Source organism: Manis pentadactyla, chromosome 12 (assembly GCF_030020395.1).
Source record: "Manis pentadactyla isolate mManPen7 chromosome 12, mManPen7.hap1, whole genome shotgun sequence".
NCBI classification, from domain to species: domain Eukaryota; kingdom Metazoa; phylum Chordata; class Mammalia; order Pholidota; family Manidae; genus Manis; species Manis pentadactyla.
The window spans coordinates 70,753,605-70,897,783 of record NC_080030.1 but is presented as its reverse complement, the minus strand read 5'-3'; the positions used below and the strand labels follow the sequence as shown (position 1 = coordinate 70,897,783).

The 144,179-nt window shown below is 39.3% G+C and overlaps 2 protein-coding genes across 10 annotated transcripts; one reads left to right on the top strand and one right to left on the bottom strand.

Moving 5' to 3' along the window:
* Positions 1-34,724: 34,724 nt before the first annotated feature.
* On the bottom strand, positions 34,725-137,005 carry MCM9 (minichromosome maintenance 9 homologous recombination repair factor). Of its 9 annotated transcripts, none has more exons than XM_036925052.2 (13): positions 136,659-137,005; positions 133,995-134,313; positions 122,289-122,605; positions 121,046-121,127; positions 107,932-108,132; positions 104,025-104,150; positions 102,510-102,629; positions 70,597-70,771; positions 43,527-43,729; positions 42,758-42,961; positions 41,644-41,726; positions 41,039-41,184; positions 34,725-36,912 (listed from the first exon to the last, which is right to left on the bottom strand). In XM_036925052.2, exons 2-13 carry the CDS (start codon positions 134,296-134,298, stop codon positions 35,451-35,453), a joined length of 3,423 nt encoding a protein of 1,140 aa, XP_036780947.2. In that variant the 5' UTR covers positions 134,299-134,313; positions 136,659-137,005; the 3' UTR covers positions 34,725-35,450. The 9 variants fall into 9 exon arrangements, 5 of the variants coding, with proteins under 5 accessions (XP_036780947.2, XP_036780948.2, XP_036780949.2 ...); XM_036925053.2 differs by lacking the exon at positions 136,659-137,005 and adding an exon at positions 136,161-136,289; XM_057489311.1 differs by lacking the exon at positions 41,039-41,184 and having other exon boundaries at positions 36,678-36,912; positions 136,659-137,004.
* ASF1A (anti-silencing function 1A histone chaperone) lies at positions 83,800-100,397 on the top strand. Its single transcript, XM_036925057.2, has 4 exons — positions 83,800-85,140; positions 92,969-93,084; positions 97,282-97,458; positions 98,626-100,397. Exons 1-4 carry the CDS (start codon positions 85,032-85,034, stop codon positions 98,836-98,838), a joined length of 615 nt encoding a protein of 204 aa, XP_036780952.1. The 5' UTR covers positions 83,800-85,031; the 3' UTR covers positions 98,839-100,397.
* Positions 137,006-144,179: the final 7,174 nt, after the last annotated feature.

Here is a 144,179-nt window from a genome sequence, read left to right as displayed (position 1 = left end):
GAATGTGGAAGGTGGGTAGGGTTGAGCAGAAAAAATGCCTAGGATAGGGGCTGCTGTTTGGAATTCCATTTTGTCTACTTTTTATTGTCTGTAGCTTGTGCCCTGGGGATTGCCTGAGGTTTACATGCTAGGAGCCGAAAAGACACTGTCTCCCAGCTTAGCCTCCTATCACAGGTAGAGTCAGGGCTCCCTGGGACTTGAAATGGAAAGTTCTGACCATTTGGCATTTCTGATGGAGGGAAGACTATTAAAGCAGCCAACCTGATACTGATGCATCAAAATGCCATATGAAAGTAAAACCTGTGTTTTCTGTGTTTTCTTCATAACTTTTCTCAGTACCAAGTAATTCAGTGGGGAATCAGATGAGATTAAGGAGTGGGTTGGGGAGAGCACATCTATTTTTTACATTACTTATTAACAGAAAACTTAAAGGTGTGAGGATTTTTAAAAGTACCAGAAAAAATTTCAGGGGAACATCTATGTAGAGTTGGGTAGAAAGAAACTTGTTAGGAATAATATGCAAATCAAAAACCCTAAAAGAGATGATAGATGGATTTAGTTAGAAAAATGAAAGAAGGAAAGAGTGAGAGAAAGGAAGAAATAAAAAGAAAAAAATGAACATAGATGATACATTAGGAAATAACATTAAAACATACACACCGAACAGGCTTACTATAATTAATATAACAGACAATTACCACCAGAGAAAAATGGGCAAATGATGGGTACAGATAATTCACTAAAGGAAAAATAAATAAGGAAATGTCATCTTTCAGCATTTTTAACAGGATTTAACCTGACTACTAATTAATAAGCATTGTTAAGAAAACAATGAGCTATTTTTCATCTATGAGATTATCAAAGATTGAGAAAATTGATGCTGATTATCCCTCAGTGCTCAGCTACATGGGTATGGCTGTGTGAGGGTAACCTGGCACTGTACTTCCAAATGTAAATATGAAAGCTGTTGCTCAGCAGTTATATTTTTGGGATATCTTTATGGTAATAATTAGACATGTATGAAAGGATAAATATGGTAGGATATTCACAACTGAGTTTTCTGTCAAGGCAAAAAAATAGAATGGTTCTCAAATGCCCATCAACAGGAATTTGATGAATATTGTATATCTATTGAATAGTGTATCTATAGTAATTAAAAATGAATATAATCTGTATGTTGGGTCTTGGGGGAAATGTTACATTTGCTAAGTAAAAAAATCAGTATCATAAGAGCATAAAATGATTTGATCACATTTTTGTTTAAAATTAAATTCTGTGTGTGCATTCATGGGAGGCACTGTCCAGATCCCCCTTCAAAAAAGGACTTGCGATATTGGGCAAGATGGCGGCTTGAGTAGGACAGCAGAAATCTCCTCCCAAAAATATATATATTTTTGAAAATATAACAAATACAACTATTCCTAAAAGAGAGACCAGAAGATACAGGAAAACAGCCAGGCTACATTTACACCAGCGAGAACCCAGTGCCTCACGAAGGGGCAACCGCACGGAGCTTACTCCACAGCGGCCGGGCAAGAATCAGAGACCCCATCTGCGCACAGCTGCAAAGCACAAGCTGCTAGGGGCCACCATTCTCCCAGGAAAGGAAGGCCAAGAGCAAGTGGAAAGGGACTTGGTTCTCCCAGCTAACACATGCGCCAACTGCCTATAACTACCTCTATTGCCATGAAAAGGTAGAAGAATTTGATACAGACCAGCCTATCCCAGACATCCTCCCCTGAGAGGGAACTGGGGGAGATAGATTTAACCAACCTTCTTGAAAAAGAATTCAAAATAAAGGTCATAACCATGCTCATGGACTTGCATAGAAATATGCAAGAGCAAAGGAGGGAGAATACAGAAATAAAACAATCTCTGGAAGGACTTAAAAGCAGAATGGACAAGACGCAAGAGGCCATTAAAGGATTAGAAACCAGAGAACAGGAACATATAGAACCTGATGCAGAGAGAGATAAAAGGATCTCCAGGAATGAAAGAATATTAAGAGAACTATGTGACCAATCAAAATGGAACGATATCCACATTATAGGGGTACCAGAAGAAGAGAGTGAAAAGGGGATAGAAAGTGTCTTTGAAGAAATAATTGCTGAAAACTTCCCCAAACTGTGGGAAGAAATAGCCTCACAGACCATGGAAGCACACAGAACTCCCAACACAAGGGACTCAAGGAGGACAACACCAAGACACATAATAATTAAAATGGCAAAGATCAAAGACAAGGACAGAGCTTTAAAGGCAGCCAGAGAGAGAAAAAAGGTCACCTACAAAGGAAAACCCATCAGGTTATCATCAGACTTCTCAACAGAAACCTTACAGGCCAGAAGAGAATGGAATGATATATTTAATGCAATGAAACAGAAGGGCCTTGAACCAAGGATACTGTATCCAGCACGATTATCATTTAAATTTGAAGGAGGGATGAAACAATTCCCAGACAAGCAAAAATTGAGGGAAATTGCCTCCCACAAACCACCTCTACAGGGTATTTTAGAGGAACTGCTCTAGATGGGAGCACTCCTGAGGCTAAATAGATGTCACCAGAGAAAATAAAATCACAGCAAAGAAAGTGGAACAATCAAATACTAACTAAAGGCAAAAAATAAAATCAACTACTCACAAAAGCAGTCAAAGGAAACACAAAAGAGCACACACACACACACAAAAAAACACCTAACATACAAAGAATGGAGGAGGAGGAATAAGAAGGGAGAGAAATAATTAATCATCAGATTGTGTTTATAATAGCTCAATAAGTGAGTTAAGTTAGGCAGTAAGATACTAAAGGAGCTAACCTTGAACCTTTGGTAACCACGAACCTAAAGCCTGCAATGGCAATAAGTACGTTTCTTTCAATAATCACCCTAAATGTAAATGGACTGAATGCACCAATCAAAAGACACAGAGTAATAGAATGGATAAAAAAGCAAGACCCATCTATATGCTGCTTACAAGAGACGCACCTCAAACCCAAAGGCATGCACAGATTAAAAGTCAAGGGATGGAAAAAGATATTTCATGCAAACAACAAGGAGAAAAAAGCAGGTGTTGCAGTATTAGTATCAGACAAAATAGACTTCAAAACAAAGAAAGTCACAAGAGATAAAGAAGGACATTATATAATGATAAAGGGGTCAATCCAACAAGAGGATATAACCATTATAAATATATACGCACCCAATACAGGGGCACCAACATATGTGAAACAAATACTAACAGATTTAAAGGAGGAAATAGAATGCAATGCATTCATTTGGGAGACTTTAACACACCACTCACAAAGGACAGATCCACCAGAGAGAAAATAAGTAAGGATACAGAGGCACTAAACAACACACTAGAACAGATGGACCTAATAGACATCTATAGAACTGTACACCCAAAAGCAACAGGATTCACATTCTTCTCAAGTGCACATGGAACATACTCCAAAAGAGACCACATACTTGGCCACAAAAAGAGCCTCAGTAAATTCCAAAAGATTGAAATTCTACCAACCAACTTTTCAGACCACAAAGGTATAAAACTAGAAATAAACTGTACAAAGAAAGCAAAAAAGGCTCATAAACCCATGGAGGCTTAACAACATGCTCCTAAATAATCAATGGATCAACAACCAAATCAAAATGGAGATCAAGAAATATATGGAAACAAATGACAAAAACAACACAAAGCCCCAAATTCTGTGGGATGCAGCGAAAGCAGTTTTAAGAGGAAAGTATATAGCAATCCAGGCATATTTAAAGAAGGAAGAACAATCCCAAATGAATAGTCTAAAGACACAATTATCGAAATTGGAAAAAGAAGAACAAATGAGGCCTAAAGTCAGCAGAAGGATGGACATAATAAACATCAGAGAAGAAATAAATAAAAATGAGAAGAATAAAACAATAGAAAAAACCAATGAAACCAAGAGCTGGTTCTTTGAGAAAATAAACAAAATAGATAAACCCCTAGCTAGACTTACAAAATGAAAAAGAGAATCTACACACATCAACAAAATCAGAAATGAGAAAGGAAAAATCATGACGGACCCCACAGAAATACAAAGAATTATTAGAGAATACTACAAAAAACTATATGCTATCAAGCTGGAAAACCTAGAAGAAATGGACAACTTCCTAGAAAAATACAACCTTCCAAGACTGACCAAGGAAGAAACAGAAAATTTAAACAGATCAATTACCAGCAAAGAAATTGATGTGGTAATCAAAAAACTACCCAAGAGCAAAATCCCCGGGCCGGATGGATTTACCATGGAGTTTTATCAGACATACAGAGAAGATATAGTACCCATTCTCCTTAAAGTTTTCCAAAAAGTAGAAGAAGAGGGAATACTTCTAGACTCATCCTATGAAGTCTAATCACCCTAATTCCAAACGAGGCAAAGACCCCACCAAAAATGAAAATTACAGACCAATATCCCTGATAAACATAGATGCAAAAATACTCAACAAAATATTACCAAACCGAATTCAAAAGTACATCAAGAGGATCATACACCATGATCAAGTGGGATTCATCTCAGGGATGCAAGGATGGTACAACATTCGAAAATCCATCAACATCATCCACCACATAAACAAAAAGAAGGACAAAAATCACATGACCATCTTCATAGATGCTGAAAAAGCATTCAACAAAATTCAACATCCAGTCATGATAAAATCTCTCAGCAAAATAGGTATAGAGGGCAAGTACCGCAACATAATAAAGGCCATATATGATAAACCCACAGCCAACATCATACTGAACAGCGAGAAGCTGAAAGCATTTCCTCTAAGATCGGGAAAAAGACAGGGATGCCCACTCTCCCCACTGTTATTCAACATAGTACTGGAGGTCCTAGCCACAGCAATTAGACAAAACAAAGAAATACAAGGAATCCAGATTGGTAAAGAAGAAGTCAAACTGTCACTATTTGCAGATGACATGATATTGTACATAAAAAACCCTAAAGACTTCACTCCAAAACTACTAGAACTGATATCGCAATACAGCAAAGTTGCAGGATACAAAAGTAATACACAGAAATCTGAGGCTTTCCTATACACTAACAATGAACTAAAATAAAGAGAAACCAGGAAAACAATTCCATTCACAATTGCATCAAAAAAAATAAAATACCTAGGAATAAACCTAACCAAGGAAGTGAAAGACCTATACCCTGAAAACTACAAGACACTCTTAAGAGAAATTAAAGAGGACACTAACAAATGGAAACTCATCCCATGCTCCTGGCTAGGAAGAATTAATTGTGTCAAAATGGCCATCCTGCCCAAAGCAATCTACAGATTTAATGCAATCCCTATCAAATTACCAACAGCATTCTTCAACAAACTGGAACAAATAGTTCAAAAATTCATATGGAAACACCAAAGACCCCGAATAGCCAAAGCAATCCTGAGAAGGAAGAATAAAGTGGGAGGGTTCTCATGCCCCAACTTCAAGCTCTACTACAAAGCCATAGTAATCAAGACATTTTGGTACTGGCACAAGAACAGTCACAGACCAATGGAACAGAATAGAGTCTCCAGACGTTAACCCAAACATATATGGCCAATTAATATATGATAAAGGAGCCATGGACATACAATGGGAAAATGACAGTCTCTTCAACAGCTGGTGTTGGCAAAAACTGGACAGCTATATGTAAGAGAATGAAACTGGATCATTGTCTAACCCTATACACAAAAGCAAATTCAAAATGGATCAAAGACCTGAATGTAAGTCATGAAACCATAAAACTCTTAAACAAAAACATAGGGAAAAATCTCTTGGACATAAACATGAGCAACTTCTTCATGAACATATTTCCCCCAGCAAGGGAAACAAAAGCAAATATGAGCAAGTGGGACTATATCAAGGCTGTAAAGCTTCTGTACAGCAAAGGACACCATCAATAGAACAAAAGGTATCCTACTGTATGGGAGAATATAATCATAAATGAAAGATCAGATAAAGGGTTGACATCCAAAATATATAAAGAGCACATGCACCTTAACAAACAAAAAGTGAACAATCCAATTAAAAAATGGGCAGAGGAGCTGAACAGACAGTTCTCCAAAGAAGAAATTCAGATGGCCAACAGGCACATGAAAAGATGCACCACATCACTTGTCATCAGAGAAATGAAAATTAAAACAACAATGAGATATCACCTCACACCAGTAAGGATTGCCACCATCCAGAAGACAAACAACAACAAATGTTGGTGAGGTTGTGGAGAAAGGGGAACCCTCCTACACTGCTGAGGGGAATGTAAATTAGTTCAACTATTGTGGAAAGCAGTATGGAGGTTCCTCAAAAAGCTCAAAATAGACTTACCATTTGACCCAGGAATTCCACTTCTAGGAATTTACCCTAAGAATGCAGCAGCCCAGTTTGAAAAAGACAGATGCACCCCTATGTTTATGGCAGCACTATTTACAATAGTCAAGATATGGAAGCAACCTAAGTGTCCATCAGTAGATGAATGGATAAAGAAGATGTGGTACCTATACACAATGGAATATTATTCAGCCATAAGAAGAAAACAAATCCTGCCATTTGCAACAACATGGATGGAGCTAGAGGGTATTATGCTCAGTGAAATAAGCCAGGCAGAGAAAGACAAGTAACAAATGATTTCACTCATATGTGGAATATAAGAACAAAGGAAAAACTGAAGGAACAAAACAGCAGCAGAATCACAGAACCCAAGAAAGGACTAACAGTTAACAAAGGGAAAGGCACTGGGGAGGTTGGGTGGGAAGGGAGGGAGAAGGGGGGGAGAAGAAAGGGGGCCTTATGATTCGCATGTGTAATGTGTGTGTGGCACGGGGAGGGCTGTGCAACACAGAGAAGACAAGTAGTGATTTTACAGCATCTTACTATGCTGATGGACAGTGACTAATGGGGTATATGGGGGGGACTTGGTGAAGGGGGGAGTCTAGTAAACATAATGTTCCTCATGTATTGTAGATTAATGATACCAAAGTTAATTAATTAATTAATTAATTAATTAATTATAAAAAAGAAAAGGACTTGCCCCTTCAGGAACTGCCCTAGCTGCAGAGCCACCTCTCCCGTTGGCCTGTCCTCCTGAGCATGGAGGGTGGGCACATTCTGGTCAAGGCAGGAGTATAAGGCCACTCAACAGAGAACAATGCCAATGGGCCATTTTCACTCCAGAGCTCCCTGTGTGGTCTGCCCAGGCTGTCACCAGGCCTGCAAATGGCTCTATTTCTCCTCCATCTAGTTCTGCTTTCCTCCCCTTCTTTCCACAGGTTTTTTTCTCCAACAGCAATTTTTAGGAAATGTCCTAACTCTGTATCATGACCTGCTTCCCAGAAAGCTCAACCACCAATTTTTATACCTAACCAGTGGACAAATGCTGGAAAAAATATCCACCAAGTGTTTTGTGTTCGGTGGTTTTTATGTTACAATTTTTGGCACTGTCTGATTAGTTTTCAATGGGTATTTTTTTCATTACCTCATAACGTGAAAATAATAAAGTTGTCTTGCCAATGGGATTCAGCCCTGGATAAGTTCACTATGGATTCAGTGAGACCAAGGAATGACAATGAAATGTTCTTGGGGTAAAAGGGTGTTTATTACCTTGCTTGCTCTCCTGGCAATAGACCGAGCACTAGAATTACGTCTGCATTAAACAGTCTGCAGGTCTGTAATCCTACTACATCTCTTCCTCCACCCAGAGCACTGGGCAGAGCTCTTTATATAGTGACTCAGTCAATACTAGCTAATTGCCTAGGGTGTGGAAGCAGTAGCCTAGCAGCAGGCCAGTTACATTATCAAGTAGTTTAGGTTCAGGTGAGGATCCTGGCTATAGGAACTTCAATTTTCCCCACACTCCACCCCGCCAGGATTCTTGCCTTATAATCTACACACTTTCAATCTTCTGCAATGATCCCTCTGTGAGAAAGCTGGAGCATTGTAACCAGATTCCACAACAGCAACAGAGGATAGCAACTTAGAAATAATAACAAAAATTATGATGCAACAAAATTTTGATAGAGGTAACAAAAATTATAATAATCCTTAAGCCTGAGGAGGTTATTCCAGCTATATTCAAAACCAGTTCTACTCAGATGAGTTCATGACACACACTTGGTAGTGGTACGGATAGGGAGCTCCATGCACCCCAGCACATAGCAGGTTTTTGCTAGGGTGTGTGCCCATTCCACAAAGACCTTAGGGGCAATAAGACACATGTTTTAATGACACCAACATAGGCAAATCTTGTCCATCAGGTAGGATGCATGCAAGAGAGTGGTGCTGTCATAGGACTGTGGCAGGAAAGGAGGTCCATCCAGATCTAGTACACCATACCTTTACCCCTCTCCCCATGGGGGTTACAGATGGGTCAATATATAGTGCTACTGGAGGTACACACACTGGCCATAATGACAAAACAAAATTTTGCAGAAAGATGTTCCTACCTTCTGGCTATTTAGAATATACTGCCATGATCTTTGGGGGTCACTATGCTATTACTCCAGGAATACACAGGAGGCCAGCTTCCAGACCTTGTCCCCAAGGTGCCAGGAAGGCCAGCTATCACTGCTTCATGTGCTGAAATGTCCAAGGCCACATCCACTCAATGGAGTCTCCAGGGTTTAGTGCAGTTGGTGCTGGCAACAAGGTATTATTCTGGTGGCCAAACCTCAGTTTCAATGATTCTTCCTTGGTTTGTACTTGCAATTGTATAGGTGAGGCACCAATATGCATTAGCACATCTACAGGGCTCCCTTTTGGGGTTCCTTGTTCAAACACCATAGCACTATCCACAGGCGGACTGACCATCTCTGTAAACTATTGGTGTCTGACTTCAGTCCAGATTTTAACAAACCATTGTGCCTCTCTATCATGCCTGCTGTGGTACGAATATATGGCACATGAAACTTCCATTTGATTCCCAACTGTTGCACCCATTCTTGTATTTCATGTCCAGTAAAGTGTGTGCCTTGCTCACTCTCAATCGCCTGTGGTCAGCCATAGGCTGCAAAGAGAGGCTCCAGGCCTCTTTTCGTCATTTGTTGGTCTGCACAAAACAACTAGAAGTCCAGTAGCTGTGTCCACACAAGTCATGACATACTCATACCCTTCTGACACAAGCAGAGGCCCAATATAGTCTATCTGCCACCTGACAAGGGGTATCAGCCCCTTAGCTATTGTCCCATGTTGCTAAGGGACTTGGTGTAAGTCCCTCTTAGAGCATACAAGACACTCCTTCCAGGCTCTGCTGACTTCTTCAAAGGTCAGCAGCAAGCCCCACCAATGGGCTACAGCCCACATTGTCTTTTGCCCCACATAAAACAAACACTAATGTAACCATTGGGCTACATCAGAGGTAGGCTTTCCTTCTAGCCAATGCACCTGGGCCAGTGTGTCTGCTTCATCATTCCCTGGGGATGCCACAGGCAAATGGCCAGTCACATGATATACAGTAACAGTCTTAGTCTGACCAGGGGCCCATAGGCCTTGCCACAACTCTTGTCCCCAAGTGATCAATGATCAACCAGCCAGTTGGCATGGTGCCCTGTTGTTAGCCACAGGGTCAAGCCTCGCTGGGCAGCCCAGCTCTCATAGGAACTTCAATTTTCTCCACAGAAGTGGTCTTCATTTTAGAAATACAAAGAAAAGTTGGTGGTTTTGTTTAATTCTAGTCAAAATGACCCCATTGAAGCATCCATATGAAGTGACAGCATCCCTGCCACCTGGCATGCTCTTCTGAACAGCACGTGAGTTACTGTGAACATCCTCTGACCCATGGTCTACTGCTGCTCTAGGTCTTGGTCCTAGTAGGAGTTTTGGTACTTCCCCCATCAGGTTATCCAAACATTGTTGAGGTTGCCTGTGAAGTGTAAGATGGGGCGATGACTGTAAAGACCCAGTGAACTGATGTGCACCTGCACGTAGGTAGACACAGAACACTGCATGTTGACAAATTCTCAGACCTTGAGTATTTACATGCAGTCTCTCCTTTTGCATCATGAACAGGTGGAACATATATGCTAGGAGAAGAACCAAATGGTATCAGCCACTCAGATTCCTTGAACTGTTTGGCAAATACTTTATGCTGCCTATACCAGAAGGATCTGTCTTCTGGTTTCTCTTTGAGTGTCATGTGGCTTTTCCAGATATGGGCTGCATTTTGTATTCATGGTCAGGGGGGAAGGGAAACAATAGGGTTAGAAAGCATTGCTGCTGAGAACAAAATATTTTGCTTGGCCAAAACAGCCTTAGGAAATAGAGAATTAGTTGTTGAGACCATTAGTTTTCCTTAAAATCCATCCTTCCCTTCTTCATTAGTAAATACAAAACACAAGCTTTTGCTAGCACATGGCTCTCCAGCAAAGACTACTTTGCAATCTCCCGTGCAGAGAGATGTGATTAAATGAGTAAATTTTTGCCAAAAGGATGTGAGAAGAATCAGAGTGCCAGGCCAACTCCTTAAAAGAGGCACTTTCTTGTCCCCCTTCCTGCCAGCAGGATGCAGATCAGGCCTCTGTGGTGGTGTTACCCGCAAACATGCAGACCAGGGCCACACTGCAGAGGATAAATGGGCTAAAGGGGGGAGAGGCCTTGGTCCCGCCACAGTGGGGCCACCCTAGATCCCTGAGAACTCACACCTGGACTGCTGTGTAAGTGAGAAATAAACTCCTTTCTTGATTAACCTACTGAATTTTGGGAAGAGGAAAGTATAAAAACTAATCACAGAACAGTGTACTTTTAAAACTCTGTTATAGTGTTGATTACACCAGTGTAATTATTTGCTTACTTCTCTGTCACTTTCTGTAGAATATTTCTTTCTTTCTAAACTGGTAGCATACAGGAGGCATTCTACAAGTGTTTTTTAAATGTATGAGCAATTGAATGCTAGGGAAAATTTGTGGTAAAGAGAAGCTAGAGAACTAACTACAAAGTTCAACTTCACAATTTCATATAACCAAAGTTTCCCCAGGCCTCTCTAGCCTGATGGAACAACTGGGGTCCCTTCAATAATGCATGGGGACAAAAATATAAATGCCTAAGTCCTTCATACTTCCCTTACCCCAGAGGAAAATGACCATGTTTACAGATCAGATTAATGCACGTGAGGAGCACCACTAACATGGAAGACTATGTCAGAAAAAGCTGAGAAAAGGAAGCAGGAGCCGGAGCTGTTTACAGGGTGTGAGAGAGTGGGCATCCGGGAAGAAGGGGAAAGGAGATTTTAGTCACAGAGACTGGAGATTATAAACTGTATTTCTTCTTGCATATCACTTAAGAGATGCAAGTAGAGATCAGAATTAATTTGCTTTTGATTTCTGGTCTGTGTTCTCTGATAGTGACACCATCGAAAAAGACCAGGCTGAGGACAGTGGGAGTTTTTTTTCTTGACAACAGTAATATCCCAAGTTTCACTTCCTCTTAATGCACCTCTTCATGAAGGGTTTTGGCCCTTCCCCAGTTCACAAATTCTTTCTGCGAGTCCTAAACGTTGTCTTTCTTGTACCTATGAATTCTAACTGTCACCGCGGTGCTGAGAGGATGGTGGCCCCTCTCCTGCGGAACTGCCACCAGCATGCCAGGGGAGGCCCTGTCTCTGCCTCCAGCAGGGTCTCCACATGCCTCAATATCATCTTTCCACATTCCCAGACAAGGAATCTCTGATATGTATGTTACAGGTTCTCCTGTGTGTAAGATTCAGGTCCTCCTCCCCTTAGTTTTTCTCTGAGATGCTTATGTAGAGACTAAGAAAAAAAAGTGCTTCCCTTCTTCAGTCAAAAAAAACCATCATGTGATTGAACTCTTGTGGCCCCATGTCCTAATCCAAAAAGCAAGTCAGAATGGAGCTGGAGAAAGCTGGCAACTGGCACTAGCCTGGTGAAACCAGCAACAGAGTGAAATGAGCTATGGTAGGACGTGGCTGGGACTTTAGGGGTCCACGTGCATCTTTCAGAGGGTTGACAATCCACTTTTGTAATTCCTCAGTCTGACCGGCACAGTGTGAAGACAGAGCTGAAAGTGGATTCTGAACTATGCTATACATTATCAGTTTGTGTAAATGGGTCAGAAACCTGCAGCCAGGTTATTAAATTAAATTAAAATTTGAATGTTCAGGAAATACAGTTGATTATAAGCCAGACTACTGACTTACAAAAATGCACTTTGTACTTGATATTTGACAAATATAATTTTGCTTCATTATTTAAGATACAGGTTCACATGCTTGGTAAGGAAATAGTCTGCTGTGCATGTGCAAAGCATTGACATTTGCATAACATAAGGCCTTAGGGCAGCCACCATCTGGTTCACTTCTGCTGACAGTGAGATCCTCGCCAGACTGTGGGCGAGGAAGTGCAGCAACTTCTGTTTTACAAAAAGATAACTAAGGAATATTACCAAATGGGTTTTCTGTATATCCATATTTATTGGAAGAATTCCAGAGTGTATAAGGCCATAAAATCAGTCATTTTTTCAGTGTTCTGCATGAGGCACTATGCAGAGTTCTCATACTAAAACATTTAAGCACAGTGAATAGATTTGCTCAAGAAAAGTCAGGACACATCCTAAAGAAAGAATATTTTAAATAACTGTCCTAATGTGTGGTCGTCTTATATAAATAGAGGAGGTAAAGTCTGTAGCTTTTTGCAGCTCCCAGCTTTGCAAAATATATGCAAAGAAAATGTGAAGTAAAACATATACAACACTCACACCAATGCTTTATGGGAATGGAAAAGGCATTTTCCCTAACTAAATGATATATTCTCTAACTTTAAAGGTTTTCCCTAACTAAATGATATATTCTCTAACCTTTAAGCTCCAAAAAAAGGTAAGACTCATCTCTTACATGATCTTTGGGGCGCTCCAAGGCAACATAGATCGCAAACAGAATCACTGAAATGCCAGCATTTTGTTCTCCTTTCCTGCAGTGAGTGACCCAGGGAGCTCTGCCGCCTGCTCGCTCGCGCGCCTCCTGCTGGCAGATTCCACGTGAAGCCACAGGGGCAGTTCTTCCTAGGAAATGGGGATGCTGGGACAGGGGAGGAATCCTTTTAAAATCCCCTTAAAATAAAGGGATTTTTTAAAAATATAAGACTTAAAATTTATTTATCATATTACACAAGTCATGTCTGCCAAACGAGAAAATGCTATTACATAAAACACCATAGATTAAAAATACATAGTATTTGTTTTTTAATACAATAGGGCCCAGGATTCAAACAAGGGCGTTTGATTCCAAATTTACATTATACAGCTATTTGCTTGGCTCTGAAGCGTTCTGGGGAACAGACTTCGGCAGTGTATTTCTCAAGAGTCAAATACTAACGAATTTCATGTACATGGTTTTGCGTCTGTAGTTCCCCTATAGTTACATCCATTAGTTCAGCTCACACAGTACCAGCCCACAAGAAGGAGAGCTGGCTGGGCTCAGCCCCCGCTGAGAGGCGAGGAGACTTGAAACTTGGGTCGGACCCTCCCCGGGATCACACTGCTGGCCTCGTCACCAGTGGTGGCAGGGCCCCCAAGCACCCCAGTTTTGCTAGGCCAGCCAAGCCCCTGTCTCTGTGCTGAGAATCCACACTGGAGGGGCTCCTCTTGGGTAACACCTAGAGATGATTGAAGGGAACTGAATTCTGGGCAAAGGGAAAGAATGTGCACAGCGTGGAAGGGTCATCTCTCCTTTGTGCGCACGTGTATGCGTGTGAGTGCACAGGCACGTGTGTGTGGATGGCAGTGGGAAGTTGCAAGGGAGCGTGGCCAGCTCTTCTTGGAGGCTTGAGAAAAATCCAGTTAGATTTCTACCTCACGATGCCAATGACAAAAGAGAACATTTTCAGATGGATTTTATTTTTTTAATAAAACAACAAGGAATAAAGAAGAGAATTTCTTAGTGAAGAAAAGGACTGTGGGCAGATCTAAGAAAGATTCAGGATCCTCAGCAGCCCTTTGTGACTACTTATTTATGGAAAGCGAAGGAGAAGAATGAGTCAGGGCCCATGCCAGACTTCTGGTTTGTCAACCGTGAGGTCTGTGTCCTCTCAGAAGCCGAGACCAGCAGTACTTTGCCTGAACTGCCCACACAGGAATTATTAATAATTCCACCAACTACTTGGTGCCTCTGTATAGCCACTGGGCCTGGCTGCTCTGTCACCAAACTCTCAAATCAGGTTGTCCCTAAATTCCTTACTACAAAATTTACTTCATTTTGCCACATATAATGAGTATATGCTAGCATTTAACAGAGCAATAGTCTTCGTTCCCTGTAGTCTCAGGCAACTATAGGAGCTGTGTTATTTAAGGTTCCAGGTGATGTTATCAATTTTATTGATTAAATAAAACTATTAAGACATCCCACCTACTCACAGTGTCTTCCTTTGAGTTCTACCTCTGCTGTGTCCTATTTGTTGGCCGGCAGGGGACAATTCCCTGTGGTGTTTCTGCATGTTTTGGGACAGCTCTTGTCTCTGACTGCCTCTTGAAGGATATATGTATACAAAACAGCCTTGAAAGATAGAGAAAGTCCCTCTGGGGCAGAGGGCAGATTTGTTTCCTGGTGAGGATAATAAAGACAGTGGCTCTCTGGGACAAAGGGTGGGAGGGCTTGCCAACAGCCCACTATGGAACTGGTGGTTTGCGAAGGTCACAGCTCCTCAGCTGTGACATAAACACATATGTGCACAACATCCCACTGGGTCTGTATCTGCATCTCACCCATGGGACTTGGGGCCCAGGGGAACCACTGAGAGCATGAAGCTCATGCTGCCTGCTGTGCCTTGAGTGATAAAGCCCTTTGTCTCTGACCAGGAGTCTCATGTCTTCTGCTAGCACTCATGAAGCTGTGACTGGCTAACTTGCTAGTTGGCAAGCAGAGCAAAAATTTCAGACCCTTTACAATTCCTGACAGCATTTGTTTTGTCATCTCTGGTCATCATTTGACTTGAATTTGGGAGAAATGACGGTAACGATGTGATAAGGACAGCACAGGCAAAGGGAGTGGCTAGTGTGAGGATGCTGTTGCTCTCACCAGGGTCCTGCCAGCTTCCTGGATTCCTTGCTTTTTCTTGGCTCCACCAACATGAACATCAGGCCATTGCATTACTGTGCACACACTTATTATTATTAATAATTGCACTATGTTTGGAGTGCCTCCATGTGCCAACTGCTCCTCAGTATATGACCTGTTTCTTGTGACAGTTTCGAAAGTTTGGAATTATCCCAGACCTGGGGCTGAGAGGGGTTAATAAACTTGTCTAGTATCACAGAGGCTAGCTATAGATGGCAGGATTCTTACCTGTATTTATCTGGTGTAGCAAAGTTCATGTTCCTCCCACGATAACCCCCTGCCACCGCAGTTATGTAAACGAAGTCTCAGAGCAGAACAGGAAACATTTTAGTGGTGATGTTGGCCCTTCTGCTCAACTTCCTCTGCTCAAATGACTACCACTACCCCATTTCCTGATTTGCTGCCCTATTTCATTTGACCCCTATTATTGCCAATCCACAACAGTTCCTCAGCCTCTTTCCCATTAGCATCTCTTCTTGAATGTAGAGGTATCAGTGGCATTTTTTTTTCACAGAGAATTAGAAACCTGTATGTGAGGAAATGCGCTAAGGATTGAGTCATGCCTGACCTAAGACAATAATGACAGAAAGTCTACGTTGAACTGACCCTTGACAGCAATGAGAAAGTAATGCATGACCTCAGCTTCCATTCCGTAGGGTTTAATATGCATCCACCGGAAACCTGAGTTGGGAGTTCACATCCCCAAGTCTTCTCCATGGGGGTTCATTTGAAGGATGGCTGCTGTCCAGCTCTGTATTTCCAAGAAATGAGACTTCAGTTCTTTATAGTGTTAACTTTAAAGGAAAGGCATTTGGATGATTCTTGAAAGAAGAGCATTTGAAAGAAAGCTGAATGAAAAGATACAGAAAAATCCACAGCTCAGTCTCACTTTCAGTCGCCTGGCACCTGCCACCACATATGTCCTGGCTGTGAAATTCCCTGTGGTCTGTGAGCAGCTGCTGGAATATCCACTAAGCAAGCTACTGACTAATACATTGCCAAGCTCCCCTACTTTCCCAGAAATTACTGAAATCCTCAGCCCCGGGGAAGCCTTGGGGTATGCAAGATTTGAAAACAAAAATGTGTTTACAAATTCACCCTCACCAGCAGTTGCAGTACCACTTTCTCTCCCCAGCAGACTTTTTATCACTGCTGCCTTCAGGCTAATGCCAAGGTATTGCTATCATCAGAGTTGAGTTGGAGAAAATTGTACAGTTAAGAAGTCATCTGGAGAGGCAGAGATACATAAAGACCAGTTTACAATGAGTCCTCTAAGAAGAATAGGGAGATGATTCCAAATGTAGAGAATGAAAAAATTGCTCCATGGGAATATCAAGAGTGATCCAGATCTCTGAGGCTAATCAAGAAGCCCCAGTAAGAAATCTGAAAATCTTCCTTCTCCGTACTTGGATGTTTATGCTGACTCAGCCATTCCCATTCTGTTCAGGCCATGTAGTCGAGCCTCTTGAATGGTGCAGGGGTGCAATAAACAGAGAAATGACTAGAACCCCAGAAGAAGAGCAGGCCTGGCCTGGGAGGGTGCAAGTTCCTAAACAGGAAAGAAGAGAAAATCAAGAATGAGTGCAGATTTGAATCAGTTTACCAACAGCCTCTGGCCACTTACACATACAGTCAAGCAACCACAGTTTGCAATTCTGTCAACCCAGCCAGCTGCTGGCCTGGTTTTTGGTTGATGTAAATCACCACCATAGCAAGTCTCCTCACTCTGACTGGTTTTGCTGAACCACCCTGTCATTTGAATGGCAGATCAGTAGATTGTCTCTTATCCAAAAACATCAGGTTTACACACATGTGCACATGCACAAATGTAGAAGTGAGAAATCTCAGCTCTCATCAGATTTGGCCTCCAGTCTTATGTTATCCTGGCTTATGTTTTTAATTTGGGTTTTTTGTTTTCATTTTGGTGCAAATGCTGTGGTACAGCTCTTAAAGCAGTGACATCTTAAAGATGAGCCGTGGGATGTCAGGAAAGTTGGGTGCATGACCCCAGTAAGACTGTATTTCTTTCTAATGTATGTGTTTCTGCCTGTATGTCTCTGGACCTGGGTACATGTTTCTCTGCCTTTGTGTCTACATCTCTTCTAATGAACCTTTTTCTGTTTGTTGACTTCTGTCTTTTGTTTTTGCTTCTTTTTTCCCCACCCTTTTGTCTCTTTCTCTTCCCATTCATTTAGTCAAAGTTAGATTGAGTGCCAACCACTGTATAACTGTCTCCAAGAATTATAAAATTCCTTCTCTCCCCAACTCAATAGCAGCTATTTCATGAAGGTATTACAATTGACCTTACTTTCAACCATCAGTGCCCTTGAGAAAACAAAAATGTTGTTGACTATTTCCCTGACCCAGGGTGGAGTTTTCGAGGGCCGGGCATCATGTCAGCACTACATCAGTCTGCACGGAATGTTGATGCCCTTCAAGGCTGGTAAGAAATAAGCCACTAAGGAGAACCCAAGCTCTCAGGTGTAGACAGAAGTGAGACAATAATTTCTGCAAAAATGAAAGCTTTAATTAAGCTGCCTGATTTTAAGCATTTACAAACATGAAACACATGGCTCTATAAAGCACAGAATGGGAACTGAAAATGTGACAATCTGGTCAAAATTAAAATTTTTTTCAAATCCACAAACAAGGCTTTTCAGTCTTCAAATGATTCAGACCTGTGACTGGGATGCTCCCTCATTTATTTCTTAGAAAACATACCACTGAAGGGCCTCAGCCTAGAGCCAATGCTACACCACCTTGCAGGTAGTCAGTACTAAATAAACAAGGGCAAAATTCATTAGAGAAAATATAAGTGTGCCAGAAATCATTTTTTCCCCTTCCATTATACTCTCGCGCTTTCTAAGATTCTCTCAATTGCCCATAATTATGGAAAAGCCTGGTGTTTCACACCAATAATTCCAGTATTAGAGGGAAACTCAGAAGACATAAGGAAAGACAGTATCCATTATTAATGAAAGTGTGGCTGCCCTCTAAGGAAGCACAGTGCACTTAGTACCCAGCTTGCCTCATCTTTCCATCAGTGACTCGGTGCTCTCTAACCGGTGATGGCATCCCTTGGTGGACTCCCTGGAGAGGATGACAGCTAATTAACAAATACACTTTGGCCTTAATTAAGCTCCCCTTTCCTGTCTGTAATATTACTTCATATAAATGGAGACTGTTACTGCTTTATTTTCTTCCTGTTATAGAACTGAATTCAGATTAATTCATTAAAATATGATCCAGTTAAGCATCACTTACTTAATGAAATGCATATATTGTGTATTTTAAATAAGGAAGGGAATTCACTTAAAAGACTAATTCCTTTTTGCCCTACCCTTTCCCACTCCTTCTTGACTGATGTGAGCGTATACTTTGCTGGGGGTGCTGTGACAAACCACAGACTGGGGGCTTAAACAACAGATATTTATTTCCCTAAATTCTGGGGGCTGCAAGCCTAAGATAAGATGTCGGCAGGGCTGGTTCTCCTGAGGCCTCTCTCCTTGGCTTGTAGATGGCCGCCTTCTCTCTGTGTCTTCACATCCTCTTCCCTCTGCACATGTCTGTGTCCACTTTCCTCTTCTTATAAGGACACCAGTTAGATTAGATTAGGGCCCACCCTAATGACTCATTTCAATATTATCACCTCTTTAAAGGCCCTATGTACAAATACAGTCATATTCTGAGGTACTGGAGTTAGGACTTCGACATACGGATATGAAGGGACACAATTCATCCCATAACAGTGAAAAAGAGGTGACACTTCCAAAGAAAAGCCATGGAGTATATGGCCAAGGTCACCATCTCCGGAGCCAGACTGTCTGGGCCCAGATCTCAGCTTCCCACCTTGGGAAATCACTTAGAGGCTCTGCTCTTTAGTTCCTCCGTGTGTTGAATGGGTTAGTCATGATATCCACCTCAAGAGGTTTTGATGAAGATTAAATAAGTGCTTTAGACATAGAAAGCCCTTGATCAGTGTTTGCTACAATCACATCAAGCTTTTCCTTAAAAGGCTTACAGGGTGCTTATACGTTTTTCTCACTTGGGAAATGAATGCTGTGTCAATAGACTATGAAAATACAAAGAACATCTCAATTCTCATGGTGTTGTAAACTTGAGATAATAATCTTTTTAATTTATTTTATATTTATAATTTTCTTTTATACTCAAAATGGATTTGAGCCACAGTGGTAGATTTCAGTCAAAAATTTCCCCTGCCACCCTTCTCACCCGAGCCCTCTATTTTCTCCCTGATCCAAACCAAAGGCAGGTTTCAATGTGTGCCCAGTTACACCTGAGAAAACCTGCTCCAAGACTGGGGGCTCCAAGTTCAGATGTCACAACAAAACCCTAATTCTGGACCAATGTCCTTCTTTACTGTTATACACTGGGAGCTAAATATTCCTGGAGGAAATTCAGTGACCACGTGGGCTGCTTCCACTGAAACAGCATGGTCTCCAGACCTCCCGGGGCCCTCTGTAGCATGGAGTCTTTTTCCTCATGCCTGCGCCACACCATCTCCCATCCTCAAAGGCAGCTATTTCCAGCCTGTACCTCTGCATTCAAGTTCTGTACTCAAACTACACCTCCCTCTCAGCCCATGACAACTTTCCTGATCATCACCAGGAACACAGTGGTTCGAGCAACACCAAACTGCTTCATTCCACACACACCGCTGAATCTCTCCTCTGGGCTTTGCTCTTGCACATGCGAATGGCTTCTTTTCTGCCAGGCTCCTCTGCCTCTGTCTGACTTGCTTTCACTCTTATTTGAAGACATGGCTCAAGAGACACGGCATCCTCCTCTCCAAAGCCTTCTTCAACCAGCATCCCCGCCTCACCTCAGCTGGGTCGTGTTCCTCCTTGAGATTTCACACTCCTCATGCATCTCTAGCACTGTTGTCCTGACCTTGCTATACAATTATCTGTTGATGTATCGTCTCTCACAACAGATTGAGTTCCTTGTGGCCAGAAGCCTTGGGTGTTCATTATTGATGGTCACTGTCCAGCACGGGAGATGCTCAGAAGTTTCCTGTCTTTCCTCCATTGTACAGACCGTTTTGAAATCATTTGTGTGCCAGGCTCCTGAGAGACAGGGGTCAGAGTCTTATTTGTTTTTCTTCCTGTGTCAATCAGAGTTCTGAGCTGCAAAGAATAAAACCTGTCTGTGTTGATTTAAGTATATAAGGTTTTTGTTAAAAAGGATTGGATAGCTCACTGAACCAGTGGCAGATCAGAAAGCTGGGCATTTAAATAGGCATTAGAAAAAGGAAAGTAAAAGCAGACATGGCCACGTTCAAACACACACCACCAAACCAGACCACCTGACATCCGGAATGTACTGCCTTCCCACCAGCCCTGGGAACTCTTTCTGGAAACTTGAGGTTGTTATAGCAACTGCCATAGCCCTCCCCACTGAGGATCATCCACCCTCCCTATGCCCGGCCTCTCTGGGGCGCATGCATCTGACTGGCGAAATCTCCAAGTGCCCGTTCTCTGAATGCAAGAGAAATTGGAGAGGTGAGTTCAGCCTGGATAGAGAAGGTGAAGTAATTCCTCAAATAAGGAAGGTGGCTCAGATAATGGTGGCCAGAAAAAATGATAAAAATCCATTATAGATCCCTCAGGCATAGCACAGCCTGGCAAACAATAAGTGCTGAGTAAAGACAAATAAAAAGGTATGAATGAATCACTTCTGTGTTTCCAGAAACACATTTTGCAAAGAGAAATCTTGACCTGACCCTACAATCCATATTTTTGAGGAGGAGACAAGGAGGGAAAGGATAGGAGAAAGAACCACCATGTGTCATGTGTCTGTGACATGCTAGGCACATTCGCTGTGTCCTTATGGGCAACACAATCCTCACTAGAATTAATATGGAGGAAGCAGGGAGCAACCATGTCTGTGTTATTTATCCTATCCCCAGTGCCTGGCACACAGTAGACCCTTAATAAATACTTGGTGTTGAACAATCCCACAAAAAGATACAGTGCCATTTGTTGACTTCCAGATTGTGTACTCTGGCTGTCACCAAGCTAGTGAGCAGCAGCTCCACCTGGCCCCTAGTCCCACCTTCTGTCCTTTGTCACATCTGCATGGATACTGCCAACATGTGGGCTCTTGGGAGAAGTGATGTCAGCAGGTGCCCCTCGGTTTTTCCCCCTTTGCCATCTACACTTTGGCGTTCATCCTCAGATGGAAATGCCTCTGTGGGAGCTGTGGGATCCAGCACTACACACCAAGGGAGCTGGGAGAGCCCCACCCACCTGTGCATCGGGTAACAGGCAGACAGAGCCCAGGATGGGCCTGGGCAACTGGCAGCAGCCAGGGAACGAGCTCCAACCCCTCTTGGTCCCAGTCCAGGAACACCTGGGAATTCCTGCCTTGGCAGATATCCACAGACCAGAGAGCCTATGTAGAAGTTCAGGCATCTGGAAGAGAAGTCCCAGCACTCTGTGGAAGCAAAAGAAGTATGAGTTTACATGCCCTGAAGTAAGAGGAACTCTGCCAGCTTTGCCTCCTATCCTCAAGGCGGCACAGCTCAGAGAAAGAAGTAGCCATGGATCCCCCCTCAGGGAACAGGGAGTGAGGCAGGACGCTGCTAAAGAAACCTCCCTTTCCAGACGCGTTACCCAGAATATTACGGTGAGAGCTCCAAGACTGAAGGGAGGGAGGAGAACAGGAAAGAGGCAGATAAGAATATCAATGGGCATTAAAGGGACACAGTCTGTGCAGACTGCATTTTAGGAAGCTGCTCAAGAGCTGCTGGGTAAACCTTACCCAAGGATACCCCAAGAACTGTCCTGCTGGCATCGAGTACCAAACCCACACCCCATAAAACTCCTTGAAGACATCATAAAGTGGGTAAGTTCCTTAACATCAGTCTTTGCAATGATTTTTTGGATTTGACTCCAAAAGCAAAACAAGAGCAAAAATTAATGAGTAGGACTGCATCAAACTAAAGAGCTTCTATATGGCAAAGAAAAGCATCAATAAAATGAAAAGGCAACCTACAGAATGGGAGGAAATATTTGCCAATCACACATCTGATGAGGTCTTACTATCCAAAATATATAAAAAACTCATTCAATTGTACAGCAAAAAAACAATCAGCACATGAAAAAATGCTCAGTATCACTAATCATTAGGGAAATGCCAATCAAAACCACAATGAGCTGTCACCTCACACCAGTCAGTATGGCTGAAATAAGAGATACAGCAAGTGTTGGTGAGGATGTGGGGAAAAGGGAGCGTTTGTGCGCTGTGGGTGGGGATGTAAATTGGTGCAGCCACAATGGAAAACAATGAGGAGATTCCTCAAAAAGTTAAAAATAGAAATACCATACCATCCAGCAATTCCACTTCTTGGTATTTATCTGAAGAAAATGAAAACACCATTTGAAGAGCTATGTGTACCCCTCTATTCACTGCAGCATTATGTAAAATATGCAGGATATGGAAGCAAACTAAGTGTCTGTTGACCGATGAATAGGGATGTGGAATATGTATAATGGAATATTACTCATAAAAAGAATGAAAGCTTACCATTTGTGACCATATGAATGGACCTAGAGGTCATTATCCTAAGTGAGATGAGTCAGACAGAGAAAAACAAATGTTGTGGTGATATTACTTATATGTAGAATCTACAAAGCTGAACTCAGAGAAACTAAGAGTAGAATGGTAGCTACCAGAGTCTCGGGGATTTGGGGGAATTGGGGAGATGTTGGTTACAAGGTAAAAACTTGCAGTTAGAAGATGAGTAAGTTCTGGAGATCTAATGAACAACATGGTGATTATAGTCAATAATAATGTACCATATACATGAGAGTTGCTAAGAGATATCTTAATTGTTCTCACCACAAAAATGAAATGATAATTATGTGACATGACAGCTGCATTAATTAGCACTACAGTGGCAATCATACAGTAATATATAAATGTTTCTAATCAGTAAAACGTATACAATGTTATGTCAATGCACAGCTTAAATTTATACAATGTTATATGTCAGTTTTATTTCAGTAAAAAAATAAGCAGGCATTGCTTGTGTGTGATTCTGGGAATTTTTTAAAGCTTCTGATTAACAAAATCTTTCTGAGGACTTTGCAGAACTGGAATCTGCCTGCCCACCCCTCTGTCTCCCAAAAGAATCGCATTATTCAGTGTATATGCTCCAATCAAACAGACTTTGTCCTCACGGCTTATAGGGTTTGAAAGCTCTACTGCTGCCTGGCTCTTCAGGCATTTTCAGTCTTTAGAAGATGGCGTGGTTCTCCCATGACGATCACACAGCATGCCCCCTGAGGCACCCTCAAGGCACTGCTCCTGGCCCACACCGCAGCTGGCCTGTGTGTCTGCCGGAAGTGCCCGAGTCAGGCTGATTTTGGAAGAACTGTTTTCATCGTGAGAGTTTAATGCAGGCAAGCCTCCAGCTTTTGCTGGGCAATTTATGCACTCCAGGCTTTTTAGCTCCTCCGTCAGAGATTCCTCACGCCCCCTAGTGGTGCGAGCAGCCGAAGGACAGACTGACCTAGATTCCCTTGTCAACCAAACTACTCACTTGTTTTTCAGCATTCATTGTTCAAGGGCAGCAAGCACAGGGAACGAACAAACAGAAACCTCTTCAGGATGGTTACTGTTAGGAAATAGTATAAAACCTAAATGTGATTTATTCCCACTAGGATGTTTAAACATTTTAACAGTAAGGTATGAACAAAGGGCCACGTGGTGGAAGCTGCTCAGGCTGAGAGTGGGGGTGGGGGAATTGATAAGGGCCTGGCGATACCTGTTTGAGTTTTTTTTTTTAACCTACCAATAAGAATAAGACAAATGAAAAGGAAAGATATAACGGGCTTAGGCGATGTCCGGGGAAGACTGTGAACCCTGTAGTACTCAGCCAATGAGGAACCAGGGGAGGGACTCTCGCACTAGGAGATGTCTGCCCACCAGACATCCGATCTTGCAAGACCGTCATTAAAGCCTCGCTCCGCTGTTCTCTTTGTCTCAGTGTTGACTTACTGAATTTGGACCAGTGAGTGTGTTTCTCACAGTTACCTAGGGTCCAACAACTGCAACCTTTTTAATGAGGAAAAGTTCCTCGTGAAAAACAGTCTTTGCACACATTTGATGGAAAATAAAAAGAGAACTTTGGCAGGGCTGCACCTTCCAGAACTGTCAACGTGTTCCATGTGGATGGTGCCAGAAGCCCTTTGTGAGTGGCCTGCCTGGCATGGCACGGCTGCCCTGCAGTGTTGCTGCATTTTCCTAGGTGCTGAACCAAGGCCAAATCCCAGAGGATTCCCTTGCTTGAACTATGGAGCCTCACCGAGGTCTGCTTGTAGAGGACAGGAGACCCACCTTCAGCTTGGCACTGTTGCCCTGGCTTAGTGACTGTCAGGGAAGGGCTGCCCCACAGTTTCCTTCTGGAAGCGCACGATGAGTGAAAGGGAGATGAACCAGACCCTTATGACTTTGGCCTTGCTCTGACACAGTCACATTTCTTTGGGGAGCTATCCTGATACAGTTCACAGAACACTGACTTTGGACCCAAACAGTTCCTCCTCCACCAGAAGCCATTTGTTAGCTGTGTGACCCTAGAAAATGAACTTTACCCCTCTGATCATGTTTTCCTGTGTAAATGGAGCTAATGACACCTTTCCCACAGAGTTGCTGTGAGAACTAAATAGCTATCATACATACAGACTCACACATTTGTATGAAGTGTTTAATATGATACCTAACATGTAGTAAGTAGGTGCTTCACACCGATCCCTAAGCCCCAAAATCCTCAACTGCCTGTAAATCCCCTAGATAATGCACTACCCCAGGCTCTCCTGCCCCCTCCTGGTGTGAGCCAGGAGCTCTGTCCTCTCACCTTCAGCCTCCATCATCTGTACAATCATACCCTCTCCTCAGATCTCTGTGCCTTGGGAGGATAGCAGCCCGCACATGTCACAGGGCTGGTCTCCGAGGCAGGACTCCACAGCCTGCTTCTATGGCTCTTGCACCAGACTCAGTTCACCTGCTTCTGGAATTTCTCACCTCTAAATTTTATTCAGCAGGCTTATTTTTTGTTTTGTTTTGTTTTGCTTTGAAATGACACTGGAGATCTGATGCTTGGGATTTCTTCTGTACTCTGGCCTTGGTGGGACACCAACAATCTCATTTTTCGATAGTGAACGAGTTTCCTTTAACACACTGAGTTGTTTGTCTGACCCAGAGACTCCCAAGTTCCCTTCACTGGCTAAAAAAAGTTAGAATTGGTTGTGGGTGCAAAAAGAGCAGGGTGGGGTAACAACAGATCTTCAAGTAAGGAGGGGACCTACTAGAGTCAGTGCTCAGCAGTTCTGGCTACATCCTCTTCTAGCAAAAATGCTGCCAGCTAGCCCACATCCAGAGGAGCTCTCTCCATGCACTGGCATTACCCCAGATCCCTCAGGACTTCACAGTCTCACTGGGTAGAAGGCAGAGTAGGTGAGCAATCCACTGATCATTACATTTTCCACCCTTCATTGAGGTTTTCTGTTCAAACTTTGGTCCCAGAATTCTAAATCCATCTGTACGTTGGGACAGGACAGTTTTCTAGGATCAGCAGAGCAGTTCTGAAAACTGTTTGCCACTACTATATACAAGCTAACAATGAGACAGGGACCATGGGTGTAGTCATAGTAGGGTGAGGGCCTCTGGAAAAAGCAATGCAGGATATTTACAGTCAGAGCAATGTAACTACATGCAAGGAAACCCCCTACCAAAACTGTGTTAAACATTAAGCTCAGAGTCATTCTTCAGTGAGATCAGTTGATATTTCCCAGATCAAGGAAGGTAGCCCATGTTTTTATTATGCTAATAGTTTGTAATCATGTGTAAGATTCACTTTAGCATGCTAAAAGGGACTTAATGTCTTATCAAGGACAAACATCCTAAGACCACTTTTAACAAGTCCACACCCTAAGCCCTTTATCAGTTCCCAAAAATCCTCAACTGCCTATAAATCCCCTAGACAACACACCACCCCAGGCTCTCCTGCCCCCGCCTGCTGTGAGCCAGGAGTTCTATCCTCTCCCTGTATCTCTCAATAAAAGCCTCTCCCTGGCTCTCCTACCTTGGGTGTTTGCTAAGTTCATTCTTCGACTCCACAAACAAGAACCCCAGCATCAACAATAGCTGTGGTCAGTACAAGGATGCACACTACATATACCCCTTAAATCTGATGATGAAATCAATTCCGAAAATAGTTTTCAACACACACAACTCAAAATGGACCTTCACAATAAATCCATCCTGTCTGTGCCAGGCACTTTCCCTAGGCTGTGCATAACTCCTTCCAGGACTCCAGGGCAGAGGCAGCCTCTTGTGTACAGTCAACATAGTGGACAAATACTGGTAACAAGGAAAGAGAGGGAGAAATGTGGAAATGTAGAAAATAGTGCCACCCTTAGAGACCTAAAGGAAGCAGAGTGGCGATCGTGGCACACCTCCATTTGGCTCGCCTGCCTGGCCCTCAACAGTCAGGTCTTGGCAGCATCAGCAGACTGTCCCAGGCACCACATGCCCGCAGTGCAGACTGCTGCTCCTGTGGCAGATCCAGTAGCACCCTTGCCGCCGACTGGGAGGCAGCGACTGACACTCGTGGTCTCTCTCCTGCTACTGCCTGCTCTAGATTCCCCTTCCTGTGACAGACCGTGAGTAAATGTTCAGTATGTTAGATGATGAAATTGCTATGAAATAATGGGGTAAGGGGAGAATGTTTTGTGGTTTTGAATAGGTTAGGGTAGCCTTTGCTAAGGTATCATTTGAGTAAAATCTTGAAGAAAGCGAGAGGTGATCACCTCAGGGGAAGAGCACTCCGTAGATAAATAGCAAGTGCAAAGGCCCTGAGGCTGGTTGGTATCTGGAGAATTACAGAAACAAGGTTGATGTGTGATGTCCAAGAGGTAGCATGTGGCCAGATGTCTTGGGCCTTAGAGGTCATTATTATAAGGACTTTGGCTTTTGTCCAGAATAAGATGGGAAGCCCCTGGAGGATTTGGGGTAAGTAATAATGCAATCTGACTTTACTTATTAACAGGATCACTCTGATCATTGCGTGGAGAACAGCCTAAAGGAAGACAGGGAGGGTGGCAAGACAAGAGAGAATAGTGGCTTGGACTGGCATGAGAGCAGCAAATATGATGAGAAGTGTCCAGATTCTAAATATAAATGAAATAGCGATTCCTTGGTATTTGCTAACAGATGGGGTATGGTACAAGAGAGGGTAAATTATCAAGGATGACTTGAGTTTTTGGCATAAGCAATTGGAAGGATGGAGTCTCCATTTAATTTATGAGGATGGTTAAATCTGAGAAAGAAACAACTTTGCAAGGACAAGATCAGGAGTATAATTTGAAGTATATTGAAGTCGAGAAGTACTTTAGATCAACAAGGAGGTATATTGACTAGGAGTTGGATATGGGAGTCTGGAGTTCAGGAAAGGAATCATCAGTTAATAGATAGGTTTTGAGAGCCCTAAGATTCAATGAGAAAAACAGAGAGTGGGTGGGGATACAAAAGAGCCCTGTGTCACTCGAATATGAAAGGTCTGGGTGAGGGGAACCGAGGTAAGGAGAAATGCTGAGGAGGTCAGAAGAGGTTAGTAATGAGAACCACAGGCAAGTGATGTTCTGGAGGCCAAGTGACAAAGGATTTCAGGGAGAGGAGAATAACCAACTATGTCAGATTTAGTAAGATAAGGACCAAGAATGCACATGGAAGATCACTGGTGATCTAGCTAAGAGCTTAGAGACAGAAGGAGGGCAGACACTTAACTGGAGTGGAACAAAAGAGGGGATAAGAATTGGAGATGGACGAATAGAAAACTTTTAAAAGCAGCTTTGCTAAAAGGGGGAATAGAAACATGGAGAGGGCATAGGTTAAAGAGAGGTGTTTTTGTTATTATTTTGCTGTTTTTTTAAGATGGAAGAAATAGGGGATGTTTGTATACTGGTAGAAACATTAGAGAAAGGAAGACTGGTGAGGTGGGAGTGAGGGGAGAATGTCTGGAGCCTGTCCTGGTGTAGGCAGAGGAGGTGGGTGCAGACATGTAAGTGGGGTGGGGGGAGGGTTCTCTGCATAGCAGTGTGCCGTGTCCCTCTGACGAAGTGGCGAGAAGGCAGGACATGTGGTCCTGGCAAAAGTGAATGTATAGTGTGAGGGGGCCGAGAGCAGGGCAAGGCAAGGTGGGTCTCATAGGTGATATTTTTCCATGTAGCTTGCTATTGCATTTTTCCTGGATTGCAATTCCTCACTATTCCCAAATAAACTCAATTTCTAGTCATTTGAGCTTGCCTTGGTTTACCTATTTATTTAGGTTGACTCTGGTGTAGCTCCAGGCTCAAAGGGGTTCCCAGCTCAAGACAAGTTCACTCTGGATTCAGTGGGACCAGAAAATGATAACAGAACATTGGGCTACAGGGTAGGTAAAAGGGATTATATCAAGTTTTCTTTTCATGGTGACAGGTTGAGTGCTAGAGTCATGTCTGCATCTGGAAACTCTGTCTCTGTCTCTACCTCTGCTCCAGGTTCTCTGCTGAGCACTGGGTGGAATTATTTATATAGCAACACAGACAATAATAGCTTACTGCCTACAGGTGTGGAAGCAGAGTAACCTACACAGTAAGCCAATTACATCATCAAGTAGATTAAGGTCAGGTGAGGATCCTGGTCTTAGGCGCTTCCATTTTCCCTACAACTGGTAATGAAACTTTGGTCAATTTACTTGGTATCTCTAAGCAACAACTACTTAATTTGTAAAACGAGGGTACTACTACCTATATTATAGATTGTTTGGAGGACTAAATGAGTTAATACTGTAAGTCCTGGAAGAGGAAATCCCGGGCAAAATACCTCTAAAAATAGAAATCAGTCAAAGGGAGAAATAAAGTTTAAAATCCATTTATTGCTTACAAACTGCAGTCCCGGCTGTCTTTCTTTCCAGCTCCAGCAGAAGCAAAACTGCCCCTCCCCTCCCCTCTCAGGTACAGATAAGCCTTCTGTTGCCCAGGTAATTACCCACTGATATGGAGGTGAACTTCTCTCCACCCCTGAGGAATGATGCAAATGCACTAAAGCCATACTTCTTTCCACCTCTGAACGCCTATTGATACGCAGATGTACTAAAGCCAGGTGAGATATTCTGCAAATACTACAATTTTGCCCACAAATACTTTCATCTAAATATTGAAAAACACTTAAAGAATAACTAGCACATAAACAATCTAAATAGATAACTTTTACACTTTATCAAGAAACTATTTTTAATGGAGCAATAAAAAGTAGGGGAAGGAGTTGGTAAGGTTCTAGGACCTCATCTTTCATAGTATTTTAAAGACATTTTCTAAAAATTATTTAACTGTTTTTTCCTCACAAAATGGGCTATCACCTGAATTATAAATATTACTCATTGTTGTGAAAATCAAATGTCATGAATTAAATGTTTTGAAAACTAAATACTAGTATTATGATGGTCAATATTATTATGTTGTAATTAAAATTTCATTGGGTTAAATAAGTACTTGAAACCAATTTTGATTGTTGTGAATTTAATTTTGGCTCCAAGTTTCTTTGAAACTCAATTTATTTTACTATTTGTGGAGAACTGTTATAATATCCATGTATTTAACTATCATGAAATTAAAATCTCATTGCTTTGTAACCTTTGTGAACACACAATTATATTGGAAAGAAAAACATCTGGACAGTGCCTGGCAGATACCTTCCCATTCAAGGATGGATTATGTTGTACAGATACTTAATTTTGCCCACCTTTACTAGTTCTTAGCGGCAAGGCCTACAAGCAGGGAGTGTCTCCAGGGGCTTCCTGTGCTCCAGGCAACAGTGCCATTCCCCATCCACAGTGAGTCCGCTCAAAGACAGCAAATAAAGGTCTCCGACATGCTAGTTCTGTGAAGGCAGCTTTGGGTTCTCCCACTTAAAAAGCAGCTTAATTTCCTGACAATGAAAATAGGATCATTAAAGATCAACTCCTCATTAATCCTAAATTAAACATTATTCTGGGCTATCTGTAACTCTAAAAGGGATTAAAGTAAGACACTTAGTGTTTCCCTCTCATAGTGGATCTAGTCCTTGCTTTGATGGTAATTATAAAGTTGAAAATATACAAAATATTAAATATATCTGAACTGCAAAGATTATTCCAAAGGCATATTTCAGAGTAATATTCTTCACATACTCCCCTTTGTTTTGACTTTCATTGAAGTATCTCTAAAAGCTATCATATAGCTATGATGAGCAATTTATGCACAGAAAAATCAAAGCTTGATAACCAGTGACACAATGAACAGCTCCCTCTGTGGCCTGTAGAATAAGCTATACTTTTAACACTGTCAAAAGTGGCTTGCAATCCCTGAAAAACACCTTGCTGTCAGTCAGGAATTGGACATGGTCACCACCCACAGCTCTGGCTTCTGTGTTTACACCAAGTGGCTACTCACCCCCTCACCCCCTACTTCCTCTTGAACCAAGGTGAACACAGCTGGAATCAGTAAGATGAAGGTGGGTACATCATCTGGAAATATCAGAGAAAGGTACAGCTGGAGCCAGGCCCCAAGTAGATCAAAAGCTGCCAGGTACCTGGAGCAGAGAAGCCTTGAGTTAGCACTGAAAGCAGGGTTGCAGAGAGGGGCAGTAAATGGGAGTATACTCACTGAAGAGGCAATGGGAGGCCTTATGGACATGGAGAGGCTGGGAGCTTTCCAGTTCTAGGGCCATTTAGCCTGGTTAGAGTGTTTCCTGCTGATAATGAGCACCCCCTGCAGTAATCCTTACAGTAAACCTAGTTTTGAGTTCAGCTATCCTGGGGAAAATGGAAGTTCCTATGGCCAGGATCCTCACCTGACCCTAAACTACTTGATGTAATTGGCCTACTGCTAGGCTAATACTTCCACCACCACTAGCAATGAGCTATTGACTGAGTCACTACATAAAGAGCTCTGCCCAGTACTGTGGGCAGAGGCGACAGAGGTGGATTATGAACCTGCAGACTGTTGGATGCAGATATGAATTCTAGTGCTTGACCCACACCGTGAGAATAAAGCTGGCTATAAACCCTTTTACCCAAGAATGTTCTCATCGAATCCATAGTGGACTTGCCCAGGGCTCAAACCCTCAGGAAGACAGCTTTTTTGTAACTTTTTGTAACTCAATAATACCTAAGAAATGCCTTAATCCTTTGCTTTTATGGATGAAATCCTTGAAGACAGTGAGGTCACACTTCTGGCTAGTGATCATTCAGTTCTAGAACCCGATTTGCTTGACTTCCCAATCTTGCTGTGCTACCTGATCTCCTTTATGTCTCAGTAGGCACTGACAAAGCTAGACCTGAAACAGTAAGCAATATTTCAATACTGGCTTAGTTTATTATGGAAGTCCTAAAATTAAATCAAGTTTGTCCCCACATAAAAGTGTGCCTGATACAAATGCTTCCTTTCTGGTGATTCAACTCAGCCAAAGCTTAAGGTTCCAACCAAACATAAAGAGTTGTCTAAAATCCATTTGTGCTCACAGACAAATAACTTACACCCTACTTCTTGGTGAGATCAGGCCCAGCCTGTAAATCCTATTTCCCTTCTTTAACTATTGTCTCACAATTTAGTTCAGCCTAATTTAACATTTCTGTCAAGTTCACTTTTACATATATTACCTTGAGATGCATTTTTAAGCCTTTAAGAGGGAGACAATGGAACTGATACAACAGACGAGTGTGTTGTACAGAGCAGTTACCACAGCTTCCCTGTATATCCTCTGAATGACAGTGAAGGGGATGTGTGTAATGGCCCCCTGAATACCTGGCATGTACACCACCTGCAAGATAGGACACAGAAAGCACAGTCCTATTGGAATGCATACTAACATTAAGTCAGGAGCCTTTTTTTATTTTCCCTGAATGTTAACAATATGGAAAGCAGGCATGGAAGATGTTATTCTGAGCACTGAGAAATACGCACTGGCCTAGACTTCCACACTGTGAGTTTGTTAGATTTGGACGTGGTTGTCCAACAAGCTGGCTCTGAAAAGTTAACATGGCCCCAGGTAGTCCCTAGTGCCCTAGACTTACAGGGTAGGTTGGTTCTGACTCTCAAATGTTGTGGATTGGCTAACACTGAGCTCCAGGGATCCTCCTTGCGGCTGACATAAGATTTTCTCTAGAATTGGTTCAGTAATTCCACTAGATAGGCAGGGTTAGCACTTGGGGAAAGCATAGAAATCAAGTACAATATATGTATAAAACATGTAGGTTTGTTATAATTAATATTTGTCAACCAAGAATATATCTCAATTTTTAAAGTTTTGGTGTACTTTCAGAAAATGTTTAAACGTTACTTGAATTAAGCCAAAGACTTAAAGATACCACAATAATCTTGTTTTGCCTGTATTTCCAAGAAACACTAAAAATTACAGTAAAATCCCTAATATAAATTTTAATGAGTACCACATACACAGTGAAGAGTGTATCTTTTTACAGTGTCAGAAAAGTCTATATATATATATATATTAAATATATTATTTTACATAATTGTAATAGAATTAAAATTCTGGTTTGGTCTCACAAAGAAAATTAGGTATAGTTTTTATTGTGTTTAAATGATTTTACATTATTAAAAAATGTTTTCAAGGAGTCCACTGGCCTGAAATATACTTTGACATGTTGATTCAGAATTAGAGTTATTTTTACACTTTCCTTTATTGAACAGAAATATGATTTTTGAGACTATACATATTTCCCCTGAGACACCTATGTGCTTCCTTGGTACACATATTAAATACCACATAAGATAGTTTTATTGTGAAATCACCTACTGCAGGGAAAGTAGGTCACAGCAGGATAAGATGGGACCTCAGGACATGAAGGGTTTTCAGCCCTCAAACCTCTTGCTGAGCCAACAGCAGGAGTCATGCCAAGCTCCCTATGCTTCCCTGAGGCCCCAAGTCTGACTTCTGATACCACTGGCCTCTCAAGGACACAGCGTGCCTTAGAGGTAGCTGCTTCCATGACTTAAGGCAGGCAAAAATCAAAATTGTCTGGACCATTTTGGTTTTTTTTTCACATAGCATGGACGTATTTAGAAATGTCAGAGTCCTAAAAGGACATTGGCATCAACATAAAGGGACATCCTATCGACCAAGTCGTGAGACTCTGAGCATCAAATACAAGCATAGAGAGGTAATACAACACAAAAGTAGGTTGTGATAGAAGTTTAATTATTAATAAGCAGGAGAGCACTCATTCTGAATATTTTTTATAATTATATCTGTTTATAATATTTACATATGTAGTTATTTCTATGTGGGTAAGGACCATAGAATAAACACATGGAAATTGTAACCTGGCCAAATGATCCTGGCATAAGAAAGTACTAAAATAAAAAATAGGGTAGATTTATCAGTACAAATAATAGGATGTATGATGAGGACAAATAATAACCAGGTAGAAGGTGACACAGGTGGTCAGAAACAATAACAAAGGAAAAGAGACAATTCAACACTGTATTCTAAAATATGAATTATTCAATGTCATGAAGAGACAAGTTAAACATAAACTAAATCCTTCATTACTCAAATGAAAGCTCTAGAATCAACATTCCCAATAAGGATACAACCATTTCAAATGATGAAACAGCACGAAATATCCTAAGGACAAGCCAGTAGGTTAGAACTGTCAGCCATGCAAAGCTTAATACACCATTACTGCAAAAGATACCAACTTTCAAAGATAAACATTTATTAAGAAGGGAACTTAAGAGTTGACTATAAAATGGCAGCTCAACACTGTGGCTTAGATTTGAATTACCCTGGTCACAATCAGACCATGTCCACACTGAGATTCAAGTGGTCAATAACAGATTCTTTTCTAGTTTTAGTAAGAATCCTGAAACTCAGGGAAGTACCAACATTAAAAGATGAGGAATGTACCCCATTAAGAATCATATTACACTGGAATGTTATTAAGTATACACAGAAATAATGAAGAAATTACCTAAATCATAGTTTTGATGTACAAGAACAGATTTAAGTGAACGTGCAATAATAAATTTTTATAATCACTGCTTATGTCTTTCATCAGCTATTTAAGGTGTATGAAGTTTTCAAAAGATCATCCATAGTTAAAGTTGTACTCATAGTTTAAGATTTTCAGAAAATTAATTGGTTATTTTGGAATTAGTGTTTAAATGTTCAAGAAAAATTGGGGTTCATCAATTTTTTTTCTACATAAATTTAACGAAGTGATTAATTTAGTATTGAGTATTTAGTACTTTTAGTATTGAATATTCTTCATGTTTAAAATGCCCTCAGAAAATGAAAGAATTTACTAATTATTATTTTACAAATTAATACTTCAGAAGAGAAAGTCTCCAATTATGAATCCTAACAGCCGCTGCTAGAATGCAAGGGAAGAAGTGATTTTAAAAGGACTTAAGACAAAGCTTGAGTTGTCTATTCCTACCAAACACAAGTCATTTGCTTGGCTTTAAAGACAAAGGAATCATAACTTGGTAGGAATCACATTTCCACAATAACCACTTGGATAGATGCCCTGATGTATGATCGTAGCTACTTCATACCACTCTCTCTCCTTTCAACCACAGGACTTAAATAGTGTTGAAGGTAAGTCCCCAAAATAGACTAAGAATCTGAAGTACAAATGTTGGCTCAAGAAAGGAAAACTCAAAAAGTCAGTACTTCAGAGAGCTACTATCTGACCAGTTGCCAGATCTTTAGATACCGTGGAATTGTGAGGGTACCTCTCAAAGAAAGAAAAGTGCTAGTCACATTAAATCTGACACATGAGAATAAAGACAAATCATATTAGAAAAATCACATGATTCTGGCAAATCAAAACTGTTCACCACATTTAGCACATCTTGGGTGAAAGAAAAACAAAAAACAAAGGAAAAAATAGAAAAAGAGTCCACCTAACTTGTAAGCTTTACGAGCCCTATCTTCCCAGCATTTGTTCCGGAGTGAATGAAAGAAGGGATCTTGGGAACCTCACCCCACCCCCGGGCCCCGCCCACCACTCAAAACCAAACCCAAACAAACAAAGTCTTTGGGAACATAAGTACTCTGTTTGCAAAATTAAGCACAGTGTGAATTAATTCAATTCAAGTGCTGGTATCACAGTGAGTTACATTGATTATACATCTTTTCAAGTTATGAAGATAAACCTGAAATCATACAACCTGATAGGAAGATTGTTTGGTGCTCAAATGGCCACGAGTTCTATACATACATAAACACCACATTGGCACTGTAAAGAAGGTGCTGTGTTGAGCTGCAGGGGAGGTGTGGTGAAATAAGACCACAAGGCTTTTCGTGATTATGGCTTTTTTCTCATTTCTTCATCCCAGTCAAAATCTAACGTCTCATCACCTAGTTCTGGTAAAGTAAAGAGAGATTTTGTGGAAAGAGTCAGTCTCTCAGTAGACCCTTCCAGCTGAAAAGTTTCCCTCTTCCTGCCAAGCCCAGTAGCTGTAGTTGCAGGAGGTCTTAGGACTTTCTGGTCCTCACTGTCAGGAGGAGGAGGGGATTCTGATTTGGATTCAGAGGAGGAAGTAAAGGAGAAGTCGGCCAATTTGGCTAATGTGCAAGCGTGAACCTTGCCCCTTTTGTTCCTGCATGAAACCTCTTCCCTTCTGTCTCTTTCACAAGTAAGGTGAAAACGCCCAGGCTCATTCCCAAGCTCCAACTGGGGCTGAACAGTTCTCTTTTCCGGAGCACGTTGCCCCTGGTCCCTTGACCCCACTTTCCCTGGCGGCTGCCGGGACGCCTGCAACCTTGCCTCCCGCTGCCGCTGAGCCGAGCTCTTGTTTGCCAGGGAACCGGCCAGCTTCTCGGGATCCGCCCCAGGCGGAGCTGCTCCTCTTGCTGCTCCCTGCTGGGGATTTCTCTCACTCTGAACTGCGGTCTCAGGCGTGCCACGGGACAGAGGGCTGTGGTCTTCAGGGCGGTGCATCAGTTTTGACCTCTGTTTGAAAGTAAATTTTGCCAGTTTGGCCACTGGGGGACCCTGACTCCCAGTCCTTTCAAGTCCGGGCTCTTCCACCTGAGCAGGGGGTTTCCGTCTCTTCCTTTTGGGAGTCTCCAGCGTCCTTTCTGGGCTACGCACAGGAATGGGCAGAGGATGAGAAGGGCTTGTGGGCTGTGAAGACGCCCTGGGGAGATTCCTGCACAACTCCTGGGCCCTCTGCTTGCGCAGCGTGTGCAGTTTCCTGGGGACGTGATGAGTCAGGACTGGGCCGGCCTCATCGGCAGACAGTGCTCCTTCAGAAACAGCGGCTGCCTTTTTCACCTTGTTACCCTCAACACTGTCTGGTCTCAGTGGAGTTTCTGCTTCTCCCGGTGCTGGAAGCTGTCCAGTTTCCAACCTGCTCCTCTGGCCTGCCTCATTCTTTTCCTCACCCTGAGATTTGTTGTTGGAGATTTTCAAAGCCATTTCCCCCCCAGTTGTTTTAGGACTATGAAATACAGGAACAGTGGGTTCAATCTGATGAGCTGCAATGGAGTCAAACCAGTCCAAACTGTCATCTCTGCTATTTTTGTGCTTGTTTGAATGTTTTCTACTTGTGGATCCATTAGGCCCCAGATGGGATGGGGGGTTGAGAAGCGGGCTTGCCTCAGCAATGCCTGCAGTAGAGGACCTATGCTTGCTACAATTCTTTTCCTGCTGTGTTGATGTTCTAAACTTCGATTCTTCCCCTGGATCATTTCTTGAGGATCCTGGAATAGTCTCTGCCTCTGTTGCCTGTGGCTGGGATTGGGACACACACTGATTCTGTAACCTGTAGCAGAGATAAAGAAGTAAAACATGTACTGAAGCAAAAAGAATTTACTTTAACCTTTTCATTTCTTTAGTCTCTTGAGATGCCATCTGAAGGCTTAAGTCCAACAAAATTCCAAGTTAGTATCAAATACAGTCTTGAAGAGCAGCAGTAGAAAATTATCCTCTTTCATCAGTATAGAATTTAAGTGCTCCCACAGTCCTAATTTAAGCTAAAACTGTAGTGAAATAATGGAAATGAAGTAGCAGGTTTATCTACATTTTAGATCTCTCAGAAGGTTCATTTAATTAAGATTGTTGAAGGTCAGTGTGAAAATGTTCAGTCTTATCTCTCATGTTAAATGTTCAACTATAAGACAGACTTGCAGCTACCTGCACTATAGCTGACTGCTGATCAAGAAAAGTGGCTCTAGTTTTGAAGACAGTTTACAGATCAGAAAGTCAAATCTTAGAGATTATGATCTTCTCACATTTCTTTACCCAACTGAAGTTGCTAAATTTTAGTTCACCTAAAAAGCCACCCTCCTTAGGAAAAGAGACTGTAGCTCTCACTGCCCTCCAGCATTCATATTCATCACGACCTCACACAGACAACTGTGATGAATGCCAAGTCCAGTCATGTTTCTACATGTGGATGGATGGGTAGCTACTCTCCATCAAGCTGAAACCTACTCACCCTCCCAGAAAGAAGGATCTCATCAGTGATACTCATTTTTAAATCTTGGGCATATTAGAAACTGAAATAATGCCATAGGAACAATTTCTAACAGATTGTTGTTTTTCAAAAGGAGGTCCTTTAGGAAGCCTTTGCTAGCAACCTAGAAGTAAATGCCTTTTCTACGAGGGGTAATGTGACCCCACTTCCAAACACTCAAATCTGAAAAGGAAATATACTAGAAAGCATACTGAGTAAATTATTCTAAAAATAATGTGTAATCATAGAAAAAGGAATTTAAAAAAAATATTAAATTTAAATGAATTTAAATACATTAAAATATCAATGGTAGAGCTCTCTGAGAATTAAGATTATATGTGATTTTTGTGTTCTTATTAATTCATTACTGTTACCTTTCAAAATACTTAATAAAGAATATGTATAACCTCTTACAATTAGGAAAGAAAAACTGCAAAAAACGTTCTAAAAATATTGAGCTATCTTCACTCACAGTAGACTTGGGAACATCAATACTGCAAAATCTATGTTCACTGTAGTCACTATCAAATGAAAAAATTTCAAATAGCATTCCAAACTACCACAATCTAGAATACCCTCTTCATCAAACTGAGGTTATAGATACTCTTAACTGTTAAAGCTCCAGAAAAGTGTCCTAAAAGATGGAAATTTTAAGGGATAGAATAATTCAGACTATTTTAGTCTAATTCTGACCATGGGAATTAAATTCTCCCCTATATAAAACGTCTGCAGTTTCACTACATCTTCCTAAAAGCCAGCCTCTTTGTACTCTTTTGAGGTGGGCAGAATGGCCACAATTTGAGGCAGGCTGTCACTAGTAAAGCATTTTACAGAAGAAAAGTGTGATAAAAATACAAATAGTCTTATTACTAACACAATCTCCTTAAGGAACAGAGAACTCTTTTCAGGGGATAAACCCATATGCTACTTGGGGTTTTCTCAGTTGATAAGATTAGCTTTAGATTATTATGTCTTAGAGGTAATTTATTTTCATTCACAGGGCACCTGGCTTTTTGTTGCTTTGAAGATAAACACTGGAACGTGTCCTTGCACTACACAGAAATACCAGAAGAAAATAATATTTTAAGGCAGAATCCTATTTTTTTGATTATTATCTACTTACTGTTTCCTTCTTTCTCTCCAGGAAGGTCATTTTAAATTTGGTAAGTCCAATTGCTATTTTTCTATCACACAGCACTGATTCTGAGCCTCACGTTTCTTCCCTTCCTGAATCCAGCACATGTCAGCTCTTGGTAGTCAAAATGACCGATTGCTAGTCAGTCAAAATGAGCAGCCTCTCCAAAAGCAAAGCTACCCCAGGGCAGGCCTGAAATGCACCACATCAAACCATAAAAGAACTAAAGCAACAGCTTTGATCTAAATACTAGGCTCTGGATCATTAAAAAGCCAGAAGACCAAAAGAAAAGGGGTTTGATTTTATAAAAGTGCACGGTTACTACAGGCTGGCACCTGGGTACTATTAGCAGGATAAAGCCAGTCCCCACACTTCCTCCAGAAGGCTGGGCTGGGGTTCTCTAAATTAGAAAAAGAGTGCTGCAGGATGAAGGGAGTGCACAAGTAGACAAGAAAGCCTGAAAAAGAATTCTCTAGGTTTTATGTAATACAGTCACCAACCTTAATGTGGTGCCCAAAGTCTCCCGCTGCTGTCCACTTCCACATGCACTCACTCACCAGACCTGAGCTTTGAGATCAACCCAACAACCAGGCTCAGGCCAATGATTAAGCTACTCCCTGATGATGAAAATATCCAAATGAATACACTTGCCATTCCATTCCTCACTCCTGTTTCACGGGTACAAACTCAAAGTCTAGCTTCATAGAAGTTCATGCATTTAGGGAACATGCAAACAATAAAGTTCAGGTGAAAACACTTTAGGCAATGCATGTGACATGTTCCTTCCTATATGGCCATGCTGTCAGCAAGTCATTAGAAAAGGGAGCCTTAAAACACTGCTTTTGTCATTCCTGAGCTGTTATTGGTAGGATGAAAAGTAGTTTTTTCTTCAACATAAAATACATAATTTTCACTGGGATTTTTTAAATCTACGGAATATGTAAAATTTTAGAAGTCATGAAATTGGGCATGTAGGGAGGGAAAATCATGCTGCTGAAGGGAGGGTCAGAGCTGCTGCTAATGAACTAGGAGGGCCTTTTCCAGGTGAATCAGTACTGGTTATCTCTACCTCTGTAATTTCCCCAGCGCACTAGCTTAGGCTGGCTTGGGAGCAGTCTGGGCCTTAGTCTATCTGTGGTTTTCTTTCACCAGTGTAAAAAGACTAATGATCAAATATTTATTATGCTTGGAAGAAAGTTTTTAAAACAGTAAGAATAAAATTTAAATATTAATTAACACAAATATTAAGATTATGTATGTAAATTCCCTTGCAAATGTCCTCTCCTGGCAAGATAAAATGATAAAGTCAAGTTATTAATCTATTTTGTGTTAGGGTCTGGCCCAGGACAGATCTCTCTCCTGTCTCCAACTTCCTCTTTCTTACCGGCAGTCCCAGCCACCTCTTTGAATAGCACTACTATACTTCTTATATTAAGCCAAAGAAAGAGAAGAGCAAGAAGTGGTAGTGGTAAACAAGATAAGGCCCCTTCACCAGGATTCCTTGATTCCATGGAAACTCTGTGTCTTGGGTGTGAGCCGTGGGTAGCCTGCCTTGGTGCCTCTCATGTAGTTGGGACCCAGTGGCATATATGGTTTGCTATACATGGTGAAAGACCAGACAGTGTTCTCCATGAGGCTCATCAAACCAGCAAACCGAGGAAATGCAGTGGAAGGTGGTCTCCAAAGGTAACAGCCATCAAATCCCCCATTCCTGTATGTCTATGGCACTCCTACCATCAAGAAGTGGTGTCTGTTTCCCTTTACTTCATAGGTGGGCTGACTTGTGACTTCTCTGACCTACAAAATGTGGCAGAAGTGATGCTGTACCAGTTCTGGCCCAGCCTGCAAGAGGCCTGGCAGCTTCCACTTTTGCTCTATTGGAGTCCTAAGCTACCATGTCAGAACTCTGACAACCCCACAGTAGGAAGAGCCCAGCCAGCACCCAGCCACAGAAGCCACCACACACATGATGGAGGTGACCCTGCATGTTCCAGTCCCAGCTGGGCTCCCAGCTCAGTGCAGGCATATGAGGGACCCCAGCCCACACACTATTAGGAGTAGAACAAGCATTCTCACTGAGCCCTCCTGAATTTATGGCTGTCAGAAAAGTGAACATTAAAATAGTGCTTTTCTAGGCCACTAAGCCTGGGGGTAGCTGGTTATACAGCAATAGATTACTTAAACAATCCCCTACAGATAGTACAGACAGATTTTCCACTTAATTTATACTTCATTTGTTTTACTAAATGCCAAGCAAGGCTTTTCCACTATATGACTTTCTGGGTTTTCTTTTCTCACCTTTCAAGTCTTCTTAGCTCTTCATTCAAGAGGTCGTACAGTTCCAGCTTTTCCAGAATGAGTTCACACTGCCTCTGGTACTGCTCCAGAGGGTTTTCAGGAAAGGAAGTATGCAGTGCATTTACACCTCCCAGCAGTGAACCTCCCTGAAGGCGTGAGAAAATGGAAAATACCAGGGAAAGTCACCAGGACACCTGCACAGAGCAAGTACCCACTAAGGACCACTGATCCCAGATGGCTAAGGCACTCTCCAGCCCCTTCTTGACTATCAGATTCACCTGGGGGCCTTTTGCAAATTCCAGTAGTCCTCTACCCCAATTCCTGGTGGCCACATCATTCTAGGGAGCCATGCTGTCACTAGTGTGTCAAGGAGAAAAAGTGCTGAGACTCACTCTTCACACCAATAGGCAGAAGCAATGCTGCTGATGAAGAGAAAGTACCTGTGAGAATCTCTCCCTTGCTTTTAAAGGGGGTTCTTTGACTGTATTTCTAGGAATATTAGGTCTAAAATAGCATTTTTATAACTCCTGATGTGCTATAAATTGCCTTTTCTTAAAAGAATGTTTGTAATGAGGGTTCCGACCTTACATACAAAGTATCGTTACCTGCATGGAGGACTCCATGACCGACACCACTGTCACAGCGTCTTCCAGAGTCACGGTGCTGCGGAACATCAGGCGAGCATGAGCTAGGAACGTAAGATGCATTGGAAGTTAAGAAGATTTTTTAATGAGTATCTGAGGTGATTAATGTATTACCCTACAGGATCTCGCCCATCAACTGTAATTTATGAATGAGCTACTAATAACAAATTAATTTTACTAGAACAAGCACAAAAATCGAAGTTCAACAAGCTTCAAGGTTGTTTCTTTAATAACGGACCTAATCCTTCAGCACAGCCATGGCAATTCAGTGTGTTTATCTGCAAAGTACTCTGGGATCCAGCAAAGAAAGGGACTATTAAGCATATATTTGGTATTCAACATCTTCTTATCCTCACTTTCTAGACTATTAGAGAAATACATAAAATTAAAACTCATTTCTCATCCTGGCACTTCTGTTTATCTGAGAGTTTCCAAACTACTGACTCACAAGCCTGAATTTTGGTTATTTCTTGCCTTAATATTTCTATTGAGCACATATTAATTATATCTTCATATAATAAAGTCAGTTCTTACGAATATTTTTTTTTAGAATTATTTAAACAAAGGCTAATATTAGAACTAACAGAAGTCTTGAGATGCCTGTTAGGTGTACGTATGCATGTAATTCTGACACCTTAGAGATGGGACAAGACATGGCCCTGTTAATTTGGTGTTAGTATGTTAGTGGTGGGCTGTGAATAATGATTAGTAAGAAACAGTTGGAGATGCTACACAGGAAACAATTCTAAAGGAGTATTCCCCTCAAAATGTTACCGACTGCGAATGAGAAACAAAACATCAGTAAAGACTTTCTACATGATGTCTTAAGTTATACAAGGTTTTGAGATGTCACAAAGATTCCTCTTTCTTAATGATGCTGCTTTTCCACTTAATATGCAGAAGCTGTCCCACACACAATAGAGGTTTTATAGTTCAGAGCCTCTACTTTTTAAGCAACTGTGAGCTCCCTGGAGGAGAGATTATTCTTGCTCATCTCTGAATTCATGGTGTCTAGCCCCATGCCTTACACATACTGGGCACCCAAAAAAAGTATTATTTGTTGAATAAAATAAACCTTCTGCTAATCGAATCAAGCTTTCCAACAGGCGGATGGTTGTCCGAGCAGCATTCCGGGAATCACTCTGCCTTTGCATCTGGTAGTAGCGGAGAAGGACTTGATTACCCACGTCAGACAGTGTGGGCTGGAGATTCCTAATAAGGCAGAAGTAGGTCTTCATCTTTTCCATGCTCCAGAGCTTCTCTGATTTGCTTGGGTAACCTGTACAAACAGGCAAGCATTTCATTTTAAGGGTTAATGAAGTTCTTGTACTCATTCTTAAAGAGATCACCTTCGAGTTTTGTAGCCATTGAAATCTAAAAGTGACCAGGCAGTATATAGGTTGAATATAGGCAGTCTTAGGATCTATGCTTAATAAGGTAGGCTCCCTACAGGGAATACACTTATCAGAATAACTAGTCTGCCCTACAGTAATAAACAACATTTCAGAAAACTTAATTTAAAAAGATGCCTAACATTTAGAGATTTGTTTCATAATTCAGTTGAGTTTTCTTTGCACTCAAGAGGTGAGTGGGAATTATATATCATACAGTTGCACCCTTTCACCAAGGACGGATTTACCAACTGTAATGTCACCAATGGCAGACAGAGAGAAGCCCTTTTCCTTTTGCTTGTTACTATGGGCTCACTGACTTGCTCCCCTCCCTGTTTTCCCTCTGTGCCCATTAGGTAGGGTACCTTGGATATTTACTTAATTTTCTTCAGAGACTTTTATTTAGTTATGTCTACTCTTTCTCTGTCAATTCAAACATTTGTCTTCACGTACCTTTGTTTTCTAAGATAAAGGAGGAAATTATACGATCCCAGTCTTCATTCCTGGTGTCAAGCAATACCAGGATCAGGTCAAATCGACTTAGAAGTGGGCTGCCAAGGGCGATGTTCACAGACACGGACTCGCAGGGGTCGTACTGGCCTTTCGGGTTAGTTGCTGCCAGGATGGTGGCCCTTGTGTTCAGCTTGCACACGAGGCTACCCAAAGAAAGGGGACAGCTCACTGACTATTGAGATTCAAACAAAAAGCAAGATTAAACTTGTTAATAAAAAGGGCTTCTCTTGTACCTTGAAAGTCTAGAGAAACTTGTTTGAAAGAGAGTGTGGAATTTGAGGAGGTATCACACACCAAGTTCAAATGAAGTCATGGTCTACATTTACATCAGCCTATCCTGAAGAGAAATAACTGTTGAATAAACACTTCTCATGCCCCTACTATGAGCAAACTCCTCTGCTGGATGCTAAGAGGTATACAAAATAAGCCAAACGTGCAATCTGCTCTTAAGGAACTTGCAAGCCACTGGCTATGATGGAAAGACAGAGCAGAATACAGTGACTTCTAAAGGTATAAAGTTCCAGGAGAAGCAAGGGGATGTGTGTTCATTTATGTGGAGAAGAGCTGCCCAGAGACACGTGACAAAGTACCTCTGAGCTGCGCCCTTCATGACAGCGGGGCTCTTCTGGGCGTGGAGGGATTTAGGCTTGTGCGTGTGGCACGTGAAGGTCGGGGGTGAGGGCACTGCTGAAGAATGATGAGTGGTTGAAGCAAAAATTTTCTGTGTGTTCACTGATTTTGTTTTGATTTTTCTAAGTGATGGAAACAAAAAAAAGAAAGAGAGAGAAAGGGGAAGGGAGGGAGGAAGAGAAAGGGAAGGAAGTCAGGGGAAATAAGGACTCATGAGCACCCTGTTTTTGAGGAACAACAGTGAGGGAAGGCTGAAGAGGTCTGGGCACGGTGGGCGGCTGGACCGGGAAGGACTGGCCGGTGCCCAGGAGCAATGAGGGCACTGGCCCAGCAAGAGGCGCGCAAGGCCTCACCCAGCAGAAGCAGGACAGGTGTGGGTATGGTATCACTCAGGTATTGTTTTTATACTTAATAATGATGCCATATTGATAAATAACAACAAATGTACATTTTCTTCTAAATTTGTAGGCTCTCCACCTGATGAATGAACGCTTTCAGTTTTAGTGGCACATCTGCCTGTCAGCAGTCCCAGCGCTGAGACTTCAGCAAACGTGCTACATTTGCTGATCCCTGACCTACGTACGTCCAGTTGGCACTAGCAATTACCTCATGCCCTAAAGGCTGAAAAATTTGAGAATCTTTTCTTGAGGCAAATGGTACAGGAAGACAAGGGAAGAGAGAGACAAGGCACTTTCACTGAAAACTAAATCCCCCTTTTAAGTAAGTACTGACAGGGAACAATTCTGAACAGTCCACATCTTATAACTTATGTGTCAAAATGGCTTTGCAGAGGCAGTTGTTCAGAACTCAGAACCCAGTCTGTCACAAAAGCAATGTAATAAATGGTCCCTAGCTAGTTCCAGAGAAGCATATTTAATCCACACTGAGGTGAGGCTGTTCACATTTATCAGAGAGAAGAAAATTGCTGTAATACTGGCAATGAAACAAAATACAACTGCTTATGAAGTAGTTTTTTAAAAATTATTTTCAATGCGAGGTAAATTAATTGATTATTCCTCCTCTCTCTGATCAACAAATATATATAAGCCACTTCCTTTGTGCAAAGGACTGCATTGAGAGTTCAGAAAAATATACAGCTGGCCCCTGCCTTCAATTAGTTTACAGTAAAACCGCTGGAGGGTGGAGAGACTCAACCCAGCACCTGCCCAACAGTACACAGGCAGTGGAGGAGGGGGCAGCAGAGACAAAGCCCTGCAGAGACTCCTGGGTAGCCAGAAGATACACAGTCTTAAAGCCATCCATGATATGAGAAGGAAAATGAACCAGCAAGGACAGAAACAAGGTGGTGAGTTATTTCTGAGGTAACCAGAAAACAAATGAAAAGAACAAGCAGAAGGAAGGGGTCTAAGGAATATGTAAATCGGAAGGGAAAAAGCTGTCTAAGGGGCAGCCTGAAACAGAGAGGGGTGGGCAAGGGGAGAGGAGATTGTTTGCAATTATAAGTCAGGCAGCTGTCTGTAGCAAAGATGGAGACAGTGTGGTCCTGGTCATTTGAAAGAGGGGGAGACAGCAAGTAGTCTGGTGGTTGCAGATAGTGACAGAAACATTACTGCATTAAAAACTGAATGGTGCTTTAGAAAACACAGATACATCAGAGTCTAAATCCTAAGTACTTTGTGCATAATAACGGCTGACTAAATAACTGCTGAATGAATAAACTTACAAATTAGTTCAAAATGATGGTCCTTTTTCCAACCCAACAGAGTGCTGAGCTGAGCTCAGTCGAGAATAGAAAAAGGAATTATCTTAGAAATTAGAACCAGGGCCTAATCACAAAACTCTTAACAATGCCCGTCCAGCAGGACCCCCAGATTTCTACAATGCAGTGTCTGCCATGTATTTCCCACCTTCCTCTGTTCTAAGTGGAGGTAGTTACTGTGACCAGCCAGTCTCTGGCCACTGTGATATACACTGCGCAGTGGGAAAGGGAGGGTGGGGACATGCTTCTCTGTCTCAGTTTAAAGGTGTCTTAGTTGGGTCCCTCAATAGCTGACTTTCGAGATAAACACTTACTGGTAGTTAATTTGGGAGGTAAACCTAAACGTAGAGAAAGTCAGAACAGAAAAGAAAAAAGCCAATAAAGACAACGATGAGCAACTTACTACTGTAGGAAATTGGGGCTCAAACCGGCCAGGGAATCTTGAAATTATACCAAAATTATCCCACCCAGGGATAGAAAAAAAAGAGGTATTGACTAAATGATCCCTCAGTAGTTGAGGGTTAATTCTGGGGTATTAAAATCCCCACACTTCTAGGTTGCCCACGTAAGGGTTGAACAAGCTCCTGCAGTACCAGAGAATGCCCTTGGGCATATGGGCACAGTGGTCCCAGAAATGGGAATATGACAGTTGCAGGCAAACTCAGAAGGGGCATAAGGAAGGCATCGCAATCTTTGGTTATTGTGGATCACTGGATTATAAGGAGCCATAACTAGATGTGCAAATTTCCTGCAGGTCCTGATCACTGAGTGGAATGCAGCAAACAGAAAGGACCTTGGGTTGTATTTCTTAGGAACAGGTTGTGTTCCACGTGTAGAAAGGAGAGTGAAATAGCACATTGTGGTAGAGACTGAAATGTGTTCACCCATTCTTAATTCCTTTCTTCCAGACAAAGCTAAGCCATATTTCCCAGCCTCCTTTGCAGTAAGGTGAGCCCATGTGACTGAGCTCTGGTCAACAGAAAGGGGGCAACAGGAATGTACACCACTTCTGCCTGGTCCCTGAAATCTTTTATGTGCAATCCTCTACTTTTCTCTCCCTTACCATGTAAAGGAGGACCGGTCCATAAGGCTGAAAAGCTCTGTGATAGAAGGAGTCAGGATCTCTGAATGATTCTGTGGGCTAGAACAACTCCTCTTGCACACATACATGAGCAAGAAACCACCTTAGATTGTCCACTGCTTGGTAGAGCAGTTAGCCTACACTGACGGATATATAGCAAATCTCCGGCAAGCTCCAGATTCTCTGGCTGTGGCAAAAACCATCCCAATGCTAAGTGGTCTCCTCACCAAAACAATCAGCCTCTGATGCAACACTCACATACCAGTTTCTAGATTATCCAACATTTCTAGATTAAAAGGGCCTCAATTTAAAATAAAACTGTTTAGCACCTCCCAAAAATGGGGTAAAAAGCCCCACAGAACCACACAAAATAAAAACACAATGATATTCTCACAATCCATCATGTATTTCTGGTAATCATAAACATTAGGTACACACATGTTCCCCTGCATTTTAACAAGGTTAATAAAGTTGACAAATTACCTTTCACATTTACATTGACTCCAGGAGTGAGAACAAGAGATTCACAGGCAGTGGGGATAGGAAAGAGAGAGTGAAGTACTGCTCATGTATAGCATCTAAGAAAGAATAGAAAACTCTTAAAGTGCTTGGTTTGAACTTACATTTGCACATCTTGGTGACATGCTTGGATGCCTCTAAGGAACACTTGTCAACCCACAGTCCCTTTAGCCCCACGGGGGTCAAAGCCCTCTCAGTGTGGTGAGGTAGAGCACTTGTTTCCTCATCTCCCTGTCTTCCCTCATTAACCTGAGGGTCGTCTGTGAAGGATGCCCCCATAGACACAGCTTCAGAAGATTCTGGTAAGAAGAGGCAAACAGGGTGTCTGGGTGTGGAGCAATCTTGCCTTGGGGAAGTGGCTCCAAAGGCTGGCCTGTCAGTGACAACTGAAGGGGGTGGTTCAACAATACAGATTCTCAGTTCCCACCTCCGAGCTTCTGACTGGCAAGCCTGGTGTGGGTTACAATGCTGCGGATCAGCCAGGTGGGGATTGATGCCATGGCTCTTCTATGACTGTTAGAATCAGTATCTAGTAAATGTTTGTCTGTCTTGCTACAAGGTTGTGAGCATCTTAAGAACAAAGGCCTTGTCTTTTCATCTTTATGGTATTAGTAGCTAGCAGAGAGCATGACATTACTTAGTGCTCAGGACATGTTTTGAGCAAAACAATAAATTGCCATCTCACTTATCCCACTTTTTAAAATTTAGACTATACTTTTTACATAATCACTTGAGTATAATTTAGTAGCACCAAATATGTAATTGTAACGTCAAAACTTTTCTCCTAAAGTATGTCCTCAGCAAATAGTATACCCTATCTTTTAAGAATCGACTTACCCTCTATTATTAAGAACCTACTGATACCTTTCCTTTGAAGAGATGCTATCCTACTTATATTTGGGAAGAACCTTGAAAATAATGAAGCATTCTCTTTCCCAAATCATTACTTAGTTTAGCATTCTACAGTGTTAAAATCATTATCACATAAAGGCCTCTTAAGTGGCTTCTCACTCTCAGGTGGCACTGTGTGTTATTTACCAGGTGCAGGGACTGATTTGTACAGTTTAAAAAGACAGGTAAGTTCAAATACAGATATCTGTTTTTAAGCCCATAATGCATCATTTGTTTCTTGGCTTCCTCTTCTATTTCATTAAGCAAGCAGGACAAAATACAAGGTATTAAAACCCCCAAACTTTAAAAATGTTTTCAGATTTAATTGATATAAGTAGAGAACAACCAGATTATTGGTCTTATCAAACATGAATCAATTCAATAAGACATATATTTTGGTATCTTACACTAAGTTGCATTATAATAGACTCAAGGCATCCTGAGTGTTTAAGCAGTTTTTTCTATTCTGACTACCCATGAAAGTTTTCACACTGCAGAAATCTTAATGACTAGTTCCCTCCCAGGCACTGGCACATTTGAATGGTGGGTGTCTGGCTTTTGATATGCCCTTGCAGGTATATGCCCACCACACAGATAAAGCTTAACCTCAACTCAAGCTTATGGAATTGGCAGAGTTATATGGAACAATTAAGTGTGTGGTTCCTATTTTCTAAAAGAGCTCTATGCAGTGTATAGTAAGTGACACATTAAAAAAAAAATCTGAGAAATTTCCCAGCAGCTTTGCAAGCCAGCCAGATATTCTGATCCAGTAGTTTACACTACTATCATTATGGCAGTTTATAAGTCAAGTAAAAACACATGTCGATGTCGATCAGACTTCAGTCACTTGAGACATGAGAGAAAGAGAGAAAACAAAAGCAGACATATTTAAGAGTTCCTAAAAATGATATTGTACAGTATCAAACATCTCAAAGAAAAACCTGAAGGAGTCCTATAGAAAGGGCCCCAAGCATCTGTATGGTGATGGCTCAATGAAAGACCTCTTCTAGGGTACAGAAGCTTTTGCATTGCTGGCAAAAGGAAGAAAAGTTTTTGAACTTGGGGTATGAGGTGTAGGTAATGTGTTTAAAGTGTAAAATTCAGAGTACCTTTATTTTATTTTGGCAGAATACATGATTAAGTATTCCCTTTTCACCAAGGTATTCATACCTTATCTGCTTACTAACTGATGACTTGATATACCTTATGTCTCTAAAGATACTGTCTCAAATTTTGCACTTGGCAATTATCTGTGTATTTTTCAACAGGAAGATTAACCGGCTTCAGAATGAACTCAAGATTCTGATAATTATTAGTGAAAAAATTAGATGAGCAACTGTTGGAGGGAGATCCAGCTTTTCCTTAAATTGTAGAGTGACACACAGAGTAAGTACTATGAAAAGGGAACACATGAGCTAAAATGGAACTTGAAGAGGGTTCTTATGTCCCACTACCAAGCAGATGATAGATGTGCTCTGTGGACTGAAGCACACTGAATAGCCAAGAGCAAAACCAACATTTCATATTCTCGAACGTTTTTGTAAGTGATACTATATAAAAATAAAAGTAAAAAGGTAAAAAAATAATTAAATGGACAACTTGGATGGAGGAAAAAGATCACATAATTGGTAGTAGCTATGATCTGGGGAGAAATTGTAAAAACTACTAGAGTTTGACTAACAGTCTACATCTTATTAGGTAATGCAACTAAGCACTGTCTTTGAAAGCCCTGCCATCCTTGTTATCTCTCTTTGAAACCCACTGAGCTCAACTTTTCTCATAGGGAGCCACCTCCAATTTAGATTGACCAGGATCTTCTGTCTGTCTAAACTATTGTTCCCCAGCACTGACAAATCTACAAGTATGACAATTATTGTACGACTTGTTCTTTGGTATATTTCTTACATGATTCTTTTTTTTGAAGTATCATTAATACACAATCTTATGTTGGTTTCAAGTATACAACACAGTGGTTCAAGTTACCCATATTATTAAAACCTCACCCCACTAAGTACAGTTACTATCTGTCAACATGGGAAGATGTTACAGAATCAGTGGCTATATTCTCCATGTATTACCATCCCCTTGACCAACTTATATAATGATTGAGAATTTTTGTGCCCTTTTATCCCACTCACTCTGCCAACCCATCCACCCCAACCCTTCCCCAATGGTAGCTGCCAGTCATTTTTCAGTGTCTGAGTCTGCTGCTATTTTGTTCATTTTGTTTTGTTTTGTTTTGTACTTGTACTCCACAAATAAGTGAAATCATATGGTATTTGTCTTTCTCCACCTGGCTTATTTCACTGACCATAATACCCTCTAGGTCCATCCATGTTGTTGCAAATTTCAGGCTTTCTTTCTTTCTTAATGGCTGAATAATATTCCATTTTGTCTGTGTGCCACTTCTTCTTTATCCACTCATCTACTGATGGGCACTTAGGTTGCTTCCATTTCTTGGCTATTGTAAATAGTGCTGCGATAAACATAGGCGTGCACTTGTCTTTTTGAATCAGGGATCTTGTTTCCTTTGGGTAAATTCCTAGAAGTGGATTGTATGGTATTTCTATTTTTAGTTTTCTGAGGAAACTCCATGCTGCTTTCCACAGTGGCTGCACCAATTTACATTTCCATCAACAGTGTAGGAGGGTTGTCTTTTCTCCACATCCTTGCCAGCATTTGTTATTTCTTATGTTTTGGATAGTGGTCATTCTAACTGGTGTGAGATAGTATCTCATGGTGGTTTTGATTTGCATTTCCCTGATGATTAGCAATGTGGAGCATCTTTTCATGTGCCTGTTGGCCATCTGTATTTCTTTGGAAAAATGTCTAGGTCTTCTGCCTATTTTTTAATCAGGTTATTTGTTTTCTTGGTGTTGAGGCATATGAGTTCTTTACATATTTTAGATGTTAACTCCTTTTAGGATAAATTGTTTACAAATATATTCTCCAATCCTTTTTGCCTTTTGTTCTGCTGATAGCATCCTTTGCTATACAGACTTTTTAAAGTATGATGTAGTCCCACTTGTTCATTTTTTATTTTGTTTTCCTTGCCCCAGGAGATGTGTCCAGGAAAAAATTGCTCATGCTTATGTTCAAGAGATTTTTGCCTATGTTTTCTCCTGAGAGTTTTAGGGTTTCATGACTTACATTTAGGTCTTTGATCCATTTCGAGTTTACTTTTGTGTATGCAGTTAGACAGTAATCCTGTTCATTCTGTTGCATGTAGCTGTCCAGTTTTCCCACCACCAGTTATTAGAGAGGCTGTCTTTCCCCATTGCATATTCATAGCTCTTTTATTGTATATTAATTGACTATATATGTGTGGGTTTACTTCTGGGCTATTTTGTTCCATTGATCTATGGGTCTGTTCTTGTGCCAGTACTATACTGTTTTGATTACTGTAGCTTTGTAGTATAGCTTGAATTCAGGGAGTGAAATAACCCAGCTTTGCTCTTCTTTTTCAGGTTGCTTTGGCTGTTCAGAGTCTTTTGTGGTTCCATGTGAATTTTAGGATTATTTGTTCTAGTTCATTGAAAAATGCCACTGGTATTTTGATAGGGATTGCAATGAATCTGTAAATTGCTTTGGGCAAGGTAGCCATTTTGAAAATATTAGTTCTTCCTATCTATGAGTACAGGATAGATTTCCATTTATTTGTGTCTTCTTTAATTTCTCTTATGAGTGTCTGAGTTTTCAGAGTACAAGTCTTTTACCTCCTTGGTTAGGTTTATTCCTAGGTATTTTATTATTTTTAATGCAATTGTAAATGGAGTTGTTTTCTTTATTTCTCTTTCTGCTAGTCTGTTGTTAGTATATAGGAACACAACAGATTTTTGTGTATTAATTTTATATCCTGCAACTTTGCTGAATCCAGTTATTAGTCTCTTTTGCCCTCATGATAGGTCTGTACAGGCCAACCACTGGAATGCCAACCAACCACATAACCCCACATACCTTCTGTGTAAGCTGCCACACAGGAAAAACGGACTGCACCAGAGATTGGGACCCGACCTAAAAGCAGTCAATTCACAAACTGGCCAGAGATCTCAGTTGCTCTCGCATTAGTCTTCTAATTGGAACAACAGTTTCCAACTGGGCCTCTTGAGGGCAGTTGAAATGGACACAAGAGAGAGAACTAAACTACTAAAGAGAGCTAAACCCTATCCAGTGGAAAGATCCACAAATGAATAAAAAAAAAAATCAGTCACAAAGTATCTGAGTCACAATAATGGCAGAACAGGCTGAAAGATGAATACACTTCTGATGTTAAGGAGGCAGTAAGACAATACAGCTACTATTTTGTATCTACTTTGAACAAATTCCTATCCCCCAAATTATTTCTGTTCCTCAGTTTCCTCCTCTGTAAAAGTGGGGTATAATAAAGGTTGCCTGATATCATAGAACTATTGTGAAAAATAAATGGGTTGTTACATACGCAATACTTTGAGCCTAGCACCTAATAAATACTAGATAACTATAGATAACCACTTTTTATCTAAACTCCTGCTTTCTGAAAATGGAATAATTAAGGAAAATTTTTTAATAAATTCCTTGCTATCCAAATTCAAGAACCAAAGAGGTTTGGCTATAGAGAGATACTTGTGCTACTTATTATAGTCAAGCTTCTCAACATGTGCAGAAACTATGCTATGTGATTTACATGTGAGAATAAACCAACCTCTTTTTTTAAATTGAAACATATTTGACATAGAACATTGTTTAAGTTTAAGGGGTATGACATGTTGATTTAATACATTTACATATTGTAATATGATTAATATTGTAGTGATAGACCTATCACATCACATAATTCTTTCTTTCTTGTGGTGGAAGTAATGAAGACCTAGTTTCTTAGCAAGTTTGATGATTATAATATTATTGTGTATATTCATTACACTGTGTATTAGATCTCCAGGACTTTTTGTGTATTGGTTGCAAGGTTGTACCCTTAAGAAATATTTCCCATCCTCTGCCATCCTCCACACCCCCAGCCCTTGGCAACCACCATTTTACTCTCTATTTTTATGAATTTGGCTTTTTCAGATGCTACATATAAGTGACAGCATACAGTACAGGATTTGCTTTTCTTTGTCTGACTTACCTCACCTAGCATAGTGTCTTCGAAGTGCACCCTTATTGTTGTAAATGGTAGAACTTCCTTCTTTCTCGTGGCTGAATACTATTCCATTGTATAGACCGCATCTTTTATCCATACACAGGAAGTTAGGTTGTTTCCATATCTTGGCTACTATGAACAATGTCATAATAAACATGGGAGTGCATATATTCCTCTGACATCCTGTTTCATTTCCTCTGGTGTATATGCTGAAGTGGAATTGCTGGATCATTAAGTAGTTCTACTTTTAAGTTTTTGAGGAACCTCCATACTGCTATCCACAGTGGCTACACCAATTTACATACTTACCAACAGTGTACAAGAGCTCCCTTTTCTTCACATCCTAACTAGCACTTGTTATCTCTTGTCTTCTTGGTGAGAGCCATTCTAACAGGTGTGTGGTGATACCTCATTATGATTTTGATTTGCATTTCCCTGATATTTAGTGATGTTGAGAACCTTTTCATGTACCTATTGGCCATTTGGATGTTTTCTTTGGAAAAATGTCTACTTAGATTCTCTGCCCATTTTTTCATCAGATTGTTTGCTATGAGCTATAGGAGTTCTTTATGTATTTTGGATATTAACCACTTACCTAATACATGGTTGGCAAATATTTTCTCCCATTTTCTTGGCTACCTTTTCAATATACTATTGCAGCAGGACACGTTCTATGTGATCGAGCTGGATGCAGGCATGCAGTCCTAGATCAAGGAGAGGCGCATGCTCCTCTTTAAGCAAATTATCATCTTTAGTGAGCAACTTAGGAAGGGATTCATCACCCTGGGCAACTTGTTCAAAAGGAACATCAAGATGAATTACTTAGTCCTGGAGAATATGGACAAGGACCCCTGTAAGTCTGTGCTCATGAACAGGGAGACTTCTCAGCAGGTCATTCTATAAACTGCCAATACTCACATTCAGCAAGGCTGCGCGTAGGACATCAATATGTCTTAGCAACATAGCAAGACTTCTTAAATGCACTACAGTCACCCACTGAGTATCCGTGGAAAGAAAGGAGCACAGTTGCAGTGAGGTCTCAGCCTGCTCACATTCCTTAAGCCAGCTCTGGTCCCACTCCCATGTCTCTGTGGGCTCTGAGAAGCCCACAGAAACTCCCAAAGGGCTCCAACTATAACCTGTCTCTGCCATTCCTGTAGATATCTACTTCCAAGGGTTTCACTACTACTAGCCTGGGGACAAGTTTGAGGCCAGCAAGCAGACTGGCCTGGGAGGCTGCAAAGTAACCTTGGTCCAGGACCGTGATAAAAAATTACTATTCACCAAAGGAGAATGAAATCTATGTGAGCCAAGAAGATATGGTCTGGGCCCTCATTGTCAGCCAGCAGAACATGTGCCTGGTGTACCAGTTCCCCAGCCACACTTCCCTGCAGCTGAAGACTGGGTGCTGGGCAGCATCCTAGAGCCCCTCACCAAAGCCAGCAGCAGAAACAGTGACAAGAGCCTCAGTAAGTGCTTCATAACCTTCCCCAGGAGAGGCGTATGTGGAGTTTTAAAATTCAAAAGCAAACAGCACAAAAATGCAAACACATGGTAGGGAATTATAGCTGCTTACTCTGGACAGTGACACTAGAACCAGGGTTTTGAGTGGGGGAACCACATGCAACATGTCATCCAAGCCAGACTGCTGTAATATTTTTTGTTGGTGGTTGGTGATAATAATTTTTCTTTCTTTTCATTTCTAATTTTCTGCTCATTTTTCCTTTTTCCTCCTATATCGTTTTGCTTATTTTTTGGGGGGGGGGGGGAGAAATATAGGAAGGATAGCCCAGGAACCAATGAAAAGGTATCTGTACAGGTTAGAAGAAAACAGAATAGAAGGGGTAGACCTATGAGTGTGATTACTTTGATATTTTTCATATTGTTTTGACTTTTGAAACATGTTTTACAAATTCAGAAAATAAAAAATAAAAAAGATGGAAAAAAACAAAATCTAAAAGTGAACACAAACATAAGATTAAAAATCTATTTTATAACTGCCTATCAAGTCAATAATGACCACACAAAGAGAAGAATTCAAATCACCTTGGAACATGCACTCTGACCATAGATAGCCTTATATTGGAATATAGTAGAATATATTCTGAACATAAAAAGAAATTCAAAGAAGGCTTGCATATAACTTTTTTATGGTGGTTATTATTGCAATGGTGTTGGTGTAACATTTTGGAAACTCAAGTAAGTACAGAAACATAAGGAGTCCTGTGAACACTTTCATATGTGTATGAAATAAATAATTTTGAAGAGTCATAAGCATCTTCTCACCATGGCCTAAGAGGATATCGACTAGAAAATAGTCTTTTAAAAAATACATAAATGGTTGCACAACAATGTTAATATACTTAACACTACTGAACTGTGTGCTTAAAAATGGTTAAAATGGTAAGTTTCATGCCACGTGTATTTTACCACACTGTAGGCACTGAGCCAGGAAGTGACACAGATCAACTCTAAGCTGAGTATATCCCTGGAAGAAGGGTGCTGTTATTTTCCTTTCACAGATGAGTGAACTGTGGCTCCAAGATGGCAATTACCTCCCACAACATCAGAAAGTAATACCAGAGGCTGGAATTGACTCTAGGTTTCTCAGTCCCCAAAGCTTATGCTCCTTCTATCATAACCATATTTCCTTTTCAACAAGAATATTAACAATTTACTTTTGCTGTATTTTAAATGATGGGGCATTCCCTGATTTTGCTATTGATGGATTATTTATTGTTACTGAGTAGTGACAGTAGCAGTTTTAAGTTAATTTAGCAAGAATTCACAAAGAAGACAGTAATTCCAGAGGAAAATTATTTAGTCTCTTGGACGCCAACATCTGACCTTCCTGAGGGTTCTTGTTTCAGGTCACATCCTCTGTGTGGAAAACATGGAGCCTAAAACTCAAGGTGGAAGAGATCCAAATTCAAGTTGTATGTCTGTTCTGTTTTTAAATACAATTTAAATTTTTGAACATTTAAGTTTAAATTAAGAAATGTTAAGTCTGTTTGAAATACATTTTCAGGCAACACGCACTAGCAACATGTTCAGAAGCAAAAGCAGCTACTACTAGATGCTTGTCAGCATGTGCTGGGCCTGCACTCCTGGGGATGGGTTGGAAGTTGACTATTCAGTAAGGTCAGAGACTACAGGAACCCAAGCTCTGTTATTACAAGGTAATTAAAAATACCTTCACTGAATTGCTCAAGAAACCCTTTCAAGATGGAGAAATAGAAGGAGCAAACTACTGAATTTCATTACTCAGAGTTACACAATACTCAGGAGTATGTCTTTAAAAATGCATGATAAAAATAAAATAGTTTAAATGTCCTTATGCATGCAGAAATAGTTATGTGTAAGGAGGAACAAACTGGAATGTCACCAACATTCACACTGAAATTCAACAGACAAGACCTAATTTAATGATACTAACTAGAAGAGAACAAAGATCCTTTAATTCCTGGAGTGCAATAAATTATAATAATCTTTAAATGAAACATATATGCTAAAATGCTTTCAAAAGTAAAAATTCTTACATCAGTGTAAAGTAGTTGGAAGGATAAAATATTGGTCGTGATCCATGCCAAGTTCAAAGAGGTATTGACTCTGGATAGTAGCCAAGATGAAAGAGAAACATTTGAAGAATTTTATCTTGAAAAGATAATCACACAAATGTTTACCATAATAATAACCACATCAATGCCTACCATGGGGCAATGGTCTAAAAAGTAAGCCCTTGAGAAAAGCTCACTAAATCAAATCATTCAAAGTGCTTCTCAGGTAAAACTCCTTTCAACCCATATTATATGCCTGACAAATGATTTAAAGGAGAAACAAGGAAAAATCAACTCTAAATATGAGTAGGAAGTAAAGTTCAAATCTCTCGTCTGCTAGGCATTAAGTCTTCTATCATCTCTTGTCTGCTAGGTGTTAAGTCTTCTATCTCAACAGACAAAAGAAATCCAATCTGAAAATTATTTGCTAAATTATTTCCTTTAGATGATGTCACTCCAATTTAAAAAAGCGTTTTGCTGATAATAAATGTATCATCTTCCCTGGCATTATTACTCTTTTCCATCCCCTTCCTGTCTATCCTTCTGTGGCTTCTTACTATGCAAGTCTACCAGCAGAGTGCAAAGCTTGCAAGGGTTGTGAACTTGAACCTGTTCATACATTGTTACCAGTCAGGGAAGAGATGAGTGTAGGAGAAAGTGTTAAAAAACTTCAATAGCAATTTGACAGAGGGATTTTATGTCTGTTGAATCTAAAAACAAAATACATAGGTTTATATATCTTGTAAATTAAGAATTTTTAGAGTATAATTTACATACAATAAAATTTAACTTTTCAAGGTCAATCCCCCCTGTAGTCAGTTCCCTTTCCTGACCCAGAATCCTTGGTAACCACTGACCTGACTTCTCTCCTTTAAACTTTGCTTTTTCTAAAATTTCATATAAATGGAATCATAAACTTCATAGTCTTTTGTGGCTGGTATCTCTCACTTCACACAGTGCTTTTAAGATTTAACCATGTTATTACATGTATCAATAGTTGGTTCCCTTATATTGCTAGAAGTACCATTTTATGGGTGCATCAAACTGTGGTTATTCATTCACCACTTGATGGGTTTCTGGGTTTTTTCCAATGTTGGATGATTATGAATAAAACCGCTCTTAAGCATTTTATGTACAGATCATCTTTTGTAAATGGATATCAAAAGTGTTCCAGCACCATTATTTTTCAAAAGGACTATCCTTTTTCCTTTGACTAGGACTTCCAATACAATACTGCTCAGAAATGGTAAGACTAGCTATCCTTGAGTTACTCCCAATTTTCAATGGAAAACATTTAGTCTTTTACCAGTAAATATGAAATGTTTCTTGTAGTTTTTCATGGATATCATTTAAACAGGAAGAGGGACTTCTTTTTGGCTTTGTTATGAATTTTTATCATTAATGGGTATTTAATTCTGTCTAGTACTTTTCTCCATCTCTTGGGATTATATATATATTTTTATTCTGTTAACACTGGAATTACATTGATTTTTCACCAGCTTTGCATTCCTGGATGAGCCCCACTGGGCTATACTATATAATCAATATTCTACTGGATTTAATTTACAAAAGTATTAAGAATTTTCATGTCTATGCTCACGGATGACATTTTTCTGTAGTTTTATTTTCCTTTAATGTCTTGGTAAAGTTTTGGTGTCTTCATGGAAATTCCCCCCCATCATCTTAACTTACCTGTGTGCTTGAATTTAAAGTCAGTTTTTTTGTTTTATTTTTGAGAAGGCATCTCTCATATTTATTGATCAAATGGTTGTTAACAACAATAAAATTCTGTATAGGGGACTCAATGCACAGTCATTAATCAACCCCAAGCCTATATCTCAATAGTCTCCAATCTTCTGAAGCATAACAAACAAGTTCTCACATGGTGAACAAGGTCTTACATAGTGAATAAGTTCTTACATGGTGAACAGTACAAGGGCAGTCATATCACAGAAACTTTCGTTTTGATTTATATGTGAGTCCCATATTTGTCCCTTATTATTATTATTATTATTATTTTTAATAAAATGCTGAAGTGGTAGGTAGATGCAAGATAAAGGTAGAAAACATAATTTAGTGCTGTAAGAGGGCAAATGTAGATGATCAGGTCTGTGCCTATAGACTAAGTATTAATCCAAGCTAGACAAGGGCAACAAAACATCCACGGATGCAGAAGATTTCTCTCAAAACAGGGGGGTGAGGTTCTAAGCCTCACCTCTGTTGATTCCCAATTTCTCACCTGATGGCCCCCCTTGAGGAATCTTACCTGTCATCTTCCAGGGCCATACAGGGAAATGTAAAGTTGGTAAGTGAGAGAGAAGCAATATTGTTTGAAAAGGTTAGCTTTTTACTTCTTTGCCGACTTATGCCCTGTGGCTTTTATGCCCAGCATTTGTCTTGAGGTATCTTTACCACTTGGAAGAACTGTGATACTCGGTAATTTTAAAGTCAGTTTTTTGAAGGCAGCATTCAGTTGGGTCTTGTTTTTCTCTCCAACCTGATGACCTTTGCCTTTGTTTACATGATTCATTATTAATACAATTACTGATATGGTTGAATTTAAATCTATCATCTATTCTATTTCTCCTAACTATTCTTTGTTGCCTTTCTCTTCTCTTCCTTTTTTCTTTTGGATTATTTTTAATGATTCCATTTTATCTCTACAACTAGCTTATTAGTTATGTCTCTTTTATTTTTTAGTGGCTGTTCTGCAGTTTACATCTTTAAATAAATATAGTAAATACAGTCTACCTTCAAATAATATTACACCACTTCATGCACAGTGTGAGTCCTTTAGAGTCTAAGAGGCCATCACAGCTGATGAGGGACCAGCACTACTGCTGTCTTTCCCCTCAGTGCTCCTAGGATTTCAAATTCTTTCAGTGTTGAGCTGCCGTGACCTGTGCCTAGTGTGGGGGTAGTGCAGTGCTAGAAGGTTATTTGTAGTGTTCCTGCTCTGTCTACAGCTTTCAGCAGTTGCTACATACTTATACCACAGGGGAGGTGTCTGTCCACACTCCTACATCCCAGCGGTAGACTGCTGCTGCTCGTTACTTGGTGTTAGGCTTATTTAGGGGCCAGGCTGGTAATTGGTCCCCTGGTCTTAGGCAGGGTCTGTGTGCCTGCTGTTGGAGATGAGCTGGTGAGTTGGGAGACTTTCTGTCCCTCCAACCTTGGCAGCTCAACCCTGCAATGTTTCTGTGGTGGCTCTTTGGCAGGTGGGGTTTTTCTGTCCCTTTCCTGATGGTATATACCATGGCTTTGTATTTGTTTAGATTCCTGGACCTAACAACCTGCTTTCCCTCAGGGGAAGGTGGCTTTTGCTTCTTTGCTTCTCCCAGAAGCAGGACCTTTTTGCCTGACTCCTGCACAAAGGAAGGATGGTTCTCTAAACTCTAGCAATAGCAAAAGTTTTTCTGTTTTGACCCTTCCCCCAGAGACTCTGTGGATGAGGGGTTGCTGCCTTGCCTCCAGGGACTGAAGGCTTCTTCACTTCCTATGAGGGATGTGCCTGGGGAAGTCACAGTTTCAGGCCTTTTCCTGGCACCAATCGCTTCTCAGCCCTCATGACTGGTAAGGTCAGAGGTCTCCCACTCTTCCGCCTTGCCCAGTTTCTCTTGTGAGCATCTGGCAGAGACCCAAGACAAAGGACTGCAAAAGATAGCCCCCCTGTGGTCGGAGCTCCTGGCTGCTCTAAAGTGATATGCTAGCCCACACTTAGACATCAGGAAATTTAAAATATTTTCGGTATTTCTTCTCATTTGCTTCTGTGGCAGCTACCTCCCTCTTATGCACCGTCAAAGGTGAAAAGTTGGTGTGCCTCACTTCTCCTTGGAGGAAGTTGTCCCACTTTGGAACTAAGTTCCCTTGATTTCCTTGTAAACTTAGTTCTCTGATAAGTTCAAGCAGAGTTATGATTTTTGAGGGTTATACTGACTTTTCTCACTAAGATGAGAGTGACACATTCTTACAGCTTTCTTCATCTTAAGTACAAGAAGAACTTAGGTGTATGTTTTGTTTGTCATTTACTTTTTTATTTCATCTTTTTAAATAGTTCATTTTTATTGTATTTATAAAAATATCACTCTGTGATAGACTGACAGAAACAAAAAAAACTGGTCCCTCATGACAAATAGTACAAAAAGCAATTTTCCACTGCATAAAGCAGTTATGACAAGATTATCCAACCTTCAGGTTTCATAAGTGAACTGTAGAGTTACAGAACATTTCTTCTGGAACTTATGACATACTTATGGATAGCACAATAATACTAATTCACATTTAGCAGAGAGCAAGGAACTAGGAGCAGTTAATAAAATATTTTCATTACCAAACACTTATTCCATAGTCTATCATACAGCATTACTAATTTTTTCCTTCTCTAAAACAGATTTATAGCATTTGCTGCAATTAACCCTGATGTAAGGATTAATTATTTATGAATTTTTTTAAATGTCCCACATTTCCTCTGGAAAAAGAATATCAAAATGAACCATACAACCTGCTGCCCCCGCCACTGCGTCAGGCCAGCCAGAGGACGGCCCTACCTATGGCAGCTACAGGGGCGTATCCAAGAGGATGCTCCCTGCATGCAAAACTCACTGATCTGAGAGTGGAGGCGGGCACTGTGGCTGGGAAGCAGGAAAGAGCTCTCTCCTCCTGGCAGACACAAGCACCACTCACACACCTGTGACCCCCACCATCGCTCCAGGGGCTGAGCAGCTCCAGAGAGTAAAGATTCTGGGCATTAGAGGATGCCGCATACACCAAGTATTTACTAAAAATATGGAACATCAAAAGAACTTGGTGTAAACTAAAATCCCACAAACCCAGAAAGAGAGCCAAGTAAAATTGAACTCACCAATTTTCCTGAAAAAGATTTTAAAATAAAAATCATAAACATGTTCATGAAGCTACAGAAAAATATTCAAGAACTGAGGGAGGAATTCAAGAGATAGAAATTTTGAAAAATACAGTATTGGAAATGAAACATACAATAGAGGAATTTAAAAGCAGATTAGATGAAGTAGATGAGACGATAAATGGAATAGAAATTAGAAAACAGGAATACAAAGAGCTGAGGCACAGAGAGAAAAAAGGATCTCTAAGAATGAAAGAATATTGAGAGAACAGGGTGATCAATCCAAACGGAAGAGTATTTGCATTATAGGGGTACCAGAAGAAGAAGAGAGAGAAAAAGGGATAGCAAGTGTCACTAAGGAGGTAATTGCTGAAAACTTCCCCAATCTGGGGAAAGAGATAGTCTCTCAGGTCATAGAGGTACACAGATCTCCCAACACAAGGGACCCAAGGAAGCCAACACCAAGGCATACAATAATTAAAATGGCAAAACTCAAGGATAAAGACAGAGCATTAAAAGCAGCCAGAGAGACAAAAAAGATCACATACAAAGGAAAACTCATCAGGCTATCATCAGACTTCTCAACAGAAACCTTACAGGCCAGAAGGAAGTGGCATGATATATTTAATGCAATGAAGCAGAAGGGACTTGAACCAAGAATACTTATCCGGCAAGATTATCATTTAAATTTGAAGAAGCAACTAAACAATTTCCAGATAAGCAAAAGTTGAGAGAATTTACCTCTCACAAAGTACTCTATAGTGTATTACAGAGGGACTGCTATAGATGGAAGTGTTCCCAAGGCTAAATAGCTGTTATGTGAGAAAATAAAACCACAGTAAAGGAAGTAGACCAATTAATTCCTAAGCAAATGCAAAATTTTATCAAGTAATCCAAAAGTTAGTCAAGGCATACACAGAGTATAGAATATGACACCTAATATATGAAGAATAGAGGAGGAAGAAAAGGGAGAATAAAAAAAGAACCTTTAAATTGTGCTTGCAATAGCTTACTAAGTGAATTAAGTTAGACTGTTAGATAGTAAAGAAGCTAACTTTGAACCTTGGTAACCATGAATCTAAAGCCTGCAATGGCAATAAGTACATACCTATCGAGAATCACCCTAAATGTAAATGGTCTGAATGCACCAATCAAAAGACAAAGAGTCACTGAATGGATAGAAAATAAGACCTCATGGGATTAAAGACAGTGGCGTAAGTGGTGAGACAGAGACCTCCTCCTAGACCACATATAATATGAAAATATAATTAATACAACTAATCCTAAAAGAGCAACAGGAAAGAAGGCTGAGCCAGACAGCATACACCTGGAGGAAAGAACAGACCTCACGAAACAGGGTAATTTACCAAAGCCATGGCCCGGCAGGACTCAAGCCCTTCTCTGACCCCAGCTCACTAGCGGGAGGAAGAGAAACAGAGCAGGGAGGGAGTGGAGGCCTGGGACTGATGAACACCTACACCTGGAGATCTGCTCTGGAAGCACGAACCTACACTGCATGGTGCTCTGGTGACTAGTGGAGTTAGAAAGGCAGGCAGAATACCTGGAGAGATGGAGATTCCAGCTGCTTGTGGAAAACAGGGATCCATATCCGGTTGATCTGGGTGGGCAGTCTGAGAGACTTCCTAAAACCAAGACGACTGCTAAAGGGGCAAGGATTGCATAGAGCTAACTGCTCAGAAGAAAGGACAGGTAGACCAAATTGTCCAGGTGCACTCTGCCCAGAAGGTTGGGAACTTTCACGATCTTGAGGTGCTCCATCCCCATGGCTGTTTACACAACTCCAAGGACCCCCACCATGATACCCAGCCTACTGCGCCTTCCTTCTGGACAGCCCTCATCTGGCTTGCAAACTGGCAAACCTTACCCTGGTGACAGGCCAGCTAAAGGGAAGCCCCGTAGAAAGCAGCTAAAAACGCAAAGTATACAGGCTTACACCTGTGCGTTCAGCCCACTGGGTCTGGCAGTGAAGACAGGCATAGCAGCCGGAAAGCAGAAAACAGCTCTTTCCTCCCCCCAGGCACCAGCACCACTCCCCTGTGACCCCTGACATCGCTCCAGGCGCCCAGCAGCTCCAGAGAGTAGAGCTTCTGGGCACTAGAGGGCGCCATATACAAATATGGAATGTCAAAGGAACCTGGTTCAAAGCAAAATCTAACCACCACCAGAAAAAGGGTTGAGTGAGACTAATAAATCTTCCTGAAAGAGATTTCAAAATAAAAATCATAAACATGCTCATGGAGGTACAGACAAATATTCAAGAACCCAGGAACGAATTTAGGACAGAGATTCAATCACTGAGGGTATTAAAGGCAGATGAGATATAGCGGAGGAGACAATAAATGAAATAGAAATTAGAGAAGAGGAATACAAAGAAGCTGAGGCACAGAGAGAAAAGAGGATCTCTAAGAATGAGAGAATATTGAGAGAACAGGATGATCAATCCAAACGGAACAATATTTGCATTATAGAGGTAACAGAAGAAGAAGAGAGAGAAAAAGGAATAGAAAGTGTCACTGAGGAGGTAATTGCTGAAAACTTCCCCAATCTGGGGAAGGACATAGTCTCTCAGGCCATGGAGATGCACGGATATTCCAATACAAGGGACCCAAGGAAGACAACACCAAGACATATAATAATTCAAACGCAAAAATCAAGGATAAGGACAGAGTATTAAAAGCAACCAGAGAAAGAAAAAAGATCACATACAAAGGAAAGCCCATCAGGCTATCATCAGACTTCTCAGCAGAAACCTTACAGGTCAGAAGGGAGTGGCATGATATATTTAATGCAATGAAGCAGAAGGGACTCAAACCAAGAATACTTTATCTGGCAAGATTATCACTTAAATTTGAAGGAGGGATTAAGTAATTTCCAGATAAGCAAAAGTTGAGAGAATTTACCTCCCACAAACCATCTCTACAGGGTATTTTGGAGGGACTGCTATAGATGGAAATGTTCCTAAGGTTAAATAGCTGTCACCAGAGGTAATAAAGAGGGATAGACAAAGAGGACAGAATATAATACCTAATATATAAAGAATGGAGGAGGAAGAAAAGGAGGGGGGAAAAAAAAGAACCTTTAGATTGTGTTTGTGATAGCATACTAAGTGGGTTAAGTTAGACTCTAAGATAGTAAGGAAGTTACGCTTGAACCTTTGGTAACCATGAATCTAAAGCCTGCAATGGAAATAAGTACAGACCTATCAATAATCAACCTAAATGTAAATGTTCTAAATGCACCAATCAAAAGACATAGAGTCAAGAATGGTTAAAAAAACAAGACCCATCTATATGCTGCCTAAAAGAGACTCTCTTCAAACCCAAAGACATACACAGGCTAAAAGTGAAGAGATGGAAAAAGATATTTCATGCAACTCATAGGGAGAAAAAAACAGGAGTTGCAGTACTTGTATCAGACAAAACTGACTTCAAAACAAAGTAACAAGAGACAAATAAGGACTTTACATAATGATAAGGGGTCAGTCCAAGAAGAGGTATTATAAATATCTATGCACCCAACATAGAAAAACCTACATATGTGAAACAAATACTACTAGAATTAAAGGGGGAGATAGAATACAATGTTTTCATTTTAGGAGACCTCAACACACCACTCACTCCAAAGGACAGATCAACCAGACAGAAAATAAGTAAGGAGACAGAGGCACTGAACAACATCTTGGAACAGATGGACCTAACAGATAACTACAGAAACTCCACCCAAAAGCAGCAGGATACACATTTTCTCAAGCGCACATGGAAAAATTTTAAGAATAGATCATATACTAGGCAAAAAAAGAGCTTCAGTAAATTCAGAAGGATTGAAATTGTACCAACCAGCTTCTCAGATGACAAAGGTATGAAACTAGAAATAAACTATGCAAAGAAAACAAAAAGGCCAAAAACACATGGAGGCTTCACATGAGCCTGAATAATCAACAGATCATTGACCAAATAAAAACAGAGCTCAAGCAATATATGGAGACAAATTACAACAATAACTCAACACTGCAAAATCTCTGTTATGCATCAAAGGCTGTGCTAAAAAGGAAGTATATTGCAATACAGACTTACCTCAGGAAAGAACAATACCATATGAACAGTCTAAACTCACAATTAATGAAACTACAAAAAAAAAGAACAAATGAGTCCCAAAATCAGTAGAAGGAGGGACATAATAAAGATCAGAGCAGAAATAAATAAAATCGAGAAGGATAAAACAATAGAAAGAATCAATGAAACCAGGAGCTGGTTCTTTGAGAAAATTAACAAAATAGATAAACCCCTAGCCAGATCTATCAAGAAAAAAAGAGAGTCTATACACATCGGCACAATCAGAAGTGAGAAAGGAAAAATCACTACAGACACCACAGAAATACAAAGAATTATTAGAGCATACTATGAAAAATTATTTGCTAACAAACTGGACAATCTAGAAGAAATAGACAACTTTCTAGAGAAATATAACCTTCCAAGGCTGTCCCAGAAAGAAACAGAAAATCGGAACAGACCAATTACCAGCAACAAAATTGAGTTGGTAATCAAAAAACTACCTAAGAATAAAACTCCTGGACCAGATGGCCTCACCACTGAAATTTATCAAGCATTTAGTGAAGACCTAATGCACATCCTCCTTAAAGTTTTCCAAAAAGTAGAAGAGGAGAGAATGCTCCCAAACTCATTCTATGAGGCTAGCATCACTCTAATACTAAAACCAGGCAAAGACACCACACAAAAAGAAAATTACAGACCAATATCTCTGATGAGCACAGATGAAAAAATACTCAACAAAATATTAGCAAACCAAATTAAAAAATACATCAAAAAGATCGATCATGATCAAGTGGGATTTATTCCAAGCATGCAAGGATAGTACAATACTCTAAAATCCATCAACATCATCCACCACATAAACAAAAAGGACAAAAACCACATGATCATCTCCATAGATGCTGGAAAAGCATTTCACAAAATTCAACATCCATTCATGACAAAAACTCTCAACAAAATGGGTAAAGAGGGCAAGTACTTAACATAATAAAGGCCATATATGACAAACCCACAGCCAACATCACACTTAACAGCGAAAAGGTGAAAACTTTTCATTTAAGTTGAGAACAAGACAAGGATGCCTACACTCCCCACTTTTATTCAACATAGTACTGAAAGTCCTAGCCACAGCAATGAGACAACACAAAGAAATCAAAGGCATCCAGATTGGTAAGGAAGAAGTTAAACTGTCACTCTTTGCAGATGAAATGATATTGTACATAAAAAAACTCTCAAGAATCCACCCCAAAACTACTAGCTCTAATAACCGAATTCAACAAAGTTGCAGGACACGAAATCAATATAAAGAAATCTTTTGCCTTCCTATATACTAATGATGAACTAGCAGAAAGAGAAATCAGAAAAACAATTCCATTCACAATTGCATCAAAAAGAATAAAATACCTAGGAATAAACCTAACCGAGGAGGTCAAAGACCTATAATCCTGAAAACTACAAGACACTTATGAGAGAAATTAAAGAAGAAACCAATAAATGGAAATACATCCCATGCTCATGGATAGGAAGAATTAATATTGTCAAAATGGCCATCCTGCCTAAAGCAATCTACAGATTCAATGCAATCCCTATCAAAATACCAACAGCATTCTTCAATGAACTAGAGAAAATAGTTCTAAAATTCATATGGAATCACATAAGACCCCAAATAGCCAAAGCAATCCTGAGAAGGAAGAATAAAGCTGGGGGGATTACACTCCCTGACTTCCAGCTCTACTAAAAAGCCACAATAATGAAGGCAATTTGGTACTGGCACAAGAACAGAGTCATAGATCAATGGAACAGAATAGAGGGCCCAGATATTCATCTCTGTGCTTCTCAGTGTCCAGCACAGTGCTTGGCATACAGCAGGCTCTTAATGAATACATATTGAAATAACATATATGGCCAATTAATATATGATAAAGGAGCCATGGATATACAATGGGAAAATGACAGCCTCTTCAACAACTGGTGTTGGCAAAACTGGACAGCTACATGTAAGATAATGAAACTGGATTATTGTTTAACTCCATACACAAAAGTAAACTCAAAATGGATCAGAGACCTAAATGTAAGTCATGAAACCATAAAATTCTTAAAACATAGGCAAAAATCTCTTGAATAATAACATGAGCAACTTTCTCCTGAACACATCTCCTTGGGCAAGGGAAACAAAAGCAAAAATGTACAAATGGGACTACATCAAACTAAAAAGCTTCTGTACAGCAAAGGACAGCATCAGTGAACAAAAAGGCATCCTACAGTATGGGGGAATATATTTGTAAATGACATGTCCAACAGGGAGTTAACATTCAAAATATATAAAGAGCTCATATGCCTCAACACCCAAAAAGCAAATAACCCGATCAAAAAATGGGCGGAGTATATGAACAGACAGTTCTTCAAAGAAGAAATTCAGATGGCCAATTAGACACATGAAAAGATTCTCCGCATCACTAATTATCAGGGAAATGCAAAATAAAACCACAATGAGATATCACCTCACACCAGTTAGGATGGCCACCATCCAAAAGACAAACAACAAATGCTGGTGAGGATGTGGAGAAAGGGGAACCCTCCTACACTGCTAGTGGGAATGTAAATTGTTTCAACCATTGTGAAAAGCAATATGGAGGTTCCTCAAAAAACTAAAAATAGAAATACCATTTGAACTGGGAATCCCACTCCTAGGAATTTACCCGAAGAATATAATTTCTCAGATTCAAAAAGACATATGCACCCCTATGTTTATCATAGTACTATTTACAATAGCCAAGATATGGAAGCAACCTAAGTGTCCATCAGTAGATGAATGGATAAAGAAGAGGTGGTACTATACACAATGGAATATTATTCAGCCATAAGAAGAAAACAAATCCTACCATTTGCAAAAACATGATTGGAGCTAGAGGGTATTATGCTCAGTGAAATAAGCCAGCTGGAGAAAGACAAGTGCCAAATGATTTCTCTCATTGTGAAGTATAACAACAATGCAAAACTGAAGGACCAAAACAGCAGCAGACTCACAGACTCCAAGAAGGGACTAGAGGTTTCCAAAGGGGAGGGTTGTGGGAGAGCGGGTGGGGAAGGAGGGAGAAGAGGATTTAGGGGTATTTTGTTTAGTACACATGGTGTGTGTGGGTTCATCGGGAAGGCAGTGTAGCACAGAGAAGACAAGTAGTGATTCTGTGGCATCTTACTAAGCTGATGGACAGTGAGAGCAATGGGTTGTGGGGGGACTTGATAATATGGGTGACTGTAGTAACCACAATGTTTTTCTTGTGAAACCTTTACAAGAGTGTTTATCAATTATACCTTAACAAAAAAAATAAAAAATAAAACATAAATCATACATTCTACCAACCAGCAAATGGAGACAAATGAGAAGAGAAAGTAGCCTTGAAGACACTTTGGAAATTATATCTCTTATTTCCCCAATAAAGAGTTTAGAAGCAATAATTATTTTACAGTATGTTCCCTCATAACCCTTTTATTATGGATTTATCGCTCTGCTATTCTTTTGTCTATCTTTTCCAAAAAAATAGCCAATATCTCAAAGACAGTGCTATAATCATCTCCGTACTTCTCAATGTCCAGCACAGTGTTTGGAATACAGCAGGCTCTTAATGATTACATACTGAAAGAATATATACTGGGTAAAATGAATAGATATGATAATGGCTCTGCTTACTTTTTTCTTGTGTATTTTTTCTGATGAATTATATCCTCTTACTTTTCCCTTTTCTATTTTTGTGAGTGCATATAAATGGAGCTCAGATAATCCATACATACCAGTGTCTACCTGACTCCCACGTACTACTACTGTTTGAAGACTCCGCTACTAGCTCTATCCACCTGGTCAGCTGGCCTCACACCAGTAATAGTAGCATTTGGGATGAGACGGTTCTGGCTCTGTCTTTTGTTTAGATGCCCTGGCAGTCTGCATGGTGGTCAGCTATTGCAGCCAGGTAAGTTTCCTATAACCATCTCAGAGCCTGGGTGAATGGAGTTCTATCTGAACCTGACTATTCTTCCTCCGTATTGGTCATGTATAGCTAGGGACTCTTAGACCTCACGACTAAGCCTCCTTGAGTCACAACTGGTACTTCATCGTATGTTAATATATTTCATTATTTAGTTTTCCACACGTTGCGGTTGATCTTCCATTAGAATATAGAAGAAGAATGCCACTGAAAGCAGAAATTTTGTGTTTTTGTGATTTTTTTCAAAATCCCTAATTCTGTAATATTCCCAAAGTAGATATACATTATTGAATGGGAAAATGAGTTGAATCCTGCATTGAAAGCTCTTCATAATTTCCCCTCAGGAATTAAGTAAACTTCTATTTTTACCTTAGTTCTTCCATTTCTTTTTCCCAACAACTTGTTTTTGCTTCCTCATATACCTCCATGAGAACATTAATGTGTGTCTTGATGAATGGTAGCTGATAATCTCTGAGAGTACCAAACATACTTACAGTTAAACAGGGTTCACGTTTTTCCACAATCATATATAAATTAATTGTACTATTCCCAGAGATTTTAAAGAAAACAAACTCTTACCCAGCTTTAGCAACACTTATGGTCTGTTGCTCCATTGCTTCGTGGATACTGGTTCTATCATGCTCTTTGAGGCTATTAAACTCGTCGATACAGCAAAGGCCTGCATCTGCCAGTACCAGGGCCCCAGCCTCCAAATTCCACTCTCCTGAGTCTTTCACAGCAGTTACCGTCAGACCTAAGGAAACAAGTTAAGCGTCTCAGCTTTTATTTTCAAAAGCATATCTTATACCCATGAAGGGGAAGAAATACCTAAAGTATTTCTTTAAAGGAAAGGGCATAGAATCAAGGCTTTTACTTCTAGTCTATCAAGAATGGATGGCATCAGAAAACAAACTGGTGGTTGCCAGAGGAGAGGGGGCTGGAGTAATGGGAAACGTAGATGAAGGAAATAAAGAGGTACAAACTTCCAGTTATAAAGTAAATAAGTCATGCAGATATAAAGTACAGCACAGGGAATATAGTCAATAATACTGTAATAATTTTGTATGGTGACAGATGGTAATTACACTTATTATGGGGATCATTTCATAATGTATACAAATGTCTAATGACTCTGCTATGCACCTGAAACTAATATAATATTGTATGTCAACTACACTTCAGTTAAAAAAAAAACAACAGAATGGATGGTGTCAGGACAGCTACTTCAGGTATCCAGTCACTAGAAGGCCCCAGAAGGTCCTATGTCCTGAAAATCTAAGATGTGTTATTGAGTATTTTGTGGCAACCAGAAGTCCTCAGATTTTTTGTCTCTCCTTTGTAGGTACCTTCAACTGAGTGGTCTAAACTTTTAGAAGGAGCTAACAGATCTCAAGAGATCTTATGACAAGAGGTTATGTACAATATGCTATTTACAGAGAACAGCAGATATTACAGTCCAGTGATGAAAATGAGAAGTTTGCTCCCAGCCACAGTATGAGGGAGAAGATTTCCTTCATATGTCTTATCTAATTTTGATTCATCCTTTATATCAGTCAATAAAGCAAAGTGGTCAAAAGTAAAGGATCTGGAATAACCTAGACTTGGATATGAACCCTGCATCTGTTATGCTGCTTGTCACATAGTAGGCAAATTTACTAATATATCCAGGCCTCAGTTTATTCATCTATAAAAGGGGATAACAATAGAACATAGCTTACAGATTCTTGGATATTCAGGTACTATAGAAATAAAACTCTTTAAAAGATATATGATACATAATAAATATTGTTCATAAAAATTGATAAACCTCTAGTCAGACTAAGAAAGGAAAAAAGAGGAGACACAAGTTACAAATATGAGGAATAAAAGAGAGGACATCACTATTAACCCTACAGACATTGAATTAAAAAATACAATGAACAACTCAATGTCCTAAGTCTGATAACTTAGATGAAATGGTCAAATTCTTTGAAATATATAAACTGTTTATCTAAAAAGGAATATAAAGGAAATATATAAAGTTTATCTAAAAAAGAATAGATAACTTGCTCAATCCTACATCTATTTTGAAAACTGACTATGCAGTTGAAAACCTTGCAACACAGAAATTTACAGGCTGAGATGACTTTATGGAGAATTCTACCAAACATTTATGGAAGAGAGAATACCAATTCTACACAAAATTTTCAAAAATATAGAAAAACAAGGAACATTTCCCAATTAATTTAATTAAGTCAGTATTATCAAGATACCAAAAACAGATAAAGATTAAAAGAAAACAACAGACCAGTATCCCTCATAAACATAGATGCAAAAAACCTCAAAAAATACAAACCAGTCAAACAATACATAAAATGATAACTGATTACAACAGTGGGGCTTGTCTTGGGAATGCAAGACTAATTCAACATTCAAAAATTAATCAGTATAATTCACTATATCAACGAACTAAGGAAGAAAAAGCGAACTAAGAAAGAAAAAGCAAATGACTACATGAATAAATACAGAAGAAAAATAAACCCTTAAAACTCAACAATAATTTATGATAAAAAGAAATTTTTCAGAAACCTACAAATAGAGGGAAATTCTTCAATCTTATAAGGGATACTTATAAAAATCCTACAGCTAACATACTTCATGATAAAAAATTGAATGCTTACCACCCCCCCCGCCAACCCTTACTCCTAAGATCAGAACATGGCAAGATCTGCTCTCATCACTCTTATTCAAAATCATGCTGAAGGTTCCAGCCAGGGAAATAAAGCAAGGAAAGAAATTAAGAACATATAGATCAAAAAGGAAAAGATAAAACTGTATATTTTCAGACAATATAATTATGTAGAAAATCCCAAATAATCTACCAAAAAGATATTAGAATAAGTGAGTGAAGCAAGGTTGTAGGATACAAGTTAATACACCAAACTCAATCATATTTCTATATAGTAGAAAAAAAAATTACAACTAGAAAATAATACAATTTATAATAGCACCTGTAAATATAAAATACTTGGGTATAAATCTTAAAAAATATATGTAAGATCTGTATGCAAAAACTATAAAACAATGATAAAGGAAATCAAAGATAACCTAACCAAACTGAAAGATATTCCATGTCCATGAAATGAACTGAAAAACTCAATTATTTTTAAAATTTCCCCAAACAGCTCTATAATCTTCCCCAACTGCTCTACAGATTCAGTGCATTTCCAAACGAAATTCTGGCAAGATTTTTGTATAGAAATTGACAAGCAGATTCTAAAATTTATATGGAGAAGAAGAAGGAATAGAAGAGCCAAACCAAAAAACAAAGCAGGAGGTCTCAGATGACCTGATTTCCACATTTACTACAAAGCTTCAATAATCAAGTCAGTGTGGTATTTGAGACAGGATAGACAGAACAATGGAATAGAGTCCAAAAATAGGCCCACAAGTGATTTTTGATAAAGCTGAAAAAAAATTCCATGGAGAAAGGATATTCTGTTTCACAAATAGTGCTAAAATAATTGGATAGCTTTACGCAAAAAGAAAAATTAGTCTTGATCTACACCTCACATATGATATAAAAATTAACTCAGTTACTTAAGGACCTAAATGAAAAATTGCAAAACTTATGGGAAAAAAAACTCATAAAAGAAAATACAGGAGAAAATCTATATGAATTCTCCCAATTTCTAGCCTTGCATTTAAGAAACTTAGAAACTACCACAACTTGCCACTTATTCAAAAACAAAAAAATGAACAAACTGAAAAGTCAACAATTCTTCAAAGATCTAAGATCCATCAGAGAAATGAGAATTATATTCAACTTCCCTCAAAAACCACCATGCAAGCAAGAAGAGAGAAGAATGGAATATTCAAAGTATTGACACAAAAACCTGCCAACCAGAATTATGTACCTTGTGAAATTATCTTCAAAACTGAAGGAGAAATAAAGACTTTCTCAGAAAAACAAAAATTGAGGGAATTTGTTGTAAGAAATGTTAAAAGAAGCTCTTTACCAAGAAGAAAAATGATAAAGGTCAGAAAGATCTACATAAAGGGAGAGCATCAAAGAAGAACTAGGTCACGGTAAAATAAAAACTTTAATTTTTCTTATTCTTAATTGACCTGATAGTAGTTTGTTAAAAATAAAATAATAAAATAAATAATGTATTTGATTATGCATGCCTTAAATGTTTATGTACAAATGAAATGAATGAAAGCAATAACACAAGAGATGGAAGGAAGAAATTAGAAATATTTTGCTATTAATATAATATTCTATATCAACTATATTCCAATTAAAAATATTTTACTATTATAATGTACTTGCACTACTGTGAAGTGGTATACTATTATTTGAAAGTGAACTTGGATTAGTTGTAAGTACATATTGCAAAATCTAGGACAACCAATAAAAAAGTAAAATAAAATAAAGCATAATTGATTTGTTATGAAAGGAGAGAAAATGGAATCATATAAAATGCTCATTTAAAATCACAAAAAGCAGAAAAAGAGTGAAAGATGAGAAATAGGAATAAGGAACAAGGGCAATAAATACAAAATGCTACCAAATATGGCAGATATAATCAAACAATACCAATAATCACTGTGAACATCCATAGTCTAAATACACCAATTGAAAGACTATCAGACTTGATCAAAATCAAGACCCAACTACATGTTATCTATAAGAAACTCACTTTAAATATAAACACATACAGACTGAAAGTAGAGATGGAGAAAGATACACCATACTAACATTAATTTTTTAAAAAGTGGGAATAGTTGTATTAATTTCAGACAGAGGACTTCGAAGCAAGGAAAATTATCAGGAGAAGGAGGAGCATTACATAATGATAAAGAGGTCAAAAGTTCAAGAAGACCTAACAACCCATAATATATATGGGCCTCAGAATATGTGAAGCAAAAACTAGTGAAACTCAAAGGACAAAGAGATCAACCTACATTTTAGCTGAAGACTCCAACACCCCTCTGACAGAAATGGACATATCCAGCAGGCATAAAGTCAGTAAGTCTATAGTTGAATTCAACAGCACCATCAATCAACTGAACATAATGTATAGCTATAGACACCTTCATCCAAAGACAGCAGAACACATATTCTTCTCAAGATCCCATGGAATATTCACCAAGAGAGATCACATTCTGGACCATAAAACACACCTTAACAAATTCAGAATAGAAGTCATAAGTAAAATTGATAAGCCTCTAGCCAAGCGAACTGAGAAAAAGAGAGAATAACAAACTACTATCAGAAAAAGGATACATCATTATTGATCCTATTGACCTTAAACATAATAATAAGAATTATTAAGAAAAACTTTATACCCATAAATTTAATAACCTAGATGAAATGGACCAATTCCTTGAAAGACACAATTTGCCAACTCACAGAAGAAGAAACAATCTGAACAGGCCTATAGTATTAAAGAAATTGAATCAATAATTAATAACTTTCTAAAACAGAAAGTACTATGTCTAGATGAGTTTACTGGTGAATTCTACCAAACATTTAAGGGAGAAATTAGACCATTCTCTACAAAGGCCTGCAGATGACAGAAGTAGAAGGAAGGAATATTTTCTAACTCATTCTATGATGCCATCATTACATTATTACCAAAACCAAAGACATTAGAAGAAAAGAAAACTACAGACCATATCTTTCATGAATGTAGATGCAAAAATCCTCAATAAAATATTAGCAAATTTAGTCCAACAATATATGAGAAGAATTTTAAAGCATGACCCAGGAGGATTTATTTCAGGTATGCAAAGCTGGTTCAACAGAGATCACTTAATATTATCTATCACATCAACAGACTAAATAAAGAAAATTACACAAGAAGCCCCCAAATCCCTTAACAGTAGGACAGATAAGAAAAAAATTGTGGTATATTCATACTGTGGAATAACATATGGAAAATAAAAAATTAAGTATAGCTAAGCACAACATAGATGAAATAGTAAAACATAACACCGAGCAAAAAAAATACTCTACCTTTTCATTAATGTAATGTAAAAAAAAATGGGCAAGAACCAAATTAGTGTTAACAGACTGGACCTACAAAAAATATGAAGGGAATGCTTTCAGGCTGAAATGAAAGAAAACTAAGACACTAACTCAAATCCATGTGAAGAACTAAAAACTACCACTAAAGTTAACTACACAGATAATGACAAAAGACAGTAAAAAATGTAGTTTTGCTTGTAATTCTTTTCTTCTATCTTATTTAAATAAAAATTGCAGAAAGCAAATAATAATAAAAGTGTCGTATAATGTATGAAGATAAAATTTGTATGACAATAATAGCACAAATGAATGTAGAGGAAAAGAATTATATTGAAACAACTTTTTGTATACTATTAAAACTGAGTTAGATTGCTTTATACTAATATGTTGGTGATAGCCCCCAAAGCAGTCACTAAGAAAATAACTAAAAAAATACAGTAACAGAAACAAAAAGGATATTAAGATGATACACCAGCAATCATATGTAGCACAAAAGAAAGCAATAATGGAGGAATATAGGAACAAAGGCAGAAGTCATGTAGAAAACAGAGAGGAAAATGGCATAAAGAAATCCTACCTTGTTGGTAATTACATGAAATGTAAATAGAGTAAACCCTTTAGTCAAGAGACAGCAGTTTGTAGAATGGATACAAAAACATGATCCAACCATATCCTGTCTACATTTTAGACTTCAATGCACAAGTAGTTTGAAAGTAAAAGGATGGGAAAAGAATTCCATGCAAACAGTAATCAAAAGATTACTATGCCAGACAAAATATTTTAATACCACCTTAAATATGTTAATGCAAGAGTAGCATTTACAAGTGAAGATATAATCACACTATATTCTGCACTGGTAAGATACGATCAAGAGCAGCAGTCAGGAAACTATGATCTGTGGGCAAAATCTGGCCCAACCACCTGTTTTTCTAAAAATGTTTTTTTTAGAATACAGTCATGCTCATCATTTACATATTGTCTGTGGCTGTTTTCACACTACAATGGCAGAGTTAAGTAGTTGGGACAAACACTGTATGGCCCTCAAAATCTAAAATATTTCTATCTGAGCTGTTACAGAAAAAGTTGCCAACACCTAATCTACAGCATTAAATGCCTACATTGAGACATCAAATTTCAAAAGAAATATTAATAAAAAGAGAAGGGTAAACATATAATGAAGGACATGGAAATAATGTCACTTAAAGAGTAGTTTATAGCATGCAGTATGATTAGCCTGAAAGAAAGATTGAGAGAAGAGAAAGTAATATTTTTGTATTTAGAGAAGTATCCTATGGTAGAGCAATTAGACTAAATCTGGTGCAGCTTCAAAAGAAATAACTAGACCAACATGTAGAATTTTACAGGGAATTGATGAAAAACTTCAGCTGTTTAAAACAGAATGGGCTACCTTACATAGTAAACAGCTTTTCCTCAAAGTAACTAAGCAAAACTTATACTCTGAAAACTATAAAACATTGATGAGAGAAATTAAAGATGACTTGAATAAAAGAGAGACATTCCATGTTAACTGATTAGAAGATTAAATATTGTTAAGATGGCACTATTCTCCAAAGGGATCTACAGATTCAATGCCATCCCTATCAAAATCTCAGCTGTCAAAAAACAAAAAAAATCTCAGCTGTCTTCTTGCAGAAATTGACAAAGTTATCCTAAAATTCATACAGAAATTCAAGGAATCCCAAATACCTGACACAATCTTGAAAAAGAACAAAGGGAGAACTGATACTTCTGATTTCTAAGCTACAAAGCTAAAATAATCAAGACAATGTGGTAATGGCATAAGGATATAGACAAAGAGGGCAGAGCTGATTGTCCAGAAATAAAACCCATACATTTATGGTGAATTCATTTTTTATTAGGATTCCAAGACAATCAATGGGGAAACAATAGTCTTTTCAAAAGATGCTACTGAGAAATTGGACATCTGCATGCAAAAATATGAATTAGGATTCCACCTTCACATCATATACAAAAAAGTAACTGAAACTGGATCAAAGATGTAAACCTAGGGTGCTAAAAGTATAAAACTCTTAGAAGAAAACTGTATGTTCCATCAATTCCACTTCTGGGTGTTCAAAAAAAACAAAAACACTAACTTCAAAGATATATGCACCACCACCGCCCTGCCCATGTTCACTGCAATATTATTTACAACAGCCAATATATGGAAACAACCTGCCTATCAATGGATGAATGGATGAAGAAACTGTGGTGTGTATATATATACATATACACATACATACACAATGGAATATTAGTCAGCCATAAAAAAGAATGAAATCTTGCCATTTGTAAAAACATGGATAGAACTCAAGGACATTATGCTAAATGAGGTAAGTCATACAAAGAAATACAAATACCTAATGATCACTTTTATATGTGGAATCTATCTAAGAAGCAAGCAAGCAAAACCCAAATTCACAGACATATAGAACAGATTGCTAGTTGCCAGTGATGAGAGGCTGGTGGGGACAGGGAGTAGATGGCTTAACTGTTTTTTGATTTTTTTTTTTTTAGTTTAAATAAATTGAAAAGTTTATAATAAAATAAACTACTAAAATACCGCAAGAAAACAAAAATAAAACAAAAGTATACTTAGAAGAAAATGCAGGGGTAAATCTTCATGACCCTTGATGAGGTCACTGCTTAGAAGTGGCTTGTGCAAACAACGGTCTAAGCCCAGGGATGTTTTAAAGATTTGAGTCCTTTCTCTACTTATCACCACATTTCTCCTGGCATCAGTAAGACAGCCTCTGATGAATGAGAGAGATGGAAAGATTTTATGACAAAAGAACACGTGAAAAAAGAAAAAATAGATAATAAATTGGACTTTATCAAAATTAAAAGCTTTTGGGCCCAAAGGATACCACCAAGAAAATACAAATATAACTTATAGAATGGAAGACAATTTTCTAAACCTGATAAACACAATTTGTTGAAAGTCTCTATTAAGAACCAGGTATTTGGAATATATATAAAGAATTCTTACAACTCAAAATAAAAAGACAAATAACCCAGTTTTTAAAATGTCCAAGGGATCTGAACTGACATTTCTCCATAGAAGATACACAGATGGTCAAGAAACAAATAAAAAATATTCAACATGTTTAGCTGTCAGGAAAAATGTAAGTCAAAACCACTGCATACCACTCATAGCTGTAATTAAAAACACATAACAAGTGTCGGTTGGGATGTGAAGAAATTGGAATGCTCATACATTGCTGGTGGTCTGGTCACTCCTCAAAAGGAGCTACCACATGACCAAGCCATACCACTCTTAAGCATATACCCAGACAAATGGAAACATATGTCCTACACAAAAATTTGTATACAAATGTTCATAGCAGCATAGCTGTTATTAAAAAAAAAAAAATCACTGTGTAATCATACCGGGGTACTTGTCAGTGGATTCTCTGTATGCTAGATTCAAGGTCTTAGCAGGCACAAATTCTACCGACCTAAAATCTACCAGTAAATAATTATCTATTAGCTCATTTGTGAAAGCTTTCCTCTCCTTTCTAGTTTTTGACCTTTTCTAAATGATCCTGCATTTAAGGCCTCCAATCTCAAAATGCCTACTTGCCTAGCTTCCCTTAAGTGTGGCTCCATCTAATGTCATTTGTCTCTATAGTAACCAACTGGAAAGCTGCTAAGCTTAGAAGTGGCTTTGTGCAAGCAGTGGTCTAGCCCAGGAGTGTTTTAGATATTTGAATCCTTTCTCTACTTACCACATTTCTCCTGGTATCAGGAAAGGAAGAGAGCCTCTGACAAATGAAAGAGGTGGAAGGTTAGAAAGAAAAGAAAGAAATGTAAAACACGGAGGAAGATGGACTACAAGTGGAGACTGAATTCAAGAGGAAAACAAATTTAGAAGGAGCTTCATTTGTAAGAGGACTAAGAACACATAGTAAAACAAAAAACTAGATACAAGTAACATAAAATAATTATTAAGCACTTTCATTCATATTCTTCTGGTCAGAAACAACATAATATTAACATCAACAAATTGTCAACAACAAACATTATCATGGTGCTTCAGAAAGCTGACTGATAACATTGATAGCTATCCACATGGTGTTTAACAGTATAGTCCAACTTTGGTTAAGGGATCAGACACTGCTTATATCTTCAACAAACCTGTGGGCCTAATGGTGGGTAGCAATGGAAATGAAGTAAAACTGTTATTAATGAGGTAGAGCAGAGACAGGTGTAGTGGACACATTTTATGTAACAAATATAGAAACCTTATAAAAAGTATAAAGATGCATTCCATGATGTGTGGCTCCATCCACCCCCACCCCCCACCCCCCACCAGCCCACACACACACAACACAATCAGCCCTTCTGCAATCAGAAGGCTCGACACCTCTAGCGTTTCATGGGGAGAGTCCTTGACTTTGCCTTGGCTGGGGAACTCCCAGTGTACACCAGGGGCAGCCTCATTCATGCAGCTTTTTTCCGCAAGAGTTAATTAATCAAGGCGTTACTACACTGTCCACCAGTATGTTTTTCCAGGAAGTGATACCAAGTGTTTTTTCTACACATAAAGGTCACTTTAAATATTACCTGACACAGTGGAGAAGCAGAGAAGCATTATGTCAGCATCAGTGTTAACTGTTACACCCTCCTACCACATCAGGATGCTTCGAGGCTCAAAAACAGGTTATCTAAAAGTTCTTTACAAATTCTAAGGAAACATCATTTTCTGTGTGTATGTATACAAATATACAAACACACACATATATACACACACACACCCTATATATAAATATATATATATATACTCTAAACACACACATAATCTTTATTGTGATATGATATGGTATTTTACTGCCCACAGAACTATAACTGGTTAAAGTTACAACTAACACTTTCTATTTTCTATTCTGTATCATACTGACTTGATCACATAGTTATCTTTCCTACTGGACCATGAGGTTTTTAAAGATGTATGTATGTCTTGTCCATGTATGTTTTGCCTTTGAATATTCCACACAGCCTAGCATATAATTTCACATAATAAATGCTCTCTCTCTCATATATATACGTAATGAGTTTTTATCAGGATCATTACTGTAGGATTCATTCCTTTCAGAAATGTCTGTGAACTCCAGGAAATCTCAACATTTAACATTTACACATTTTTAAATTTATACATTTTAACATTTATAAATTTTAAAATTAACATCATAAAGTACATTATATTTTATTTAAAACTTTCATTAAATTTTGATATCCTGGAACTAATAAAGAGGGAGCTCTTTAAATAAAACCCATATTACAACAAGCCTTAAATGAGAACTTTTTTCAAAAAATGGGGACAATAATGCAAATGTCTCTTCAAAAAGGATTCAGCACAGTGCTAATGTGATTACCCAATGTGGGATCTAGGATTTGAACAAAGGCAAGAGGTTAGCACTTTAGCACTTCCATTCCTATGACAACTTCTGCAGCAGGCAGGGTCTGAGACTGTTTAATTTCTAGTTCTAATACATTTTAATTTAGTATATTTTAATTCAATTTAAGTGTTGTAAAATTTCAATTCACTCTTTCATCTTGTTTTGTTTGTATTATGACCTCAATTTAACTTCAGATTTAAGATTCTTAGAAGCCCTCTCTAGAGGAGTTTTCGAACACAGAAGCAAGCTGCATCTTGCCTCTTCAGAATTTAAACTGCATGCCTGACAGGAGGAACTTCCTCTGAAGAACAGCTACAGCACACCTCTCCACACCTCACTCTGCTGGCAAAGCTAACTTCACACCACAGAAACTACTCCCTAACAGACCAATACTTGGATTAACTAAATAAGCCTGATTCTGAAGAGATAAAAGTAGAGTTGTATTAATTTGCTATGACTGTCATAACAAAATCCAAACTGGATGGCTTAAACAACATACATGTATTATCTCACATATTTGGAGATTAGAAATACAAGACCAAGGTGTAAGCAGGGTTGGTTTCTTTTGAGGACCCTCGCTGGCTTGCAAATGGCTGCCTTCCTGCTGTCTCACAAGGTCGTTTCTCTGCGCATGCTTGTCCTTGCGGTCTCTGCATGTCCAAATTCCTCCTCATATAAGGACACCAATTAGACTGGATTAGGGCCCACCTTAAGGGGCTCATTTTAACTTAACCGTCACTTTAAAGGCCCTATCACCAAATACAGTCACATCCTGAGGTACTGGGGGTTAGGGCTTCAACATATGAAATGGGGGGAGACACAGTTTGGTATAACATAGCTAACATAGGTTCATTTTTCTCTCTGTGCTAGGCACTAATTTAGGCTTTGTTTATCTTGGAGCCCAAACAACCTCTTTCAGCCATCCTTCCCTTAAGTAATCTCTTCAGAGAGAAGCAATTTGGGGATGACATTTCCATGTAGCCCTCCAAGCATCTCACGGCCCCCCTTGGGTACTTAATAAATGAAAATTTTCACAGTGATCCATCTGTTGCAATATGGTTAGCTATTTGAGAGGCAACAAAAAGTTGATACAAAAAAACAACAGATGCTATAAATTGTTTCTGAAACCAGAGTGACAGTTTTATAACCAACCCCCACCCCCACTCCGATCTTTACCCCCACCCCACCCCCAAGCATACCAGTTAATTAAAAAATACGCCAGGGTACATCTGGGAATTCCTTTGGTCTTTCCTACAAAGTATTGTCAATGGTGAAGAAACTAATGGAGAGAGTGCGCAAAGGCTCTTCAATATTTTTGAGGAATGATAAAATAGTTTAGACAGGAGAGGCAATACGAGAGGCCTGAAGTCAATTCTTGTGGCTTCCAGTAAACTATTAGAACAGTTTTTTTTTCTTTCCTTTAAATACTGCTGTATGTGACATGTTCAACAAAATATTTTAAAGAAAATAAGCCAAACCAGTGGAATCCAGATAGATCCTCTCACTTCTGATGCTGCATATCCACCAAAAAAATGTTATGGTAAGACGCACCTTATTATGACACACCTATGGTCAGACTGCAAAATACATTTTGTTTTACCAAGTTTATAATGTCATTTTCACAAATTAAGTGAATTAGAACCTCCTCTTAAGAGTGCCTGCAACAATCAGAAAACCGCACACACCATTCTCAAAGGAGTCATGTTTTAATGTTCAACTGGTCATTTACTTCATGTATCCAGTGCATCTTAACAGCACACAGTAATTAATGCTTTATCATAGCTTGTGTTAGGATCGGCACTAATAAGAGTGAACAGAGAATAGAGTTGAAGTCAGTAATCTACATCTACTACCACAGTAAGACTCATACTCTAATGCACACAATAACTGGGCTTGCAGAAAACTTGCCTGGTAGGTCCTACTTGGCTGTTTAATCCGTTGACAATAAAATGAGACTCCTGCTCAAAGTAGTATTCCTAAACGTGCAGAGGCCTGGTATTAGCTGTCCCTTATTAACGTTCAAAAGACCATCAGATGAAGACGTCTTATCAAAAGCAACCTACTAAGTGTAAACAATACCCAAAGAATGATAACTCAAAATTGAGTGATACACTAAGAATAAAAATTCTTCCAGCATAGATGATACTTAAATAATTTTCTCTGAACTTGTAAGTAGCCAAGTTAGTGGTTTCATTCAAAACACTTAAGGAAAAAAATGCTGGTTTATGAATTGCAGGTAATAAAACAAACCTTTATACCACTCATACAAAAAAAATAGAAATAGTTGAACAACTTCACAGATGTGCTAAAAGCAGCATAAGTGAATCCAAGCTGAATGTCGATGAATCAAAGTGTCCTCAGAACTTGTTTGCTGTCGTACACAAATTTTTTGAGAATTACATGTCTTGGTATGCTGTTGCTCGCCACTCTCCTTTTCCCTTCTCTTATTACATTTATTGCTCTCTGGTCTCCTGCCACTTTCTTTTCTTTTTTTACGTTCCTGCTATGCCCACCAAACGGCAGAAACCTCGGGCAGTAACGGATCACATCTCTAGTAATCTTTTTCTTATTCTAGGGATTTCCAGACTGGAATGGGAGGGAGAACCAGGAACAGCCCAAATATTACCTATTCATATTTTCCAAGCAAAGCTGTGTGTGGAAAATCGTCTCTTCGCTCTTCATTTCACATCTATTTAACTAACGGCGCTGTGGTGCACAAATGAAGATCCTGGCCAAGAACGAGATTTCCAAAATGGCTTTGCTCCTTCCGAGCTGGCATGGGTCTCTGAAATGCAATTTATTTCCACTGCAACCAACCCTTCTCTCCACCCAAATATTACCTAGGACACAGACAGCTGAACCTAAACTAGTGTAGACAATTGAATCACATCTGCTAAATCAGTAGAAAGCCAGCACAGCCGTTGGACTGACGTGAAAGGAGCGTGAAAAGGAAAAGAAAAAAAGACAACAAAAAAACAGAACACCGCACGATGCAAAGCCGAAGGGCGGGCGTGTTCCAGAATCGCGCCTCCCGCGCCGCGGCCCCGCCCCTCCGCCCCGCCCCCAACCCGGCCACGCCCGACGTGAGGCGCGGGAGCCGCCGGGCCGGGGGCGGGATCTGCGCCGCTCCTCCCTCCGCCGCTGCCGCCGGCGGCCTCCGCGCGGGCCTCCCAGTCCGTATTCCACTCACTTTGTTCTCCGCCTTTGTCCTAATCCACACCAGCAGGTGGAGCCGCAGTTAAAGTTTGCGAGTCCGTTCAGGGAGCGGGAGCCCATCTTGCTCGCGGCCGAGGCCCTCGCTGGAGGAGGAGGGCCAAATCTCGGGCGCAGCCAATCGCGGGCAACACTGCCAGTTATCAGAGCAGAATGGGCTGTAGTTTAGTGAAATAGGAAAGCTGCAAAACACTGTGGAGTGCTCCCGTGTAAATAAAAAGAGGAAAAAAAAAAGTTTCTCAAGTCGCCGCTGCACGACGTCGGGCCGGCGCGGGGGCGGGGGTCTGCGCTCTCCCAAGCGGCCGCGCGCTGGACTTTATTGTGCCGCAACAAGCCCCGGTTCCCATTGTTTGTGTTTTTTTCAAAATATGGCAAAGGTTCAGGTGAACAATGTAGTGGTGCTGGATAACCCTTCTCCTTTCTACAACCCGTTCCAGTTCGAGATCACCTTCGAGTGCATCGAGGACCTGTCTGAAGGTGAGTCGGAAGCCCGCCCGCCGCCGGGCTGTCAGTTGCGGGCGGCAGACGTTGAAAGTTTCCCGGGCCCGGCCTCGGGCGCGCGGCGGGGGCTCGGCGCCGGGCGGGCAGCAGGCTCGCCTCTGCGGAGGGAAACTTGAAGTTGATGGACGGCGGCCGCCGGGTCGCGCGCGGCGTTCAGCCGCAGCCGGGGCGCCTGCCGCGGTTCAACTTGCAAGGAACTTGTTCGAGCGGAGGTAGCCATGTTGTCAGCTTTGTCTGGCGCGCGGGCGATTCGCGAGACCCGCACTCGCACCGTCGCGCCGGCCGGGGATCGCCCCGGGCTGGCCCCGTGCCGCAAATGGCCTCCGCGGCTCTCGGCCCCGGCGGGGCGGCTGGGCAGGGAGAGGCATGTGTGTGGCCGCCCCGGCGGGTTAGCAGCGGAGCCATCTTACCCGGAGGAGAGAACCGGGCCACCGACCCCGGCGTCACGACGCCTCTTCTCCGCGGGTGACGAACGCGGCGCCCCGCCTGCCCACCTTCCTGTCCCCCGCGGAAGGCAAATCCGTGCTGAGAGCCTACGCAGGAGGTGCCCTACTCTGCTGGGTGTCCATGCCCGGCCGCTTCAGGGAGGAGAGCGAGGCTGCCGCGCGCTGATTTCTGGCTCCCTCGACCAACCAGCAGGGGAGGCGGGCGCAGGCTCGGCCCCTCGGCGCCGCGAGCCGGGCGCGGGTGCTCCCCGGGGCCGCGGATACTCCCCGGCAGGCGCTCCCTGGCCGCCGTCCGGGATGCTCCGGGGGCCCGGGGGTGCTGGCGCGCGAGCTCGCTCCGACCGGTCCGGACTCCTTTCCGTAATGACTGAAACCACCTCTCTCTCAGGAAGAAAAATATTGCTAAGATAGAAAGTTACATTTAACCCAAGGGCAGATACTTCAATTTCCAGGACTTAATCATTGCCTTCTAAGTAGTCTGAAAGAAGACTTTCAAGAACGTGTTTAAATCTAGTTAAAATAATTCCACAGCCAAATACCTTGAACATAAAACACGGAAGTGGGTTAGGAAATAAAAGGTAAAATCGGTAAAATTCTAATGGCAATGCAAAAATTTTTACAATTTTCTCGGAGTTCGTTTTTTGGTTTTAAACAAGATAACTTTAATATTGCAGTAATAGTTAGAAAGCTAAAACTTGCCAAGGTCTTATCTTTGCTTTTCTTAGATTTTATTAAAATAATCCAGTGCTTCATTTTAAAATTTGAGAAGAGTTTAACTTCATTTATGGTAATTTTACAATAAGGGTTATACTTCTTTGAACTCGTTTATTTAACGAAATGCATTAAAATCATTATGCTCATTATGGCATGTAAAGAAGCATTTTCACTTTAAAAATTAGTTTTTTAGTCTATAAAATGTATTTTATGTAGGGTGTTAACTTTTTAAATTACAAAAGCAATACATGCTCATTGTAATTTAAAAAGTAGACATATATAAAGTAACAGTCCTCTGTACTCAGTGTCTTCTCCATCTCCCTCTTGCAAGTAACCATAACACTTTAATCTATGCTCTTCCCATACAATATTAATGCATATATAAAGCTTATATGCATATATATGTTATATGTCAGGCACATTTTGAAAGACCATTTAGTACATTTCTAATAGGCCATAGACATATAATTAAAGGGGATTTTTCTTATTACTCTGAAACCCTTTGATCACTTTTCCACAGTAGCACTAACAAGCATTTCAGCTACCAGGCCAATTTTCCAAACCAAGAGTCAGTTATTCTTCCTTTTTATGCCAATTGCATATTTAAAAAATGAGTGAATGCAGGAGAAACCATTGATTGCTCCATTCAAATTTACACTACAGTGTTTTTTAGGCATTAGAAGTTCTTCAGATTGCAAGCATTTCTCAAGTGTTGCCTTCCATTTTAGGAGCCAGTTCTGAGTAAGGATGACAAACGATTCAGGATGTTATGGGGCTTTGACATTGCATGGTTGAAATCCATTCAGGGAAGCAGAACCACTTTCCATTTTTAACTGGGATCTACTCAGAACCCAGTTGAATAACATCAGAATTTTTACAGTACTAATGTCAGAACACACTTACTTCCACTTGTACACCACATTTCCCAGGGTACCTATTACAGGATATTTATTTAATATTTTAAGGAAGAGTTTAAGGTGAATCATGCCAAAGCTGCAAAGGAATCTTTCAAAAAGGTGCCATGCTTGTTTACTCCACCTAGAGGCTGTGTGGATTAAGGAGCTTGAGTCTAGTTAGTACAGGCTCCTTATAGGTCCTATACTTTTATATTGCAATTCTTTAAAATATCTGTTCTTGAAATGAAACTACATAATATAAAGAAGAGAAATTTTTATAATTTCATCTCAAGACCCAAGCCAAAAGATTGGCCACCATTTTTCATACTTAAATTTGTCAATAGTCCCCATATAATTTTCACTTTAAAAGTGCCCCAGTAGCTTTGCTTCACAAAAGTCTTTAGGGGCATTTGCTCTCAAGATAATGTAGTTATTTCTAATATAAGGCTTATATCAGTGAATAGGACAGCAATCCACAGATTTAAGCACAGACTTTCCTGTCAGTATGGGAGATAGGAGACCCTGGATATGTTTGATCTGATGTTCACCAAGCCTGTAGAAGTTCTGATTGACCTTCTGCTATCTTTGTTATGTCTTCTGTGGATTGCTGATTCTCTGCTTCTGTATTGAAGAGAGTCATTTTTTTAAGTTGATCAATATCAATAACTATTGACAGTTGAATATTTACAATGTACCAGAATTGAACATGGTGCTTCATACTTTCAAAACTGAGGCTTGTTCTAATTCCCAAAACTTACATACTTTCCACTAGACCAACTAGTGTACTGAGTCTAAAATTCCCATGGTGACTTCCCTCACTCCCACCACAAATGGAGATACTTGGAAGCTGGATTAACATGATTAAATGAAACAGTTAACTTTTAAAAAAAGTGAATAAATTTCAGCTGATAAACTGTGCATCTGACCCTATCCTTTCCTCCTTCAAATACAGGAGTAGAGGAATGAAACCTAGGTTAAAAAAAAATAAAATTAAGAATAAAGCAATGCTAATTTATAAAGAAGTATTGATCATTTTAAACAGTAGCTACAAGTATCCCATAAGCATAAAAATGAAGCTACAGGTGTTTCCTGAGTTATAGCCTGTACTCCTTAGAGCTAAATTATCTCTCCATTACCTCTGCCCTTCCGCAACCCTCCTGCAATTAAATTTCTTTATTCCACTATTCATTTGAGAGCTAGAAAGGGAAGAATTTATCTTCCCAGTTAGGGTTTTGGAAAGAGCACAGGCTTTGGAGTTGCAAAGATATAGCCTGAATTCTGATTCTTTAATTACTAGCTGTGTGAATTTTGGTAGATTACTTAGCCTCTCAGAGTTTCAACTTTCAGGTATCATTAGATCCATATAATAAAGCTGTTGAGGCTTAAAAAACGTGTGAAGTGGCAAAAACAATGCCTACCATACAATAGGTAAAGGCATACTCGTTATTACTGCACTGTGCAGATACTGCACTTTTTACAATGAAGGTTTGTGGCAACCCTGCATCAGGGAAGTAAGTCAGCACCATTTTTCTAACAGCATTTGCTCACTTTGTGTCTGTGTATCACATTTTGGAAGTTCTTGTTAATATTTCAAATTTTTTCATTATTATATTTGCTAATGGTACTCTGCGATCAGTGATTATAAATAACTTGCTGATAAATGACAGATCCGATAAAGGCTTGACATCCAAAATATATAAAGAGCTCACGCACCTCAACAAACAAAAAGCAAATAATCCAATTAAAAAATGGGCAGAGGAGCTGAATAGACAGTTCTCCAAAGAAGAAATTCAGATGGCCAACAGACACATGAAAAGATGCTCCACATCACTAGTTATCAGAGAAATGCAAATTAAAACCACAATGAGATATCACCTCACACCAGTAAGGATGGCTACCGTCCAAAAGACAAACAACAACAAACGTTGGCGAGGTTGTGGAGAAAGGGGAACCCTCCTATACTGCTGGTGGGAATGTAAATTAGTTCAACCATTGTGGAAAGCAGTATGGAGGTTCCTCAAAATGCTCAAAATAGACTTACCATTTGACCCAGGAATTCCACTTCTAGGAATTTACCCTAAGAATGCAGCAGCCCAGTTTGAAAAAGACAGATGCACCCCTATGTTTACCGCAGCACTATTTACAATAGCCAAGAAATGGAAGCAACCTAAGTGTCCATCAGTAGATGAATGGATAAAGAAGATGTGGTACATATACACAATGGAATATTATTCAGCCATAAGAAGAAAACAAATCCTACCATTTGCAACAACATGGATGGAGCTAGAGGGTATTATGCTCAGTGAAATAAGCCAAGCAGAGAAAAACAAATACCAAATGATTTCACTTATATGTGGAATATAAGAACAAAGAAAAAGTGAAGGAACAAAACAGCAGTAGAATCACAGAACCCAAGAAGGGACTAACAGTTACCAAAGGGAAAGGGACTGGGGAGAATGGGAGGGTAGAGAGGGATAAGGGTGGGGAAGAAAAAAGGGGGTATTATGATTAGCATGTATAATGTGGGGGATGGGGGAAAGGGGAGGGCTGTGCAACACAGAAGACAAGTAGTGATTCTACAACATCTTACTACGCTGATGGACAGTGACTGTAATGGGGTTTGTGGGGGGGACTTGGTGAAGGGGAGAGCCTAGTAAACATAATGTTCTTCATGTAATTGTAGATTAATGATAAAAAAAAACTATGTAGTCAAGTAACTTCTAGACTAGTTGTTCTCAAAGTGTAGTCCAGAGACCCCTGAGGGTCCCCAAGGCCCTTTCAGAGGGTTCAAGAGGACAAAAATATTTTCATGGTATTACTAAGACATTATTTGCTTTTTGCACTTTCTTTCTCTCAACTATACAGTAGAGTTTTCCAGAGACAATGATGACCTGTGATGTCTTAACAAACCAATTGCAGGAACAGACCTGGAATTTAGATGTCTTCTGTTAAGCCAGGCATTAAAGATTAAAAAGACATCAAAGTTATTTGCAAAAATGTAAAACAATGACACTTTTCTAATTTTTTTTCTGGAAAATGTAGGTTTTTTTCAAAAGTTATGTTAACGTAATTATTTATTATTTTTAAGTAAATTAAATATGTTTTAAATGTTTTAATCTAAAACAGTAAATATCCATAAATATAACCAAACCAGAAGCTCTTTGGGATCTTCAATTAGTTTTAAGAGTGTAACAGGGTGATGATGGGGGGAATCTAGTAAACAAAATGATGTTCATGCAATTGTAGATTGATACCAAAATAAAAATTTAAAAAGTGTATAATGGGAAAAACAAACAAACAAATAAATAGCTTGCTGAAAGCTCAGATGATGGTTAGCATTTTTTAGCAATATTTTTTAATTAAGGTATTTACATTTTTTTAACATAATGCTATTATTGCACACTTAATACATTACAGAATAGTATAAACATAACTTTTATATGCACTGGGAAACCAAAAAATTAATTTGACTTGCTTTGTTGCAGTGGCCTGGAACTGAACGTGCAGTCTCTCCAAAGTATGTATTTTATAAGAGCAGGTTTAGAAATCATGACTATGTTCCTATGCCAGACCACAAATGTCAACTTAACTTAAACCAATTAGGAGACCAAGAGCGCCATACATACGCAGCAGTACAAATACATATGAAGTGGACAAACTATGAAGATATCCAGGTGGCAGTTCGCAGCCTTACCCTCACACAGCTAGTTTGGGAGCTTTTACGGCCCTTTCTTGAATCAGTTGCCCCATTTGGCTTTTTGGTTACATACCTCACTGGACACTAGTTTTGTGACCTACTTTATTAGTTATTCCTCATCTCCCTGACCTCTTAACTTTGGAGAGCCCCAGGGCTCACCTAGGAATCTGGCCTAAATTTTTAAGGCTTTACAAATTGACAATTTCCAAAATTTCACCAGACCTGTTCATTACCTCCACTTAGATACCTAGTAGACATCTCAAACTTAACATGACCAAAACTGACACCTTTGTTTGTTTCCCTCCCCTTCCCCCTGCAAAAAAAAGAAAAAAGTGACTCTTGCTGCCTCTACAAGATTTATTCAGAACGTGACTGCTTCTCACCCCCATGCTAAATATGGTCCACTCCACCATAATTTCTTGCCTCAATTGTTAAAATATCCTCATTTCTCCCCTCGTCCTCTTAACAGTCTATACTGAGCATAGCAGCCAAAATAAGCCTTCTAAAATGAAAGTTACATCATGTCACTCCTCTGCTCAGAACCCACCAAATGGCTTCCCATGCCACTCACTGTAAAGCCAACAGTCACTATAGTGTCTTTCAAAACATTGTGTAATCTGGCCATGCCCTGCACCCCCAATCTCATGGTCAGTTGTTTCACCCTTTGCTCAACCTGCACCAGCTCTGGCCTCCTTGCTTCTTTTTAAGTGTGCCAAGCATGCCCATGTGCCCTGGCCTTTGTATTTGCTGTTCCTTTTACTAGACACTCATATTGCTTGTTCCCTCTCTTAGTTTTCACCAGTGAAAAGATCATCTTATGAGATGTTAGATACAGGACCCTGCATCTGGAAATGTGCTAGAAGTAGGAATATAAGGGGTCTAGGACAGAGCCATCACATACATAGGTCCTCAGAAAATGACTATTGACTTAGTAAGAGAGAATAAACTTGGAGGTTCTTTTAATTCAATAAACTGAAGTTTATAATACAGTATGAATAAATGGTACTTACACTATTTTGGTTATTTGTTTAGGGAACAATATCTACAGTTATACAAAAAATGGCAACACGTGGTGGCACTAACTAGTTCTCAATGAGTGACCCAGAAACACCCCTCTGAGAGTGCTGGTGTACACTCAGTGTGGTGAATCCAGGAGACAGGCCACAAAATGCTAACACCTAAGAGGACCAAGAGGCCTTGCAGATGATTTGTATTTGTACAGTTGTCTTCCCCTACTGAAGAGGAGGATCAAGAGCAGTGATTTTACTCATCTCTGGGTTCTTCTCACAGAGCACACTGTAATAGGTGCTCAACAAAATCCAATTACATATAATGGCTGAATTACACAGAATGTCTTGGGTTGTGCTTTAGTGTGTCCCGCTCCTCCTTGTGCCTGTTCCCACTATGTACTCTAATGTATTAATTAGTATAAAGGTATTGGATTCGTCTTTCCAATTTAACAAATGTATGACACAAAGGAGTGCCATAAGGGAAAAAAAAACCCTGTGGTCCTTTAACAGCTGGTGAGCTGAAGCCCCTTACTTCTAAACACAAGGGTAGACTGATGATAATGATTTCTCCACTCTGAAGCTTGGTGGTTTGGATCTGTGCAACATGAACTACGGGGCCGCCCTTCCAAAGTGTGTTTAGTAGGTTGTTAAAATGACATATGAAAAAGGTGGGGAGGGATTCCATAGCCAAATAAATTTGGGAAATGCTGTATTGTTACTGGTTTTCTTTACTGAAGGATGTCTCATAACTTACTCTGCCAGTGTGCTTTATGAATCCTCAAGACAAAGTTGTAGCATTTCCCAAGTTTTTGTGAGGAGCTCTGTCCAGGGACCAGTGTTTCACAAGAGAGTACTCTTGAAAAACTCTGGTATGAAAATATAAGAACTCTGTAAGGAGCAGTTCTGTGCGTTTCCTATTTTCTGCTATGAGAAGCCATTTCTAGCAGCCAATAATGATTATGTGGACATTAAAAGGGTTTTTGATGTCATCTTATAACAAAGTTACTGAATATGAAATAATGTTTTGGTTTTTAACCCTAGACTTGGAATGGAAAATTATCTACGTGGGCTCTGCAGAAAGTGAAGAATACGATCAAGTTTTAGACTCTGTTTTAGTGGGCCCTGTTCCTGCAGGAAGGCATATGTTTGTATTTCAGGTAAGATTATTCTTGATAAATATCTATGGTGAATATACTTCTAGATGGACTGTATCTCATGGCCTTATTCATTTCCTTTTGGGTTAAATCACTCTGGTTCTGCTGCATTCACTTGTTATCTGCTTCTATCATGTTTTAGGAAGTCTCTGTCATAAAGGAATGCCACCTTTTGATTTTGTGTGCTGTAAGATGTTAACGTGGTATTTACTTCAGGGTTAGCACAGCATGCAGTAAATCTTACACTCACTATGTCATGGCACATGGTGGTTAATTTGTGGCTTTTCCTGTGAGTAGTCCCTTAGTATAAGGCCTTTAGGGTGGCTAGTTGCTGTCCAGCAGCCTAAAACGGATTCAAAGTGCATACTGCTAACCGATATAATTAATAATATGCATCTTCAGTTTATGGTTTCAGCCACTAAGAGTGATGATGATATAAGAAAAAAACAACTTGCTTTCAGCATTATCAATAATTGAGCTAGGTTACAGGTATGTTAGAGATCTACTGCATGGTCTTAAGTCACTGGAATTGAAGTCCAGTGGTTTACTAATGCATCTAATCGATACATTTTATAGAAGATTATTGTTACAAATCTACTCTTTATTATTTATAGAGGGAAATTCTACTACTATAAATCATGCTCTCAGATACAACTGACAGTATTTGGGTCTGTGCCAAGGCTTCAGACATTGTCTTCTGTATTCAAAAGTGTTACTTTTTTTAATCCATGTTAAATTGTTGTATAAAACTATTCAATCACCTTCCCAATTATCCATGCTTTTTAGGAGATATTTATAATAGTCCAAAGAATAACTAGCATTAGGTTTTTAAAAACTATTATAAATTTTGTTAAAAGTACTTCTACACAACAGTCCCATCAGTTACATAGATTCCCCCTGGAAGGACTTCATCCAGAAAGAAAATTAACTCTTCCTATCCCTGATCACCCCTTTTTCTCATTTCATAGATGGGACCAACTTAAATGAAAACTGTTGGTCAGATAATCCCATCAGCTATGGGCCAAGAATCACTCAAACATATGGTATCTCTAGAGCTGCTACCTTTCCCTCCCCACTCCTAAGTATAGAATAATTCAAAATCTTGGTGTTCTAGCCTTAGTGGTTTTTACTAAAAAGCAGTAATTTACTGTATCTAAACAAACGGTTAAGTAAAGTTCAAATATATTAACTAAAAGGCTCAACTATTTTAAGTGCTGTTAACCTGAGTTGTGTTAGTACATAACCTTGGTGAAACTGAGGGTACCAGAAAATGCATGTCTAGGGCAAAGAACTGGTGATTTAGACCTGGTTCAAATCCCATCCCACTGCTTATTAGGCACATGTGACTTTAGACAGGCTCCCTAAACCTCCATTAGTCACTCTAGTCATCTATAAAATTTGGATAATATCCCACGTCATATAAATGTTACAAGGATTAAATGAAGGATAAAGCAGTTAAATACAATGACTGACAAATAGTACCCTATTTCTACATATAAAACTAAATTTTTATTCTCATAGCTTCTTGAAATTGTTCTATAAAAAACAGTATTTGTTTCAATCCATAAGCCTGAAAAATCTGTACTTCACTGATAATTCATGATGTACTAAGAAATTTTACTTGATATTTAGTGATATACCTTTTCTGCTACTATAAAAATTTATAAATAAATCCCTTGTTCTTGAAACAAATCCTTAAAAGTCTTTTCTGTGTGTTTATGTTGTTAAGAACACTCCAAAAAGCAGAGAGGAAGCACAGTGTGATTTAGATCATATTGTCAGCATATGCACTTTAGTAAATTTGCCATTATCAGTGGAAAGGGACTAAAATACATTTTTTGTGCTTTATAGAAACTGTCATAGTATTCTTCTGGTCTACCATGATTTTGCTTCTCAGAATAAACATGCCTTTCTTAAGTGTGTCAGAGGCTAGCAGGAAGATGTCTAAACATCTGCCTAGTATTGCTGGTTAAAGTCAAAGATTTGCCTATCATTTCTCCATCCAGAATGATCTTGAGAGGCCTGCAGGTTTTACTTCTCAAATTTGGTCAAGCTGAATCCTTTGGTAAACAAATTATAAAATAAAAACATGCCTAGAAGAACCAATTTGCTTGAGGTGATGAGAAGGAACATGAGGGGAAAGTTCCCAAAGCAGTACTCAACCACCTTTGTTTCCCATTTCACCTACTTCCAGGACATTAGAATCTTCTGGGCACCCTGGAATTAACCTAAACCCTCTGGGTATGGGTGCATAGGTTCTCAAACACAAACAGTATATTCTCAGGGCAGGCTGTCTGTTCCCATTATGGTACCTCTCCAAAGAGATTATAAACCACTTCAGGGCAAGAACTGAGTTATGAATGAATTTCAATACACTAAGTATATACTGTGTGCCCAGAGCTGTGCCAGACATGAGATTATAAAGATGAACTAGATGGAACTCCTGCCCAAGATGAATCCTAGAATCCCAGGGAAGACTGAAGGGTAAACATACTTACTTAGATTATTGGACATATATTAGTAGAGGATTTGTGCCAAGGAATAGAGGTGCATAAGAAAGAATACTGTTAATTCTACCTTCTGAATTAGAAAGGGCTTCACTAAAAAGGATGTATTTGATGCAAACTTGAAAAATAAATTTTTCAGGTTGTTAAGGAATGACCTTTCAAGCCAAGGGAATAGTATATGCAAGGCACAGAGGTATGAAAGATTATCACTACATTTTAAAGACCTTGTCTAATTCTACAGCAAGAGAAAGATGTGTGGAGTTAAAGGGAGTATGAATGGAGATGTTGTTTGAAGACAAATTGTGATGATCCTTATAAACCAAGTTAAAGAACTGAGATTTTTTTATCTCTTAGAAAGGGGAGTGATCATCTGAAGTTTTAAAAACCTGTTGAAGGGATAGAAATGGATCTATGCTTAGATGATGAGTAATGCCAGCAGTAGTGCAAACAACAGGCTAGAGCAGGAGGAGACCAATTTTAAAGTTTTAACAATATTCCAGATACGAGATAAAGACAAATTCAGCCTTCAGAGATGAAAAATGTTGAGACTGACTAGATGTGGGAGGTAGGAAAGCAGAGGGTGACTGTGGTAGGGATTTTATGCCTTTTCGTGTCATCTGCATGTGGTAGATGAGCAGTCATCATTAGTCGTTGGTAATATGGCATGAGTGAGCCAGCCAGGGATGTCCATTAGCCAAAGCACTGACTGAAGTGTTCACCCAGACTCTGGGATGTTTTGTGTCCTGGCAAGAATAAGCTAACCTACTGGGACTTCATCCACTTAATGCTCAGAGTGGCTGCCTCGGGTCACACTGAGATGCCTCGCCATCACTGCCTATCTCCTTAGCCTAGTTCCTCTTTCCGGCCAGTTTCCTTACTTCTTGCCTGCTGCCAGAGACAGGGCCCTAACCTTTCCTTTGTGCTTTTTGGCCTTCTCTAGCTCACTGGCCCCACCTTCTGCATTCAAGGTTCAGTTTACAGCAGCTTGATTCAAAACAAGGTCATTGATAACATCTGTCCAAAACAATCTTTACCTTCTTTGAATTTCCATAGTATGCATGATTTAAATAGCACACTACACTTTAGTGCCTGGGAAAGTCATTCACAATAGAGGATTATCAGTATTTTCTGAGAATCTGCTATATAGCTACTTCCATTCCATTTTTAGTTTTATATTAATTTACTATTAGAATATCTGTGAAGGGTGGATTGAGTGGGTGTGAACAAATGTGTCCTGGGTAGAAAAGGGAAACTGGTATATTAAACATTTGCTGCTAATAGGCTGTGTGGAGATAATTGAATATTTACTAATTTAGGTCTGAAAATTATGACTGGAAAAGGTTTGAATCAATAAAGCTATTGATTTGTTTACTATATTTTATAAAAGTGTCTATAATTGAATACTGCATAATCCCTGGTGAACTACCACACATTGTAGCCAGATTTATTTCCCTCTAGAACCAGTGGTGCTTTCAAGTGCCCAGAGTATTTAGGTATACTGTGGAGAAACATATGAATTACATTTTCTGGCCGTAAATCAGTCTCAAAATGAGCATTTGCCTTCCCAGCATGATTTCCAAGTTTTTGTTGCTGTCCCCATAACTGATGATGCACAAAGGAACCAAAATTCCAGTCTTGCTTTCAGTTAAGAGCCTTTTGTGATGTGTGTACTTTTCTTTTTAAATTATTCTAGGCTGATGCACCTAATCCAGGACTCATTCCAGATGCAGATGCAGTAGGTGTAACAGTTGTGCTAATTACATGCACCTATCGAGGTCAAGAATTTATTAGAGTTGGCTATTATGTAAATAATGAATATACCGAGACAGAATTAAGGGAAAATCCACCAGTAAAACCAGATTTTTCTAAGGTAATGTTCTATTCTTTATTTCATTATTTTTACTATGCAATTACCATTTCATAGTATCTTATGAAAATGACTTTGAAATAATAAATTTGAGGTCCTTGTGCCAACTGGGCAAACTAATCATTGTTCCATTACCATGGATGACCTCAAATCCTACCTCCAGAGGAGTCATTAGTAATTAATGTTGGTCAGGCACCTTGAGAGGCTCTGATGATTTAGAAAACTAAAAGTGCCTCCTGGAAGAAATAGGCTTCTGTTCATGCCTTTCTGTATGACATTTCCAATTACATCATGATTCTATTCATTTGAACCTTTAGGACATACAAATTCATGTTTGTTGTACTGATTATTTACTCAATAATAATTCTTCCTGTAAATCTTAAAATTGTGGGGGTGGGGGGTTTTATGTTTGTTTTTTTGTTTAACACTGTTATCTTACAACACCTGTATGCCTTCACCTGAAGGTCTTATATATTTCTGGTGAAGAAAAACAGCTTAGTTTCTGAGTAAGAAGCTGAAATCTGTAATTCAGTATTCTCAAAAAATACTTAGTCCTTTATGATTTTCCATTGGGAATTGTACCAGTTTGGTAACTGGTGATTTTTGTGAGATTGAACACAAAGCTGTATCTGCCAGGTCATGGAGGAAATAATACATGGGAGTAGAAGGGAATCTTCTCCTTTTGAGAATAAGGCTGGAATGTTTTTTATCCTGGTGTGGGAACTTCCACTGATTCAATTTAGTAGTTACCAGTATGGCAAAAAGAGAAGAAACTAAATACTATTTCTAAGAATGAGCTGAATTAATTAGAAAATAGGAATCCACTAGTAATGAGATTATGTCAGGGGAAATTTTTCATTTTTCTTGAGACTATTACTGAAGAGACATCACATAAATCTAAAGAGCATAGTTAGTTAGATAAATAATACTCTGAAGCATCCACCTTCAAAATATCTTCAAAATATCTTGTTTCCTCTAAGGTAAAATAATTTCTTTGCTGTAGCCCTAGTCCATGGTTATTAGTTATTTTGCAGGTGCTTTGACTTTTTATAGCTTTGTATAACTTAGCTCTTTAGGAGCTCTTATATAAAGAACCATTCCTTAAGCTCCTATTTGTATATAATGATCTAATTTTCTTAGTGTTTACCATTTATGTCTTTCTTCCTTTAGCTTCAAAGGAACATTTTGGCATCTAATCCCAGAGTTACAAGATTCCACATTAACTGGGAAGATAACACAGAAAAACTGGAAGATGCAGAGAGCAGTAATCCAAATCTACAATCACTTCTTTCAACAGATGCATTACCTTCAGCATCAAAGGGATGGTCCACGTCAGAAAACTCACTAAATGTCATGTTAGAATCCCATATGGACTGCATGTGACCGACCACCTTCCATCCCTTTAGTAAAAATTAAGCTATAAAAACACACAGAACTATTTCCTTAATATTCCATAAGTACATAGTCAAGACACAATGTGAAGAATTTGTTTAAAAAATATCCTGTAGAAAGTTTATAAGAAAACCAGTATTTGAGCAAATTGTGGAATATAAATACAACTATTTTTAAGTAATTTTTTTCTCTAATGTGTTATTTTATTCTGAAACTAATCTGATTAAAATATATATATTATTTTCTTCTCCTGTATATGTAATTAGAGCACTTATAAAGACATATTAATCATTAGACCAGGTTGTAAAGATGTTTAAACTAAACTCTTGGATGATAACCTTTGGACCACTATTTTACTGGCCTTCAAAAGAAGAAAGTTCACTTCAACTAAAATGTTCCTTTCTGTGATAATATATAGTTTAATTTAATTTAAAGGGCAAATTTCCATTCTCTTTTGGCATGTCCTTGTAGAAGGGATTTGAAGTCAAACTATATGCTACCCAAAATGGTAGGATCTGATTTTTCTGGGCCACCTTGAAGCTTCTTATGGCTACTATTACAATTCATGTACTGTTAGACAGCATTCAGTTTGGCTTCTAAGATAATAACAAATGTGGTTAAATGTTTATAAGGTCCTCTGGTTATGTTTCTTGTTTTTATAACAGTTTAGGACATCAGGTCACTCTCTGAATCACATACCATTATTACCCAGTGAATTAAACATGTCAAGAGCAGACACAAACTCTCTAAGTTTAAGAATAGGATATTACAATAACTTAGATTTGTTCATTAGATTTATAAAAATACAATGAATTTAACTCTTTAAAGTTGATTTGATCATCTGTTGGCAGCATTTATATAAAAACAGTGGATTTGGGAAGGTATATTTAGCTTTATCATAATAGATAAGTTACTATTTTGGAAATACATATATTTTCACACATGTAGTACTCTTCTCCATATCCCCTGACATGCATGCAGACTAAGATTACACCTATCTGTGGTTGACATATTCTAGATAGCCCTTCCAGGTAAGCTTTTTTAAAGCAATCTTGGAAAGGAAATAATTAACACTGGGCCAAAAGGTTCTTTTTCTTTGGTGAGAGCTAGGTCCTTCCTCAAAGTTTCTTATGCTCCATTAAATTAAGTGTAGTAGAATATTCTCATTACTCTTGCTGCTAAGCAAGACATTATTAGCCATATGATGCAGAGTTATGCAGTGCCTTCATATCTAAAACTTTTATACTGCACTTTTTAAAGCTTTTATTTTGAGGAAGGGAAAAGGGCATTTGTCTGAATATGGATTCTAAGTTGTATATATTTCATGTCATTCTAAAAAAGTGAATTTGTGAAGCAAAATTTTGCTAAATGTTAAACTTTGAAATTTAATATACCAGATTATTAAAATACTGTCCACTAACTAGTTCATAGACTGCAAAAGTAAAATACGTCCAACTGTTAAAACTATATGAAGAAAATTTCATTTTTGTCTAATTGCAATTAAAAGAAAATGTTAAAATATTAAAATGAAAATAAAACTTTCCAACAGAGCTCAGAGACAAGATATGTGCTTGTTAGAAATAAAGCATATATAAGCCAAATTACCAAATAAAACAATTCACTGCTGAGTTTTATTGATTAATTATGATTGGTTTGTATTGACATCGAAGGATTAGGTTTTTATGTCAATTTGTAAAAAGTCAATTTTCACAGAAGGTTGAGACTTAGAAACTACTGTCTCTTAAATTTTTTTGATTCTGTAAGATTTAGAATTCAAACATGAACTAAGAAACTGTAGCACATAGGCCGGTTGTTTTTCTCCTGATTAGCCTCCTGTTTAGACACTATCTGAATTATAGCTAGAAGGTTTTGAACTATTTTTGCCCTTTTTGATCATAGTAAGTAGCTGTGTCCTGAGAAGATAAAAAACAGCAAGTGACTTAAGTCACAAAAGAGATAGGTGAGTAGGTTGGAGGGAATGAGGATATCATTTGAGCTGAGAAGACATTCAGGAAGTCTGAGAAGCATGCATACATTCATTTAATCTTAGGCTGACATGGTCTTTCCCTCTTGTTTTAAGATTTGGGATTTCTATTTTTACCAAGAAAGTCTATGGCAGCAGTTTCCAATATTTTTAACTGTAATCCATGGTAAAAAAAAAAATTTAAGTAAACTAATGACCCCATAACTACATATATAGATGAACAATTTTCATGAAAATGCACCCTTACAGTGCATCTTTACTGTCTGCAGTATATTCTGGTATCTTGTATTTCATTTTGAAAGTGCTCATTTTGATCCACTGAATTGGCATTTATGACTAATGGGCTGCAATACATAGTTTGAAGAAAAGCTAGTCTGGCTGTCGGAGAAGACAAGAAGTAGCAATACCTTTTCTAAGGTTCTAAAATTTATATTTACTTTACCTGTCCTTTCTGTGTTATATATGGATTATGGTCGTGCCATTTAGAAAAAAGAGGGAAAAGTGCTAAAACTAAATCAGCAGCCATTCAATCGAAAACTGAATATTCAGAAATTATTAGTAGCCCACAAGATAGCTTGGACCCATTTCTTGGCACTCCATATTATTAACTTTAAGAAACATTCCACATAATTGGAAACACCTCTATTTGTTGCTGATATATTTTTATACAGAACTCTAGAATACTGGGTCATGAATTTTTAAATGTACATGAAGTGTTCTTTATATGTTCTTGCCTACTTCCCTTCCATTATCCTGAAGCTTGTCCACTTCTCAATCCACAATCCCTTCCCATCAATGCTTAATGAAATGTTCACTTATTTCAAAACCAAGAGCCCCTTAGAATGGAGCTCTCTTTATGTTGGAGCATTAATGAAACATTTGCTGCTTTACGGTAAGTTTTAAAGTGTAAGCTTCTCATAAGAAATCTGAGCATAGGCCATGGGTGTAGGGCTCCCCTAACAAAAAGCAGATAACATTTATAAAATGTGTGAAACCAAAAGCCTATTACAGAACAGTAGAAATATTTCCCCAATCAAAACAGACAGTGTAAAAATACAAAATGGCATCAAAGCATGTTTAAAATAATTTTTTCCTAAAACCACTTTAATCAAACGTGACATTATCTGCGAAGGCTTTTAAATGTACTTGAAGGATCATTACAATGTATGAATAAAGCTCCACATTGCCATGTTAGCAGTATGCTTTCCACATATTAAGACAAATTTTCTACCTGAAAATCTTCAGTAGGAGCTACTGTTGCCTCTGAGATCTATGAGCATGAAAATGCCTTAAGCTCTACACCATCTATCTACTTTTGTAAAGTGAGATTTCCCCGTTTAACATTTTGTTTGCTGGTCCTCATAAAATGCTAGATGATGCATGCTTTTTCCTGTGTAAATATTCATGAAGGTAATCACTAGAGAATGAGAAGGATTGTTCAAAACTAAGATGCAAAAAGATACATGGGATACGTTTTTGGAAAATAACTAAGTGAAGATGGAGCTTTTAAAACATTTCCTTGTAGCTAAAAAAGTAATGCTATATACTTCCTTCAGATTTGGGAGGTAACCCTCAGAATTAACTTGAAATGTATCCTACTATAACTAATTTTTCATAAGGAAAAACCATTGTGCTTTTAGAGTAATGTTAAATTAATCAAAATTGCCATGTAAGATACCTGCGCTAGTAGATCCAATTCCTGTGGTGAGCACAGATCTTGGTGTAATCTTTGCTGCATATTTGAGGAACTGAGATTTCCCTGTACCAGGATCCCCGACCAATAAAAGGTGAGATTCACCTAGAAAAAAATTAATGCAGTTTTAAACTTCTGTGAAAAGACCCATGAATAAGTGTAATTAATCAAAAAGAAAATGGTCCACATGGAATGCCAACACAGGGTATATTTTATATAGTGCTTTTGCTGCATGCTTTTTCTTAAGGTCATTAGAGGAAGACTTGGACTAGAAAATCTGTCATAATAATCTTTAAGTGATTTTTGAGTGTAACATTTAAAATCTAAATTCTTTTACTAGATTTTGTGCTACTTCTAGATGGTTAAGCCTATGTCTAATATTTTTAAAATTTTTGGCTTCTAAAGTTTCTGGTTTTATTTAACCTATTTTAAAATACCAACTACTGTTATTAAATCTAGCCATACAAGTATTCTATTTTTATTTAAGCAGTTTAAGTGTTCAGGACTTTATAAGTGCTTTATAAATATCAGACCACTTAATGATTCCAACAGTTAAAGGGAAACCTTTTTATGAAAATTTAGTAGTTTAATGAAATATCTGTCTTAAAGTACCCTTATTTTTCAAATGTAACAATGAGAACATACGAATATACTGTGGGATATATTATCTCACTGATCACATTTATTTGGTAATATTCAAGTATTTCCTAAAATATATTAATAGGAAATTCCTGCTTAGGCTTAACATTTAGCAGAGTGCCTTACAAACAGGTGATCAAAACATTCAATATATATAAACCTTATTATACTTACTATTCTATATTGTTCTATATGGTTTTATTAGAATCCCTACTAACAGCCTAATTTATTATAATGTCCTTTTAGCCTTTTGATTTTAGTCTTTGGTTACTATGGCCCTCATTTGGCCTATATGAGGGCCATAATAAACCTACTCTATGCCAGATTCAGGTCAGTAAGTGTGTTAGCCACAAGAGCTTTCTGCCATTTGGACATAATTACACATTTAGAGTAATCTGCTTGAATGTGTGACCTAACAGGACCTCATGGCAGATGGCTCTTCTGCTACCTACTAGCAGAAGGAAAATCAGCAGGCAGATGACAGCACAGCAGTCTGAGACACACACACTGAGTCATGAGGGACACTGATTTAGACATTTAAAAAAGCACTATTTCTAATCTTTTAAAGAAAGATTGGAAATCCAATGAAATAGTAATAGAAATATAAAGGTGTGGCACCCTTATAGGTACAAGTAAAAATAAATACTTAGAGAAAAACTGATGATCTCTTTTATTAGCCTTTGGAATTCTAGAAAGTAGCTCTTGATATATAGATGCTGGACTAGTATTAGACAACTGTCAGCATTAAAAAAGTATCTTGGGAAGTAAAGCTCACAAGCAATGTTTATTCAGGAGGGAAAATTCTAGCTTCTTCCCTTGTATGTGTTAATATTTCTCAAAAATGTTTAAGTAGGTACTAACCTCTGACCCGTGTTCCTGTGGCGTCGGTCCTCTGAATCCCACCAGCCAGCACCATGGCCACAGCAAGCTTTACCAGATACATCCCAAAAACTTGAGGGCATAAGCTGGCCAATATTTCATTTCTTCCTAGGACAGGCACAAAGATCAGAAATTACCAACAGTTTTCAAGAAATCCTAACTGAAATTTCCCCTCCTATCTTCCTATAAATACACATTACCATCTAAAATGATCATGAGGACCATTTCCAAATGACTAAAAGGAGTGAATAGCTTTGTTTTGGTCCAAAAACCCTTTTCTTATTAATGCCATGAGATTATAAAGTCTGCTTTTTATTCCAGGGTGCTATCTGTTGAAGTTTCTAAAAATGTATCATACTTTAGAAGGGACAGAAAGGCATCTCCTTTTCTCCCTCATTAAGCCAATATTACCCCATAATAATACTGGCTGCACTTTCTGTGCAGTAATTCCAGTAAAATTACTCCACTGCCTACATAAAATGAAGGTGCTTGACCTCAGAAACAATGAGTTGGAGTACAGGAGCCCGTACATTTTAACTGTAAGATACTTGAAGCTCATGGAGCTTCTCTAGGGGTGTAAGACAAGTAAAATCAGCCTATCCTATAAGTCAATTCAGCATTTGCTCAGAGAACTTTGGTTAATTGTTTTATCTAGAATAAGTTACCAGGATATCAGGATATTTAAAAGAGCATTATAAACTACTAGTAATCCAAGCTGGAGGTCGTTTTATTAGAGCATTTTTAAGTGTTCAGGACTTTATATATCTGATTCTTCCGATAGGGTGGTTTAGGTAAGAAAATATCGTTGTTTTAGGTTATGTTTTCAGAAATATCAAAACACTAAATCTGACAATCTGCCTATCTCATCCATGAATGAAGTATTTTATTCCAGCACTGACCTAATCAACCAGTAGAGGCTCTTAGAACCTATTATATTTGAATAAGCCTTTCCTGAGCCTGTCTTAACTTCCATGGAATTCACTACTGTTTTAATACATGGTAGGTCCACCCACATTCATATTACCAGAAGTTAATGTCCACATGCTGGTAACTAATTTTCATGTTTCAGAACTTTTATATTTATCTCTGAATTTGTACTCATGTTTCAGTGATAACTCTTTTGAAGAGAAAAATAATCATACAAATACTCTTTTAGCTAACGATTCCAATTCCAGAAGCTTTACTGCCAAACATCATGGGAAAGAAAAGAGCCTTCCTCCACATGCATGGCCCTATGTACAAAGGCTACTTTTAGTAATGAATCAAAATTGGCTCAGTGACAACTAAGCTATAGTGATGTAACACAGGATGGCAGAAATGGTGAAGAAAGAAAATCTTTTAGTAAAAAGGGGACCAGAAAGAGGAATTTGTAAATCCTAGAAGGAAGTTCATTAACTGCCAACAAGAGCCCTCTCTTTCCTGAAGTAGAAAGCCCACAGAAAAAAGATGAACAAAGGTGTGGGATCTAAGCAGGTAAGAAGGCCTGACAGCAGGTACGTGAACTCTGCCCAGAATCTGGAGGCAACACATACAAAGAAAGAAGGAATAGTCCCAACGAGCAGTTTTAAGAATAGGCAAACTGACCTGAGAGACCTCCAAGCCAAAACTTAAAAGCCAGCTTTGTTGAGTGAAGGTGCATTCAGTGACTGACGAGCTGGCAGGAAGCATACCCCAGTGGTGGAGAGCATAGGCTCTGCTGTCAGACGCCTGGCCTCAAATCCCATGGCTATTACTACCTGGCTGACCTTGGCCAAATTTCCTAACCTCTCTGCCTTTATCTCCTTATCTGTAAAATGGAGATGATAATGGGGTCACAGAATTATTGAGGATCAAAGGAGTTAATACATGGACAGTGCACAAAACAACACCTGGCACATAGGAGCTGCTTTACTGTTAAGTGTTAAAGTGCCTGTGTTTCTGTGCTTAATGCTGATCTCAAGATTTTCTGACACTGTAGTCAGCAAAGAAGATAAAGTATGAAGGTAGGTCTGAAGCACTAGAGAAAAGCTAAGGGGAGGAGCTCTTCCCCTAAATTGCTTGTCTCAAGTTCCTCGGATTGTGGCAATAGCAGCTCCCAAGGCTGTAGCATGGAAGACCATGCATCAGAATGAACACTACCCCATCACTCCCTCCTTCCCGAATTCCTGGTTTTAGGCCATGTTAATAGTGTGGCTAGAGTCCATTATGGCCTAGTAATCCACTCTTCTGGCATGGCCCTCAAGCTAACGCCAGTGAAGAGAACTTCTTAGATCTAAGATAACTGGGATAGCCCAACAAACCCCAACCCCTACTCTGAGTTTCTATCCAGCATCTTAAGCACCAGTCAAGGGACCCCTGAGGTCACTATACATCAGCATAGAGCCTCTGGCTTCTAGTGGGTACCCACAGCATCAGGTCTTAATGAAGCAAGTCAATCTCCAAGAGCTGAGCTGGGACATTTTCTCTAGCTTTAGACTAACACAATGAAGACATCCAGCTGGATACAGCTCCACACTTTCTCCCACCCTACCCCACCCCCAACACACACACATGCACTTTGAAATGGTGAAATACAGTGTGCTGGTACTGGGTACTTAGGAAACTAAGAAAGCAAAATCTGTACTAAAAGACAAATGTTGCCACGTTTTCTCCCTGTCCTCCTACCTGAATCTCTCACAGTTTGTATTTACTTCTTTTTATCCAGTAAATGAGTTGTACAGCTATAGCCTTCTAATTAAAACAAGATACCCTTTCTAATCACCAGCAGAAAGCACTTCTGGTGGTCTAGTTAGAACACAGTACGATGCTCTTTCTCTACTGTTACTAGGTATTGAGCTGTAGCCCTGCAATTAGTAAGGAATGAACATGGTCCAAGGAAAAGTTTCAGATTTTTTAAGGACCTGATCTGAAGAAGCAATTTTAAGTAAAAATCATTAAAAAATATGTATTTTTCTTAAAGGGTTTGCTTAATAAAGCCACAATGTAGAGGACATTGGTTATTTATAGATTGGATAAAAGAATGACCAGGAACCACTACATATATGCTACATACATTGGCAAAAAAAAAAAAAATTTACCCCACAAAATAAAAGCAAACTGCCTACATTTAGGCAAATAAAAGCCTTATTTTGTGATATGATATCTGTACAGCTCAGCATGTGATTTAAAAATAATATGTATTAGATTTGAGATGATGTTTATTAGAAATAGTCTATTACTGGCTTCAGTTTATTTTTCTTAGAAGATGCTTCTAAGGAAGAATGAAAACAGACATTTGAAGATTTAATTGGTATTTTACACATCTGGAATTTTTAAATGAAAAATACTCTATGTACCCAAAGGCTATGATGTTTTAGTTTATGTAATTACATCTTAGTGTTATAGTCAAAAATTTTGCTGTGATGACAAAGCTTACTTTTTGCATCTTTCTATATTCCATCATTTCTTTTCTATGTATTCCATATTTTTAAAATCTACAGCTAAACTAATATGAAGTCAACTTTATTATCTAAGGAACATTAATATCTAAGGAACATTTAATAGAATGAAGTTTCTTAATTGGTTGAGTTTTCCTTATCTGAGGAGGAATTGTGTATTTGATTGGTAAAGAAAGTAGAAATCTCTGAAACTATTTTCGCTGTACAAGACATGTTTAAGATAATAGAATTGGGAAATCTCTTGGAATTCAACCTTGATTTTCCAGAGGATCTCAAAAATAGAAAAGATTATACCAGAAAAGAGCTTCAAAAGGAGACTACATATGGCTAGAGGTACTGGTGAATGCTAGTACCTTTTAAACTCAGCCACTGAGTAATGCAGCATATAAGACTTCCTTCTAATCAGACATCATGTTTAACAACTGAATAAAATGCCACTAATAATTATCAGGTTTATACCCTTAACAACAAACCTGCAAAGGGATTGCTCTTGTAGTATTCCCAGAAATCTTCAAATTCCTTCTGGACCTCCTCATCCATGATGATCCCCGCAGACTGCTCATTATTTACTTGGACATAATTGGCTTTCAGGACTATCTCCACTTCACAACGTACATCTGGCTGAAAGGGCTTCCATCGCTGCATTACAACTCCATAAATAGTGAGATCATCGCCTAGGAGAGAGCACCATGTGTGTCCAGCAGAACCATCCTGTTTACTGGGCATAGACTTGCATGACAAGGGATTATATGAAATTCAATTTCAAAATCATGACAAATAGGAAATAAACCACTCCCCCACCAGGGTTTAGAGTGGTATATACTCATCTGGAAAACAATCTGGAGACAAAAGATTCCCGCTTTTTTTGTTATTTTTTTTAAGGAAACACTAGTAACTGCACAGCTGAAAGCAAAAGTCAGCATTTTTACTTTTTTTTAATCTGCCTCATGAAATCATGTCTAATTACTACCCTTCACTAGGAAAATAGTTTACTGGATGATTTATTCATTGTTATTATATTGGGTGAAATGTTCCTCCTCACAATCTCTAATCATATAGTTCTCACTTAAAGAGGTGAGAATTTCAGCCAGCAGGTAAACTATAATCAATTCAGTGTCAGGAAAGGAGACAATCTTGTGAAGGTTGATACTAGTTTTAGCTTCTTATACATTCATTTTTTTTTTTTTTTTTTTTAGGATAGAGATCCCCCCACTTTTTTTTTTTTTTTTTTTTTTTTTTAGATAATTATTTTTTATTGAAGGGTAGTTGACACACAGTATTACATTACATTAGTTTCAGGTGTACAACACAGTGATTCAACATTTATATACATGATAATTCTAAGTACCAGCTATCACCATACCAAGTTGTTACAATATTTTGACTATATTCCTTATGCTATACATTACATCCCGGTTGCTTATTTATTTTATAATTGGAAGTGTGTACTTTTTCTTGGTTGTTGTTGTTAGGGCATCTCTCATTTTTATTGATCAAATGGTTGTTAACAACAATAAAATTCTGTATAGGGGAGTCAATGCTCAATGCACAATCATTAATCCACCCCAAGCCTAATTTTCGTCAGTCTCCAATCTTCTGAAGCATAACGAACAAGTTCTTACATGGAGAACAAATTCTTACATAGTGAATAAGTTACATGGTGAACAGTACGAGGGCAGTCATCACAGAAACTTTTGGTTTTGCTCATGCATTATGAACTATAAACAGTCAGTTCAAATATGAATACACATTTGATTTTTATACTTGATTTATATGTGGATACCACATTTCTCTCTTTATTATTTTTAATAAGATGCTGAAGTGGTAGGTAGATACAACATAAAGGTAGAAAACATAGTTTAGTGTTGTAAGAGAGCAAATGTAGATGATCAGGTGTGTGCCTGTAGACTATGTGTTAATCCAAGCTAGACAAGGGCAATAAAACATCCACATATGCAGAAGATTTCTCTCAGTACAGGGGGGGTGAGGTTCTAAGCCTCACCTCTGTTGATCCCCAATTTCTCACCTGATGACCCCCCAGCGACTGTGCCTGTCTTAGGTTGTTCCTCCCTTGAGGAATCTTACCCGTCTCTGGCTAACCAGTCATCTTCCGGGGCCACACAGGGAAATGTTAAGTTGGTAAGTGAGAGAGAAGCCTTATTGTTTGAAATGGTTAGCTTTTTATTTCTTTGCATATTTATGCCCTGTGGCTTCTATGCCCAGCATTTGTCTTGAGGTATCTTTACCACTTGGAGGAGTTATGATACTCGGTAAATTTGATATGAGGCACGAATTCTATTTAAGAATTCGTTGTAATTAGGAAGGAAGAAGAAAAGCTATAGAAGTAGCAGGCGGGAGAAAACATGGGAAGATTGATTATTTCTTTGACATATCTTCTTGTAGAGTAACTTCAGCATGTATATATTTTAAGCTACTACTTAAATTGCGCACACACATTAACATAATAGGAGTATAGTTACATAACCAAAGCATACCTGTAATTACCAGCCATCTCCAGTGAAACCAAGAAAACCAGTTAGGCACCCTAGGCATTTGTGAAAACTTATCAATGATATGATGGTTATTATCTAACTGAATTTGAATAGTTTGAGAAAAATCAGACAAATTAAAACAACCCATTCCTGGGCACTGTTCACATCCCATATGTTCTTTTAACAGTAAATAGTCTGTAGTTGTAAGATTTTGGAGCGCTACAATTTGCACTTCTCCTAATTCTTGGTTGAGTTCCAACAGTATAGATCCAGTCAAATTTGTTGTTTTACTGTATGCACAGGCCAGCTTAGATATCTCCTTCATTCCCATGGCAAGTCCAGGAGCTGGTGGGATGAGTGCATCTACAGCTGTAGCAGTGCGTGGATCTTTGTTGGGGTTTTTTGATGATCATCTTCTGGCATGAGTCTTCCCGAGAGTGCTGATGTTGGAAGTTCTCTTTCATATCGTTTCTTAGTTCATTTTCGGGGTAGCCAAATTAGGCTTTGATCCTCTGTATAAACACAAACAGACCCTTTGCCTACACTTTTATATGTCCTTTATATTATTGTGTAGAACTCATTAGAGGTCACCACATAGGAACTGCATTTTTTTTTTTTTTTTTTTAAATCATTAATCTACACTTACATGACGAATACTTACGAATACTTTGTTTACTAGGCTCTCCCCTATACCAGGTCCCCCCTATATACTCCTTTACAGTCACTGTCCATCAGCGTAGCAACCTGTTGTAGAATCACTACTTGTCTTCTCTGTGTTGTACAGCCCTCCCCTTTCTCCCACCCCGCTATGGATGCTAATCTTAATACCCCCCTACTTCTCCCCCCCTTATCCCTCCCTACCCACCCATCCTCCCCAGTCCCTTTCCCTTTGGTACCTGTTAGTCCATTCTTGAGTTCTGTGATTCTGCTGCTGTTTTGTTCCTTCAGTTTTTCCTTTGTTCTTATATTCCACAGATGAGTGAAATCATTTGGTATTTCTCTTTCTCTGCTTGGCTTGTTTCACTGAGCAAAATACCCTCCAGCTCCATCCATGTTGCTGCAAATGGTTGGATTTGCCCTTTTCTTATGGCTGAGTAGTATTCCATTGTGTATATGTACCACATCTTCTTTATCCATTCATCTATCGATGGACATTTAGGTTGCTTCCAATTCTTGGCTATTGTAAATAGTGCTGCGATAAACATAGGGGTGCACTGATCTTTCTCATACTTGATTGCTGCATTCTTAGGGTAAATTCCTAGGAGTGCAATTCCTGGGTCAAATGGTAAGTCTGTTTTGAGCATTTTGATGTACCTCCATACTGCTTTCCACAATGGTTGAACAAGTTTACATTCCCACCAGCAGTGTAGGAGGGTTCCCCTTTCTCCACAGCCTCGCCAACATTTGTTGTTGTTTGTCTTTTGGATGGCAGCCATCCTTACTGGTGTGAGGTGATACCTCATTGTAGTTTTAATTTGCATTTCTCTGATAATTAGCGATGTGGAGCATCTTTTCATGTGTCTGTTGGCCATCTGTATTTCTTTTTTGGAGAACCGTCTGTTCAGTTCCTTTGCCCATTTTTTAATTGGGTTATTTGTTTTTTGTTTGTTGAGGCGTGTGAGCTCTTTATATATTCTGGACGTCAAGCCTTTATCGGATGTGTCATTTTCAAAGATATTCTCCCATACTGTAGGGTTTCTTTTTGTTCTATTGATGGTGTCTTTTGCTGTACAGAAGCTTTTCAGCTTAATATAGTCCCACTTGTTCATTTTTGCTGTTGTTTTCCTTGCCCGGGGAGATATGTTCAAGAAGAGGTCACTCATGTTTATGTCTAAGAGGTTTGTGCCTATGTTTTCTTCCAAGAGTTTAATGGTTTCATGACTTACATTCAGGTCTTTGATCCATTTTGAGTTTACTTTTGTATATGGGGTTAGACGATGGTCCAGTTTCATTCTCCTACATGTAGCTGTCCAGTTTTGCCAGCACCATCTGTTGAAGAGACTGTCATTTCGCCATTGTATGTCCATGGCTCCTTTATCAAATATTAATTGACCATATATGTCTGAGTTAATGTCTGGATTCTCTAGTCTGTTCCATTGGTCTGTGGCTCTGTTCTTGTGCCAGTACCAAATTGTCTTGATTACTATGGCTTTATAATAGAGCTTGAAGTTGGGGAGTGAGATCCCCCCTACTTTATTCTTCTTTCTCAGGATTGCTTTGGCTATTCGGGGTCTTTGGTGGTTCCATATGAATTTTTGAATTATTTGATCCAGTTCATTGAAGAATGTTGCTGGTAGTTTCATTGGGATTGCATCAAATCTGTATATTGCTTTGGGCAGGATGGCCATTTTGACGATATTAATTCTTCCTAGCCATGAGCATGGGATGCGTTTCCATCTGTTAGTGTCCCCTTTAATTTCTTTTAAGAGTGACTTGTAGTTTTCAGAATATAAGTCTTTCACTTCTTTGGTTAGGTTTATTCCTAGGTATTTTATTTTTTTTGATGCAATTGTGAATGGAGTTGTTTTCCTGATTTCTCTTTCTGTTGGTTCATTGTTGGTATATAGGAAAGCCACAGATTTCTGTGTGTTGATTTTGTATCCTGCAACTTTGCTGTATTCCGATATCAGTTCTAGTAGTTCTGGGGTGGAGTCTTTAGGGTTTTTTATGTACAGTATCATGTCATCTGCAAATAGTGACAGTTTGACTTCTTCTTTGCCAATCTGGATTCCTTGTATTTTTTTGTTTTGTCTGATTGCCGTGGCTAGGACCTCTAGTACAATGTTAAATAACAGTGGGGAGAGTGGGCATCCCTGTCTAGTTCCCGATCTCAGCGGAAATGCTTTCAGCTTCTCGCTATTCAATATAATGTTGGCTGTGGGTTTTTCATAGATGGCCTTTATTATGTTGAGGTACTTGCCCTCTATTCCCATTTTGCTGAGAGTTTTTATCATGAATGGATGTTGAACTTTGTCAAATGCTTTTTCAGCATCTATGGAGATGATCATGTGGTTTTTGTCTTTCTTTTTGTTGATGTGGTGGATGATATTGATGGACTTTCGAATGTTGTGCCATCCTTGCATCCCTGGGATGAATCCCACTTGGTCATGGTGTACGATGGTTTTGATGTATTTTTGAATTCGGTTTGCTAAAATTTTGTTGAGTATTTTTGCGTCTACGTTCATCAGGGATATTGGTCTATAGTTTTCTTTTTTGGTGGTGTCTTTGCCTGGTTTTGGTATTAGGGTGATGTTAGCTTCATAGAATGAGTTTGGGAGTATCCCCTCCTCTTCTATTTCTTGGAAAACTTTAAGGAGAATGGGTATTATGTCTTCCCTGTATGTCTGATAAAATTCCGAGGTAAATCCATCTGGCCCGGGGGTTTTGTTCTTTGGTAGTTTTTTGATTACCGCTTCAATTTCGTTGCTGGTAATTGGTCTGTTTAGATTTTCTGTTTCTTTTTGGGTCAGTCTTGGAAGGTTGTATTTTTCTAGGAAGTTGTCCATTTCTCCTAGGTTTCCCAGCTTGTTAGCATATAGGTTTTCATAGTAGTCTCTAATAATTCTTTGTATTTCTGCGGGATCTGTTGTGATTTTTCCTTTCTCATTTCTGATACTGTTGATTTGTGTTGACTCTCTTTTCCTCTTAAGAAGTCTGGCTAGAGGCTTATCTATTTTGTTTATTTTCTCGAAGAACCAGCTCTTGGTTTCATTGATTTTTGCTATTGTTTTATTCTTCTCAATTTTATTTATTTCTTCTCTGATCTTTATTATGTCCCTCCTTCTGCTGACCTTAGGCCTCATTTGTTCTTCTTTTTCCAATTTTGATAGTTGTGACATTAGACCGTTCATTTGGGATTGCTCTTCCTTTTTTAAATATGCTTGGAGTGCTATATACTTTCCTCTTAAGACTGCTTTTGCTGCGTCCCACAGAAGTTGGGGCTTAGTGTTGTTGTTGTCATTTGTTTCCATATATTGCTGGATCTCCATTTTGATTTGGTCATTGATCCATTGATTATTTAGGAGCGTGTTGTTTAGCCTCCATGTGTTTGTGAGCCTTTTTGCTTTCTTTGAACAGTTTATTTCTAGTTTAATGCCTTTGTGGTCTGAAAAGTTGGTTGGTAGGATTTCAATCTTTTGGAATTTACTGAGGCTCTTTTTGTGTCCTAGTATGTGGTCTATTCTGGAGAATGTTCCATGTGCACTTGAGAAGAACGTGTATCCTGTTGCTTTTGGATGTAGAGTTCTGTAGATGTCTATTAGGTCCATCTGTTCTAGTGTGTTGTTCAGTGCCTCTGTGTCCTTACTTATTTTCTGTCTGGTGGATCTGTCCTTTGGAGTGAGTGGTGTGTTGAAGTCTCCTAGAATGAATGCATTGCATTCTATTTCCTCCTTTAGTTCTGTTAATATTTGTTTCAGGTATGTTGGTGCTCCTGTATTGGGTGCATATATATTTATAATGGTTATATCCTCTTGATGGACTGAGCCCTTTATCATTATGTAATGTCCTTCTTTGTCTTTTTTTACTTTCTTTATTTTGAAGTCTGTTTTGTCTGATACCAGAATTGCAACACCTGCTTTCTTCTCTCTGTTGTTTGCTTGAAATATCTTTTTCCATCCCTTGACTTTAAGTCTGTGCGCGTCTTTGGGTTTGAGGTGAGTCTCTTGTAAGCAGCATATGGATGGATCTTGCTTTTTTATCCATTCTATTACTCTGTGTCTTTTGATTGGTGCATTCAGTCCATTTACATTTAGGGTGATTATTGAAAGGTATGAATTTGTTGCCATTGCAGGCTTTAAGTTTGTGGTTACCAAAGGTTTAGGGTTAGCTTCTTTACTGTCTTACTGTCTAACTTAACTCGCTTGTTGAGCTATTATAAACACAATCTGATGATTCTTTATTTCTCTCCCTTCTTATTCCTCCTCCTCCCTTCTTCATATGTTGGGTGTTTTGTTGTGTGCTCTTTTTAGGAGTGCTCCCATCTAGAGCAGTCCCTGTAGGATGCCCTGTAGAGGTGGTTTGTGGGAGGCAAATTCCCTCAACTTTTGCTTGTCTGCAAATTGTTTAATCCCTCCTTCATATTTAAATGATATTCGTGCTGGATACAGTAGTCTTGGTTCGAGGCCCTTCTGTTTCATTGCATTAAGTATATCATGCCATTCTCTTCTGGCCTGTAGGGTTTCTGTTGAGAAGTCTGATGATAGCCTGATGGGTTTTCCTTTGTAGGTAACCTTTTTTTTCTCTCTGGCTGCTTGTAATACTTTGTCCTTGTCTTTGATCTTTGCCATTTTAATTATTATGTGTCTTGGTGTTGCCCTCCTTGGATCCCTTGTCATGGGAGTTCTGTGTACCTCTGTGGTCTGAGAGGCCATTTCTTCCCCTAGTTTGGGGAAATTTTCAGCAATTATTTCTTCAAAGACATTTTCTATCCCCTTTTCTCTCTCTACTTCTTCTGGAATGCCTATGATTCTTAAATTATTTCTTTTATATTGATCACTCAGCTCTCTTAAAATTCTTTCATTCCTGGAGATCCTTTTATCTCTCTCTGCATCAGCTTCTCTGCGTTCCTGTTCTCTGTTTTCTAGTCCATTAATGGTCTCTTGCATCTCGTCCATTCTGTTTTGAAGTCCTTCCAGAGCTTGTTTTATTTCTGAATTCTCCTTCCTTAGTTCTTGCATATTTCTCTGCAAGTCCATCAGCATGGTTATGACTTTTGTTTTGAATTCTTTTTCAGGTAGACTGGCTAAATCTATCTCCCCAGATTCCTTCTCAGGGGAAGATGTAGCAGATGCCGAAGCTGTCTGGGTTAGTCTTGTCTGAATCATATTTTTTTGCCTTTTCATGTTGACAGGTGCTATTGACTGTCAGCTGGGAGGGCCAAAATTTTCACTTACTACTGGCCTTTCTTTACTGGGGCAACTGCGACCCCTAGTGGCTTGTGTTGGGTAATTGCGTGTAGAGTGGGTCTTTGTGTCTTGCCTGGCCGGAAGGGAGAAATTTCCCTTTCTGTGGGCGGAATTTGTCTCAGGCTGCTTCTCTGCTTTCGCAGCGCCCGGTGGGGTGATGGATGGGGGGGCTGCTTGACTGTTTGCCTCCGTGAGGGGTCTCAGAGCTGTTGCCCAGGGGGTTAGTGCACCCGGTTTTCCCTGTAATTTCCAGCTGCTGTACTGTGACCTGGGTTGTTTCCGTCAAGCTGTTAAGTCCCTGTCCCTTTAAGACTTTCAAAAAAGCCCCCGCTTTTCTTTGTCACAGGGGCATCAGCTTCAGCACCCGCTCCGAGGTCTACCCCCTGTTCTCCCAGTATCCAGGGCCCCCTGGGCATATACTGTGTCTGCGCTCTGGCCCGGATGGCTGGGGCTGGGTGTTCGGCAGTCCTGGGCTCCGACTCCCTCCCGCTCTGCCTATTGTTCTCCCGCCGGGAGCTGGGGGGAGGGGCGCTCGCGTCCCGCAGGGCCGGGGCTTGTATCTTACCCCCTTCGCGAGGCGCTGGGTTCTCGCTGGTGTAGCTGCAGTCTGGCCACTGTCCTGCGTCTTCTGGTCTCTCTTTTAGGGCTAGTTGTGTTTGTTGTATTTTCAAAAGTATATATGTTTTTGGGAGGAGATTCCCACTGTCCTACTCACGCCGCCATGTTGGCTCCGCCGCATTCATTTTTACTTACCACATTTGTTAACATTTTAATCACTGCCTTTTTTTTTAATGAAGAAAAGAATGAATAAACTAATGAATAAACACCTGTTCTACTTCAAGCTCCTTTCCATAAACTGTGAAATACAAGATACAGTTCTGCTTGTTCCCTCTTGGTTGGTTCCTTCCCACCTGAGAAAACTCCCATTCCTGGTGACCAGAATTATTACAGCTATTACAGATTTTCCTAAGAGGACTTAGGTAGTGTAAAGATACATTTTCCAAACACTGACATATGTGCTTATTATTACTATATACAATTCAATGCATCAATTAATAAGTATATGTGGATGATTGGCTTTCAATATATTGGTACTGGAGAAAAGGGGGGGGTCACAAAAAAGGAAAGACATAATCCGCACCCCAAATATTCCAATCTTATTAAACACAGAATGTGAATATATCCCAAAAACAATCCTGGTGTTTATATTTTACACAGCAAATATCATCTCTGAACTTACAGGCAACTCTTCATTTCTAAGCCTGTGTCAAATATATGTCATTAGCTGATGCAAAATGCCTTTCACTCTCTAAATTTCAATATGTAATGCATAATCTGCAGATCTTTTGATTTTCTGAAGAAAAGTGTTTTGTAAATGCTAAATGCATGAAATTGGTGGGAGTAATTCACAGAATAGAAAGCATATTTCCAGCCAAAGGCAACTTCTAGTAAATAGTGACAAACCATTTAATAGGTGCTTATTAAATAAATGCCTTACATTAAACACATTAAATAGTTGCTTTGCATATGTTTTCAAGATCTTCCAAAATCACTGCTTCAATGGTTTTCAAGCCCAAACAAGAATAATGATCATTTACTATATTGTGTGTCACAAATTTTTAGATGAAAATGATTGGGGCAACTTCACATGAACACTTGGAATAGTCTACTTATGGCCACTATAATGGTTTATATTTAGGTTGTTTCTAAATGAGTAAATGAGGAACTTAACTTCTACATATAGCACCCACTTGTAACTATCTGACTTCAATTGGCAGTGATAATGCAGAAAACATAGTACTGAAGTTTCATCAGATTTGGATTCAAATCCCAATGCCACCACTCAGTACTGGCTACGTGAGCTTGGGCAAGTTAACCTAACTTTGATGAGCCTATGTTTTGACCTACAAAGTGGGAATAATTATTTTATATCATGGGACTATAGTGGGAATTAAATCAGATAAAGTTTATAAATTAATATCTAGAACATAGTGATCAGTGAATATTAGCTATCATAATAATACTGAACCTACCTTACATTTGTGGAACAACTAATACCTTTAGAAAAGCTTTTCATATAGACATGTTTTAATTTACTCAAATATTTACTGACTGGCAGATTGAAATGACCATCAGAACAACCGTGAAGTACAGATGATTGACCAAGGCAACAATATGTATTTTAAACTTTTCTATAATCAAACTAATTATAAACAGTGTTAAATATTTTCAGGAAGCTAAAATTCTTCCTCTTATAGAATCCAATTTCTTTGTGTCAGTCTATCTGCTACAGCATATTTACCCTGCAGCCATCCTCAGTCAGACCCATCTCTGATATCCTGCTGCACCAGCAGTACCAGCACACAGCCTCCAACTTTATTGCTCTACATGTGTCAGATTGGCATTCCTAATTAGACTGTAAATTCCCAAGGGCAAAAATTACATCATTTATGTCTTTTGATTCCCACAGAGATTGATAACTATAGATACATGAAAGAATAGCTGTTACCTGACTGCTTCCATCCATTTTTTATTACTGGTGACATGAAAGAATAGCTTAAGATTTTTTTCAATGAAGAAAGAATTCAGTTTAGGTGAACTGCATGAAAACATCTTAATGTCCATGAAAGGATATTTTCATGTTCAAGCTAAGCAAAGCTTTGCTGATCCAGATACTGTATTTTGGTTAAATCTCGTGTCTTATATGAACAGGGTATTTGACACAGCCTTGTCTATTTAGTAGGTAATCCAAGATCTAAACTGTTCTTTCCTTAATGTACTGTCTAGACAACTATAAACTGTTAAGAAATTTTAAACTGTGGGTTGGTGACTCTTGGGTGGTTGGGGGGATTCTTTTTATAAATAATTATTCTTGACCCCAAATACTCAAATCTTTTATTTCCACAGAGGGTTTGCCTCACCATTTTAATGAAATGTCAGCTCAGTAAATATTTTATAAATGAGGGATTTGGAGAAATCTAGGGTTAATAAAAGGGAAATGATAGAATTTGGAGAAATGAAGCATTTGGAGAAATGAAGCATTTTCAATCTATCTAGTAAGAGACAGCTGGGATGTGGACTAAGAGATCAAACCTGCTACTGCCCAGATGTCATATACTATTTGTTTTTCATTAAAATTAAGAGTGTATGAGTGGAAAATCTGAGAATGGTAAATACCTAAAGCAGGGAATGCTGTAAATTGAAAGCAATTGTTGACATTTAGCTAAGGTTTAGCAATCATTTCCATTTTCTGACCCACCTCCAATTTAAGTTAAATGTTAAAGAGCAAGTGGAAATTATTAGGCAAACAGTAAAAGCAAGTTTTTAAGTTATTTGGAATAAGAGGAGGGAGGAGAAAGGATAGCTCTTATATCCTCTCCACAGACAAAGGTCTGGTTAAGGCCAGGGAATACGTGTAGGAAACAGAAGATATGGACTGTAGAGGAACAAGTTTTCATTTGCCTTTTCTAGAGCTGCAAATAGTAGCCTAAGAGAAGCCGATGAAAGCTTTGCTGCTCAGAAGACAACCTTGTTTGGCACTAAAAGTCTGTAGACTCAAGACTTTTAAGCTTTATATTAGAGTCTTCAGTGACTGTCAGTTCTGTTAAGCAGACAGTGAGACTAAATAAAGAGAGATGAAGATACCTGTGTTGAAATATGGAAATCATCAAGTGTTTTGGTTAGGAAAAAACATTTTTGATTAAAACATTTAGATTATCACTTTGAAGACAGTGTGCTTCTGTCTGAGATCTTCACCCTTAGCTGGCCAGTGCCAAGTATATTCTATAGCCCTACTCCCTACTAAGCACTGAAGAAAGCACCCTTTATTCTTTCTTTTTGCAGTATATATACAAAATATCACCAATACATCCATTTGAAAAATGAACCAAATTATATAAGAATCTCTTATGATACTTAAATGTGGCTACTGCAGAAAAGAGAACAGTATTTACCCTAGTGAACAACAGTGCTAATTTACAAAACCTCCTAATATATTAATTTCCAAATAAAACTTTTACCTATTTTTTAAAATAAAAACATTAACTTTAAAATGCAGTATGGAATATTTTCATTTTACAGATGTGGGCCAATACTAATCCCCACCCTTCCACAAATACTTCCAAATTTGACTTTTCCCAGGCTCCCTAATGAGAAGAGTAAGAGGAGAAAAGACAAGTTGAGTGGGGCAAAGGAGAGCTGGTGGGCTTAAAGATCAACGCAGAACTCAGAATGACATTGCAACAATCAGGCTCTGAAGCTCCTGGATTTCAAGAACAGCTCCAAAGCCCAGAGAGACTCTGATTTGCCTGGAACACGGTAGATCATCCAGATAACTGCCATCATGAGGCTTACATCACTAAGAAGATGCTGCACACCCATTTGACTGCCTCTTGAGAAAAACTCACCATCACCTGAAGCCCATGTTGGACATCTCTGATTATTAGATACTGAGTCAAAATTTACTTCCTATAGCTTCCTTCTACTGAAACTCAGTATTATCTAATTGGGTAGATACTATTGTAATCACATTTCCATTTCTATATGAAAATATTTCAACTAATGAAAGTTGGCTGTCATGTCCTTCCTGAGGCTTGTTCATGCTCAACACCCACAGTTGTTTTTTCAGTATGTTTTGTGTTTCCTCCCAGTTCAGGAAATTGCCCAGTGGAAACACTGAGAACCCTCAGAGGACAAGGGTTCTCATCAATGTGACTTCTGTAGTGTGTCACCAGCACAGAACAGAGAAGACCAATCACCTCCTTTCTTCTAGACACCAGGAAGAGTCCAGTAACACTTGAGAGTCATATCCTCTGATGCATCTTATATAATTATCCACTAAAACCACTACATTTTTTAACAGTTGCTGCTATTAAGCTATGGTGCACTGAAGAGAGTCCTGGACTAGAAGTTAGTGGATCTGGGTTCATGTTCCAATTCTGCCACTTAACCCTCAAAGTGACCATGGGAAAGTCAGGTTCTTTAAAAAACAAGGAGCGGGACTAAACCACAAAGCTACAGCTCTGCTTCCATCCTGCCATCACCTCTCACCACTGCTCCAGTCTTTGTTCTCAAGGTGAGCAATCAAGTCTCCATACCCACTTACTAGTTATCCTGGGAAAATAAAAATGGCTTTTCGTAATCAATAATTTAGGTCCTTCCTATATAAGTTAACAAAAGTTAATTCTTACCAGATTTGCAACTGTCAACTAAATCGTCTTCCAGGATAACCTTCATAGATCGTGGAATACTGCCAACAGATAGCCTTTGGACCTAACAAGGAAAATAAAACATACTGAGTATGTTTAAATACATGCTAAGTATTCAGAGCCTAGCAGTTCTTAAAATTGCTTTTCTATTTCTCTGGTATTTTTTGTACAATTATGATGGGGATTTATGTAATTTTCTTGAAAATTGTGCTTATTAGTTTAAGAATTCACTAAAACTAGAGTAAAATAAAAACACCAATATAGAAAATGTCTCGAAATATAATCTACCTTGTGGATGGTCAAAATAAACACATGCTCCAACAACTTAACATAATAATAAAGTTACTTAACTACAAAAAAGAGGGGCAGTTTTTTCCTGATCTCTAGTTATAAGACCTGGGACAAATCTCTCAGTTCCTTTGATTATTCCTTAGTAACAGAACCCTGGTTTTATAATACATGGACATGTGACCACAGTAATATTTCCCAAGCTCCCTTGCATGTAGGTGTGGTCATATGACTAAGTTCTGGCCAAGACACATAAGCACACATGTTGCAGGAAACTTCAAGGGAGATGACTTAAATGGAACTTGGGTGAAATGGCAGATGCTTTTGCCTATCCCTCCTTTTTTCTGTACTCTGACTAGGATACAGCTGTGATGGAACTGTAGCTACCATTCTGGGCCATAGGCAGCTCTAGGAATAGAAGCCATGTGTTAAAAATGACATAGAAAGACAAGTGTGTGTCCTCCACACTGAATTAGCCTCTGTGTTTAAGTTGCAAGTAAAGGAAAATGAAGCTCACTCTCATGTGTTACAAGAGTGTTTATGTATACCTCAGCTGGCACAGCAAATAAATTCGGCCTAAAACCAAATCCTACCCATTCCAATGTTTAACAACCAATTAAACTCATTTAATTTTTTCCTGCCCTTTAGTTAAGTAAAGCAAGTTTGAACTTCTTAAACATTCACTCTTTAATTTTAATGTCATTAATAAGTCATTCCACAACCCTCTTGACAATGCTCTACATGAAAAGATGATTATTTCATGGCCTATACAGACTATGTCCTGACATATGTTCAAGAGTTTCACACTTGATCTTCCACAAAATGATGACAAAAATTACATTTGTAATCCACAGTGTTCCCTAGTCCAAGCAATTTGCCCATTGCTGAAAAACACTTCTTCAAATGTGTTATTTTTCCCATTTATTTGATCATTTACCTGTTCCTGAATTTTGATTTCCTGATAATCTCTACACCTGACTGGAGATGAAGCTGAGCCTGAGAGGCAAGTAAATTTTGAAGAACCACAGTTCTCTGAGCTGGGACATGAAGATGGACGGCAAAAAACATAATACTGCTCAAAGTCAGCCTTTACCACAAACACATGCTTGCATTTGTTACACATGTATTCCCGCTCGAACTCCAGGATCTTCACCAGACTTGTTCGAATCACTGTCCCAGTGACAGATAAAAAGTGTCCCACATCCTTGGTTTTAGGGATGTGCTCCCTTACCAGCTCAGGACAAACAGGCAATCCTGATAAAGAAAAACAAAATAAAACAAAACAATCACATCAATTTATACTTTGGAATTTGAATCCATGGACTATATTCGTTTCATATTTCCTAGGAGAGAAGGCATAATGTCAGAAAAAAAATTTGTGTTTTACTTAAAAAAATCAACTCAATTAACAGAAAAGAAATATTTCAAATAACAGTCATCAATGGACTCTTTTTAAAAGCACATATCTAAAAGACATAATAACCAGGATACAAATAGGATTTTTATAAGAGGGCTATCTTAGTAGGATCTAAGTACAGTATGTAATTGTAACCATATTCAATGAAGAATATACTGCCACGTGCCACATATAAAATCAAATGATGACTTTTTGAGTAAACAACAAAGCTGAGTGATAAAGATATGGTAGCATAATGACCAGAGTTCCACAGAGCTAGAAGGTTATTGCTTTTATTAGTTAGGTTCAGTATTTATTAATACATAAATCTGACAGTGTTTCCAAGCCTTGAATTACCTAGAGGTTATCCCACAGCATAACTTCATCCTTTAAAAACCTTGCTTTTCACCATTAATAAACAGGCAACTGAAAAGGTGCAAAATCAAAGAAAATTCTTAGCAGAAATGCCCTCTTTCTCATGTTTGGCTACAATGAACTTTGGAGTAGGGATGTCGGCTAAGACGGTCAAAGGCTGCCTCATAACGGGTTTATCAAGGTTGCATTTGTTACATGGTTACATCCCACGGCCCATTGTTTTGTCCTCAGAATTTAGTAGCTCTGAAACCTGGTATGCGTACACACTGAAGACAAGTCCATCAGGTTGGCCAAGCTCATGAGAAATAACCATAACAGGTATGATTTTTTTTTTAACTTTCATTTTACTATTTAATTTTACTGATGAGTTTAGGTCTTAATGTGGAGAGTGTGGTGACAGTACTTTTTTTATATCATTAATATACAAGTACATGAGCAACATTGTGGTTACTAGACTCCCCCCAATTATTAAGTCCCCACCACATACCCCATTACAGTCACATAACAGGTATGATTATACTTAAATTTCTATGGTCAGTATATTTTCTCCCTTTGGACAGATATGCTCTGAAAGCCAAACAATCATCATCATCATCATCATAAGGTAGTTTGGGAAGCATGGAATTTTTAAAAAGGCAAACCAGTTAGATGAACTGAATACTTAAGGCACTAGGTTGTGTTAATCTGGTGTTACAGGTTACAAGTCTACAGACAGACTTGAATTTTCTGTTACTGGCTGAGATTCTCTCCATATACTCGACACTGTGCAAACAAAGTGGGCACTGCCAACATCTGCTCTTACTCTTTTTCTATACGTACAAGATTGAGCTGTCCACTTTCTAATGGACTACTCTTTACTTTTATTGCATATTTTCCAGGAAGGTAGCCATACTTTTGTTTAGGATGGTGTTTGTATATCTCTGCCCTATACATTATTGACTTTACCTTTTAACTCTCAGAAAACAAAACTTATTTCCAAATTCCTGGGGAATGCTTCATTAAATCACTCTGGGGATATATCACATGTGCAGGAATAGATGCAGAAGTTGGGGGAGGATTAAAGCAGATATCTTATCCTAAAAAATACCCACTCCATTAATTTCTCACTGTTGATCTAAGGCATCTATTAATTCAGCTGTGTGTAGCTAATGTTGAGCTACCAAGAACATATCGATATTTCCAGTTACAACCAAGTAAAGGCTATACCAATAACCAAAAGCTTTTCATTAAAAACAGGTTGTGGTCTCTTGTCCACATTGCTTATGTTTCAGGGGTACAATATTCCCTGCAGTTCATACCCTAAAATGTTAAGAAACAAGAAACCACCAAGTGAAGACCTCTGTTCTTACTTGGCCTCTACTGGAATGGCTATCATGGCACATCTTAGTACTGCTTGTAGATTCTCAATTACCTTTTGTTTGCTTCCCACATGAATACTTTTTTAAAAATTGAGATATACCATAAATGTACTCTGTTAAAGTATATCCTTCAGTGGTTATTAGTATATGCACAAGATTATATAACCATCACTGCTATCTAATTCAGAATATTTTTAGGGCTTTAAAAAACCATGAACCCAGGAACAGTCATTCCTCATTCCCTTTTACCCCTCATCTCTGGCAAACACTAAGCAACTTTCTGTCACTATGGTAAATCTATTCTGGATGTTTCGTATAAATGAAATCATATACTATGTGGTCTTTTGTTACTGGCTTCTTACACTTAGCAGAATGTTTTCAAGATTCATCCATGTTGTAACATGTATCAGTATTTCATTCCTTTTTATGGCTGAATATTCCATTGTATGGATATACCACATCTTGTTTATCCATTCAGCAGTTGATAGACATTTGGGTTGTGTATACTTTTTAGCTATTATGAATAATGGTGCTACAAACATTTGTGTGCAAGTTTTTATTTGAATACCTGTTTTCAATTATCTTTGGCATATACATAAGAGTGGAATTCCTAGGTCATATGGTGGAATATATTTTTTTAATAATTTCATTTTTGTTTTTTCAAAGAATCACTAAGTGTTCTCTAATGTAAATATATATAAGGATGGGAAAATAGAATTATTCGAGTGGGAAATAGGATTAATTGACTCTACTTGCTTTTTAAAGTCTAAAGAAATCTACCAACAGTTACTTCTAAGAAAGATGGGCAAAGTAAAGAAGAGAATAGAAAAAAAAAGTGGGTCATAACCCAGAACTTATTTTAGCAATTTCTTTGGGCTTTTTTAAACATCCATTCTCTCTTCCTTGGCCCCTAAAGTAGCATTTTCACATCCCATTTCTACCCCTGCCATTCTAGTTCTGCTGCAGATGTAAACTGATTCTTCACTTTAAGTTATATTATCAACATACAAAACAAAGATCACAAGAACCAGGTTATGGAAAGTTCATGTTACCTTGATGCCTTGAATGACTGCAGAATACCAAGTAAAACTATAAGCTACCCAGTATAATTTAGTAGACTCTTCAGATTTTCAGTGTGATGGAGTCTTACATGTAATTGATGAAATCTTATATAATTATCTAGATATATGATTGCTATTTCTAGCTTAAAAATAAAGCTAAGTGTAATTTTATTATCATTTTATCCTAGAAAGCTATTTTTAATTTGATGGTGAGTCTCACTGTGATAAAATATGAGAATAGAGGAATGAAATGCCATATCCCCATTGCCTCACACTAGGCAAGAGATAATGCAAGCCTGAATCCAAGCCTCTCCACGTACAACCCTTCCCTAACTGTCCATTGATCTAAGAAGAAAGAACCAAATTTGTAGTGGACCAAAGGACCTTTAGTGATAAGCTTCCTCTTACACTGAGCCCTCTGAGCACTCACTCAAATACCCTCATATAACTTTCCCTCTGCCTCAACACTCTCCTCCCCACTTTGCCCCTCAAAAATGCCCACACTAAGAGGCTATATGGGGCTTAAGAATACAGACTCTGAGCCAGAATTCTTGGGTGTGAGTCACAGCTCTATCACTTACTGGCTGTGTGACTTTGGCCAAATTATAACCACTTAGATTTCCCTTCTGTACAATGGCAATAACCACAAAACCTACCTCAAAGGGTCATAAGAAGATTCAAAGAATTCATATATGTAATACTTCTTAGAACAGTACCTTGCATATATAGCAAACACTTTTTAAATGTTAGTTCTTATAATTATCATTTTCGCCAGCACGTCAGCTTAAATACAATTTTTTAAATGAAATCTTTCCTTAACCCACTTCAGGGTAAATTCCCTCTTTAATGTGCCATAATAAACTGTTCTTCTCTTTCATACCATTTACTGCAGTTTAAATAAAGTAATTAATCAATTATTATGCTTCCACACTAGAATATAAATTCCATGGGGCCAGGATTGAGGTAGATTTTATTCACTACTATATTATCAGAGCAAGCATCATGCTTAATAAATGATAAGTATTCAAAAAATATTTGAAAGATGGAAGGTGAAAAATAGATATGAAAGATGTTAATGATACTATGTTAGCTTTGAGACCAATTAGAGATCAAGTATAAGGAAGAGGGTGACATTTAGAGCGACTCCCAGTTCTCTGCCTCCACTGAGTCAAGGAATTCTTCAAGGCACATGGTAGTCAAATCAGCAAATGTGTATTGAAAGAATAAATAAGGAAATGCCATTTTCAGATGGAGTGGGGGCACAAAGAGTAGAGGGAAATCATGACTACACTTTTTTTTACTTTTTTTGCAGGGGCACCAGGACCAATGATCACCAGCTGCCTGAGTACCCAAAAATTATGCTTCCAGAATCCCCTGATGCATAACCACACTTTTTGATACACTGAGTTTGTAAGAAGGTAACTAGTTTGAAGCATCTGATAGACAAGAGGGTATTTGGATACAGAGCTTAAGAGACAAATTCTGGCTTTAAAAAATAGAATTAGCACTTGTTTCTGTACAGGTGGCAGCTGAAGCCTCGGTTCAGAATGGAGGCCACCCCACCAGGCAGAGAACGCAGGATCCAGGAGACGGCCACATCGAAACCCTGAGGACCTAACACCTTCAGGACAGATAAGGGGAGAGGCTCCGACAGCGGAAACAGAGAAGCCACAGCCAGAAAGGGAGGAAAGGGCCAGAGAGTGCTGTCAATGGGGCCAAGGCTGTTGTTTCATAAAGCAGGAAGAGTCAGTAATATCAAACCCAGCAGGAAAGAGTGAAAAGTGTCCCTCAGTTTAGCCATTAGGCAGTCACTGATAACACTGGTGGGAGGAGTTTCTGTGTGATGGAGGTGAAAGGATGCATGGGAGAAGGTGATACTGAAGAAGGAATGTATTCTATAAAATACTTGGCTATAAAAAAAGAAACTGGATGGAGAAAAACGGGGACCCAGAGTTGAAAAATGGATCTTTCTCCTTTTATAAAATGGGAGATACTTGAAAAAGAAAATTCAGATTAAGTACCAGAAAGGATTCATGGTCATCCCTGCCACCAACTACCACACCTTCATAGGCTCCAAGCCTCGCAGGGTTTTGGCTTCACCAGGTGGCAAATTTTGCAGCACCTGGTTTGCCCATCTCCCTACCCTGCCCACTTACCCCCTCCCCCATCACTGACCCAGGATGCAGGTTAATGTCTCACTTAAATCAAGGTTCTTGATTAGAGGACATGGCTGGGCTTTGAGAAAGATCTAAACCTCTTGGAACTGAGGTAAAATTTTATGTATATACACATATGTGCATTATCTGGGAAGGGTCCATAACTTTCTCAACATAAAACCCAGGAGAACCACTTATTTAAATCCTCAGTCCCACAGTTCTATTGGCTCGCACAAGATTTCCTACAAAAATAATAGATGGTAGCCTCTACTCTTCGCCACTTTGCCCCTCAAAAATGCCCACACTAAGATGCAATATGGGGGTTAAGAATACAGACTGAGCCAGAATTCCTGGGTGCAAAATATCACTTACTAGCTGTGTGACCTTAGCCAAATTATAACCATTTAAGATTTCCCTTCTGTAATATGGCAAAACAATTGTGGGAACAGTCACTAAATCTCCCTCCCCTCCTTTCATTTAACAGTAATGCCCTAACCTCTCATCTCCTACTCATGCCTCTGGTCTTAGATCACATCCTACAAGTCCTCCCCCAAATGCTGTAACATGACAATGACATTAATAATCACTGACTGCACCACTCATTTAGGGCCTTAATTACATATTGCTTTGCATTGATACTTAACCATTTTCTATCTGGAGGCTGGAGTCACTTCTTGAGATTTTTTTCATGCCCCTTTGTGTCCAGCCCAGTACTGCAATAAGCACTAAATAAGAAGAAAGAGAACAAAAGAGAAGGGGGAGGGGCTTTCCCTCTCTTGCCTTTACTACATCTGGCCTCAAATCTGTCATTCCAAAACAAAATGCTTGAATTCTGGCTCCTCACCTTTCCTTAGGTACTCTGCTTTATCTGGAGAACTCTCTCCAGTTCACTCAGTCAAAATGAATGCACTTGTTTTCCTTCTGCAAGAAAACTCTTAAGTCCAGGCTAGCACCTGCACACATAACACAAATGGAATAGATAGCAGAGTGGTCAGATGAATGCACTATTGCATAAACAATGCCTTCTATGTCTGGAGGAATCTTCTGCCAGGAAGATACTCCCTGGTTCTAGAGACATCTTCCTTTCCTTTCAAATTATAACCCAGGCCTGTGCACGCTGTGTCATGACAAGTCTACACAAAACTGGTTTTATTTCAGTCAGCACAAGGAGATGCACTCGGAAGACACTACACACTTGGGAAGAAGGCAGGTGGGAAGTGGAGGCAGGGCTCAGTTCCCAGGGTCCCTCATGTATGTTCACCAACCCCGGGTTTCTCTAGAAGTGTGGCCTAGATGAGTGAATTCTTGCTGCTCATCTGTAGCGAGGGTTCGTGTCTAATGCAATTACAGTATCTCTAAAGAAAAAACTTGTAAAAAATTTCTAAGAAAATTAGCTTTTATTTTCTGTACTTTTACGATACAGGGCAATATATCATTCTTACAGTTCTTAAGTTAGAAACAAAAGAGTCATGTACATCTTGCTGAATCATGTAGATGGTACCTGTTAGGATAAATTCTTTAGAATAGAGAAAATTAGTCTAAAACATGACAAATTAAGTGGTTCATTTTGTATAGTACAGAAACAATATTATCTTAAGAGGATAACAGAAGTGAGTACATTTCTGGATTTTCAGATTATAGTATAAGTTTATTTTAAAATCACAATAAAGACAAAGATAAAAGCAACTAACTGTCTTGCCAATGGGTTTCAGCCTTGGGCAAGTTTGCTATGGATTCAGTGTGAACAAAGAAATTAACAGCAAAACGTTCTTTGGGGTGAAAGGGTTATACCCAATTTTATTTCCAGGTGGCAGGTCAGTCATTAGAATCCCATTCACTCAGAGCGAGTCTGTATGGAGCAAGCCAGTCTCTGCTTCTGGGCCCCACTGTCCGCACAGCTGTCCTCTGGGCCTCTCTGCACAGTTGTACCACACAGCCATCCTCTGGGCCTCTGTCCTCAGTGCTGCCACCACTCCAGCCTCTGCTCTCTTGCAGTCCTGCCACCGTGTAGCACCCAGAGCACTGAGCGGAGCTCTTTTTATAGAGTGAACAGCCATGTATTGCCCACAGGTGTGCAGCGAGCTAGTCAACCAGGGCCAGTTGAGAATCCTGGCCACAGGAACTCTCATTTTATCCACACTCCACCCCTCCAGGATTCTCTCCTCTCAATCTATGTGCCCTTAGTCCTCTGCAATGGTCCCTGTGCAAGGAAGCTTGAACATCGTTCTCCAGCATCTCCAGCAAAAAGTCTTACACACAGGCAGGACTCGTGGCTCTGTCTCTGACCTCTGCCTCTTTGGTCTTAAGGGCTGGAAAAGCTGTTCTGGTTTCAGTTGTTGCCATAGCTCCAGTAAGGTCCTATTTGGCTTCCCGTCTAATTTCCTTCTATCTGCTCCTGCCCATATTAAATCAACCCACATCTGGGTCCTCGTAACCCTCATGAGTTCCCTCAAATTCCTCCTGTGAATAACAGGTCTTATTTCTTTCCGGGTTCTCGTTGCTTCAGCTACTGTACGTGTCACCTCACATTTTGTAATTGCTGCCTCAAGGTGGGCTGCACTGTCAGGGAAGACAGCTTTCCCATCTCTGATCCCGACAGAACAATTCCATCCACCCCTAAGTCCCACAGACGCAGGAGCCAAGCTGATATTGACTCTGAGGGCTTCTGCCTAAACCGGGAGCCCAAATCCACCAGCTCAGCCTGAGTATAGGGGCGGAGCATAGAGTGCTCCACGACCTGGGGAGAAGGATGCTCCTCGCCTTGGGGAACTTTCAGCTGCTGTGTATTTTCTTTACAACCACTGGGCGTGCTTTCAATACAGGACGGGCCAGTGCTTCCAGCACCACCCCTTCATCCTTTCCCAGCTCCTCCATTTTGGGGCTGATGGCACCTTTCTCTCCCCTCCCCCGAGTGCCTCCTCTGCTACAACCTTTACCTTTTCTACTTTGCCTCGCAGCAATGCCAGCTCAGTCTTCAGAAGGACTCCTACCTCACCTCAATGCTTCGCAGCTGTTGTTCTCATGCCACCTCCGCCTGTGCTTCCCTCAGGAGCTCGTCCTTTACCTTGATGGCCTCTTCCTCCTTCAGAACACCTGGCAGTGCTGCCGTCTCGTCTCCAATGGCACCTCACTGCCGGCGCTGCCTCCTCTGGCATCAAGGCCATCTCCTTCCTCAGGGAATCCACAGAGGTTTCCAGCTCATGTTCTCGTGCTGCCGCCTCCTGCAACAATACCACCTCCGTCCTCAGGGCATCCACAGAACTCTGCAGCTCACATTCTCTTGCCGCCTCTTGCAACAATGCCACTTCCCTCCTCAGGGAATCTACTGAAGTTTCCAGCTCGCGTTCTCACGCCACCATTTCTTGGGTCTCCTCTGTAGACCTTTTTAAGACTGGGAGAAGCAGCCAACCCACAGTCCCCGCTGCCTCCCGGGCACTCTGCTTCTCAAAGGATCTGCTTACTATACCAAGGGCCACCCCTACTGCCTCAGGTGTCACCTCCACTTGCCTCCAGTCCTGGGGTGGGGCCCAGTCCTCTGGAGACAAGCCACCTCAGAGCACATACCCATTGGGGGATGATCCACTGTCTCCCCATTCACAGGAGCAGCCTGCTGAAGCACCTCTCCCATAAGGGCAGCCTGTCTTTTTCCTTGGTCAACAATGAACCCTGCTGACTATGCCAATTGTCTTGACAATGGGTTTCAGCCCCGGGCAAGTTCACTATGAATTCAGTGTGACCAAAGAAATTAACAGCAAAACATTCTTTAGGGTGAAAGAGTTATACCCAACTTTATTTCCAGGTGACAGGTCAGTCATTAGAATCCCATTCACTCAGAGTGAGTTTGTATGCAGCAAGCCACTCTCTGCTTCTGGGCCTGTCTATCCACACAGCCGTCCCACACAATCATCCTTGGGCCTCTCTGCACAGTTGTCCTGCACAGCCATCCTCTGGGCCTCTGTCCTCGGTGCTGCCACCACTCCAGCCTCTGCTCTGCTCTCCTGCAGCCTTGCAGTCCTGCCACCATGTAGCACCCAGAGCACTGAGCAGAGCTCTTTTTATAGAGTGAACAGCCATGTATTGCCCACAGGTGTGCAGTGAGCTGGTCAACCAGGGCCAGGTGAGAATCCTGGCCACAGGAACTCTCATTTTATCCACAGCAACATAATGTTAATCAAAACTGACCATACACAATCAAAATCTTAGTACTAAAAAAGGCTAAGAGGCAGTGCTTTGACAGAAATGTCAGTTTATCTTAATATTCCTCTTACTATGTATGTATTTACTCAGTATGCTCTTCAACTACCCCAGTGAAGTGGCAGAGGGTACAGGTGGATATACATCAGGTACTAAACCACCATTAGCACTGAACACAAAAACCTTTATCATTCTCTGACTTATTCACTGATAAAAGAACAAAAACAAAAGTTATTTTTAAAATAGAGATATGTCCATATCAGTTACTTGGGGCCCATTTCTTTCTGCGTGTTTTCCCTGGAACAACAGCATAAGCACCACCTGGGAGCTGTAAGGAACACAAACTCTTGGGCCCCACGATGGATCTCCTCATGAGAAACGCAGCAGATGGCGCCCAGCAAGCAGTGCCTTCCAAGCTCTTCAGGTGATTCTGATAGCCATTAATGTTTGAGAACCACTACTTTAAATAACACATGCATGCTATTTTTTATTTCCCATTTACTTTGATGCTTACTGTGCATTTGAATATCTTTCATCAAAACCACTAGGAATAGTAAGTGAACTTCAGGCTAACAAAAATCCCAGAAGACAAAGAGAATGCATATCTTAGAAAAGTAAACTGAGGGCTGAAAGACAGATTCAGCCTGGATTTTAATAATTAAATGTGTTGCCTGGTGTTCAAGACAGAGGTGCAATTGCCTAAAACCAGATTATTTCTTTCCCTGGTTCATTCTGCTTGTGACACCTCCAACCCCTGTCCTTACCTTCTCTTCTTGAAATCTCCAGTGAACCCTCTAGGAGAATCCACTCACTCCTTGTTCTGTGAGCTAACGTGTCTTGCACATACATTGAGTGAGGCATGCATCACATAACACAAAAACTGTCATTAAATTCCTTTACAATTATGTTTAATACACACATATCCATGTATTTTGGGGCATACATACACCATTTGGTAAATATCTGACTATAAAGCTGTCTCCACCAACAGCCTTGAGTTCCTTTAGATGAGGGAATATACCATATTCTTTTTGGTTTCCCAAGAACCTATTAAATACCTATACACAATATGTTTGTAGAATGAATGCTACCATGGTAGAAACATAATTTGCAATTTACTTTTTCAGAGAATTGAAAGAAAAAAAACAGGTAAATTCATCTGAAACCAATAGAATCACTCAGGGAAACAAAATTTTAATGTTTAAACTGAGTACAGAAAAGTAAACCTAAGGACAATGTAAACCCATTTCCTAAACACCATTTCAACATTAGCTAAAGCCCCCATTAACAATCCTTTTACCACCTTATTTACGGGAATATATCTTCTTGTTCCTGCAAGAGATTATCTAGTATCCTGATGCATAAAGACATAATCTTCATAGTTTTATTTCAGCAAGTGTAATTGCAGATACTATTTTCCACTTAAGTAAGTATGCAGTCTTTTTTGGAATCTTAATTTGTCTCCAAGGAATTCTGCTATAATGACTCCTAATCTTTTTGGAATCATAGCAAGTGTTTCTGTTGTTATAAATCCCCACCTTTCTGAACTGTAATATAAATTTTTTGAACAAAATGTTATGTGTGTTCTCCAGCTTCACCAGATTGCAAGCAAGCATTTAGGCACAGCTCTGCCACCACAAGTTGATGGCAGTTTATTAAAAATTAAGATGCATAATCTGTCATTCATTCAACAAAAGGTAACTGAGTGCCTAATAGGTGGCCAGCTAAATTGTTATATAAAAATAATGATTTTCCTAAAAAAGTTTTGAAGATCACTGAGTAGCATCTACCACCTAATCCTTTATGAATTTTTATTGCTAGCCGACAAAACTCAGAAAGCTGCTCTGCATTACAATTTTATGCATTCATGTAAATATCTATATATGTATATACAAATACACTGTTGTCTCCACACAGTTGACATGGTTAGTAGAAAACAGTAAAATAACATTATTCTGCTCTGAAAGCGACCATCAACTACACAATGGATATATTTTTAAATATAAATATCAATTACTTCTTAATGCTCTGAATTTAGTGTGTTAGAATTTCTCAAAATATTCCTAAAGAATAACAAGGCAGTAAAATCATTAAGTGATTCACCTGATATCCTGGCATGAAGATTCTGCTTCATAGAGACACCCTCTGGCTGGGAAAGGGACTGGAGAATTGTCAAGGCTGATCTTTGCAGAGCACTATCAAAAACAGTTAGTACTTCATTGGGGAATGTGTTGAAATATTCCCCAATTTCCATGTTGGTCTCAAAAAGAGTCATTGCATTAACCACAACTGGGTAATGAGCATCTTCATCTCCTTCCTTCAAGATTAGAAGAATATCGTTCTTATGGTATTCCGACACATACGATTCAAACACTTGACCAACCAGTACAACCTGATCGCTATTCATCTTGAATCTAGGCAACTAAAGAAAAAGAAAGAACCATATTATATCTTTGATATTGTCAACTTAGATAAAAGTTAACTAAAAAGACTGGTTGTAAATCATCCTGACTTTGGGTAACACTATAATCTCAAAATGTTTTATGAATACAAGTCTTAATTATATCTGAATTATCTGTTACAGTCACTTCATGAATCTATTTTTTAAGTAAAATTAAAAGTAAGTTAAAAAATTATACTGGGGCTGATTATTGAAACTCAAAATGGTTCAAGGCCCTTCCTATATCTTTTTCCAAAACTTCCTTCTCATTAACCCTATGATATGTAAAAGACTTGCATTCTCTTTAGCCACATTCCTCACACACATTTGCTCTCAAGTATAAAATCTTAAATACCAATTTTTGCTAAAGTTACTCTTGGCAGAGTTCTTTGCAAGGGCCCTGGTTCTAGGTTTTATTCATATGAACAATGTATCCTCTTTCTCATTCATTCTCTCTCCTTACCCACACACACATATTTACATGTACTGTGCTACATAAATGACACACACACTCCTATTCAGATTGACAGCTAATTCTGACTTGAATAGTTAACAGACTAGACTGGCTTTAGAAATTTACATTTGGAGGTGAATTTGTCTTCTATTTCCTCTTCCTAACATAGGAAAACTATTGCTTTGGCAAAAATAGTTGTCAAGAGTAAAAAAACTAGATAATTAAATGAAGGCAGGGCAGGAAATTTCATCTTTAAATGATAAATAACTAGGATTGAAAATACAGTATATTACATTTCTTCACCTATCTCATTCTCCTGGCAACATTTTTTAAAATTTGTATTTACAGCTTAAAAGGACATAACCCAATTCTACTTTCATGTATACACACAAATACTTGTCACAGACAAGATAATATGCTGGGAAACGAAAAGCACAATAAAAGGCTCTCCATGCCCTCAGAGAACCAAAGGACAGATCAAATGTAACAGTGCTCTAACAGTGGTAAAAATGCAATACAAACAGAAGCACAAAGGGAAATTACATTTAAATAGGGTGATAATCCCAGAGGTGCAAATGGGCAGTTACAAATAAATTGTCCAAGTTGATCATCTAAGAAACTCATTTGGTTTGGAAACAGCACTGGAGAACAAGTGTACTTTAATTTGATTTATTTCATTCAACCAACATTTCTTGCATGGGGCTCCACAAATAGATGATTAAACCAGAATGTTATAAAGTTCACAGTTCAGCATCTTAAATTGTTAACATGCTAATTATTAAAAAGATTTTGCTATCTCTGGAAACCTACTATTCTGGAAGGCATGAAAGGAGTAAGCAGGGTATACCACAGTTGGGCCAAGAATTCTGACAACTGCAGGATGATAGTGTGAGGTTAAGAGACAGCAGTATATCCAAGACAATTAAAGTAAATTAGGGCCATACATTGATAAGTAATTTGTTTTGGTCAGGTAATTTAAATTGAGCCAAGTAAGTGTACAGCAGAAAGCACATGGGAAGGAATTAATCATACAGTATTTCCACGATGTGGCCTTGGTTAAAACAAAAACAAAACAAAAACTGGACTCCCAGGTGGTACAATGGAGTCTCTAAGATTCTATAAATGCATATTAAATTTGAAGCCACACGTTTAGCAATTTAAAAGCTCCGCATAAGGCAGAAAGGGGCAGCTGCAGAATTCATGGTTCAAATTAACGTCAGATTAAATTTCGCCAGTCTTTTATTTATGAAACACCATCTTTCTCAAAAAGCATTTCTTAAAGAGCATTCACTTGCAATACCCGACCAAAAATCATCGCTGCCAAGCAGTTAGCTAACCCTATAAACATGCCCACTCCCATTGTTTTAAAACTTACTATTTGGGGTCGATATGAAATCCTGTTGTGCTACTTTACCCGGTTGACAAAAGCGAAGCACCAGCAGGCAGAACCAGGAGGCTGAGCAAGCCGCGATCTCCCGCTGTATCCCCGGACCCGCGGACCCGCCCCGCCGCCGAGCCACGCCCACCGAGAGCCACGCCCCTGGCCCGGGCGGACGCGCCGAGTCGTAAGACCCGTCCGCACGCCGGCCGCCTTGGCGCCTCCTTCCCACCCGCCCGGCCCCCAGTAGGCGGTCGGCAAGCGTGGGGCCGGGTGGTGCCTGGGGGACTGCTTCCCACACTTTCGACTCTGTCCGCAGCCCCTGCCTAGCACCACCTGTCCTGACACTTCCCGGCCCGGCTCCCGGTAGCTTCATCGCGGGGCCAGTTCCAGAGTTGAATAGTTTTTGAACTAACCAGATGCGAGCGAGAGTTGGGACAAACTGCAGGAGAAAAATAGAAGTAACGGTGGAACAAGGCAGCGGCTGGCACTTACTCGTGGATACGCAGTGTCAGAAGTCGCCGGGGCCGCGCTGCTCCCGAGGCCGGGAGGCGCGGAGCACCCAGGCCTGGCGGTAGGGTAGAGCCACGGCCTCGGGCGCGCGAGGAGGCCGGCGAGGCGGGGTGCGTGCACGAGCCGCTCGAGGCGCCGCCGGCCGCGGGGGCGCGCAGCTCCGAAGGGCCCGCCTCGCGCCTGGTTGAATTAGGCGCCCGGCGTTTGCTCGGGCGGCCCGCGCTCCCGAAGGACGCCGGCCGCGCGCCGCCCCAGCTCCGCGGCTCAGAGGGCTCTTCCGGGTGGAGAGGCGGGCGCGCGCGCGCGGAGGCGGGGCAAGGTGGGCCGGGCTGCGGGGCGGGGCTGGAGGAGGCTCGGCCGGCCCGGAGGGCGCCGCCGGCCCAGGTGCAGGGGGTCGAAGAGGCCGTGCGCTGGCTCAGGGATTTGTCCAGATGGTACTTTTGGTCTAAGAGTTTTGCCAAACCCAAGGCCGCAAAGATTTTTCTCCTCTGTTTTCTTCTGGAGGTTTTAGAATGAAGGTTTTATGTTAAGGTCTGTGATCCATTTTGAGGTAATTTTTGTATGTCATGCATGAGAAATGGATCTTAGGTAACTTTTTTTACATATGTATATCTAGCACCATTTGTTGAAAGAGCTATCCTTTTTCCCCTGAATAGCCTTTGCGCTTATGTCAAACATCAGTGGTCCTAATATATTTGGGTCTAATACTTTCTATTTTGTTGCCATATGTATTTGTCTATTTTGCAAAATATATATACCACATTGTCTTCATTACTGTAGCTTTATAATGACTCTCGAAATCAGATTGTGGTTGGCCCCCAAATTGGTTCTTTCAAAGTTGTTTGGGCTTGTGTGTTTCCGTATGAATTTCAAAACAAGTGTGTCATTTTTAAAAGCTGGAATTTTCATTGCAGCTCCATAGGCTCTAACATGGAATCTATATGTCATATGGAAAGAATTTGTATCTTCATAATATGGAGTCATATCATCCTTTTAACAAAGTAAACCTCAACATTATTTAGGTATTACATAATTTCTCTCAACAATGTTTGCTCTTTTGTCAAATCTATTTCTAATTCATCTTTTTTTTTTTTTTCCATGTTTGGATTATTTATTGTTAGTATACAGAAATACAACAGATACTGATCTTCCATCTTGCAACCTTGCTGAACTTGTTTATTCTTTTTTTTTTTTTAAATAATTATTTTTTATTGAAGGGTAGTTGACGCAGAGTATTACATTACATTAGTTTCAAGTGTACAACACAGTGATAAAACATTTATATACATAATTCTAGGTTCCAGCTATCACCCTACCAAGCTGTTACAATATCTTGACTATATTCCTTATGCTATACATTACATCCCGGTTACTTATTTATTTTACCATTGGAAGTCTGTCCTTTTTTTTTTTTTTTTTTCTTTTTTTTTTGTGAGGCATCTCATATTTATTGATCAAATGGTTGTTAACGACAATAAAATTCTGTATAGGGGAGTCAATGCTCAATGCACAATCATTAATCCACCCCAAGCCTAATTTTCGTCAGTCTCCAATCTTCTGAGGCATAACAAACAAGTTCTTACATGTAGAACAAATTCTTACATAATGAATAAGTTACATAGTGAACAGTACAAGGGCAGTCATCACAGAAACTTTCGGTTTTGCTCATGCATTATGAACTATAAACAGTCAGTTCAAATATGAATACTCATTTGGTTTTTATACTTGATTTATATGTGGATACCACATTTCTCTCTTTATTATTATTATTTTTAATAAAATGCTGAAGTGGTAGGTAGATACAAGATAAAGGTAGAAAACAGTTTAGTGTTGTAAGAGAGCAAATGTAGATGATCACGTGTGTGCCTGTAGACTATGTGTTAATCCAAGCTAGACAAGGGCAATAAAACATCCACGTATGCAGAAGATTTCTCTCAGAACAGGGGGGGTGAGGTTCTAAGCCTCACCTCTGTTGATCCCCAATTTCTCACCTGATGGCCCCCCTGCGACTGTGCCTGTCTTAGGTTGTTCCTCCCTTGAGGAATCTTACCCGTCTCTGGCTAACCAGTCATCTTCCGGGGCCATACAGGGAAATGTGAAGTTGGTAAGTGAGAGGGAAGCCTTATTGTTTGAAAAGGTTAGCTTTTTACTTCTTTGCCTATTTATGCCCTGTAGCTTCTATGCCCAGCATTTGTCTTGAGGTATCTTTACCACTTGGAAGAATTATGATACTCGGTAAATTTGATATGAGGCACGAAATCTATTTAAGGGTTGTAATTAGGAAGGAAGAAGAAAAGCTATAGAAGTAGCAGGCGGAAGAAAACATGGGAAGATTGATTATTTCTTTGACATATCTTCTTGTAGTTTACTTCAGCATGTATAGGTTTTAAGCTACTACTTAAATTGCGCACACACATTAACATAATAGGAGTATAGTTACATAACCAAAGCATATCTGTAATTACCAGCCATCTCCAGTGAAACCAAGAAAACCAGTTAGGCACCTTAGGCATTTGGGAAAACTTATCTATGATATGGTGGATATTGTCCAACTGAACTTGAACAGTCTGAGAGAAATCAGACAAATTAAAACAACCCATTCCTGGGGAATGTTCACATCCCTTATGTTCTTTTAACAGTAAATAGTCTGTAGTTGTAAGATTTTGGAGCACTACAATTTGCAATTCTCTTAATTCTTGATTGAGTTCCAACAGTATAGATCCAGTCAAATTTGTTGTTTTACTGTATGCACAGGCCAGCTTAGATATGTCCTTCCTCATTCCCATGGCAAGTCCAGGAGCTGGTGGGATGAGTGCATCTACAGCTCTAGCAGTGCGTGGATCTTTGTTGGGGTTTTTTGATGATTATCTTCTGGCATGAGTCTTCCAGAGAGTGCTGATGTTGGAAGTTCTCTTTCATATTGTATCTTAGTTCATTTTCGGGATAGCCCAATTAGGCTTTGATCTTCTGTATAGACGCAAACAGACCCTTTGCCTACACTTTTATATGCCCTTTATACCCTTGTGTAGAACTCATTGGAGGTTACCACACAGGAACTGCCCTTTTTTTTTTTTTCTTTGTTTTTGGTATCACTAATCTACACTTACATGACGAATATTATGTTTACTAGGCTCTCCCCTATACCAGGTCTCCCCTATAAACCCCTTTACAGTCACTGTCCATCAGCATAGCAAAATGTTGTAGAATCACTACTTGCCTTCTCTGTGTTGTACAGCCCTCCCTTTTCTCCTACCCCCCCATGCATGTTAATCTTAATACCCCCTTACTTCTCCCCCCCTTATCCCTCCCTACCCACCCATCCTCCCCAGTCCCTTTCCCTTTGGTACCTGTTAGTCCATTCTTGAGTTCTGTGATTCTGGTGCTGTTTTGTTCCTTCAGTTTTTCCTTTGTTTTTATATTCCACAGATAAGTGAAATCATTTGGTATTTCTCTTTCTCCGCTTGGCTTGTTTCACTGAGCATAATACCCTCCAGCTCCATCCATGTTGCTGCAAATGATTGGATTTGCCTTTTTCTTATGGCTGAGTAGTATTCCATTGTGTATATGTACCACATCTTCTTTATCCATTCATCTATGGATAGAAATTTAGGTTGCTTCCAATTCTTGGCTATTGTAAATAGTGCTGCAATAAACATAGGGGTGCATCTGTCTTTCTCAAACTTGATTGCTGCGTTCTTAGGGTAAATTCCTAGGAGTGCAATTCCTGGGTCAAATGGTAAGTCTGTTTTGAGCATTTTGATGTACCTCCATACTGCTTTCCACAATGGTTGAACTAACTTACATTCCCACCAGCAGTGTAGGAGGGTTCCCCTTTCTCCACAGCCTCGCCAACATTTGTTGTTGTTTGTCTTTTGGATGGCAGCCATCCTTACTGGTGTGAGGTGATACCTCATTGTAGTTTTAATTTGCATTTCTCTGATAATTAGCGATGTGGAGCATCTTTTCATGTGTCTGTTGGCCATCTGTATTTCTTTTTTGGAGAACTGTCTGTTCAGTTCCTCTGCCCATTTTTTAATTGGGTTATTTGTTTTTTGTTTGTTGAGGCGTGTGAGCTCTTTATATATTCTGGACGTCAAGCCTTTATCGGATGTGTCATTTTCAAATATATTCTCCCATACTGTAGGGATCCTTCTTGTTCTATTGATGGTATCTTTTGCTGTACAGAAGCTTTTCAGCTTAATATAGTCCCACTTACTCATTTTTGCTGTTGTTTTCTTTGCCCGGGGAGATATGTTCAAGAAGAGGTCACTCATGTTTATGTCTAAGAGGTTTTCGCCTATGTTTTCTTCCAAGAGTTTAATGGTTTCATGGCTTACATTCAGGTCTTTGATCCATTTTGAGTTTACTTTTGTATATGGGGTTAGACAGTGGTCCAGTTTCATTGTCCTACATGTAGCTGTCCAGTTTTGCCAGCACCACCTGTTGAAGAGACTGTCATTTCCCCATTGTATGTCCATGGCTCCTTTATCAAATATTAATTGACCATATATGTCTGGGTTAATGTCTGGATTCTCTAGTCTGTTCCATTGGTCTGTGGCTCTGCTCTTGTGCCAGTACCAAATTGTCTTGATTACTATGGCTTTATAGTAGAGCTTGAAGTTGGGGAGTGAGATCCCCCTACTTTATTCTTCTTTCTCAGGATTGCTTTGGCTATTCGGGGTCTGTGGTGTTTCCATATGAATTTTTGAATTATTTGTTCCAGTTCATTGAAGAATGTTGCTGGTAGTTTCATAGGGATTGCATCAAATCTGTATATTGCTTTGGGCAGGATGGCCATTTTGACGATACTAATTCTTCCTAGCCACGAGCATGGGATGAGTTTCCATCTGTTAGTGTCTCCTTTAATTTCTCTTAAGAGTGACTTGTAGTTTTCAGAGTATAAGTCTTTCACTTCGTTGGTTAGGTTTATTCCTAGGTATTTTATTTTTTTTAATGCAATTGTGAATGGAGTTGTTTTCCTGATTTCTCTTTCTGTTGGTTCATTGTTAGTATATAGGAAAGCCACAGATTTCTGTGTGTTGATTTTGTATCCTGCAACTTTGCTGTATTCCGATATCAGTTCTAGTAGTTTTGGGGTGGAGTCTTTAGGGTTTTTTATGTACAGTATCATATCATCTGCAAATAGTGACAGTTTAACTTCTTTACCAATCTGGATTCCTTGTATTTCTTTATTTTGTCTGATTGCCGTGGCTAGGACCTCCAGTACTATGTTAAATAACAGTGGAGAGAGTGGGCATCCCTGTCTAGTTCCCGATCTCAGAGGAAATGCTTTCAGCTTCTCGCTGTTCAGTATAATGTTGGCTGTGGGTTTATCATAGATGGCCTTTATTATGTTGAGGTACTTGCCCTCTATTCCCATTTTGCAGAGAGTTTTTAACATGAATGGATGTTGAACTTTGTCAAATGCTTTTTCAGCATCTATGGAGATGATCATGTGGTTCTTGTCTTTCTTTTTGTTGATGTGGTAGATGATGTTGATGGACTTTCGAATGTTGTACCATCCTTGCATCCCTGGAATGAATCCCACTTGGTCATGGTGTATGATCCTTTTGATGTATTTTTGAATTCGGTTTGCTAATATTTTGTTGAGTATTTTTGCATCTACGTTCATCAGGGATATTGGTCTGTAGTTTTCTTTTTTGGTGGGGTCTTTGCCTGGTTTTGGTTTTAGGGTGATGTTAACTTCATAGAATGAGTTTGGGTGTATCCCCTCCTCCTCTATTTTTTGGAAAACTTTAAGGAGAATGGGTATTATGTCGTCCCTGTATGTCTGATAAAATTCTGAGGTAAATCCATCTGGCCCGGGGGTTTTGTTCTTTGGTAGTTTTTTGATTACCGCTTCAATTTCGTTGCTGGTAATTGGTCTGTTTAGATTTTCTGTTTCTTCCTGGGTCAATCTTGGAAGGTTGTATTTTTCTAGGAAGTTGTCCATTTCTCCTAGGTTTCCCAGCTTCTTAGCATATAGGTTTTCATAGTATTCTCTAATAATTCTTTGCATTTCCGTGGGGTCCGTCGTGATTTTTCCTTTCTCATTTCTGATACTGTTGATTTGTGTTGACTCTCTTTTCTTCTTAATAAGTCTGGCTAGAGGCTTATCTATTTTGTTAATTTTTTCGAAGAACCAGCTCTTGGTTTCATTGATTTTTGCTATTGTTTTATTCTTCTCAATTTTATTTATTTCTTCTCTGATCTTAATTATGTCCCTCCTTCTGCTGACCTTAGGCCTCATCTGTTCTTCTTTTTCCAATTTCGATAATTGTGACATTAGACCATTCATTTGGGATTGCTCTTCCTTTTTTAAATATGCTTGAATTGCTATATACTTTCCTCTTAAGACTGCTTTTGCTGTGTCCCACAGAAGTTGGGGCTTAGTGTTGTTGTTGTCATTTGTTTCCATATATTGCTGGATCTCCATTTTGATTTGGTCATTGATCCATTGATTATTTAGGAGCGTGTTGTTAAGCCTCAATGTGTTTGTGAGCCTCTTTGCTTTCTTTGTACAGTTTATTTCTAGTTTTATGCCTTTGTGGTCTGAAAAGTTGGTTGGTAGGATTTCAATCTTTTGGAATTTTCTGAGGCTCTTTTTGTGGCTTAGTATGTGGTCTATTCTGGAGAATGTTCCATGTGCATTTGAGAAGAATGTATATCCCGCTGCTTTTGGATGTAGAGTTCTATATATGTCTATTAGGTCCATCTGCTCTACTGTGTTGTTCAGTGCTTCCGTGTCCTTACTTATTTTCTGCCCAGTGGATCTATCCTTTGGGGTGAGTGGTGTGTTGAAGTCTCCTAGAATGAATGCATTGCAGTCTATATCCCCCTTTAGTTCTGTTAGAATTTGTTTCACATATGCTGGTGCTCCTGTGTTGGGTGCATATATATTTAGAATGGTTATATCCTCTTGTTTGACTGAGCCCTTTATCATTATGTAGTGTCCTTCTTTATCTCTTGTTACTTTCTTTGTTTTGAAGTCTATTTTGTCTGATATTAGTACTGCAACCCCTGCTTTCTTCTCACTGTTGTTTGCTTGAAATATGTTTTTCCATCCCTTGACTTTTAGTCTGTACATGTCTTTGGGTTTGAGGTGAGTTTCTTGTAAGCAGCATATAGATGGGTCTTGCTTTTTTATCCATTCTGTTACTCTGTGTCTTTTGATTGGTGCATTCAACCCATTAACATTTAGGGTGACTATTGAAAGATATGTACTTATTGCCATTGCAGGCTTTAAATTCGTGGTTACCAAAGGTTCAAGGTTAGCCTCTTTAGTATCTTACTGCCTAACTTAGCTCGCTTATTGAGCTGTTATATACACTGTCTGGAGATTCTTTTCTTCTCTCCCTTCTTGTTCCTCCTCCTCAATTCTTCATATGTTGGGTGTTTTGTGCTGTGCTCTTTCTAGGAGTGCTCCCATCCAGAGCAGTCCCTGTAAGATGTTCTGTAGAGGTGGTTTGTGGAAAGCAAATTCCCTCAGCTTTTGTTTGTCTG

Excerpts from the sequence above, each read along its gene's own strand:
- ASF1A (XM_036925057.2), top strand. The coding sequence starts at position 85,032 with ATGGCAAAGGTTCAGGTGAACAATGTAGTGGTGCTGGATAACCCTTCT. Across the intron at positions 93,085-97,281 it reads GGCATATGTTTGTATTTCAG|GCTGATGCACCTAATCCAGG; the intron begins GTAAGATTATTC and ends AAATTATTCTAG. Across the intron at positions 97,459-98,625 it reads TAAAACCAGATTTTTCTAAG|CTTCAAAGGAACATTTTGGC; the intron begins GTAATGTTCTAT and ends TTCTTCCTTTAG.
- MCM9 (XM_036925052.2), bottom strand. The coding sequence starts at position 134,298 with ATGAATAGCGATCAGGTTGTACTGGTTGGTCAAGTGTTTGAATCGTAT. Across the intron at positions 104,151-107,931 it reads CAAGAGCAATCCCTTTGCAG|GAAGAAATGAAATATTGGCC; the intron begins GTTTGTTGTTAA and ends TGCCTGTCCTAG. Across the intron at positions 36,913-41,038 it reads GAGCTAAGAAGACTTGAAAG|GTTACAGAATCAGTGTGTGT; the intron begins GTGAGAAAAGAA and ends TCTCTGCTACAG.